Source organism: Nannobrachium achirus (assembly GCF_963921795.1).
Source record: "Nannobrachium achirus genome assembly, chromosome: 3".
NCBI lineage: Eukaryota > Metazoa > Chordata > Actinopteri > Myctophiformes > Myctophidae > Nannobrachium > Nannobrachium achirus.
In genome coordinates, this window is record NC_137812.1 from 33,682,864 (window position 1) to 33,795,284 (window position 112,421).

Here is a 112,421-nt window from a genome sequence, read left to right on the forward strand (position 1 = left end):
GAAGACTTGATTTTCAAGTTAACATGGCATTGCATTGCAACCAGTTTTTAGCTTGTGGATCAATTATTGATTACAAGTGATTCAGTCTTAAGTAGACTATTAGGCGTTTTTCATTGAGGAGTATGTGAGGCGTGCGCGTGTGTGTGTGTGTGTGTGTGTGTGTGTGTGTGTGTGTGTGTGTGTGTGTGTGTGTGCGCGTGCGTGCGTGTGTGCGTGTGTGTGCGTGCGTGCGTGTGTGTGTGTGTGTGCGTGTGTGCCTGCCTGCCTGCCTGCGTGAGTGTGTGTGATAATATGTATATATATAATATATGCGTGCGCGTTCGTGTGTGTGTTTGTGTGTGTGTTTATACTGACCCATTGGAAAATGTTGACTTGCAGGTTGAGTGCAGTGGGGAGCAAGTTGTCAACACATTCATCGTCATTCAATGATGCTCAATCAATTGACACGCCTCTTCATTTCAAATCACAGCCTTCGTCAGATGAGAGGTGAGACACTTTCAAACATAGAGTTTAACCAGTAAGACTCCCTAATCGGGAGATAAGCGACCGTTGGTCGCTTATCTCCACAAATAGGCCAAAAGTTTGTTTTACCAATTATCAAGACATACGGGCAGTTGACAGTTTGCCATGGTTACTCATTGAAGTTGAATCTCCATATATGGAGATAACCTACGTATCACACTAAGTCTGACCTCACCAGCCCATATTTGGGCATGAGCAACTTATGTCTCCATATATGGAGATATGATGACATCACACAGTCCTCAGCCGATGATGTGGCGTGATGTCATACAATACACAAACGAGCCCTACAGTATAAAGGGGCAATTCTTGCCAGGAAAGAAGCATTTCTTCGACTCAGACCTTATCGCCAGGGTTGGCTTATAGCAGCTGTCGGTAGGACCATATATGGATTCTGTTAGTGTGGATCTCCTAACAGGGCATCATCTGGGATACAATCCCTTTTATGCCCATATATGGAGATCCCTAACAGAATCCCTTTCATGCCCATATATGGAGATCCCTAACATAATCCCTTTTATGCCCATATATGGAGATCCCTAACAGCATCCCTTTTATGCCCATATATGGAGATCACTAACAGCTAACATAATCCCTTTTATGCCCATATATGGAGATCCCTAACAGAATCCCTTTTATGCCCATATATGGAGATCCCTAACAGAATCCCTTTTATGCCCATATATGGAGATCCATAACAGAATCCCTTTTATGCCCATATATGGAGATCCCTAACAGAATCCCTTTTATGCCCATATATGGAGATCCCTAACAGAATCCCTTGTATGCCCATATATGGAGATCCCTAACAGAATCCCTTTTATGCCCATATATGGAGATCCCTAACAGAATCCCTTTTATGCCCATATATTATGGAGAAATCCCTGCTCTGAGTATCTGACATCAGTGTGATGTCACCTGTTTATGCCCATATATGGAGATCCCTGCTCTGCGTATCTGGTTGCTATGGTAAACAGTTGGTTGCTAGAAAAAAAAACATGGTTGCTATGGTAAACAGTTGGTTGCTAGGGTAAACAGTTGGTTGCTAGGGTAAAACCATGGTTGCTAAGGTGGTTGCTAACGTACACTAACAGACCAGCAACAACAGACTGTTGCCACAGCAACGTACACAAAGGTTTGTGTACACATGTGGTGTGATGTCATACTGATGCGGAGATATGAGCAGGGCAAAGGTGTGACGTGTGACGTGTGACCGACGGACGGACGGACGGACGGACGGACGGTGGAGGTTTTCATAGTAAACTGCTCCCTGACGGTCGCAATCAAGCATTGTGCATACTGTAAGGCAGTACTTACATCTACTGTAATTACTGAGTAGTGACATGTATTGCACAGTTACATAAAGGCCTAGATTACACTTACACGACTGCATGCTTCAAATTGAAAGAGTGCACATCCAAATCCAGCAATTACAAGTTAGCTTCAAGACGAAGGCTTTGGATTACACTCAAATTATTGCGACCGTCAGGGAGCAGTTTACTATGAAAACCTCCACCGGCCGTCCGTAAGTCCGTCCGTCCGTCACACGTCACACGTCACACCTTTGCCCTGCTCATATCTCCGCATCAGTATGACATCACACCACATGTGTACACAAACCTTTGTGTACGTTGCTGTGGCAACAGTCTGTTGTTGCTGGTCTGTTAGTGTACGTTAGCAACCACCTTAGCAACCATGGTTTTACCCTAGCAACCAACTGTTTACCCTAGCAACCAACTGTTTACCATAGCAACCATGTTTTTTTACCCTAGCAACCAACTGTTTACCATAGCAACCAGATACGCAGAGCAGGGATCTCCATATATGGGCATAAACAGGTGACATCACACTGATGTCAGATACTCAGAGCAGGGATTTCTCCATAATATATGGGCATAAAAGGGATTCTGTTAGGGATCTCCATATATGGGCATAAAAGGGATTCTGTTAGGGATCTCCATATATGGGCATACAAGGGATTCTGTTAGGGATCTCCATATATGGGCATAAAAGGGATTCTGTTAGGGATCTCCATATATGGGCATAAAAGGGATTCTGTTAGGGATCTCTATGGGCATAAAAGGGATTCTGTTAGGGATCTCCATATATGGGCATAAAAGGGATTCTGTTAGGGATCTCCATATATGGGCATAAAAGGGATTCTGTTAGGGATCTCCATATATGGGCATAAAAGGGATTCTGTTAGCTGTTAGTGATCTCCATATATGGGCATAAAAGGGATGCTGTTATGGATCTCCATATATGGGCATAAAAGGGATTCTGTTAGGGATCTCCATATATGGGCATGAAAGGGATTCTGTTAGGGATCTCCATATATGGGCATAAAAGGGATTGTATCCCAGATGATGCCCTGTTAGGAGATCCACACTAACAGAATCCATATATGGTCCTACCGACAGCTGCTATAAGCCAACCCTGGCGATAAGGTCTGAGTCGAAGAAATGCTTCTTTCCTGGCAAGAATTGCCCCTTTATACTGTAGGGCTCGTTTGTGTATTGTATGACATCACGCCACATCATCGGCTGAGGACTGTGTGATGTCATCATATCTCCATATATGGAGACATAAGTTGCTCATGCCCAAATATGGGCTGGTGAGGTCAGACTTAGTGTGATGCGTAGGTTATCTCCATATATGGAGATTCAACTTAAATGAGTAACCATGGCAAACTGTCAACTGCCCGTATGTCTTGATAATTGGTAAAACAAACTTTTGGCCTATTTGTGGAGATAAGCGACCAACGGTCGCTTATCTCCCGATTAGGGAGTCTTACTGGTGTTATGTGTATTTATTTATTTTTATGTAGAAAACTTTATACAGGTTTTATAAAAGTGCAAGTTTATTATGATTTTGTCAGGAAATGATTCTGAAAATGAATTAATATTTTGAAAATGAATTTGCAGGTCAAATGAGGAAAGACAACCAATCCCTGATTATGAATCAATGAAGACTAGTCAATCGATTAATCATCCCCCACTTTTCAAGGAAGACCCACTACAACATGGGTGAGACACTGAGAAAAAAGATTATCTCTCTCTCTGCACGTGTATATACTATATATATACAGTACACAATAATATACATTATGTGTGTGTTGTGTCTTAAATAGAAGAAGAGGGACTGCATCTGTGTCTTCTGTCCATTCAATACAATCTGATCGATCGGAATTTTCCACAGTGAGCCCATTCACACAAAATGAAGGGTGAGCATTTATAGTTTTTTTGTTGAACATCGCATTTCTAACATAACACATTGCCAGCACGGCACCGAGTGCCGCGCTGCGAGCTTGTATATCTGCTATTTTTGAAAAATCTTGAAAATGTGTGCAAGTCTTTGAATATTTCAAAACCTTCTAAGGTTTTTTGAAAAACCTAAGTTTCTATGTCAGTGGTGCTCAATGTTTTTGACCCTAAAATGATATGCATTTGGCCACAGACCCCCATCTCAAAACATTTAGTTCCAGGGACCCCCCAGAAGCTTGAGTTACAGAATTGCTTAAAAAATACATATATTCAAAGATTTGTGCACATTTTCACTCGGTGCCGTGCTGTGAGCTTGTATATCTGCTATTTTTCAATAGTTAAAGCATAAAATAATTAAGGCCCCCCCACCTTGGGCCCTAGTAACTCAGTCCCACTCTCCCCTCCCCCCCTGTGACGCCCCTGATTCACAGGACTAAAGAAGTGACCTGTGATGTATGCTCAGATCACGAAGCCGTGAAGATCTGTCTGACCTGCAATCTCTCCTACTGTGAGATTGATGTAAAACCACACTACAGCAATCGAGCTCTGAAGAGACACAAACTGCAGGATGTAAGAGATGTGGATGACAAACGCTGTCGACATTTCCACAAGAATCTACAGTACTACTGCAAGACTGACCGGATAGAGATCTGCAGTCATTGCTCAGAAACAACTCACAGGGGACATGACTTGGTTTCCATCCAGGTAAAAAATAAAGGAAATGAAATGTGACACTATAAAATGCGCACGCACGCACGCACGCACGCACGCACACACACACACACATATACACATATACACACACATATACACACACACACACACACACACACACACACACACACACACACACACACACACACACACACACACACACACACACACACACACACACATACATACACACACTGTCTTTATGATCAATATTAATAATTGCTCCTGTTCTCTTTACTCTACCAAAGCCTTTATGTGGAGAGCAACACGATGGTACAGTAGGTAGGCCTATATATTTTCTTACTCACATTTTAGGCCTAGATAAAAAAAATGACACAATGATAATTACCTTTGTTTTTCCTTGTACCTTAATTCCTTCTATAGTGCTGCCCCCTCCTGCTGAGATCAAGATCCTACCACTGAAAATGGGCAGTGTGAATCTTAGCTGGGTACCTCCTGAGGGACTGGATGGACCTAAGCAGTACAGAGTAGTCTGGAGGTGTGATGATGAAAAAGAGAAGTTCCTGAAAGTCAAAGTGTGCAAAGTTGAAATCAGTGCACTTAAACTGGGAAGAAAATATGACTTTGCTGTGGCCACAGAACGGGACAACTGCAAGAGCCCCTGGACGATTGGGTCATACTTTACTGGTAAGCCAAGGAACTTCAAACCACTTGAATATGTTGATCAGCTCTTTTACAGGATTTACAGGTTACCAGGTGGGGCTGATCTAACTTCCCGCATCCATTTTAACGTCTAATTTTTTGTTCTGTTTTTCTATTCAGTAATCCCACGCCCAAACGACTTGATTGTTGACCATCTGAATTCAAACTCTGTAACCCTGAGATGGACCAAGGCTCCCAGAATGGACCAAATCCAACAGCATTTTGTAATTTCCTATGGAATCCCTGATGCAGAGCCCAAGATTATATACACCGAAAGCTGTAGCAGAACACTCTCTGAGCTAGAACCTGACACTGAATACAATATCAGTGTCTCAACTGTGCTGCCAGATGGGGAACAGAGTGAACCTGTGACCAAAACCATAAGCACAAGTAAGAGCTCTGCATTATATTATTGTATATTATAAATTCTGGGACCGTGTTCGGAATGTGTTACAGGTTAGTATTGAAGTGTTGATTGAGAGTTCACAGACTTGCAGAATCCAACATGACAGGCTATGTCTTATTCAGAAGGTACTAGGCTGACTAATTTTACATTTTGAAAGGTACTAACCCACAGACAGTATTGCATAAAGCTGAATTTTGGAAAATTGGCAATATAACATATTGCTACTTTAAAAAGCGGGTTAAATGAATAGCCGTAAAACTGCAGTTTTTGAATAATTGTGTAATCAAAACAGTATATTAAATGCAATGCAATTTCTTATTTCACAGGATCCTGTCTTATGGGGGTGTTATCCAGCGCAGGACTGAATGAACACTATGAAGATAAGTTGACATTATGTGGTGCTCTTGAGATTTGCCACAATACTACATCAGATGAGCCTCTTGATTCAATGCAATCACTTCCAGGAGCATTTTTAAAGAAACTTATGATAGCAAATGTAGATGCTAGGAGTGTTAGGTGTGTAACATCAGATGAAGACAAATACATTTTTGACTTAGACAGTGGTGACATAATGGAATCGGAGAGCAACAAAGCCAATGCTATCAACCCACTGGATCTCACAACTGCACTGTTTCTGTGCTCAGATAGTGCTCTGCAACAGGAGATGGTCCAGAAAATGACAATGTGTCAATTTGCTGTTCCTCTCCTACTGCCAAACTGTGATACAAAAGAAACTACGCTAATGCTTTGGCCAATGCGAGAACTTGTTAAGAAGTTCAAACCCTGCACATCTTCTGAGTCATTTGTTGAAGAAAGTATTGTGGCCTCTAAAATCCCATTAGTTTCCTTCGTCAGTCTAGGAAAGGACAGCTTAGGCAAGTATCAGATTTTGAACAAGATGCTTAACAATGCATTTGTCCATCGTGACATGGATTGTGATGATGCCTCCAGAAAGATATCAGACGGTCTAGTTGAAATCAGCTGGTTTCTCCCGTGTGGGAACAAAACCATAGACGTCTTTGATAAACCTGTGGCTGTGGCAAACCTAAGGGGAGACATTAGGTCCTTTGACCAACAGTTTTCCTTTCTCTGTAAGACATCAGCTGCGGTTTACATTTTCAGTGATGATTATGAGGCCTCTGTCAGTGTCCTCAAAGGCAAAAACACTAAAGCACAGTTATTTCTGGTGGTAGATGGGCAGAAACCTGCTTTTCAAAACAGAAGTGCATCCCACAGATTTAATAACATAAAAATGATTGTCAAGAAACAGCAACATGATAATGACTTTGTGAAAACTGTGCTTAAATCTGTTAATAGCATCTCATATAGCAGTCAAAATGTTGTGACAATCGAAGGCATGGCTGATGTTGCTCGTCACCATGGGATACTGGTAGATGAGGACAGTGAAGTGTGTAGGAAAGCCAAAAGCCTGGCAGGTGAAATCACCAGGAAAATTACAAAAGACACACTGAATTTCAAAGAGGAACATCTACCGTTACAAAGAATCATGAGGGAGCTCTCCCTTATAGATAAAGAACAACGCCAAGCTGGATACCAAGATATAAGCTCTCTTAAAACAAGGGAAGAGGAACTGAGGAAGAAACTGAAACGTTTCAAAATGACAGCCACCATGGAATGCTTCCTCAGTGCAATATTAGGCTCCAACATAGAACGATCCTATTTCCTGAAATGGATGAGAATCAGCCTAGACAACTTATCTCGACAGTACCTGTTGGATTTGAGAACACAATACAAAGACCTTTGCCAGAAATCTCCAGAAGAAAAGACGGCGATTGCACATTTGGATAAAAAAATATCAGATTGCTCGCTAGGGCTTGAGCATTTTCTCCGTGAACTGGGCCAGCTATATGAGTTCTACAAGTCTGAACAGTTCGAAAACTGTCCTCAAGAGACGCAAATCAAGAGACTTCCTCTAATATATGCGGACATGGTGTTGGAAGGTCACCCAATTGAACTTATGAATGGAGATGCTTCAGGCATCCCGCTCAAGTGGATAACAGATGTACTTACATGTCTACATTCTCAAACGAAGTCAAACAGCAAGATCAAGGTAGTTACAGTGTTAGGGGCCCAAGGCACAGGGAAATCCACTCTCCTTAATACCATGTTTGGTGCTCAGTTTGCTGTAAGCAGTGGAAGATGCACACAAGGTGCCTTCATGCAGCTGATCAAAGTCAACAAAGAACTCAGAGAGGAGCTGAAATGTGACTTTGTCCTGATCATTGACACAGAGGGACTAAAGGCCCCAGAGCTGGCTGAACAAAATGAGAGTCATGAACATGACAATGAACTGGTAACATTGGTGGTGGGACTCAGTGACATCACAGTTATCAACATGACGATGGAGGCCTTTGCAGAGATGAAGGACATGTTGCAGATTGTGGTTCGCAATTTTCTTGGGATGAAAAAAGTGGTGAAGAAACCAAAATGCCATTTTGTGCATCAGAATGCACTTATAGCTCCAGATACCAACATAAGAGAAAGGAAAAGGTTACTGGAACAGTTGGATGAAATGACTGTGGCAGCTGCCAAAATGGAACACAATGACACCATCACCAAGTTCACAGATGTGATGGATTTTGACTTAGACACCAGCTGCAGTTATATACCAGGGCTCTGGTGTGGACTTCCACCCATGGCTCCAGTTAGTATTGGATATAGTGAAGCTGTCTATGAATTTAAGAAGAAATTGATTCTAGACATCCAGAAATGCCAGAGTAGTGATGATTTAACAGATTTTCAGGATCAGATCAGACAGGACAATGAAAGCAAAGTGACTAACAAATTACAAGTATTGGAAAGCCAGCTAATTGAGAGTAGGGTAGACATCAAAAGTTTAAAGGCACATTTGCTTGAAAAGAATATCCTGTGTTTGCTAAATCTTTGCAGCAAAAAAAGGTCTAGTTTGTCTCATCAAACTCTAAAACAAGAGTTTGAGGGTGTATGGAATAAAGCTGTAATTGATGGTGAGATCAACTTCCAAGGTCCCTCAAGACGAGATATTCCAGAGGAGATTTCTTCCACATTGAAGGAAAATGTATCCAGACAGCATAACATCAACTATAGGGTAGATGAAATGACTTTGGAAACATGTGCCAGAAAGAGATTTGCTGTAGAATCTGGTGGCTGGTGGAAGAAGATTGGTGGTCTGGTGAAGCATGGAGATTCGGACTATCACAGGAAAAAACAGCAAGACCTTTGTGATGGGATCATCAATGAGTGTAATGCCTTCATAACAGAGACTGTGGAAGAGGAAGGTGATTACTCTGAAACCCATTTCCAAGACTTGTTGAAAATAATAGATCAATCAATTAGGCAACACAAGAAACCGGAACTCAATGAAGAAACAGCGATAGGTCTCAAACTGTACATCTGTGGCATTGCAGCCACTGAGTTTCAGAAGATGCACGATGATTTTGTTGCTAAAAACAACCCACAGTTGTTGCTTCAGAAATGGAAGAAGAATTACTTTGAAGATTTCTTGGACAGGTTCCATGGCCGAGACCAGTGCCAGAAGAAAGCAAGAGACTTTGCCAAGCTGTGTTTACAGCCAGCTGTAATAGATTATGTGACCAAGAGAACTGCTCCAGATATTGTAGAGGATATGTTGATTGATGCAGGGTCAGAGGATTTGAGCCAACAAGGAGCACTCCAGTACTCTATTTTAAAACAGCTTCTCGTGAAACAGGACTACAAGAAATACAAGCAATACATACACAACTATGAGAGGTTCTTAAAGACCTGGCTTGTGGATCAACTTGGTGGAAAGCTGCCCTGCCTCAACATGTTTGAAAAGAAACATCTCACTGAGATAGTCAAAATGATCACAACTGCATCCTTCTTTCAGTCTCTTTGCAAAGAACTTGGGGAGAAGCTTCACTTCCCTGAGAATGCTCTCGATTCCATCATGATTCTTGACATAGAATACAAAGATCAGTTGGCTGACTCTATCACAGAAAATGTGATTGAAATGGAGAAATTGCTGTCCACTGAGTTTGACAAGAGGGTAGATAATGGAAAGAGACTTAGACATCTACTATTCAGAACTCAGCTATTAAACCGACTGCTTGGATGCAGAGAACAATGTCCCTTCTGCAAAGCACTGTGTGAAGCTGGAGAGAAAGATCACACTGAACACTTTTCCTCAGCTCACCGTCCTCAAGGTCTCAATGGCACCAGAGACTCAAAGATGTTATTAGTCATAGAAATATGCTCCTTCCCTGGACTAAAAGCATCAACTGGCAGCCTTACAAGCAGAAGTAGTAGGTCAAGCAAGGACTCCCATACGCACTACCACAAATGGAATTTAACTACAGGTTCCAACATGGAGGCCTCAGACTACTGGAAGTATGTGATGCTCACATTCAATGACAAAATAGCCAAGGACTGTGGTGCACTTCCAGTTAAAATCCCTGACAGCTGGAAAGGCTTAACCTACAGTGACGCACTGACTAGCTTAAAGAAAACATCCATGACAAAGTAGCTGTGCTAATAGTCACAATTATCCAGTTTAATCGCGTGAACCCTTACCCTAGCGTCCCTATACTGGGCATGTCACAACGCAGGCTAACATTCAGCAAAAATAGCAGATCTATTGTACATGCTCATGCGATTTAGTGTAGATATTTGGTGTAGAGGGTAAAAGGAGGGGGCCAAGTACAAACCTGCAGGGGTGCCCGGTCAATGAAGTATAGGGTTTTAAGTAGTTAAAGCCAGCCAGTCCTATTAATTTGTGAACTGTGAAAGGTCTATAATATTATATCAGCTATCCTGTCTGTTTTGCAATTGAACATTGATTCTGAATTAATTAAAAGCAAGAATCCAATGACGTGATATCCCTTCGCATTCTTATGGAGTACAGGCTAGCTGTGGAAATAACATTTAAATAAAAAGATTAACTGCAAAAATTGTTCATGAGAAGAACACTGTAGATAATTTGTTTCTTTACTTTTTCTCATGAGCAATAGTTTTATTGTTATTATTATTTTTAAATGCAAGATGTACAGTATAATGAACACTGACCTGAAGATGGCATAAAGCATTTGCAGAGAGAGCCATGCTACAACATGAATATTGCAGATATGGTAGACATGGTGTCAGGCAAATTCGCCGTAAACATATTTTTCCAAAATGCATTTGGTCCTTTCGCATGGCACCTATGTTTTAGGTGAGAGTGCTGGTGAGCGTAGACATAACTTGAACCAAGGCTTCTGTAGACAATTACAAGACACAACCCAGTGAACAAGTAGAGAAAACGCCATTATGTAATTTGTCATACAATATACTGTATGTGACAATAAATGACAAGTAAAGTAAGATCATTGTATGGATATGCATGGATCTTGTGTTAAACACTGTGCAGCGGTATGTTAGGTAGTGTAACTTACTGTGTAGACATATATTGAAGCAGCTTGCACTAATAACCAAAGTGCTATGTACACTATAGCCTACATTTGTGTTTATATTACTGATGATTACGCTATACACAATATATGTATGTGTATGTATACAGTATGCTGATTACTGTATTTATACAGAGTGAAGATCTACAATACAGTATTTGTAGTATTCTCTTTTGTCCCATGATATGATATGTGAGCATCATAATGTTGACATGCTGTATGTATTGAAATGCTTTGCTCATGCAATTCTACATTAAAGATCCTTATTTCCAGTATGTTCAGGGCCTGAGTGTGCGGTTACTGTCACAAATATTTGTGGCTTATTTGATCTATTCTGTTGTACAGTACTGCCCACCTGTGGTGTCGCTACAAACAAGCAGTATCAGAGACTCACAGTGGCCTATAATGACTGTATGAGGCAACGTGCTGAGAGCTACAAGAAGCTCCAGTGCAAGCCAGATGTTTTTGAATGTTGGGGTGCCTACCGTACATGCCCTGCTGTGCTACACGCAAATCGGTACTCAGTATGTCTACACTCATCTCATCAACATGGATCTGTCACATTTAGCGCCACCTTCAGGCCAATTCTTTTAAACACATTTTTGGACACTACTCCTACAGATTTTGCCCTAAAATCACGCAAATCGCTACACAGTATCTCTACACTCATGTCATCAACATGGATCTGTCCCATAGAGCGCCACCATCAGGCCGATTTTTTTCAAACACATTTTTGGACACGGCTCCTACACATTTTGGCCAAAAATCGCGCTGCGACCTGGCGGTCGCTTATCTCCCGATTAGGGAGTCTTACTGGTATATATATATATATATATATATATATATATTATATTATATTGTGTTTTTATTGTGATATGGATCTCCCTTGCTTCTGAAATAAAGATTTAATTGAATTGAATATATATTTTTCCATCTCAACAGGCTGAAGGCAAGGGAGGAAATTACGTTTTCGCCTCTGTTTTCTTTCTGATGATTTATCATGCATCAACATAGGATAAAACATTTACACAATAATACATGTCATCAACAAATACAAAACACTATGGGCGCTATTTTCATTCATGCCTTACCTCTTATCCCTAAACGTTTTTGCCATTTTTTACTGTTTTGATTTTATTTAAATAGTTCAAATAGCTGATCTACAAGCTCACACAACCAGGGGTGAAAGTGGCTTGAAGTTCTTGCCGGCAACATGACAACATGTTGCTTATGTGTGCCAGATTGCAGTGCTGAACATTATTCATTACAATAAGTGTCAAGATTGTCCAATTTGTTATCAATTTATTTTATGTCTTTTGGCAACATCCTAGGCTGTACTTTAGTCTTGATTTACAAGCTGTATTAAAGCAAACAACAAGGTCTGTCTAAGGGTCACTGCTAAGCCATAAAGTGAATTAAGTTAAAAGGGTTCAAAGTTTTCTGATTCCCTTATGTGTATAGGGAAGATTACATACAGTATATCTCACTCACTAGTCAACCAATCTGAAGTGGAAGAGGTATTTCCTCCACAAAATACCACAATGTAGAAATACTTAATTAAAAGTACCAGTATTCAAAATGTACTTGAGTAAAAATACCAAAGTATTGCCATCAAAATATACTTTTATGTACTAAAATAAAAGTAGGTTACTCATTATGCACAATGTCCCATTTCACAAGTTTCCAAATGTATAAAATCCTTTGAAAATAGGCTAGCAGATCTACAACAATATTATATATCTACAAGCTCACAACATGTCGACGTGTTGTGAGCTTGTAGATATATTGATCTGAAGTAGTTTTTAAAAAGTAACTAAAGTTTTCAAATAATTGTAGTGGAGTAAAAAGTACATCTTTGGCTTGGATCAAGACTGTCAATTTATTTTCTCAATTTCTACTTTTGTGTCTACAGTACTGTATGACATAGGCTTTGATACTTCCCTAAATAGTATGCTATGTATATCATATCTATATTTTAGAAATAGAATAGAGGCTATAGTCTGGAAGCATACATGTTTTTCCATACTCTCTTTTATTTTTTCCATACTTATCCAGACCTGGACTATAGTGTTTTTGTACAGATTGGAGTGTCCGGGAGCCCCTGGTGTAGCCCCTGTGTGACTATTGTCATGGTGTCGGTGCCAAGTGTGGTATGGATTGCAACAAACTGAGACCAAAAGTGGGGCAAAGTGGGGTCTTGAGACTCACAGGGGTCCTTGAGGGGTTCAAGGGCGTCCCCAGAAAAATGAAGAACAGCTTGATTATACTATTTTATTTGTACTCTGTTCCAAAATAGCCGATCTACAAGCTCATAACATGTCGCACCACACCCCGTTGTGAGCTTGTAGATCGGCTATTTTGGAATAGCCGAAATTTTTTAGACAAATCTTCTCTTAGGGTGCCCTCACACCAATGTACCTATGAGAGTGGAATCCGCGTTCCGCCAATGCATTTCAATGAGAGTGAAGCGGTTTCATGCCAGCAGAGGATTTCTGCAAAAAACGCTCCCTTATCATTGAAATGCATTGGCGGAACACGGATTCCACTCTCATAGGTATTTTGGTCTGAGGGCACCCTTATGGGGGTTCCTGGAACAAAATCCTTTCAAAATCAAAATCTCTTCAAATGGGTGACAGGCAGCGGCCAAATTCATGGGTGCCCTTGATATATTGTAGTTGAAATGTTTTGTTAAAATACTTGTTAAAGGACAACTTTAGTTTTTTACAACAAGGGTTCATATTTTAGATTGTAATTAAAGAATATAAAATATGAGTGATAAATTGATTTCATTTACTTCTTTCTATTGTTTTTGAGATTCTTATTTCAGTGGTTGGGGGCATGCGTACAAGTGGCTAAATATGTAATTTTACACAGAATAAGCCCATTCCCAAGATACAACGCAACCTTTCATGGTTGGATGTGACTTATGGGGGCTAGAAGTGTTACTGTAAATAGCAATAAAGAAACTGCTGGCTTATTGTGTCTAAAAAGACATATTTAGCCACTTGTACGCATGCCCCCATGTGTACGCATGCCCCACATTTTAGCACGGTAAACACGATAAAACAATAGAACGAAGAAAATGAAAACATTTTAACACTCACTTTTCTTTTCATTAATTACAATCTAAAATATGAACCCTTGTTGTAAAAAAAACAAAGTTGCCCTTTAAATGGCTTTATATATAGTAATCATTGCTCTACTGTTTGTTCATAAACAGGTCTCTCATAGTCTCTCCAGCTCTTTGGTAAACAGACAATACATTTTCAGGTCAGGATACCAATTTCTGTCAATCAGGAGAGAGATCTCAGGATAAGTGAAATTGGAAGTTGTAAAATAAAGAAATAAGACAAAATTGGAACTGAAACACCATACATTTTAAACTGATATTTGCGTTCTCTCTCCTGGTTTCTCAACTGAAAGAAATGTATAGTTTCTGTTTATTAAAGAGGTGGAACATGGGGAGACTCCTGTTACTGAACAAAAACTCTATTGTAGTGATTATTATTCAGATCTTACACACCTTTAATTGTACAGCAACATTACAGATGGTGTCTCAAAGGTCAGTCATTGTGCTCACTGCTCAGATCAGATAGGAGGGCAGTGCCAATATACGTATATTGGGTACAACACGTATCTGTTATCAATTAATGTTTAACCTGCCACTCTGTGACACACCACCAGCAATGTTATGTACCAGCTAGGTCTTCATTGTATGAACACAAGACGGAGCGTGAAGCTCATTGAAGAAGCACATTTCGGCGGGTGAGAAAAAGGTATTTTTTGAGTATTTTGTATAAATGAATTGAAGCCTGATTTGAGTCTGATGTAGGTTTTAGTGAAATAACTTATAAACAATATATACATTATAACTATACATTGTTTTTGTGACCAAGTTGCACAACTGATCAGACTGTGAATTCCATTTATAGTTGTGGAATTTTCAATCTTGCAAATAAATAAACCTTATGGATCCTTATCAAATTCTTTAGCTGAGAATATTGTGGTTCATAATGGTCTTGAATAAAACAACTTGTGTTGCAGGTATAACTGCTTTCTGTAGCAGCTTTGGAATAAATACAAATTATAAATTCAAAAGTATATGTAAATGTTGGAGCTGTTATGTTTAGATTTAATGACTACATATTGCTTGTGTGTGCTACTGTAGATTGAAGTGCAGAACACTATTCAAAATGAGTGGCATTGTTGTCCAATTTGTTATATTTTATGTCTGTTCCTTATTAGGTTGTACTTTAGTCTTGAATTGATTTACAAGCTGTATGAGTAAAGCAAACAAAGGTCTGTCTAAGGGTCACTGATATTAAGTTAAAAGTGAATGTTTTCTGATTCACTTATGCGTATAGATGGAAGATTAGATTACAGATCTGAAGTCACAATAGTCAACCAATCTGAAGAATACTCACATTTTGTACTTTGTACTAACTAAAGCTAAATAATTGTAGTGATGTGTGTGTGTGTGTGTGTGTGTGTGTGTGTGTGTGTGTGTGTGTGTGTGTGTGTGTGTGTGTGTGTGTGTGTGTGTGTGTGTGTGTGTGTGTGTGTGTGTACTCGCGTGTGTGTGTGTGTGTGTGTGTGTGTGTGTGTGTGTGTGTGTGTGTGTGTGTGTGTGTGTTAACCTGCCACTCTGTGACACACTGCAATGTTTTGTACCAGCTATATGTCTTCATTGTAGGAACACAAGACAGAGTGTGAAGCTCATTGAAGAAGCTCATCTCAGCGGGTGAGCAACAATGGTGGTGAGTATTTTGTTTAATTAATTGAGAGAGTGTGGGCCTGAAACCTGATCAAAGTCTGGTTTAAGTTTCAGTGAAATAACGTGCTGAACACTACTATAAGTGGCAAGATTGGCCGTTATCAATTTATCTCATGTCTGCAGCCAACACCCTAGGCTAGGTTGTACTTTAGTCTTGATTTACAAGCTGTATGAGTAAAGCAAACAACAAGGTCTGTCAAAGGGTCACTGATTTAAGCCATAAAGTAGGCTAATCAAGTTGAAAGTGAAAGTTCTCTGATTCACTTATGCGTAGATGGAAGATTACTGATCTTAACGCTTAAGTCACTAATCCAGTGGTTCCCAACATGTGTATCAGGACCCCTGCAGGGGGATCCCCATGTGATTTTGGGGGTCCCAAGATGTCAGTGCAAGTGACAATTTAATTACTTTTAAGACTGTTTTAATACCTGGAGAAAAAAAGAAAAGAAAAGGACCATTACTGCATCCAAAGTATTCAACAAACTATTACTATGGAAAACAAAAATTGACCAAAGTGTCAAATAATATAAGAAAGAAGCTTGTGAGCTTGTTGGTCGTCTATTTTATTTTACATTATTTATCTGTGGAACCAAGTAAAACTAAATGTGTGTGTGTGTGTGTGTGTGTGTGTGTGTGTGTGTGTGTGTGTGTGTGTGTGTGTGTGTGTGTGTGTGTGTGTGTGTGTGTGTGTGTGTGTGTGTGTGTGTGTGTGTGTGTTTGTGAGATAGGGCCACTATTGTTCTTACTTCGGGAGCCTGTAAAGTCAGCAGTATCGTCCTGGAGTAGACAAGATGGAGGAAAGTCTCTTGCAACAAACACAGGACATGCCCAGTCCTACTACTAAAGGGTATGTGTGTAGCTAAACTGTATATTCAGGGCAGTATCAAAATACCACACTTCAGCTTTCAGGTTATTGACTGTTGGGGATCTTGAAAGTAGAAATGATGGAAATATCTATACGCTTGATCAAACTATTTTAAAATAACAATTGTGACCGTAGGTCGCAGTTAAGTATGAAAACCGACACATCTTGTCCATATCTTGTATCTTGTCCGTGAGTAACACTAGCAACATTAATTACGTCCTTGTCCCTTTTATGCCCATATATGGAGATCCCTGGCCTGAGTGCCCTCTACATCAGTTTCCCAGATGATGCCCTGTTAGGGCAACCACACTAATAGAATCCCTTTTATGCCCATCAATATCCGGTTCTTAAGCCGTGACGTAATTTTGTTGTCAGACTCACAGCTGCAAAATGACGTCAGCAAATAAAGCGCATATCTGGGAATGCCCATATATGGACATATTGTGTTAGTTTAACGAGTCCAACTTAAACAAACAACCGCAACTCGAATCACACTTGCAAATGAATTCTGTCCTGTGCGAATTCCGTCCTGCGCAACCTGGTCCTTTAGGGCGAGGTTGCTTTTCGCCCTTAGGCGTCTTACTGGTAATGATAGAAATACTGTTCCTACGAAACAGTGTGAGCTCGCATAGAACACCATGTATGGGCACAAAGATCTACCCTTTGGCTGCTCCTCATTGGCTAAGGGCCCTGCCTTAGTTTGTACTGTTGATAATTTTTTTAGGAGAAAGAACTTGACCTACCGGTATAAAGTTTTGGTATAACATACTAGTCTCGCCTTTCAGCGAGCCCACAATAATAAAGATATATTCAAACACCAGTAATTTGATATTTGTTGCATGTCATGCAGGCCAGTAGAGGAGAGATCAAGGTCAGGGTCCTCTGTCCTTTCTGAACACAGTCATGGGAATCAACAAGAACAGGCTACAGCGGAACCTCATACACAGCAGAAATGGTGAGATGAAAGAAATATTATTTGAATTACATCGGAACCATAAAAAAATAATTAGCATGACATGCAGTTTAATGATTCTGGACGTAGAAGACACATTTTTCCACAAATATATGAAGTTGTGCAATGCAGAGTTGTGATCCGTCTCAAGAAATGATCTCAAATTTAGTCATTAGGAAGGTTTGTGAATGCCAGAAAGAAAATGTGTTGGTTAAATATCCAATTTACAGTATGTGCTCCCAGCATGAGATGAGAGAATTTCAAATATCTGTATTTACCAGTTAATTTGAGACCTTGATGAGTAGATGAAGTTATGGTTTAAGCATTAAACAGGGTGGTACATAATGCAAAAGTTTGAAAAAGTGTGTGTGTGTGTGTGTGTGTGTGTGTGTGTGTGTGTGTGTGTGTGTGTGTGTGTGTGTGTGTGTGTGTGTGTGTGTGTGTGTGTGTGTGTGCGTGCGTGCGTGCGTGCGCGCGCGCGCCCGTGCGTGCGTGCGCGCACATGTGCGTGCTTACATTCATGCATATTTGTATATTGGTGGCTTAGGCAAAAGACAAGCTGATGAAATAAAGGAAGAATGTTAAAAATACATTTACTTTTAAGGTAAACATGTGTTTATGTGTTCCCAGGTTAGAGATGAGAGGAGAGTCTGGGGACTCTGCTTACCCTTCTAGGAGTGACAGATCAATGGACTTCCCTCTTCACTTCGCTGGACCTGTTGAAAGGTTAGATATTGAATTTCTTGCCTTAGTAATATAAACTGGACCTGAGTTGTCGCTGTACTTGGATCGCTTTTTTCTAAATCTCTTTGCCCAGAAAGATTTGTGTTGTGATGTGCTTGTAGATCTGCTTTTTTGGCTATGTTGGGTTTCAAGTGGTTAATAAAAGCTGTACTTTTTCTGGGCATACCTTATTTTTTGTATTTTTTCTTATTTGAATTTCAGGTAGTTGGCAACCATAGTTTGTGTATGATCCTAATATTGGCGAGATATCTTCAATAGTAGTAGTATTTTATTGTTTAAACAACAAGGGCTATCACATTTTATGTCTCACTGCCTGGTAGGTTGACTTCACTTTATGTACAGTGAAACATAAAAGTGGGACAGCTATTACTGTACTTTGTAATAATGATCTGTCAATATCCTAAAGGTTGGCTGAAGAAGGGAAAAGAATTCCTGATTATGAATCAATGACCACTGACCATCCATCACAATTCAAGTACCATGTATCGCAATATGGGTGAGATTCTGAAACAATACACACAATCACAATTGTTTCTGTTAATCTGAGATGATTTGATGGTCTTTTTCTCATGTTGTGATGTCTGTAATTGAATAAAGCATAGAACTGCAGTCAGTGTGTTAACTGTTGTACAGGTGGAATACAGAGTCTGGTCCTACATCAAGATTCAATTACCCTGTGGATTTGTGTCAAAGAGATCCCTTTCCCAATCTTGAACAGTAAGAAACTTGGCATCATTTGCTCTCAGTGTTTTGTGTTATTTATACTCTTAAAATGTCATTCTGGTCTACCTTAAAAACCAAAGATGTCAGGGCCTTTCAAGCTGTAGCCCCTAAACTTTGGAATGCTCTTTCGCAAGCCTTGAGAGATGCAGCCTCTGTTGAAAATTTTAAAAACAACCTCAAAATGCTACTATTTTAAACGGTCTTTTTTAATTACCTTTGTTTTGCCTTTCTTTTTTCTTTTTTCACTGTATGTGAGAGCCTGAGAGGTGCTATATAAATACATTTACTTACCCTCTAGGTTATCTGTATGTTCAGATCAATCAGATGCGAGTCCATTTCCACAAGACAAAGGGTAAGCAGTACATCCTATCCCGACCTTTACAGCTGTTTATGTTGTACACACACAAGACATGACACTCAGTAAGAAAAGAAAAGCTATTTAGCTCAAACCACACAAATACAATTTAATAAAAACAAAGTTAAATATTTTTTCTACAAACTACAGGACAAAAGAGGTCACGTGTGCCATATGTTCAGACAACAAAGCTGTGAAGATCTGTCTGACCTGCAATCTCTCCTTGTGTGAGATTGATGTAAAACCACACTACAGCAATCCTGCTCTACAGAGACATAAACTGGCGGATGTAACCAGAGAGGTGGATGATAAACGCTGCCTGCATTATCACATACCTCTAGAATACTACTGCAAGACTGACCGCATAGAGATCTGTGGTGTTTGCTCACAAACAACTCACAAAGGACATGACTTGGTCTATAATCAGGTACAGGTACAAATGTAAATCATTAAAAAATATTGTGTACAGTAGTATACATCAACAGGTTGAATTGGCAATAAGTATTTAAACATGTTTTGTCATTACAAATGTGTCTACCTATCACAATAATGATTATGACCGCCTGTTCTCATTATGCTGCCATAGGCTTCAGGTGGAGGGCAATACCAAAGCTCAGCCAGACTGGATGATGGTACCGGTAAGTATTGATCCTAATCTTTCTGAGCAGATATTCTGAATATCTCCATAATATTGCCAAGCAATGCTGCATACATTTGACTCTCAATTGGAATTCAACTTTACATATTGTTCTGTTCTGTTTGTTGTGTGATACACTTGAATAGGTTATGGTTATGATGACTGCTATGATGTTAATGTGTCATGTTGTCTGAAATCCCCTTCACCAGTGCTGCCCCCTCCTGGTTGGTTCAAGATCCTGCCGCTGAAAACAGGCAGTGTGAACCTTACCTGGGAACCTCCTAAGGGACTGGATGGGCCTAAGCAGTACAGAATAGTCTGGAAATGTGACGAAGAGCAAAAAAGTTTAAAGATCAAAAATAAGTGCCAAATTGAAATCAATGAGCTTAAATTAGGAAGAAAATATGACTTTGCTGTGGCCACAGAAGCAAACAAAGTTAAAAGTGTCTGGTTGACGGATTCTTACTTCACAGGTAAGTAAAGGTTTAATCTGATATGTTGTACATCAACCTTTAAAGGACCATGCCGGTGTGGTGTCAATACATGCCATTGTCTAGTTTTGGCCACATATTACTTTATTTCTACAGCATATGGCACTTTTTAAGAACAGAATAATACAAAGTCAAAACTAAGAAAAAACACTAATGGAAAATAGAGGCAGTCGCCTAATATCAATTAGACAATACTGTGAGCTGCAGACAATGGGTTAGAGATACCAAACCACCGTTATGGTCCCTTAATGCATAATCTAGTCATCTGTGTTATTATAAATAGAAAGTGCTTGCTGCTTTTACTATATTTGTTCTATTTTTTATCTAGAGATCCCAGCCCCAAAAGACTTGATTGTTGACCATCTGAATTCAAACTCTGTAACCCTGAGATGGACCAAGGCTCCCAGAATGGACCAAATCCAACAGCATTTTGTCATTTCCTATGGCATCCCTAACGCAGAGCCCAAGACTATATACACTGAAAGCTGTAGCAGAACACTCTCTGAGCTAGAACCTGACACTGAATACAATATCAGTGTCTCAACTGTGCTGCCAGATGGGGACGAGAGTGCACCTGTGTCTAAAACCATAAGCACAAGTAAGAATTCTGCATTACAATACTATGCATTATTATAGTTGTACAGTATATGCTATATATATATATATATATATATATATATATATATATATATATATATATATATATATATATATATATATATACATATATATATATATATTTTGGAACTTTCCAGCCTAAATAAATAAATTAACAACTGTATATGGTATCCCTAAAGCTGATACGGGTAGTTTTCTGCTGACATAAGCAGATATTTTTTGTGATTGCTTATTTTTATTTTTGTCCCCGCCAGGCCGAAAGGCATGGCCGAGACTATGTTTTGCCCGCTGTCCGTCTGTCCGTTGGTGTGTGTCCATCCGTCCATCCACTAATCTTTGGTGCCGTTGGCCCGGTCACTGCCAAACTGTCAGAACCTCTGCCCCACATTTTTCACATCGGCCTGTTCTAGCACCACTATGAGTGTGAGTTTTTCAAAACTTTTTGACAGTAGTCCTTCAGTAGTCCTTCAGGTTTTGTCCAAAACTCACGCAATCGGAAGACAGATCTCTACAGTCATGTGATCCACATTTTCTCATATTCCATCCTGATTGGCTAAGATTCCAAAGTTTGCAGAATTGGTCAGTTTTGAACTAAACACAGCGTGCAACTTTGGTGAAATTGTGTTGTCATACTTCACATGACATCACAATATATAATATAAATAGTAAGACGGAATTCAGTTCCCAGTGGATTCCTCGCGACTCACGTGTGCAACCACACTTGCAATTTCCCAGAATTGCTTCTTTCTAGTTTTATTTTATTATATTCATCTAGCAATGTTCCCTAAAGAAATAATAGTCTCTGTGACACTTCTAGAGGCCGCAGTGTGCCTCCAAAACTATTCTGTTATCTGTCAATTGATTGACATACAGGTCTAACCAATCCAAAAGAGAGGCACCCTGATTGGTACCGATGATAGAGCTTTTCACAGATAAAAGAAACATTTTGGAGGCAGACTCCGACCCCTAGAAGTGTCACAGAAGCTATTTATTTAGGGAGCATTGTTTAAAATAAGCAATCACCAACTATCTGCTCACATCAGCAGAAAGCTAAATGTATATCAGCTTTAAAGGCTGTCTTTTTATACATTCTCTCTTTGTCTTTTCACAGAATCCTGTCTTATGGGGTTGTTATCCAGTGCAGGACTGAAAGAACATTATGAGCTCAAACTCAAATTAAGTAGTGTTCTTGAGATAAACCACAATACTACATCAGATGAGCCACTTCATTCAATGCAATCACTTCCAGGGGCATTTTTAAAGAAACTCATGATAGCAAATGTAGATGCTAGGAGTGTTAGATGTGTAACATCAGAAGAAGACAACTACATTTTTGAGCTAGGCAGTGGTGACAAAATAGAATCTGAGAGCAACAAAGCCAATGCTATCAACCCACTGGATCTCACAACTGCACTGTTTCTGTGCTCAGATAGTGCTCTGCAACAGGAGATGGTCCAGAAAATGGCAATGTGTCAATTTGCTGTTCCTCTCCTACTGCCAAACTGCGATACAAAAGAAACTACGCTAATGCTTTGGCCAATGCGAGAACTTGTTAAGAAGTTCAAACCATGCACATCGTCTGAGTCATTTGTTGAGGAAAGTCTTGTGGCCTCTAAAATCCCATTAGTTTCCTTTGTAAGTCTAGGAAAGGACAGCTTAGGCAAGTATCAGATTTTGAACAAGATGCTTAACAATGCATTTGTCCATCGTGACATGGATTGTGATGATGCCTCCAGAAAGATATCAGATGGTCTAGTTGAAATCAGCTGGTTCCTCCCGTGTGGGAACAAAACCATAGACGTCTTTCATAAACCTGTGGCTGTGGCAAACCTAAGGGGAGACATTAGGTCCTTTGACAAACAGTTCTCCTTTCTCTGTAAGACATCAGCTGCAGTTTACATTTTCAGTGATGATTATGTGGCCGCCCTAAGTGCCCTGAAAGGAAAAAACGAAAGAACACAGTATTTTGTTGTTATGAGTGGAGAGAGAAATGCTTTCGGAAACTCCATAAGAGGACGGCCCTCATTTGATGATAGCAGCAAGTCAATCAAAATGATCGTCAAGAAAAAGCAACACGACGCAAACTTTGTGAATATCCTGATCTCATCTGTTAATAACATCACAGATAACAATCCAAATATTGTGACAATCGAAGACATGGCTAATGTTGCTCAACACCATGGGATACTGGTAGATGAGGCCAGTGAAGAGTGTAGGAAAGCCAAATGGCTAGCAGATGAAATCACCAGAAGAATAACGAAAGACACAGTGAATTTCAAAGAGGAACATCTACCGTTACAAGGAATCTTGAGGGAGCTCTCCCTTATAGATAAAGAAAAACGCAAAGCTGGATACCAAGATATAAGCTCTCTAAAGACAAGGGAAGAGGAACTGAGGAAGACACGGAAATGTTTCAAAATTACAGACACAATGGAATGCTTCATCAGTGCAATATTAGGATCAAACACAGAAAGATCATATTTTCTGAAATGGATGAAAATCAACCTAGACAACTTATCTCGACAGAACCTGTTGGATTTGAAGGCACAGTACAAAGATCTTTGCCAGGAAAAAGACATTTCCGGCTTGGACCAAAAAATATCGGAATGCTCTTTGGGGCTCGAGCATTTTCTCCGTGAACTGGGCCAACTGTATGAGTTCTACAATTCAGAACACTCTGTCTTAGAAAACTGTCCTCAAAAGACACAAATCAAAAGACTTCCTCTACTATATGCAGAGATGCTGCTGGAAGGTCACCCAATTGAACTTGTAGATGGAGATGCTTCGGACATCCCGCTCAAGTGGATAACAGATGTACTTACATGTCTTCATTCGCATGTGAAATCAAACAGCAAGATCAAGGTAGTTACAGTGTTAGGGGTCCAAGGCACAGGGAAATCCACGCTCCTTAATACCATGTTTGGTGCTCAGTTTGCTGTTAGCAGTGGAAGATGCACACGAGGTGCCTTCATGCAGCTGATCAAAGTCAACAAAGAAGTCAGAGAGGAGCTGAAATGTGACTTTGTCCTGATCATTGACACAGAGGGACTAAAGGCCCCAGAGCTGGCTGAACAAAACGAGAGTCATGAACATGACAATGAACTGGCAACCTTGGTGGTGGGACTCAGTGACATCACAGTTATCAACATGACGATGGAGGCCTTTGCAGAGATGAAGGACATGTTGCAGATTGTGGTTCGCACTTTCCTTGGGATGAGAGAGGTTGTGAAGAAACCAAAGTGCCATTTTGTGCATCAGAATGTCCCACTTATATCTACAGATGGCAACATAAGAGAGAGGAAGAAGTTGCTGGAACAGTTGGATGAAATGACTGTGGCAGCTGCCAAAATGGAAAACAATGACACCATCACCAAGTTCACAGATGTGATGGATTTTGACTTAGATACCAGCTGCAGTTATATACCAGGGCTCTGGTATGGACTCCCACCAATGGCTCCAGTTAGTATTGGATATAGTGAAGCTGTCTACGAATTTAAGAAGAAATTGATTCAAGACATCCAGAGATGCCAGAAAACAGAAGATGTAACAGATTTTCTGAAGTTGACAAAAACACTATGGGATTCAGTTAAAAATAACAATTCCTTCAGTTTCAGGACTTGTCTGAGCACTGCATTCAAAAGTTGGGAATGGGCATTCAACTCAAAGATTGACACATGGGTGGAGAATTGTGAAAAACAGTTCAGCGCTTCCAACAAAACAGATACAATTTCAGTGCAACAGGATATGCTGAGGCGTGCAAAAGAGTTGCTTGAATTGTCAGAAAAGGAAATCTTAGAAAACCTTGACAAATACCTTAAAAAGCAAGATAGTCGTGCCAGTTTCATTCAGATGTTTAGGGAGGAGTTTTCCTTGATGGCCAGAGAACTGAGACAAGACACTGAAGGAAAAGTGAGAAGCAAATTGCAGAAATCATTTAAAAGCAAAGAAGTGGAGCATGAAGCCGACAACATTAAAGGTTCACAGGCCTATTTACTTGAAAAGAAGATCCTGGAGTTTCTGAGTCATTACATGAACAATCAATCAGCTTTTTCAGATGTAACGCTCAAACAAGAGTTTGAAAATGTTTGGAATAAAGCTGTTTCTGATTGTGAGATCAACTCCGAAGAACTCCAAATGCGAGATGTTCTCCAGGAGGTATCTGCCACATTGAGGGACAATCTATCCAGCCACTATAACATCAACAGTCGGGTAGATGAAGTGACTTTGGAGAAATGTGCGAGAAAGGCATTTGTTGTGGAGTCTGGTGGCTGGCGGGAGAAGGCTGGTGGTTTTATGAAGCATCGAGATTCGGACTATCACAGGAAAAAACAGCAAGACTTTTGTGATGGGATCATCGATGAATGTAATGCCTTCATAACAGAGACTGTGGAAAAGGAAGGTGACTATTCTGAATCCCATATCCAAGACTTGTTAAAGATGATTGATAAATCATTCCAACAACAAAAGAAACTTGAACTCAATGAAGAAACAGAAATAGGTCTCAAACAGCACATCTGTGGCATTGCAGCTGTTGAATTTCAGAAGATGCATAATGATTTTGTTGCAAAAAACAACCCACAGTTGTTGCTTCAGACATGGAAGAAGAATTACTTTGAGGACTTCATGGGCAGGTTCAATGGCAGAGACCAGTGCCAGAAGAAAGCAAGAGACTTTGTCAAGCTGTGTTTGCAGCCAGCTGTAAAAGATTATGTGACCAAGAGAACTGCACCTGATGTTGTAAAGGAATTGTTGATTAATGCAGGGTCAGAGGATTTCAGCCAACAACAAGGAGTACTCAAGTACTCTATTTTAAAACAGCTTCTTGACAAACAAGACTACAAGAAATACAAGCAATACATACATAACTATGAGAGGTTCTTAAAGACTTGGCTTGTGGAGCAACTCGAGGGGAAGCTTTTGGAGAATCCCTGCCTGAAGAAGTTTGAAAAGAAACATCTCACTGAGATAGTCAAAATGATCACAACTGCCATTTCAAAGGTCAGACAGTCACCAAACACGGCCAGGGATGTGCAATCCTTCTTTCAGTCTCTTTGCAAAGAACTTGGGGAGAAGCTTCACTTCCCGAAGAATGCTCTCGATTCCATCATGATTCTGGACATGGCATGCAAAGATCAGTTATCTCTCTCTATGACAGAACATGTGACTGAAATGGAGCGATTACTCTCAGATGAATTCGACAAGAGGGTAGACATCAGAAAGAGATTAAGACATCTACTATTCAAACCTCAGTTGTTAAACCAACTTTTTGGCTGCAGAGAACAATGTCCCTTCTGCAGTGCTCCGTGTGAAGCTGGAAGGAGAATTCATAGTGAACACTTTTCCTCTGCTCACCGCCCTCAAGGCCTCAATGGCATCAGAGACTCAAAGATGTTGGAGACAGAAACATGCTCCTTCTCTGGGGTGAAAACATCAACTGTCAGTCTAACAAGTAGTCAGTCAAGGGACTCCCATACACTCTACAACAAATGGAATTTTGCTACAGGTTCCACAGAGGCCACAGACTACTGGAAGTATGTGATGCTCAAATTCAATGACAAAATAGCTAAGGACTGTGGTGCACTTCCAGCTAAAATCCCTGACAGCTGGAGAGGCATAGACTACATTGATGCATTGACTAGCCTAAAGAAAACCCTCAGCATGAAATCATAATTTCTTTTTTTAATAGGCTTTTTTCATGGGCATTTAGGGTCAATGAACAGACATTCAGTGGTATCTACTGTCCACGTTTTTTTTTTTTAAACTAAGGATGAATACATTCTACATATCTAAGTGATGAAAAGAAGGAGGAGTACTTTTCAGATCGTTCATCCAATGAAATATACTAGGTTTAGCTACTGCATCGCTATACCGAAGAAGGTAGATATGGTAAAACTCAAACCACTGATGTCTGCAGCTGCGCTACCGATCGAGATAGAAATCCATTCAAAGAATCTCCTTAAGAATATTCTCCATTTCCAACCACGAAGCCCAGGTGGTAATTCTTACAGTTGAGTCGAAAATTAAGACATTTGGTGGTTGTATCTAGAGTAGACCATGTTGAGGTGAAATGGAAAGGGTGGAGGTGGGGCAGATGACAATATCATTGAAAGTAAATATTTTGTAGCTAAACCCATTGAGCTGTAACCCCATTTATACCACCTGTGTATGTGTTCATTATGTTTTCTCTGATGAAGGCCAGTGTTACCAAAACATGTTGGTGTTTAATACACTGAACTAGCCAAGCAATGAAGCCTTTTTAAATATGTCCTACCACTATGGCCTCTACGAATTAGTCCCTCTACTTAAATGATGATATCTGGACTTCCCTACTAAGACTACCTTACTACTCATACCTGTACCACCTTGAACATTCAGTTTGTTTTGTTTTTCAAATTGTATTGAGTAATAAATGGATATTTTGTAAATATTTAACTTTTGTTCTGCTGTATCTACAGTATATGTATACCATTTATTTCTTAAATGTTTTATACCGTACACCTGCCACAATTCTGTGAGTAATAAATGGTCATAATAAAATATTTGAATATTCATCTAATTCTCCACACCTCTCTTTTCAGACTATCAGTTTAGTGAAGCGATTATAATATGGACACATGCAATTTTTTCCAGTGATGATTGAATGCAAATGGGTGATACAATGATATAGTGGTCTATATGGTTTTGATATCATCAGGTATGATGATCATCATACCGTAAGTATGGCAAGATAATTCTGTAAAACCACTAATACAAGATTGTGTTCATTAAATTAAGGGCACGGTCACACCGGAATGATATTGATTGATTGATTGATTGATTGAAGACTTTATTTATTAGAAGTTTGCATAGGAATTCTACCTATGAGAGTGGATTCCGCCAATGCGTTTCAATAGGAATGGAGTGGAATTTGGAGAAATCTGCGGATTTCTCCAAAGATCCACTGCATTCCCATTGAAATGCATTGGCAGAATCCACTCTGTTGTAGTGAAACATCTTCTGATGCTTAGCTGGTAGTTGGAGGCCGTAGGGCCCACAAAACTGTGAAAAGTGATGACTCATCGCTAAACCATCGTTTTGTGGGTGTTTTGCGGGGCTATTTATAGCCCAAGGAATGTATTTTGTGCAAAACAAATGCTTGCAATGGATTCAGAATCATGACAAACCCCTAGTTAGACCCCTCACATCCTACTTAAAGCAGATTTATTTCAGGGTATTTTCCTCCTGTATTTTGGCCTCTGTGACGACGCCGAAGGTCGCTGACTCGGGCGCCCTAGCTAAATCATTAGAGAATGCCCTGGGATACATCTGTGCAAAATGTGGCGCTTTTAGACTGATTAGCACGAAAAAACTCTAAGGCCCCAGACCATGGGGCACATCATCATTGAGTGTTATACTGTAGGTAGAATATTATAGGTGAGATCATTGAATGTTATAGGTAGAATATTATTCCGGTGTGACCGTGCCCTAAAGGGGTATTTCACTTTGTGGTCATTTTAATGTATACTCTGGCTTTTGTAATCTCCCCAGACAATGTTATGTTTCTTTTTTCAATATTTGATATTGGTATGGGCAAGCCTCGCTATCAACATAACTGAATATTCAACATTTGTTAATCCGATTTTAAAGGTTTGTTTGGTTTGTGACACATGACAGACAAGCATTTATGTTATGATAACTGGTTAAAATAGAAAAGTTGGGCACCTAAAACTAATCTCAACGTTAAATTGACAGTTTTTCTTCCTTTTAATGTATAAGCATTACAAATGAATGTATGCTTTGGGAAATTGTCTGATATAATGTATAAAGTATATGAGATTTTAACATGCATAGGGCAGGAGCCCATCTCCTGTTTCCTTATAGCATGAGGCAGCTTGATGTACAAGCACACTCCCTGGACATGACACTAGTATGTCACATGCTGAGTATACCAAGCAGGGAGGCACTGGGTCCCATTTTCTTTGTCTTTGGTATGACCCGGCCGGGGATCCCCGACCTCCCAGTCTCAGGGCAGACATTCAAACCATAAGGTCATTGAGCTGCATCTACATGCATTGCACGGTACTGTAAATATTTTGTACATCGCCAAATGACTGGCTATCACAGGCATTAAATGTTATTAAAAGCATAAATGTATGCCACCCCATTTGTAAAATATACCGTATTTAGATATCCAATATCATATAATATATATATATATATATATAATATATATATATATATATATATATAATATATATAATATATATATATATGGGTCAGTGACGTGACGCCCCAAAAAATGTGTTTTTAAAAAAACTTTAAATTGCAGGCATAAAAGTTATTTACTTTTGTTCTACTCACTCTCAACCTTATGGAAATACATTTTGTTTTTAGATATTTTATTGGAATCAGACTTTATTCAGCAGTTTGTTGTACTTGTGCCTAAAATCGTCATATGGTGTGACATGAAAATAATTGTTCATAAAATGAAAATGGAGTACATCTTTCTTAAGTTACTCACTTTATCAAAGTCCTTTATCATAACTAACCAGTGATCCACTATAGTTTTTTGAAAATTAATTATATCTGTATATTTTTTTCATAATCGACACTCTGTGTGAGGCCCATGTTCATGATCTTACAACATATTTTAAATGTATTCTGTCAAAACTTTCTCTAAAATTACACAAATATTTGTGACTCTTCCTGATAATATTCTCTATGTAATCCATAAACATTTTTTGGGTTTAATCATTAATAAAGGTATGATTTCTCACTATTTGGAATGTCACACCAAATGATTTAGTGTCACACCGTATGATCATATCTTCATGTGTCAAAGCAAACTGTGTTTTAACCTACCTATTAGTGAGTACTGAACTTTACTGATTGATTAAACAATTACCCAGGATAACATGGCCTTAATATTTCTGAACAGGATATTATTGTAGGGCTTTAACATGGGATAAGAAAGAATTGTAGTAGTAGATGGATGATGAGGATGTGCACAGGAATGCTACGCACACCTAAGTCTTCTGCCGGCCCACGGCAGAAGGATCCTAAAGGGACAATAAGGCGCATAGCCACACTTGGAGCCAAGGCATTGAAGGCAACATTTTATTAACACCAATTAGTGGAAACAGAACTCAGCATTCAGGTAAATTGCTTTTTTCCGAAGTCTCCTGAACTTGAACACAGCATTTTTTTGTGTTGAACAAATGTAATTAGGAATCATGACATTACACCACATCTCCACTAGCTAAAGAGTGCTGGGTTGCGCAACTCCGAAAATAGCTGATCTACAAGCTCTCGCAGCACAACGTGTTGAGAGCTTGTAGATCAGCTATTTTCGCTAGTTTTGTCTCGGGTCCTACCTTAACACTGTCCACTGTCCAGTCCAGTGAGTGAAAGTACAAAAGTATTAGATCAGATTAGATTATACATTTAGACTGTATTGTACATCAGCCAGTCGTATTTGGTGAGGGTAGCAAACCGGCTGCCTTGTTGCGGTTCTGCTATACAACCTCCTGCTCTTCGTAGAAAATGCAGTCTCGCCCCTTTGGCTCCTCTCTCCTTGCTGGGTCATTGTTTAGTTTCTCCCTGTACTTTCTCGTTCTCTCAGCACTTGTCATTTTCCAGCTGACAAAAGAAAATGGAATGTATAGTTTAAGACAAAGAGAAAATATTGTTTAGATTGAAACAATATGTTAAGGTTTCTGTGAAGGGGTTTCTGCTCTGTCTGATGAATTTGAAGTATCACTGAATGAAGCTAAATTACATTTTATGTAAAAATGTTTAAAACAAATGTTTAAATGTACAAAAGAAACATGGAACTTTGTTATTTGTTGTTATATCTGTAGTTAAATACAGTATAAATCATATGGTGTGACAGTCAAGTCATATGCTGTGACAAGCAGACATGTCACACCATATGATTAAGTGTCACACCATATTACTGTTTTCTCCATTTAGGTTTACCTTGAGGCTACTATGTACACATTAGCATGCTAACAGCATGCTAGCTATAACAAAGCAGCCTAGATCTACATGGAAATATGACCAAAACTTCAAATAACTTAAGCTTTTTTTAAAGAAAAGGTGTCACACCAAAATACATCCAGAATGGTGAGTTTGTCAACGTTTCAACAAGATGGCATTTCATGAAAATGTTAAAATCATAACTCACCTCAGACACCTGTCTTGCAGTTGTGCTGGGAGTGCTGAATAGCCTTACAGAAGAAGGACCTCTCTAGCCAATAGGTGTCCAAATAATTGCCTGTTTAATTTTTCCAAACTAGTGTCACACCAAATGATTTTGGGTTGGGGGACAAAATGTTTTTGATCAGAAATGACTGAAAACATTATGCTTTGACTTTGAAAAGATATAGGCTCAAAATAGACATTTTTTTTAGCCTAAATTCATTTTCAAATGATTTTTAGCAATTCTTTTTCTTAGTTTTATTCAAGTTCCCACTTTGAGAAACAAGGTCAGGACAGTCACACCATATGAGTTTTGCCATGTTTGGTTGAAGATTCTGAAGAAATGAGGAATGAAATGTTTTAATCTTGAGTAAGTTCACATAAAGCTTAAGGTCCTGCACAATATTCAGAAGGTTTTTGACAAATATATTTTTTATTTATACATGTTTGACACCGAGGACAGCAAAAACGTTACGTCACGTCACCCACCCATATATATATATATATATATATATATATATATATATATATATATATATATATATATATATATATATATATTTTTTTTTTTTTTTTCCAGTGGAGCCAGACCCCTAGTGTTTTCAGGGGCCCGGATTAGGAAATGCATCACTACTCATATTTCTTACAGTGGACTGATGCCAAGTTACCCTCCCCATTATGGCAGAGACATTGGCCATTGGCCAATGAGGTGTATGTCTATAAGTGCAGTTGAAAATAAATGACGCATAGTCATCATGGCTCATAGTAATGCTCTGGTAACAACAGTGGACTGGATATAGGGCAGTGGGGAAATTTGGGCACCTCGTTGTCCAATTCGCCATTTTGTAAAAAAAAGAAAGACAAAAAAATATTATATATATATATATATATATATATATATATATATATATATATATATATATATATATATATATATATATAGCCTGTATAAAATTAGAATTAATTATTATTACATTTTTTGATGGGAAATTTGACAATTTAATACCGAGGTCACGCTTCCTTGGGTGCCCAGTGCCCCACGCAGTGCCCACGAGTGCCCACCTAATCCTGCTACCAGCTGAGGCTATCCAACCGTGCTTCCGGAAACAAAGAACGACGGGATCATCCAATGGGAGAACAGCTGCATTTAAATGAGTATCGACAACTCTCTCTGGCACTGTGTGTGAGTTCCCTGTTTGTGAACAACACTAGTTCCTCCTTCAAGCAAAACTAACTTCAAGGACGTATGCCCAGAAAATGTGCTATATTTTATTCGAGGGCACTTTTTTAAGTTAGTAAATACGTTAATTTGGAGCCTCAACTGCCTCATTTCGACAGCTGTTTGATGGGAACCCAAGAGGGAGAAAGAGGTAAGACGAACCAGTACAGTAGCTAGCTAACATTAGCCGCTAACAACATTACCCATTGTATTGCTGCCTGTTAGGGGAAATTGTTATTTGTTAACGTTTCATAGCTTTTTAGTTGACCCAACAAACAGTCAAATGTGTAGGTATGCTTTCGTGGCGTTTACTTTCCTTTGCCGTTTTTTAAGTATTACAATTTTAAAAGGGCAGCAAGAGAACGAATTTATTACATGTGTGTGGGCTATTAGTTGAGTACAGTACCCATACTACCCAACAACTTCACTACAGACACTCAGACAGTAACATAAACTATGCGCGGCTAGGTAACTAATGTTATGTCTAATGGTTGCCACTTGCCAATAAGCATATCCTCCTGATGTAATCTCCCTCTGACTGTGTGTGTGTGTGTGTGTGTGTGTGTGTGTGTGTGTGTGTGTTTAGTGTTAGTCTCTCTCTCTCTCTCTCTCTCTCTCTCTCTCTCTCTCTCTCCTCTCTGTACTTACCCGCTCTCGTCCCGCGGACTAACGTTGGCAAGTTTGTCACCTAGGAGATTGTACTTTGATGTCTCAGATCTTTCAAGCATAGAAGTCTCGTCAATCTGTCATACAGTGTATTGCTGTGCAATCAACATAAATACACAGCAAAATCCTCACTGTTAATTGAACACTGACAGTGTACAAATTACATAATACATTATTTTCATTGTACAATCTCAGAGTAACAAATGGATGAATTTAGTTATATAGAATGTATGCATACATACATAGTCGTCTATACACAGATACTTTTACTGAGTAGAGCGACCTACTTGCTTTAAGTTAGATTGTGTTTGCCTGTTTTAAAATCAATATAAAGTAAATGTATTTTGGATAACCTTATTTCTTTCTTGTATAGATTGGGTGGATGTGGCTAACGATTTACTCATTAAGTGCCACATAAATCTGAGGCTGAGGAAGCTGACAGACTGTGATGCCAATGTTTTTGTTGCTTTGTATGAGAACATCTTGGGAGAGAAAGTTCCAGGTGAGTACTAATTCCAATCCATAACTAAGGTTGGATTTCAGTAATTGAGTTTAAATGTAAGCTGGGTCATTTGTAAAGTTTGAGATGCATTCTGTCAAGACCACATTCCCCTATATTTAGGAGTCTCATCTTGCCTCTGTGAAGTGGCCATATGTTTTCACAGGGACACATACACAAGTCAAGTGCATGTGTGTGCACTGCACACATTTGTCATGTTATATTTGTTTTAAGGCTTGTTCTTGTGTTTAGATTATATTGCTGCCCCGGGCAGTCAGGAGGATGATGTACATAACATTCAGTCTGTGATCGACTCCCTGGCTCTGGACTACCTTCAGATCAGCCTGTCACACATCACAGGTAACAAACTATGTCCCTTTTGACTGTAACAACTAATTCATTAAAGGAGCATTTCACAGATTTTCAACCTCATCTTTGTAGTATTGGATCTTCCTCACTAGAGACCTGCCAGGTGCTTACTAATGATATCATCGATAGGGATTCTAAGCTAATAGAAACTACAGCCTATCTCTTCCTTTCCCATTTATGATGTTTGAAACCTGCCTATTGATAATGTTACTTGTACCGGTAGATGGGTTTCTGAACTGTCTGCAGCCCTCCTCTGAGACACAGTAGACATAAATGGTGCCATCTTTAATGAGGCGTAGTGACTAGTGAGGACCAGTTATATGATGATAAGGTTGAAAATGGGTGAAGCAGTCATTTAACTCAGTTAGTCAGTAGTATGTCAAGTATGGCTAAGACTACAGCTTAATCATTAAGCTGTGGTCTTAGCCTACACAAACCCCCTTTGTGCTGTAACGTTGGAGATTTAAAGGAAACCCCTAAAACAGTTTTCCCTTTATGGCAATAGGGGAAAATGTTGTCATAGGGGACAGAGAGTCCATCAAGAACCTCTTGGAAATTTTCGATGGCCTTCTGGAATATCTAAACGAGGAGATAAGTGAGGACTCACAGAATGGAGGTAGGAGTTTGATTCCTTTTTTATTGTGACGCTTATTCTTTCAGTGTGGTTGAAAACCTGTCTCTCAATGCTATTCTGACTGAGACACAAGGCTGTTGGGATAAGATCATCCATCTGTGCACAAATCTGATTATTTTACAAAATACTTCTATCGATCTTGAGATCATAATATCATATTGTGAAAATGATATCCCTTTTAAGGCTTAGATTATGGACATGTTGTGAGTAAGATGGCCTTTCGAAAGTCTTTGACGGAGTATAAAATAATGCTTAAGTTATTAAGACCAGAAAAAGACAACACTTTATATTATGATTATTATGATACAGGAAAAGACAACACTTGATATTATGATTATGATATACAAAATCTCTGCTCATATCACAATATTGATATCATATATTGAATGATATCCCTAGTAGTGTACTCTAAATCTAGTTTAAAACTAACTTGTGCAAGGCTTTGTTGAGAATGGTATTTTTTCATTGTTTAACTGGTGGAGTTGAGTGTCCTTGTCTGTCCTTGCCACGTTTGTCCCCCTCCACTGCCAAACAGCAATTAGAACATGATCAGTAATTATTGCATTTCCCTCTCAAAATGCTGTGCATTTAATTACACAATGACCTAGATTTGCACTTCTTCATTTGTGGGATAAAATAAGCTGTCGGTGTTGTTTTTGTTGTGAATACAGAGCATTTGTGCATATGTTTGTTTCTATGTTGTCTTGTATTTGTTTAAAATCTTAATTTATTTATCTTCTCTGTGTCTCTTCCTGGATTTCTGTCTTACTTTCTCTTTCGTTCTGCATTGCTCCACTTTCTTTAATAAGAACCGAATGATGATGTCATTGATGATGTCCTGCATGGTAGCTTCAAGCCAGAGGTTACAGAGCAGAAGGATGCAATGTTGGAGAGAGCATCCCAGTCTTCCAGTGGACAGTGAGTGTTTGATAAAGTTCATCGTGCTTTTCTACTTTAACCACTTAAGCCCTATTCCAAATAAACAAATAAATGAATTTCACCCATAAGATGCTCACTATACAGACGCTGAGTTGAAAGTGGTTAATGCACACAACATAAAGTATGAGATAGGAGAAACAACGAGATAGGAGAAACAACAAGTATGTATGAATTGGATCCATTGTGTTGGTTCTATATATTTTAAAGCAACACAAGTGCAGTGTTAGCCTCGCAAACCACTAACTTCCGGAAATATGTTTTCTGGAAGTTGGTGGTTTACGAGGCTAGTGCAGTGTGTTTAAATAAATAAAATAAAAACACGATTTAAATTAAGTTTTAAATAGCTTTGCATTCTGATAATACTCATTGCTATAAAGTGTTTCTTTTGCAACAAGGTCTCCCTGGCTCTTCAGCTCTTTTAGTAAACAGAAAATGTATTTTCTGGTTGGGGTACCAATTTTATCCTATCAGGAGAGAGAACTCAAACAGGATACAGATTAAATAAGTGAAATAGGAAGTGATGACACAAAGAAATAACAGGAACATTTTGAACTGAGACAAGTTGAAGCTGATAATTGGTAACCCACCTGAAAATGTATTTTTGGTTTATTAAAGAGACGGGAGACCCCTGTTACTGAACAAACACTCTATACAGCAATGATTACTATCACAATATAGAACATTAAACCCAAAATAATTATAAATAAAAAATAATACATATTACATACTATTACCAAGTATTTAATTTATAAGGGTTAGGGTTAGGGTTTGATTTAAATGATGGTGTTAACTTGAGATGCCTTGAGTGGGTCGGCTTTTCTAACAAACCAAACTAAACTGCTAATAACCACCCAAAAAATTACTTACTTTCATTCTCATTTTCCCCCACATAATGCCCATATTCATTGTAGACTTATTGTCTCATATATAGGGTTAGGGTTATATATTTTGGATACATTTGAACATTTTACCACAGAGTAGACCACCTCTAATGTTATGCTAAGGACCACTAGTTGTCCACAGACCACTGGTTGAGAAACAGCGCCTTAGTACTTGACTGTCCCACTGTGTGTTTTATCAGTGTCAGTAGTTCTGTTTACACAACAGCAAGTTGGGTAGCTCTGCTCAGTGCTCATTGATTCATTTCTAAACACAAAGGCGGATCTGTTAGCTGTCCAGTGTTCTTTTCCTTTTTTCCTTCGTTACATTGTTGCAGTCTGAGTACTGTGCTGTGTCTTTTAAATGTATTCCTATTTTGTATTCCTTACAATGATTGAAATGATAGGTATTTGTTGCTGGTGCTCCAACGATGCAGAATAACATAATAAGAGTAACACAAAGGTGTTTCAGCCCTTGGAATCACCAGTGATAAAAGAAAAGGTTAGAAGTGCAATGGCATCATTGGAGTTGCACATCTGCAATTTCTGAGATGAGTGTGTGATGTGTTATGTTTTCCTCTTTCGTCATTGTGGTGTTGGCAAATCGAGTGGCAAAGTGAGTTGCTTAATGCAATGAGATAGGACTTTTTTGTTTGGATGTATGGGCTGTCAAGGCCAGAAAGTAGTTTTTTGCCACTCGGTAGGTGTTCCTGAACTTCCTGCTTAACTTCCGTGTATGATGATGTTGTCACATGCATACCCTTTATTGGATAATGTAAGCATCTGTAAAGTAAACGCAACCCAATGAATCTTTGTCATGCTGGTGATGTCAGCATTGCTCAATGGTTACCAGGAAACATAACCAGTAAGACACCAAATGGCGAAAAGCGACCTCCCCCTTTCGCAGGACTGAATTTGCACAGGAATGAATTAATTCGCAAGTGTGATTCAAGTTGCTGTTGGTTGTTTAAGTTGGACAACATTTTGATAAAATATTTTCGCAAATATGGATATGACTGACATCTGACGTCATAGATGTCTTATGTTATAGAGCACATGAGACTCAAACAATATGTCCATATATGGGCATTCCATGCTATGGGCTTAATATTGATGACATCAGGGATCTCCATGGGCAATTGGGCATATAAGGGACAAGGACGGAATGTGATGTCACAACGATGTGATGTCACAACAGGTCAGCAGCTATAGACATTGAGGCGTTACTCACTCACAGACAGGCGGACAAGATGTGACTGTTTCCAACTTTCCATAGTTAACTGCGACCTACGGTCAAAATGAAATGACACCCACACACCCCCAATTGGGGAGTAATATGTTCCAAATGAATTTTATAGAATTATAAGAAGAATAAGATGGATTCTCTGTTCTTTTATGAGATGTTATTGGTTTACCCAGTAGCTGTACGTCCAAATTAGAACTGGCAGTAAATTATTATATTTAAGTGCATAAAGGTTATCTGACTGGATATATCAATGATAGGTCATCCTTACTCTTCTCTCTCAGGTCCACTGTCCAGTCCAGTAAACATTCCCTGCATTCTTGGAATGCAGAAGAGACGGGATCAACCAATGAACTCATTGGGCTGGGAGATACTGCACGCACGTTCACAGCCAAACAAGAAGGTTAGACCCACACACACGGACACATGATGCAACATTTTCACTTTTATATACACATTTAGATTGTCACCAAAAGAAAGTGGCATGGAACTAAAACACATAATTTCATACTTTTCTTGAATATGTATTTCTCCAGCATCAATCCAGCTTCAATCAGTTTTGCATAAAATGCATTCCTCCTAAATGCAGTAAAGCGCCAGTGTACATAAGTAATATCTTATATATCAAATAATGAACATTTGTGTACTAGCAGTTCAGCTATTCATCAATAGATTGTGTTGAACATATATTTATTTCATGATTTAGTTTGGCATCAGCAGACATCAACTCACAGTGTCGTACGTACCTACTTAGCTATATTGAGCGAAGGGCATTCATTCCTTTGTTCCCCCTGCAGCAGTGGTTGCGGTCCCTCCCTCATTGTTGGAGCCTGTCACCACTTCTGACCCTCTGGACACCCAGGCATCTCTACTGAGGGAACCCCTGCACCCAGCTGCCATCCCTTTACAGCCCCCTTACCAGACCACAATGCCCCACAGGCCTGACACAGCCCCATACTCCCCCAGCCAGTATCCCCCTGCCAACGGGCTCAGTCACAGACACTCAGAGGAGGAAGTCCTCCCTGCCGCTACAGAGGTGAGCTTGTACTATGATGTTTACTAACTGTGTGCCAACCGTTTACATATTAGTTTGTCATTTTACATGTTTTGTGTATTAAGTGAGCAAAATTTGCAAGCATAAGATAGATAGATAGATCTTAAAAATGACTGTACACGCTTACAATGCTGCAGACGGTTTACTACATTACTCCTAATGTTTTACACATTCTAACTAAAATTGGAGCTCTGTTATTTTAGCACATGCAAACCATACACTGTCCTCTAGTTTGAGGGCGGTAAACGTTGATTGATTATCCAAAGGTCATTTATGAACCCCTGAAGGCTGAATGCCCTGGAGACTTTTACTTTTATCCTTAATCACAATCATAAGTAGGCCTGGGTGCCGGGTGGCATACATTAAAATAAATTGACAAATTGATACATTTAGAATTCTGTTTTATCATCACTGAATGAAAACCTCCATTCAGTGTGATTACTTTCATCAACTTGCCGCTCTCACTTTTCCACATTTTCTTTCAGAACTCAAGGCAAATGGCAAATACAGTTTATACAAATGGACAGCAATCTCCTATCCTGTGCCACTCTCCTGGTGAGTGAAACACTGCTCTGGCTCAAGTCTTAAGTCTGTTTAAACTGTCTCAAATTTGTGCTTGACATAAAATATTTCCTTTTCCAAGCACAAGTAGCTCATAATGACACATTAAATAATACTAAAGGGCTTCACCCATAGACCCTTTAAGCTAATGTGTACTTTGTCGTGTGACAAAAATAACACATTTGACTGACAAGCGTGACATTTTATCAGTTATTTTCATCTAGCGACACAGACATACAGTGAAGCAAAAAGCTCTTTGTCATTAGGCCTTTATTATTTTCTGATGTTTCTTTTTTATTACCTTGTTAGTCCTGTGGGGGAAATGATGTTTTCAGCTTAGGATGGCTGCTCAGATGGTTATGAAGTGTGCTCATGGCACAGCATTTAGGGGTTATGGGGATAAATGTTTTGCTAATGGAAACTTTGACTATAGACCCGCGCTAGGAGACGAACCAGTAATCTTCTGATTACCAGACAACCTCTACCCTCTAAGGTGGGTAGAGGTGTCTGTGTATGTGGTTTTGTGTTTGCATTTTGTGCGTTCTAAAAGGGGAAAAATCCCATTGCAGAAAAGTGGAGTGCAGTATTTTCAATGCAATATCCTGCTTCATTTCCAGTTGTGAGTGAGAAGTCTGCCTCCAGTCGACAGAGAACCAGGGTAGTGGAGGAGAGTGAACAACTAGAGGTACAGTAGGACAGAAAAACTCTCATCACAGCTCTTGCCACTTATCTAGGCAGCTACTTACTTGCTAACTTTAACAATCAGTCTTTAATTAAAGAAACACTTCACCATTGGCATCTCCCTATATTGGTCCCCACTGATTGTCCTTATAGGTTTGTCTACTTCTTGTGTATCTTACAATTTACAATGTAGGCAATCAGACACCTGTGATCAATTGGGGGGGGTGAACTACTCCTTTAAACTGTATTCTGCAGTTGAATTAATTTTGTATTACTGTGGAAGACTGCTTCAAAGGTTTATATCATATTAAAAAATCACTTGGAGCTTTGGAGGCTGTTTTGTAGTAATGGCGTTACTATTCCTATTCCTTTCATTTTTCCCCTTTTCCCTGTTTTCTTTTCCGTTTCCAGTGGAATCTTGTACCCTTTATTAATGTCAACTATTTATGTCTACAGCCAACTAACGGTGGTCCCAGGAGGGTCCTGTTCCGCACCCAGCCAGACGTGCTCTTCCTCACCCTGCCGGGCGACGTGGGGACCACAGCACAAAGCCCAGACGAGGAAGATGAGGAGGATGTAAGCCCTGTCTTACACCAACAGGACAGTCGAACACCTTATGGGGAAAGGAACGGTCTCAGGTGAGATGTCAGTCAGCATGACAGATATTGGGGAGAGGGGGTTACCATTGCATATATGTTCTTGCTGGTCCTACCTCATACACATACAGTAGATGATTTTCTATGTTCTATGCGTCTTCATGTCCCCCCGTGAGTAGCAGTAGCCGGGTGGGGGAGGACGATTACAGGGAGCCTCTGTCCTACCAGGGACAGAAGAACAGGCGGGCGGAACAGGAGCTACAGGACATGTCACAGAAGCTGTCCAGACGGCTGGAGGACCTCGACCAGGTGGGTCTGTTTCTCTGTGTGGTGGTTGTACGCTGCGATATAATCGATGGTTGAATGTATTTGAAAGATATATATTGTGTGCGTGTGTGTGTTTGTGTGTGTAGTAACATACACACACACATACACCGTATATAATTTTGAATAGCCTGCATTTGGTTTTAACTTCATGTGAATGTATGTGTGTGCTTGTTTTGGTATTCATGTAGATGCTAAAGCGAGCGCTGGGTGAGAGTGGAGAGTCCAGTGATGTCAGAGAGGAGGACAAGGAGTCCCACCACAGTGACAGTGTCATGGAGTGTCACAGGACCCCTGGACCTCACACAGGTTCCATGCACAAATTCTCTGTCCTATACTGCACAGTGCACATGCACGATTTCTCATGCTGTCTCAAGAAAGACCAAATAAAGTTGCTGCTTTCTACAATTTTGGTTGTTGCTGGATGATCATCACTGTATCTGAGATTTTACATAGACTTTGCAAGTCAATTGAACACTATGCAAATGTTATCTTTGACCTGCGGCTGAGGAAGTATGAATGTGAACACAGTAGAGCGAGGACACATCTAGCAGTGTATTGATTCTACTGGTGGGTTACTCCCATTTTTGGAAAACAACACTAGGATGTTACTGAAATTACGTTTTTATTATACAATTCAAAAACAGGGGAAGAGGTGATTCTGTTATCAAAAGCATAGTAAGTTATAGGTGTAACCCTCTGCCAGATGCATCTCAACTTCAAGCAGCCCACCGGACACGTTCCCTGTCGCCATCGCCACCACGGGAATCTCATTCCCGGCAAGGACAGCCAGAGGGCACCTCAAGGGACGCGCTGAGCCAGGATGACCGGAGACAAGCCAACCTCACTGCTCCTATTCGCACCCGCCGACAAGAGCTACGACACAAACACAGTCACAGGCGACACAGTGAGGTATGGGTATAGTGGATATATGACAGAGGGTGGTAAAGGTATTTCTGGAATGAACTGAAGAGAATGTCACGGTGCTGAACTGGCAAAGTACCAACTCCCTTGATTCTAATGATGCATATCTTCCATGTTTGCTGGAAGATTAATGTTCCCAATGCATCAATAGTTAAATGAAGCCATGTCTCAGAATGTGCAGTTTTGATATGCTGGTCACAATGTGCAAGGTGCCCATCTCTATTTTCTTATCAATATGTGATCAAAGCCTGTAAAATGTGAATTGTAAAAGCATTGCATGTAGCTTGACTATCAGTGAAGTTCTCTCTCTCTCTCTCTCTCTCTCTCTCTCTCTCTCTCTCTCTCTCTCTCTCTCTCTCTCTCTCCTCTCTGCAGCTGGTGAGTAAGGCCTATGAGGAGGAGCTGAAAAGGCTTGAGAATAGAGAACGGGCAAACTTGGCGAAGGAGCGACTCAAAGCACAGGAAGCTGTAAGTAACAGCAGGATTGTGAACAATAATAATAATATTAAACTTTATTTGTATAGCACCTTTCATGACATAAAATGTAGCTCAAGGCTTTACGGAGCAAAAATGAAGCTGAGAAATGAGAGATTAAGGTTACTTTGGTTTGGTTCTATGATGCTGACATAAAAACTGTGTGTTAAGGAGCGGGAGTACAGAGAGGCTATACTGGAGGACATCCCCAAGACCCCCAAACTGTCCCCAGCTAAAAGACGAGGTCTTCAGTCACCCCGTACCAAGCAGACCACACAGGGACGCAGGCGATGCGACTATCCCAGGAAGACTCAGCCAAGTAAAACTCTTGAGACTTTGTGAACTGAAAAACCTTTTAAAAAGAATAACCCTCTGAAGTGCAAACCTAAACAACTCAGTGAAGTGAAGCTACACTCATAAAGTAAAGACAATCATTTGATTATGGAAGCATCCACATTAATTTATTTTTATTTTCATTTTTCTCTGGATGACAATCTCATTCTTATTCACATTCATCCCTGTTCTTCCCCCTTGCAGTGAAGGTGAAGGACAACAACCTCCTCCCAACCCTCCTGGAGGAAATCCCCCATCTCCACATCTCGCCCCACACCATGGGCCGCATGTGGGAGCAGCAGTTGGAGCAGGTGGACAGACTCCACGCGGTCTCCTCCTCTCACAGCCGCCACCGCAGCAAACTCTCCAGTCAGGTGGGAAGAATTAGACCGAAAGTGGTTAATACCTCATATACTGTGCACATAGCAGGAGGTTGTGTCCTGGTGGCTTGCGTGTTGCCATAAACATTCACAATCATATCACGGGGGATTTGACCAGAAAGAGGAAAGAACCATAACAATATAAATATATAATAAATATGATAATAATAAAATAAAATGAAAATGTGGATAACACGTGCACACAATAATCCTCATATACAGACAGGTAAAATACCATGCAGTGAAGGAAATGCCTCACTTTCATCAGTATCATTAGTGCATTAATGTGACATTTTGTCATCAGTAGCATATTTTTGATTCAGTGTGATGTGACCTTTTGATTAAATGTGGCCAGGTTGTATATCTTGTGTGTCTGCATACTGTACGCCAGTGTGTGAATTTAAATGTGTGATTTTCCTTCCAGATGGAGGAGGCTCAGAATAAACATGACCTACTGGTGGAAATCGTCCACAAAGAGCAGGAGCACAACAAGCGCCTGGTGAGAGAATTGTAGAATTTGTCAAGTTAACAGCAGCTGCCATTGCCCAAGCTGTCAGGGCACACACATGCAACATGAATTCCCCAACTTGTTCATGTGTATTTCTAGCAAAGTCAACTTCAGTTAATCACTGTCAAGAGGTACTGTCAAGAGGTATACATACTGCCGTCAAAAAACATAGTTTATTGGGTTGCCTGCCACGATTTTCTTATCTTTTAACGTGGGCGCGTGCGTGTCCATCGTGCACGACGATGCACGGATCGTGCACGATTCGCACGCAGGCTGTGGTCAACAAAAGATCCCTGCTTAATCCATGATAGCGTTCCTGCACTAGCAGCAGTGCTGCGTAAACAAGGAATTGAATGCAGGGGATTGACAGCATGGTTGAGCGTGTTGTCCCGCCCCCTAAAAAAAAAGCTTATCCGTTCACAGTTCTGGCCCCAACCGGAAGCACTTTCATTGGAGTACTTAGAAAAGGCTTTTTGATTTTTTTATATAAATGAAATCAAATTAAATTCTCTGGTTTCTCGGGCGTGGTGGCCTGGACCAACAGCTTTTTCTCTGGATTCTCGGGTTGGGGCAGTAAATGAGTTAATGTGGAATACATGACCAACTGGACAGTGTCAAGCTAATGTTTCTATCTTCCAGAGGGATTTTAAAGACCGTATCCAGCAGCAGAAGTCAGCCCAGAACAGACTTAAGGAACAGAGGCAGCAGATTGCCCGAGCCAAGAAGTACCACAGTGACTACCATGTGCAGTTCCGCGCCCGCCTCATGCGGGCACGCTCCAAGGAGGAGAGGGTGGGTAGCGGGTGCCTTCTTTTCATTTGCTTGTTTTTCATCACACTTATTTTGCATTCATTTGTATATACTGTATCTAGTAGTGTAATTTTGCTTGCACCACAAACCATTGTTTATTGTTATAATCTTAGTGACTTGGTTGGTTGGCATATTAGTTTTTTCAATGTCAACAAAAAACCCTCTAGTTCTTACCAATGTATTGTATCTTACCTGTTCTCCTGTATCGAACCAGTAAGACTCCCTAATCGGAGATAAGCGACCGTCAGGTCCATTAATGTGAGAAATCAGGGGCGGAGGTTGTTGTTTGCCAGCCAATGAGTGTGTGTGTGTGTGTGCAAAGTTTGGCATGGATAGGGGCAACAGTGCCGGAGATAAGAGTAGGGCCAAAAGTGTGACGTGACGTGACGTGACGTGACGGACATGGGGAGGGACTGACTGACAGACAGCCAGTGGAGGTTTTCATAGTAACTGCGACCTGACGGTCGCAATACCTGTGACACCAGCGTGCAGCTAATGCACTTATTCCTTAGTCATTTTAAGATGTACTGATCAGTTAACGCTGGCAGCAAATGGGCATTTCTCTATGTACCTGCACTATGTACCTGCTGTTTCATTTCTCTATGAAACAGCAGGACCATATTCAAAGGGATTATGAATTATGAATAAATGGTATGCAAGTCTGGTTTTAGTCAACTCTGGCATGTCAGGTGATATTTCTGTTTGTTTTTGTGTATAGAAGAAATAAAGAGGCACATACTTCCCACCACCCCAGCTATAAAATAATATAAAGAACTACTTTGAACATTTGTGTGTAGATGTTTCGTCAGGTGTTTGAGGAGGGCCTGGAGCTGCAGAAGGCTCGGCTGCGGGAGCAGAGGGCCTACGCCAGGGAGCAACGCCTGGAGCACCAGCAACGCCACCTGGACCAGATCAAGTCCATGGAGAACTACTACAAGGACCAGGTTAGAGAGGAACTAACATACTGTAAACACATTGCCACTTCAGACGGTCCATTTTCGCTAAATGGCAGCCTACAGTAAGAGTGATTAATTACGAATAATTACTTTAAGTTGCATGTTTTCACATTGATGAAGAAGGGATCTTTGATCCTGCACGTTCCACGCAGCTTTGATACGATTGAGGTATAGTTTGATGAAACTCAGCTGTCAGCCTGGCACGCTTGAGTATCTTAAGTTAATGCCCCCTTACTTTGTGCTGCAGTACTGATCCTATGTCGGCCTAATCATCAAGCAGCACTTCATGCTTTTAGTTGTAGCGGGTGGACAGACTCCACGCCGTCTCCTCCTCTCACAGCCTGATCTTTCCTGATCAGCACTGAGTATGGGTCTTTTCGGATCCACTCGGGATTACACATAATGATAAACAGACAAGGGACCTGAGATCCCAATAGGCTCTGAACCAACCCAAGCCCAATAGAGCATCGCAGTTGAAGGCCCACCCCGTTCTCACTCTGGTGTCGGAAGCGTTTTCCGCATTCATTTCTTCCATAGACATTTCATAAAGTATTTATTTAAACGTTTTTAAGCCTTGGACAAAGCCACCTCGGCTGGAGAGGAATCATGACAATATTCACATTTTTTTTAATGCAAAGATTAATTAGAATGCTGAAAAAAGGGCAGGGTACAAGACTGTGTACATCATTATTTTTAAAATTGCGGAAACTACACTCCCAGAATGCATTGCGAATGACACTTGTTTGCTGAAATATAGCCCTTAAATCACGCTCAGTTTAGTTATCCAGGCCAGCATATGGCCTGAAATGTTGTGTTTGTAATCTCTGTGGACGCTCTTAAGAGTCTTATCGTCATCCTTAACATAGTGCATCATATTTGTAAAAGAAAGACGATCGCTCACGGAGTTCTGCTGAAGTGCAATAATCCGCTGGGAAGACAGGGGGCAGTAGCTACTTCCGCGGTAACCGCAAGATATGTGAAAGAAGAAGAAGCTAGACCAATCACAGACGTCGAATTCACGGGACGTACATGTTTAGCAGTATGGGTAATAATGCAGTTCTTCTCCGTGCGATCTTGATTAAAACGTGTTTTTACTAAAACTAGAGTGATTGCATACATACTCGGGGGTTCTACAGGAGCATATAGAACCATTTTACAACCACCAGCCTAGTGGTAAGTGTACATTGAATTGCTACGACTTTGTGGCTGATAATGAAAAACCCTATGGTAATAATGAATGGCGAGTTTGCTTCCGACACCTCACTGCGATGCTCTATAGACCATAATAGAACACAGACCCGTATCCGTACAGGTTTCGGGCATTGTCAGGTATTTTCTGTTCAGACAGGTAGACCGGTGACCCCATCATATAGACAATATACATACAGGTCTACAGAAAACTGATAGCTACTTTGACCATATTCACCTGGTTGCCATTTGCTCTCGCATCATATCCTCCTGAGTAGAATAACATTCAAGTTGTGATATGGTCATTCTTTTGCAGTTCTCGTTATTGGCTGAAATGCTTGCAGAAGAAAGGCACGAGATCCAGGTTCGGAAAAAGGCCCAAGAAAAGGTAAATGTCCAGGATGTATATGGAAGTCAAAACTAAGCCTAGTTGTAGCATAGGTGGTGACTAAGTTATGACTTACATTGTACACACTACTAAATATTGCTGTGTTGCATTGCATAACATAAATAAAACACTTTATGGAGAGTACATCTTACTTACTTTAGCACATCCAAAAATAATCTAGAGGCATGTTTTCACTACAGTTCCGGAATTTTTCCTGCAAAATAATTAGCATAATAATTTTCAACCTGCCGGGAGTTTTGTTTTTTGGGTGTTTTCACATGAGCAAAAATGCAGGCATTGCCATAAAATACATCGTTTTCACTAAAACCATTGTCACGGTATAAGTCCGTGTTGCCAGACTTTGCGAGAGAAATAAGCAACCAGGTGTACGAAAATAAGCCCAAAAAGTGATATTATCTAGGCCACAAGAGCACTTTAAAACTAAACGCATCGCCGCATCAGCTACTTGAAAAGTGATCTAGAAGCTTACAACAAATAAAACGCAACCAGAAACGATCAAATTATATATAAGCAACTTTACGGAAATCAAGCCCATAGTCGCTTATAAGTAGCAGGCATGGCAACACGCCATACAGTCTCACTGCTTGTTGAGCAGCCGTAACGGGTGCTTCGAGTCTTCGCTTCTGTCTTTCTTTTTCTCTCTCACCCGGCCTGAACGGTTCCTGAACCCTTCAAATGGATTTAACAAGTTACAAGACATATTCTTCATGCAAAAACACATAATGTTCAGAAAGGATCGCTGCATGATGCAACGTGTTGCACTTGTGGGCTTGTAGATTATTAGCTGTGTTTTTTTTTTCTTCACGCGGCACCATAAACGATGGATGACCAGAGAAAGAAAGAGACTTCTGCTGTGTTTGTCAATGCGATTCTAGCCTAAATAATTAATCCCCTATACAAGGTGAAGCTGTAGACCTACTTTATTTCTATATATTCCTTTACCTTCAGGTCGTTTTCAATCCCAGATACAATGTTTTAAACTGTTAACTGGCTCCTTTCATGCACCTGGTTGTAAAAAAAACGGCAAATTCGCGGCATGCGTTTTCACTGGAGGGAAATGTGTATTGTCACGGTACTTTCAGCGAAAATTACTAGGTATTTTCACGTCACGTTTGGGGCACCAAAACTTCCGGCACACAAAATAGGTGGCCGTTTTCACATGGCGTGAATTTCAAAATTGCCGTAATTTTGGAAAAAACTTCCAGAAGTTTTGCTCTATGAAAACGGGGCTACATAAACTTAGTACTAACATATCTAAATAAGATTCAAGTAAAATACACCTAAATAACAAAAAACATGAACAAGTAACCAACATAATCTGCATAGTATAACTAGCATCTATCAAAGTGACAAGCAGGGTTACAAAGAGAGAGGAGTGCACTGAGGTGTTTGTTCCACAGCTTGGGAGCCAATTGGGAGAACATACTTTGTCTCGATGACATGTTTAGTGTTGGTCAGCGTGTTTTGGGGAAGGTTCAAACAGACTTCCTGTGTTAGCAGATCTAAGTGAGAGGTGTTGGATGGAATATGTCCTTAAAGATATTTTAGTATTTCAGCATGACTAGTGATGCATTTTGCATCATATGATGCAGCATGATGCATCATATGATGCAAAATGCATCACTAGTCATGCTGAAATACTAAAATATCTCAAAACACAGATTGAACACAAAAAATAACTCGGGATTGTGTTGATCGTGTCCCAAACAACAATAAAATAAGATCTGGTTGTCCCAGAGGTGAAGTGGGCCTTTAAGCTACCATGCCCTTAGTATGAACCTTATATTTCAATGTGATAATATCTGCTACTCACACTGTACATTTTGTGTCATGTTTGTAAAATCCTGTCTTCCTTTTGTTTGGTCCCTGGAGAATGCTGGAAAGAACACTCTTTTACTCCTGCCTTCTGTCTGTCTTTGCAGGCTCTGTTGAAGATGAAGCGAGAGCTGCGTTCCAGAATGGAGCGCGAGATCGGTGAGCTGCAGAAGACCGTCATTCAGAACGACGAGGACGACTACTTCAGAGACCTGGAGGTCCAGAGGCTCCGTGGCCGTGTTCAAATGGCCTCCTTTCAGTACAACAAGAGCTGCCTGCACTGACCCAGTAGTTGGGGAACGAGAGTGCATTCATGCTCCATTTAAACACTTGGTTAGATCTTTAGTTTGCGTTTTTTACACTAAAGAGAGGATGCAGTGAGAGACGGCATCATCACTAGCAATCCAACTCAGAAGGTACGACATGTCCTGGTGAAATGTCTCTGGCCTCTTTTTAGTTTTTACCCAGAAGAGAAATGTGATATTTAAAAATCATATGAGATGGAATTTAATCATGTTTATTCAACAATTTAAAACAAAAACATGGGTTAAAAGTCAAGGTGTATTTATCTGGGTAAACCCAGCCAGTTGCCTTTTTCCCCCACTTTTATTTTTCAAAGAATTGTGGTGCCTACGGTTTAGAGCAAGTGTTTCATGGTAAATGCACACCAATATGTTGCTATTGGCACACTCTTCCTCTCACCTGAGCTGCTAAATGTGAACATCTTGGACCAAGTCCTTCTCTTCCACTTTTTTTTAATACTTGATGATTTAAGAATGACCTAAAACGACTCACTCACTGTGCATTTGTGTGTGTGATGCCGTTATTAGATTGTGTCTTGAGTAGACGTTTTCGTCTTCCCAACTGGGACCATTGTGGGTAAATGGATGCAATGCTAATAATGACAATGAATGTCACACATCACACTGTCAGGATTTACATTCCTTATGACTTCCTTTTGTTTTATTCCTACCTACCTTATGCTGGATGTCTTCCGTACCATTTTAACTGTGCCAGGGACCTATTTATTAGCTTTTTTTTTTTACTGACTTGGTTGTGTTTTTGATCACCAGGGGGTGATCATAATCAGATTTCTGTAATATTTCTATGCATCTTGGTTATATTTAATTTAAGTATAATCAGGTTTTCTTGACTTGAGTTGTATCAGTTGTAAAAAGAAAAGAAAAAGGAGCTATAAAAGCTTTATTATAACAGAGGTACAATGGACTAAGCTAATTTGGGGTGAAAATATTAATCAATCACTGTTTTAATAAAGCTTTTAGAAATTAACATTGTTTTAAGAAAAAGACCAATTATATGATCACACTATGGAATGCAATGCAAATACATTTGCAATATTGTGGATTCTGTCTAATCAACCCATAAATGTCCCATCATCCCTATTACTGTATTTAGTGTGTGACTCTTTGTGTGACTTTTCACTCTTTAACATTGTCGTATATCAAACAGAACATGGGGTACAGGTTTTATACATTTTACCAATGCAAAATGATTACCGACAATGTTGTTGCTGTAAGAGAGATCGGTTTGGTTAAAATCTGTTGTTGAAATGTTAAAAAACATGATCATCAGCTATTATGATTATAATAGTAGGAAGATTTCTTTTCTCCAAAAAGTGTTAAAATGGTTTTTATTTGGCCACTTGTCACCTTAGCACCACCATTCAGTCCCTCCGCTGCCTCCTACAAGGCCACACATTGGACATTTTGACTCGGAGGCTTTCAGCTTTCATTAAGAAACCAAAAAATACACAGGGAAGACATATTTGCATATTATAAACACAGTTTAACACACCCAGAAACACATCAGATTGATTGATTGACTGAAGACTATTAGAAGTTTGCATAGGAAAAGGTACCGTTTCATTACAGTACAGTTCACTGGTAAAAGGTCAACTAAAAGGAAATCCAAGAAAGCCTTTAGGCTTATTTACATAGGAAACGTTTTTGTATCTCAACATTGTATGTCAGACAGATACAGTATAACACTGTACTATGCAGAGCATATCATCTGTACACTACAGTATATAGGCTACTGTCTACTAGTATCATACTGGTACTGACGGGCGTCACACCAAATTCTGGGCCCTGGGTACAAGGATTCACTGCGGGCCCCCCATGAATGTTAACTATTGAAAAATAGCAGATATACAAGCTCACAGCGCGGCACCGAGTGCGCGCTGCGAGCTTGTATATCTGCTATTTTTGAAAAATCGTGAAAATGTGTGCAAGAAACCTATGTCAAGGACCCCCAAGATGATATGTATTTGGCCACGGACCCCGATCTCAAAAAATGTAGTTCCAGGGACCCCCAGAAGAAAAATTGAGTTAGACATGTTCGCTTAAAAAATACATAATATATTCAAAGATTTTCACAACTTTTCAAAAATAGCAGATCTTGCGCTGTGAGCTTGTATATCTGCTATTTTTCAATAGATAAAGTTATTAGGGCCCCTCCACCTTGGGCCCCAGTAAACTCAGTCCCACTTTCCTACTCCTTGTGACGCCCCTGGGTACTGATACTGGGGAGGAATGAGTGAGTGAATGCACAGACATTATTCAGGCTGGCTTGCCAGGCTAGAGGCTATTATGCATGTACTCTGTACTGCGTTACTGCCTTACGTGCATTACCCGAGATCAACAGTAGGAGGCAGCAACATTCCAACGCGCGCATCTGGTCCCGTACCGGAAGTTCAAGAAGGAAGAGAAGAGAAGAAGAAGGATTTCCATTAGTCGTGCTGTGAACAGAATTGGAACACAGCGTACATTTAAAGCTATGGACGGACGAAACTACGGTTCTGGTAAACAGACACATGTTAATTATTCGCTAACATTAAGGCTATATTGCAGCCGTATATTTAAAACGACTGCTTATGTAAAAATGCTGTTGCCACCTAATATTCGCCCACTAGCCCAATGTTGGTTGCTTTGTGTGGCTCGTAAACCACAGTGCAACATCTGGTTATTTACGCTGTATTGTAACGTTAATAGTTTATCATTGTCGACATGACTAGCGTGCTAACCAAACCTTAAGTTTCCATTTCACTGCGCTTGTCTTGAGTTGGCTTGCCTCAAATTCAGAGCTAAAGCTAACGGCTAGCCAGATCAACAACACTCGGATAACGTGAACAATGGGTGTGTTGCTAGCTGTTTAGCTAACGTTAGACAACCACTCTGCTAACTCGCTAGCAAGCTAACAAAAAGGCTCTTGTTTGTTTGTTAGCTGCTCGCTGAAGTGAAATTAGAAAGCTTATTGTATCTTTACCTCGTTAAAATGGAGTCACTCTGACATTAATAGTCTCTCTCATAAGGCTAATAAAATGGCCGCCACGTCAATAAACAAACATCAAAGCCAAAATATTCGATTCTAATCATGGTGTGCATTAGCTCTAGATGTGCATAAATATTGCACATCTTCTAGAGCTATTTATTGTCGATGCCGTTCCTGCAGGGTTACCCAGCATCAGCTTGGCCACCAACCAGCTAATGTTAATCTTGCAGCTTCATGAAAATGTGCCAGCAAGGTTGTCAAAGTGACCTACGTGGCAATGCATTCACGCGATTATAACATTATTCCATTGTGTTTTTTCCTCTTAAGGGTTCTCAAGTTGGGGAGGATCAGCTAACAACAGAGGTGAGATTAATAATGTCACGAATAATTATCAGTCAGGCCAAATCAAGTCTGTCACTGTCACTAATGATTGTCTGCATAGAATCGATGTCTCTAAACTTGAAACTCAGACAACAACATTTTGTGAATGAGCTTAATGCTGGTCCTGTAGGGAAAGTGAGACCTCAAGTACACCATCACCTCCAAATAATGTTGGTGTACCTTTGACGCAGCAGCACTTAGATTTTGCTCAACACAACAACAAAAAACATGTCACTGTAGTGCTTTCACCTTCTCACGTTTATGCTTCTGTAATGCCATGTTAAATTTGTTCAGCCAAGCTGCCCTGGCTAACATACAACTTCAACAACAAAATTCAGTCACCAGTCTCACTAACTCAAGTCATAGGTCCTTACTCTGAGAGATTTCTGAACAATAAGTGAAATTGTTTTTTCTCATCTCCCAACCAGGCTCTAACAACTTTGATCTGTATGGAGGAGGTTTTAAGGACTCGATGTCAGGGCTGGGAGGTTACGGAGGTGGTGGGCAGATGAAGAGGGGTCTCTCTGGGGGCTCAATGACCGGTGCGGATAATGTCATTGCAAAAATTAACCAGCGCCTCGACATGCTAACACAACTGGAAGGAGGGATGAAGTCATCTGGTGGCCGCACTGATAGGTAATGCACACATTTGATTTAAACCGTCAGTGGTCTAACTTGGTTAAGCATGTCCAACACGCTGATTCACTGAGTGGTTTTCTACTGATGGGGGCAATTTACAATGTTATTTTAAATGGCAAATTGTTGTACACTCTAAATTTTTTGTACTAATGTTTCCCCTTCAGCCGTGCATGCTTAAATTTGAACACCGTAATGACATACAGAAGTGTTAATATACGTTTTTTGGGGACATGGTGCATTCCAGCTTAAGCCTCAATCGTTTAAGAACATACATGGCCCTTTTTTAACGTACATTACAATTAAGGCCATATACTGCTTGTCCTTTTTTTACCCACTTGTTTTTTCTCGTCCTCCAGTACATGTGACCTAACCCAGTGTCCTGGCTTTAGGTTGCAGAGGTGATAAAGGTGTTGGTGTGGCATATCTGTGTCAAACTGAACATTAAAGACATTTGTGTTAAAGCTAGTAATTAGTGTATGGGCTGTTTCCTGCCTAAAAACTAAGGGATACGTCTTATGAAAGACACGATACAATGATGTGATTGGACAGGACTCTTGTCTGTCTCAATTTGACCAATTTATCCAACAGCTCTCCTCAGTTTCCTCTCTGCCATTCCTCCTTGCCTTCAAGGTTTGACCAACCCCAACATATCACACAGACTGGGGAGAAAATGTAATTACAGTCCCCCTAAACTCGCTAATTGCTAGTAACATTTTAATCTCCAGCTAATTATTTTAACCTCCTGCAGAGATGTGGTGAGATGAGTTGTGGGAAGAACTTTAGTTCTTTTGTAAATCAAATGGATGATAACTGTATGGTGTTGTCAATCTGGGACCTAAAGGGAGAGAGAAAGTGAGACTGGAGGTGAAGGAAGAGCAGGTGGAGAAATCCAAACCTGACTCCCTCCCTCACCCTCTGCTCTTCTCTGCCACCCTTCCTCCCTCCTTCCCCCGCAGGTTTGAGCAGTACAAGTCCTATGACTCGCAACCTTCCTCTCTCACCTCTTCCGGAGATCTCTACAGATCTGGCGGCGGCAGTAGCTATGGTTTTGGCGATGGCCGGGGGGACAGCATGCTGATGGGTCAGCGTGGCAGCTCAGGCTTCGGAGGGGGATTTGGGCTTGGGGGAGGAGGAGGCTTTGGTAGCTCCTCCTCATCCTACGGAGTCGCTAAAATGCGACCGGATATGAGGGACTCCTTCAGCGGTGGCCTAGGAGGAGGTTCAGGAGGTGGAGGTCAAGGATGGGCTGGAGCAGGCAGACGCTCCCCCAGAGGGGGTGGAAATGCCGGGGGCCAGGGCAATGGTGGAGGTTTTGGAGGCCGCAGGTCTGACCCCACTCCAATGGGAGGAGGAGGAGGGGGGCGGGGAGGTGGCTTTGGCCTCTCCCATCATTCTCCTGGAGGTGGTAGGGGCAAGCTCCCATCCCTCCTGTCCAACCGCATGTACCCTGAGAGTGGGGGATTCCATCAGGGTTCTCCCCAAGGGCCTCGCAACTTCCCTGGGAGGAATTTTGGAGGGGGCCCACAGGCCGGCCACCAGCGAGGCCGCAAGAGAGTCAACCGAGTAAGTACCTCCAGTCAGACTTCCCCTCCAGTACCAGGCACAAGTTAAGACCTGTTTAATTATATCCTTCAACCCCTCCAAAGACCGGGCAAACCAGTCTGACATATTCAAATCTATTTTCCATCTAGACCCAACTACCGGTATGCGGTATCTGCATCTCACATTTACGTCCCATAATGTCCTCCAGTCCTTGTTAATGCGGTTGGAAATGACCCATGGAGCTAAATGCCCCCTTTCTACCTAAGTGCCCAGGAACTCATCTTCATGTGTTTTCCACAGATTTCCCCCTTTGTTTTTTTTATTTGGGTTCTTTTTCTTTCACCCTTGGGTGTCCTTAGAATCAGGCTAGTGCTCGTGATCAGGAACTGCTCATAGAAGGACGATCGATGTATTTAAGTGTGTAATGTTTTGGATTGAATGTGATGATTGAAAGGGGAAATTAAATGCTAATGGTAGCTGGTAGACCAAACTGATGGTGAGCCAAATGGCGATCAAATACAGTTATCAGTAATGTATGCCTGTTAACTTTTCGCTGGGAATGGGAAAGTCAGGTAATGAGTTTCAGGTTATAATAACATTGACAGAAATTCACTATTTAGCATATCTGTTCAACTTGCCAAATTAGGTTACACATAGCTAAAAGTTAAACATCAGTCTCAACATGATCCTATCTGATGCTGGCGGCTCTTAGTGCTGAGACAGGCAGGGGTAAAGTACATTCATAACTTATGGCCCATTTCCACTGGGCGCGATAAAAAAGAAATATATATATATATATATATATATATATATATATATATATATATATATATATATATATATATATATATATATATATATATTAGTTCAATTGAAGTGGATAGCAGCATCCACACCACAATGATAAAGACAACAATGGCTGTAAACGATATCGTTTGTATCACTTTCCACACTATGATGCCAGATAATTATAGTTATCTTAATCGTGCCCAGTGGGAATGGACCATTAAAGTTGTTCACTCAAGTTGACCAGGCAAACATTAGTGTGACATTAGCAGCCAGGTTTGTCATAGCTGAAAAAATTGTAAACTTGCCTTCAAACTCAATTAATGCTTTATTATTAATTAATTATGCTTTTGCATTTCATTTCCTCTTTAAAATGTTACAGTACTAAAAAGCTAAAAGGTGACGAGTGTTGGATTTTAGTTTTTAGTTACATTTACAATAATTTCCAATGACCACTGGTACAATAGTTTTTGTATTTATTCACAACTAAGCACTGCAGTAGCCTTTAGCCACTGCACTACTCTCTATTGGCATATTTCATAAATTCCATTCTTTATTGGCTCTTTTGGTGTCTTGCCTGTTTTTATTTATTTATAATAATACAAAAAATGTTTCAAAGCAATTTGCAATGCCACGATTATCACATTTTTGTATCAATGGCTGTCACTTATTTTTTATTTACTGAAAAAGTCCTACACGCAAAGAAGGTGCATGAAACCAAGCTGTTACCATTCTGCCTTGTCCTGTTTTGCATTCTTCGCATGCATGTTTCAAGTCCTCATAACAGTGACCTAGAAGCCATTTTGGTTTCACTTACTTGCATAAATATTATTTTGGCCTAAAAGTTAACCAGTGGAGCTTTCCATTGATTTGAGTTTACTCCGGAACTTCATTCTTGTCCTGGCATGCAACTGGCATGAATTATGTTTCCATTGGTTGTGTACATGTTTGTGGATTAGACTGAATTTACTATGTGTTGCCCTGCATCAGGGGAAACCTCAGCGGGAGATTATGAAGAATGCTCCTAATGCTATGAAGAAGAGGAAGCCGACAACGCCTGCAGCCGATGAGCCAGAATCCAAGCTGAACAAGACGGAAACAGCGGGGACAGAGGCTACCCAAGGTACACATTCATACACCGATCGGATGAGCACTGCAGCCAAACATTCGCATTAAGCCCAATTCATTAAGCCCAATTCATCCTTGGTGGACATCTGTCTAGGTCTAGGACCTGGGTGGGCAAACCTATTAGCTTTCATAAGTTCAAACATTGAACTTAAGAAACCAAATCCATAGTATATTGTCGTTGTCGGGTGGAAACCTTGTATGTCCAAAACCTTTCTTTTTGTATGTATAATTTAAAAAATGATTTAAACTAGTGAAAACAGCCGATGAGGCGTTGTGTGCTTGTAGATCGGCTGTTCACCACTTTTGTGCGACGGCACAAAATTTGTTTTTTATTTGTGAAAAAAACTTACAAATTTGAAACTTGGTGATACAACGTTTCTGCCCGACAGTGACAATATGTGCGTTGAGATAAATGCATACCTGTATTGTGTGGTTTAAATATGCCTGTGTCAGAGAAATGTATGGTTTACATTACAACATTGTAATATACAATCTGTGAAATAGTTGGTATGTCAATGGAGAAAGAGTTGGTATGAAAAGCAATGTTTTAAATTTTAAGTCAGGGGAGGCTGTGGCTCAGGAGGTAGAGCAGGTCATCCAATTATCTGTGGGTCAGCGGTTTGAATCCCGGCTCCTGTTCACATGTTGAAGTGTCCTTGGGCAATACACTGAACCCCACATTGCCTCCAATGAGTCAGTCGGGATCAGCTTGCCACCATTGGTGTGTGAACGTGGGAAATGAGGACGCTGGGGTCACTTCACCTCCCAATGAATGATTGAATGAACCACTGTAAAGTGCTTTGAGCACTTTGAAAAGCGCTATAAACGTGCAATTTGTTAAAGTAACTTTTTCAATTCTTTCTCTGGTATAGTTTTCACTAACTATTCCACAAATATCTAAACACTATCAAACCCTTAGGTGCTAGGACCCATTTTGTCCCTCTCTTTTTGATCGGTACTTCTGTATAAGCAAATACTAATGACAACAGAGCTATGAGAGGTGTCACCAAAATAATGAATAAAATGACCACTGGACTCTGTCCATGTACCCTTCTTCTACCGGTTCTCAGTCAAGAGAAACACCAAATTTCAAATGCACATATTTCTCCAGCTGTGATGTATTAACTGTATGCTGGTTGAATGCTGATTTCATCCTGTTTGGTCTCAACAGAGTCAATAGAGAAAAATGGTGAAGCCAAGGAAGCTAACACTGCAGATGAAGTTAGTACAGCCACATTCATCATTGTTAATTTGTGTGTTCTTAATTGCACACTGTGCTCGGACTTTTGAGGCATGTTAAAGAATAATCTTATTCGTTCATTCATTTTCTAATCATCTTTTTGACAATATTGGCTATGCTTTTTAGTGTGATTTTTTGTTTTGTTTTTACAGTAATTCCTTTGTCTTTTCCACAGAGTAATGCGCCTAATCCTGAGGGGGAGACAGGTAAGCGCTCCTACACCCTATTATTCACTACATGACTATTCCTGCTTAGTCTGCATTAGATGTATACTGGCACACTTAAAGGAGTATTGTAGAACAGCTTGTAGAATTTTGACCCGATTCTATAAGTGTCTTTTGAATCCTTCTAAGGTTTTTTGAAAAACCTTTGTTTCTATGTCAGCAATCTTGCCAGCCATCGTCAAAGAAAAGGTCCTTTTCACTTAACTGGAGCTCAGTTAGTCTGTTCTTGAGAGACTACTCTGTCAGTGGTTCTCAAACCTTTTCATGTGAAAGACCCCCAAAATGATATGTATTTGGCCATGGACCTCCATCTCAAAATATCTAGTTCCAGGGACCACCCAGGAGCAAAATTTGAGTTACAAACATTTGCTTTAAAAATAACATATATTCAAAGATTTGCTCAAATTTTTTGCTTTAACTTTTTCAAAAATAGATCTACAAGCTTGTGCTTGCCGCGCTGTGAGCTTGTATATCTGCTATTTTTCAATAGTTAAAGCATTCAATAATTCTAGGCCTAAATGGTTAAGGTAATAAAGCACTCATTTTTTAAGTGTCCTACGGTATATGTAACCATGCCTTCCAACAGCTCCACCTGTCCAGGAAGAGAACTCTAAGTCAAAGAAGAAGCCACAGGGTAAATGGACCCCAACCCATGGTCAGGAAAGAAACCCCAAACTAAGGAGGAAGAGGGGCTACGTGGAAAGGTGAGATCATATTTTAAAATGAAATTATGTTTTAACAAGTACAACTGGGCTTTTTTATGCTATATAATTATGCTAGTACCATCAAGAGTACCCTGATAACAACCTAAAGGCCCATTCCCACTGGGCCAGATAACAGATATCTGGAGATATTTCTCCAGATATTTCTCCATGCAAAGTGGATGGTAGATACAGATAAAAAAATGTTTTGCCACAGATAAAAGTATCTGTGGCAAATATCTGTGGTATATATATTTTTTATCTGTATCTACCATCCACTTTGAATGGAAAAATATCTGGAGAAATATCTCCAGATATCTGTTATCTGGCCCAGTGGGAATGGGCCTTTAGCCTCAATAAACCAGAGGGATCCCTTTTTAAAAAGGATATTCAGCAATATTTAAAAAGCATATTCAGCAATAATTTAACATGATGTACTGTAGGTCTTCCTACCTTGAATGTGTCCTTTTCACAGATGTTTCATTGCAGGAAAAAGGCAGCTGCAGCTAATTAAATGAATCGATAAAGATGCACTGCCATGAAAAAGAGCGTTTTTCACGTACCTTTGCAAAGTCGCTGAATATTCTGTGTTGCGCGCACGGGAGCATTCAAAAGATGCATGCGGTTCTTGTCGAATCGGGAAATATTCATTGTCCGACCGCAATGGTCCATTTGTAAGGTACAGGCTTCCTTACATGCGCCCAGCCCCTCTCCAGATTCATTTTTATTTTTATTTTTCCTAACAAGAAAGGCTGTTTGGGGCCTAGAATCAAAACATATTTGAACCATAGGCTAGCCATCAGTGCCATCCAGCATAAACAACAGTCTTCAAACTGGTCATGTGGCAGCGAATAAAATGAGTAACTTCTGAAATGACATGCTCCTTTTCTTGTCATGCAGAGCCATGTTTGCATGCTTGTTGTGTAAGTTCCGGTCATTCTACAAAGAAGACCTGATGACTCATCTTGAGAGCAGCTTCCACCAGGCCCACTTAAAGTTTGTAATCAGCCGAATGTCCAAACCCACCACAGACTTTCTACAGGTGAGACTTGACATAAATCCCCATTTAAAGTCGAGTAAGACCATACAATATCCCCGGGTCTAGAGCATACATTGAAGTGTCTGTACAGGTAGTTTTTTGCTTTTCCCCCCGAAAAATATTGTGATTATTTGTTCTAGGAGTATATTCTGGACAAGTGTAAGAAGACTGAGCAGAGGACACAGCTGTTGTCGAACCACAGTGCTTCCATTTGCCAGTTCTACAAGGACCAGGACCTCACTAGAGGTAAAGGCACCAGCAGTGATGGGCAAGCTGTCCATCACTGCTACTTGGAAACTGTCGTAAGCTAAGCTGCAAGTTACTCTCGATGAAATATAGCTTAAGCTACAGCGAAGCTATAGCACTACGACTCTATTTTGTATTTATTCTTTAAATCAACTTCATGAAAATACAACTTTCCACCAAAACAACAGGCAGCCAAAAATGCTCAGTTCGATTGATTATTATAAAACGGACTGGAACTGGAAACAAGCCCTCATGTCTGGCTTTTTGTGTCATCTTTTCATATACTTTTTTAATTAAATGTGTACCTTTTCAGGCTGTGACCCCCAAAAAGAACATTTAGTTTGACTTTGTTCCACTGATAAATATTGTGAAAATGGCAGATCTACAAGCGCACAACGTCTCGGAACACAAGGCGCTTTGAGCTTGTAGATCTGCTATTTTCACAATCTCTTTCCTATATTTGTCAATTTGGCCAATGTTTGTCTGTTGATATCTTTTGATGCAGTATTTCTATTTCTTTAGGTATTAAAATGTCTAAAAGGTCCTTAAATTGTAACTTAACTGTCATCAGTTAGCTGTTGACAAAAAAGGGCACTGACTTGTGTGCTGTTTGGGAAAGGTTAAGCTGCAGCCAGCAGTGGACAGTAACGCTGAGTAAATGTACTTGAGAACTTAAGCTATGTAGCGTCGCTACTGCCCATCACTGGGCACCAGTACCATGCATGTGGGAGACGATGGTTGTAGTACATGTTGAAAGTATTCTGAATGTTCTCACTGTGTTCTCTTCTGTAGAGATAGGCATGGAACACTTCATGAAAAAGGTGGAGGCGGCCCACTGTGCAGCATGTGATGTCTTCATTCCCCAGCAACATCATCTGATACAGGAACACTTGAGGTCCCCTGACCACAACTACAACCGAAAGGTAACAGGACTCGGGTTGAATGATATCTATAAGAATTCTCATGTTGTCATTGGAATAAATAACAATAGATAATTGCATCAGGAGTCAAATCCCAATTCTGATTTGACACCTTCAATTCTTAGTCTTTTAACATAACATTATGTGCAGACAAAATAACATTTTTTGCATTGTTTGCCTACGTTTGACAAGTTATTATGGTGTACCATAATGTGTTCACCCACATGATCCCCTGATTCACTGAATATTGTCATATAGTTAACTGATTTAGCTTTTCTTTTTGTTGTTGTTGTGCTTTGCCTGAACTTATGAGCTGTTCACAATGGAAGATTATCCTTTGTCAGACAAGGACTGTCAATGATGGACATATTGTTGGTTACAAGTCTATACAGGACACTATACTATTATTATTTAGCCAGGTAGATAAGGGAAGTCATGCCCTTGGCTGCTTGTAGGTTTATTTTGAACCAAACCTCATTCTAGTATATAAAGAACTTCTCTTGAGTCTTATATTCGCTACAGTGTAAAGAATGATATATGTAGACTGGGGACGGGCAGTAGTCTGTCAAGCTGAATAATGTTGAAACTACCGCTCCAACATTTGACCTGTGTCTGTCCATATATACAGCTGGGTGACCAGTCACTCCCACTGGGTGGGATCTTTGTTAATGACTTGTTTCTCCTTTGTATTACCAAAGGGCATGATGGAACAATCCAAGAGGGACAGTCTGTCAGTGGCTCGTAGCATCCTTAACCATAAAGTCATTGGACAGAAGTTGGAGAGTTTCCTCAAGGTATACGCACATTTTTTGTATTGTGTAAGCTTGCTTGTGTTGCAAGCTAAATTAACTTCCAACAACCAATATTGTATTATTTTATCACATTTTATACAAAACTTACAATTTGACACGTTATATTTTATATAGTATGTCTAATACATTTTTGATACACACATAGTTTTCATGACTAATCATGTTTTACTGGATTAAAATATCACAGTATATTTCAAGCTATAAACAATCTTCAACTTTGATTCTATTTGGCAGGGAGAGAATCCCTTTGCCGATAACCAAGAAGACCAGGATCCCGAGGATTCCTTGAACATGGAAGTGTCAGAGTTGGAGCTGACCAATGACAACCAGGCGGAGGCAGAAGCAGAGGTGGAGCCCACTGAAGTAAAGGCGGAGCCTACTGAGGCAGAAGCAGAGGTGGAGCCTACCGAGGATGAGGTGTCTGAGGAAAAGATTGAGGCAGAACCTGAGGGGGAGATTTTGTCAGAGGCAGTAGAGGGTGACAGGACGGAGGGAGAGGTTGGGCAAGAGGCAGTTGATGGTGACGGGATGGAGGGAGAGGTTGGGCAAGAGGCAGTTGATGGTGACGGGATGGAGGGAGAGGTTGGGCAAGAGGCAGTTGATGGTGACGGGACAGAGGGAGAGGTTGGGCAAGAGGCAGTTGATGGTGACGGGATGGAGGGAGAGGTCGAGCAAGAGACTCTTGATGCTGACGAGACAGAGGGAGAGGTCGAGGCTGTTAAGGGTGAGGCTGTTGAGGGTGACAGGACAGAGGAGGAGAATTTGGAGGAGGATTTAGGAGTAGAGGGAGTGGTGGAGCAGGGAGAACGTGATGATGAGGCAGATGAGGAAGGTTTTGAGATCGGAGACGAGGAGGGCTGTGAGGATGAAGAGGGAGTAGAACATATCTTGGATGAGGATGAGGAGGATGAAGGAATAGTGGCAACAGAGGTGGAAGATGAGTTAAAGAATGATTATGATGACGACGATGGAGTGGTGGTCCTAGACTAAAGTGACAATTTTTAAACATCAGTGTGAATTTTCTACGTTTTTCTTTTTTTTTTAATGCTGTTGGAATACCCTGTCTCCCCCCAGGTTTCTTACACACTAGTAAGCCTGAAAAGCCTTGTATACTTTTATTTTTGTTAAGCCTGAAAATCCATGTATACTTTTATTTTTGTTTATAGATTTCTTTCGTGCCTTTGTTCCAACTCTTTATTTTTGTTGAAATTCATTAGTTTAGACTTGTCAAGTGGTGAGAAATGTATTTAAATATTTTTCATTCACAGAGTTGACACAGTGGCCTAAACTTGTTTATGATGGTGATGTTGAACTTCCCTGGCTGTCAGTCAACTCTATACATAACTGTTGTTCCACCAGGTTTTCAGAAAGTAACATACCGTACGTACACTTTTCCCAAACATGTGAAGGTGTTTCGTGTTCAAACCTGATGGAGCCAATTAGACGAAAATGATCAGGAAAGGGGCATGCCACCTTCTGAACACCTGGGACTAACCGTTATGCACAGAGACGAGAGCGGTCACTGATTGTTGAAAATGTTACATTGAATTCACCTCATCTTGTGTTAGAATCTGAAACGGTTGTCTTTTACTTGTGGGTGGGGTGGAAACAGCAGTGAGAACTGAAGACCAGTGTCGATAAGTACAAATAAAGAACTTGTTGAATACATCAATGTTTTATTGAGTACTTTCTTTCCATGTCTCATCAAAGATGTAAAAGATGGAAACAAATCCTGTTTTTGTCTCCACCAGCCGAAGGCTGAGGGAGAGTATGTTTTCCCCTCCGTCCGTGTGTCCGTCCGTGCGTGCGTCCGTGCGTCCTCGCAGTTTGTGAGCACCTAATCTCAGTCGCCGTTGGCCCAGTTGCTGCCAAAGTGAGCACACACATTCCCTGGATGCCAATCTAGAACCTCTGCCCTAAATTTTTCAAATGGGCCATTTCTAGCGCCACCTAGTGGCCGTTGTTCGCAAAACACATTTCTGTGCACTACTCTTACAGATTTTGTCCAAAAATCCTACAAATCGGTAGGCAGTATCTCGACAGTCATGTGATCGACACAGATCTGTCCGATTTTGCATATTGCATCCTGATTGGCTAAGATTGGCTTCCAAAGTTTGTAGGATTGAGCCGTTTTGAACAAAATGCCTCAAATCACAAACGCAAAGTGCAATTATCATGAAATCGCGCACACAAGTTCCCACTAGGCCGAGGAAGAAATGCCACTTAATTTTTTTTAAATCAGCCTCATGGTGGCGCTATAACAGGCCGATTTGTGGTTTTACCTATAACTCCACCGATCAGTTTCAAACTTTGTAAGCGCACTCCCTAGAGGCTAAGGATAAACCTTTGCCCTGCATTTTTCACATCAGCCTTTTATAGCGCCACCTTTGGGCCGACATTTGTAAAACACATTTTTGGATATTACTCCTTGAGATTTTATGCAAAAATCACGCAAATCGGTACACAGTATCTCTATAGTCATGTGATCAAGTCCGATCAGTCTGATATTTCATATTCCATCCTGATTGGCTAATATTAGCTTCCAAATTTTGCAGGATTGCTCCGCTTTTGAACAAAATGCCTCAAATCATCAACGCAGCTTGCGATTACCGTGAAATTTGCCACACATATTCCCACTAGGTCAAGGAACAAATGCTACCTTTTTCACATTGGCCTGTTATAGCGCCACCATTAGGTAGACTTTAGCAAAACACATTTTTGGAACACAATGCTTCAAATCATGCATGCAGCGTCCGATTGCCATGAAAGATCTAAGGTGAGGAACATATGCCACCCTTTTTACATTGGCCTATTATACAGTAACACCACCAGTACGCACAGCCTGGTGGAGACCTGTGCTCTGAAGAGCACTGCTTCTAGTTTATTTATGTATTTATTTATTTTTTCGTGACAGTCTTTAAAAACAAAATCGACAATTGGCCACCAGGTGGCATACCTACTCCATCCATCCCAAACTACCAATCAATGATTCTGGCTAAACGATATAATACAATTCTGTGCATCTCGAGCTACCGTGTGAACAATAGACTAGTAAATCAATCAACATGTGTATATAAGTTTCATCCTTGGCAAGTCCTTGGCAAGAATGAGGATGGCCATAGTTTTTAACGGGTAGGCCAACAAGTGCAGTTCTCTTTTCTCTCCAACGCTCTGACTGTATGACCATTGACCAGATGTACAATCGTTCCACTCCAGTAAAAACTACTCGCTAAAACAAATGCAGTTTTATCATTTTTAAAGCATATGCTTCGCTGTGAGACTGTGAGAACCTCTCAAAACGAGTGTAAAATCCACTTTTTGCCCAGAAAATAAAATGCCCATCCATCATACGGAGAATAGTTATTATTCATTTAAGTGCGCCATCTACAGATCTGGACAATATTTCAGTGACCAGATCAATACAATAGCACTTTATTGACCAGATCTGTAGGTGCCGCACTTGAGTCATTCAAAGTAGCCTACCTCCGTCTGGTGTACTGTATGTAGGCTAATCAATAGGGGAAAAAGGTGAATTACTACTTAAGGTGAATTACTCCTTTGGCACTAACCCAGAGGTCTTCAACAGGGGGTCCGCGGAGGTACTGCAGGGGGTCCGCGAAATTGTTCCTTTATTAAACAATAAAAACATATTTTATGTCATTTCTTTTGCCATTTTCCACATTTATGTTAAAAAATAAATCATGATTCTATCCATTTTGAATAGCTTTAATACATGATTACTATGCAATTGACAGATTGTTGATATTATTGACATTGGTTCTTCTCAGTAATAAGTAGTAGGCCTAGGCCTATGTTTAGAAATGGTAGTGGTATGGCCACCCTGCTCGCTATAACTTGTACATGTTTAAAATAAAAAATATGTCGTAGCCCCGACCCCCCCTCCCTACGAGGTGGTAGGGGGTCCCTGCTCCATCTCCCCGTCAGTTTGGAGGTCCCTGGCCTGAAAACATTGAAGACCCCTACCCAGTGGTGCTTTGGGATTTTCTTTTCCGGGCAGACGGTCATTTATTGACGTCACGTGCACGCGCGTGCACACGCCTCTAGTCTAGAGGCTATTTAGATAGAAAGGATGTCAGCAGATCTAATGGTGGGAAAACAATAGTTTTCTAGTCTTAATTACATTTGCATTGTTACTTAAGATTTTATGTTCTACTTTCTTTTAATTCATTTAGAAAATACAGCGCTGCAGTAGGCTAGAGAAACACATATTTCGGGGGAAACCCCCTGTTTTGCAATGTAACTACTGTAGGCCTACCTTTGTCTTCCCTTTTTATTAATATCACCTAGATGTTTTTCCTTTGGTACTTTAAATAGCAATAATGAGGCAATGAAAATACCCCCTCCCCCCATTCACTGCCACTATAAAAACAATCTGCCCTGGGTATTTTGTACCACTTAGTAACAGAGCAGAATGGGGCGGGATTTGACAAAAAGTGAATTGTCCCCAGCTGGCCTATAGAGGCAGAGTATGTTCTATTGCTTCAGCATGTTCATCTGCCCCATTGAAATGCATCATATTATTGATATGTGATTGTATTAATGCCACAACCTGATTACTATTTGAGATTAACCTGTTTAAATAAAAAATATATATATACTTTTGTGAACCCCGGCGTTTCTGCCCGGCGTACAACGAACCTTGTGGGGAATTCATGTATTTAAGTGGTTCACTATCTCTAAAAACTATTTTCTAGAGCGCAATACCCTATAGGTGGTGTTGTTGGCAACTTTTAATTGATACCATTCATTTATACCACCATGTTACACCACCATGTTACATCTACAAAGAAGACATGCCACCCTTTTTACTTTGGCTTAGCACCACCACCAGCACCACCAGGAGGCCACAATAACCTACCTGACCTGGTGGAGACCTGTGCTCGGAGGAGCACTGCTTCTAGTTATATCCTCCGTCTGTCTACTTTTTCACCTCAGTATTTTTGGTCTTCACAGTTGATGCCTAGGTAATTTGTCTTGTAGAATCAATTCCTGCTTAGAACATTTTTGTATTATGCATATTTAATTTGCACATTTGAGCCAACAAGTAAATAAGCGTAATACATGAATGCAATGATAATTTGAGCATAGGTACTAGGTAGATCATACCTACGTGGTGGTATTTAGGACACAAAATAGGCCTATTCAGATTTTCAGATATGACAGCCTATTATAATAGGTCTAGGCTAGTAGTGCAGCGGGCTATTGTGGTTGTTACCCATCAGTCACTGTAACAGTGTGTTGCTATGGAGATGCCTGCTTGATGGCACGCCTCAAAATAGTTTCAATGATTTAAATGATTGCATCGTATTGCACGAGAGCCAGGGAAGGGGAGGGGAGGGGAGGGATTCAGGGCTAGGGGGGTGACGCTCGTCGGACCGACGGACGCCGTGCGTGTGACGTCACCCACGTCGTCGAACGGAACGGGACTGTTTGTTCTGGATTCTGACTGGGGCGAGGAGAGGAGGAAGATCTGCGCGCGCTGACAACCGACCCAAGAAGGTAAAAAGTGGCCTATTCGGACGTGTTTTTCAGACAACGGCGACACACAAAACGAACGCGCGTGAGCCCGGGAGCCGGACGAGACGCTCGCAGCGCGTGTCGGCGGCGTATTTCACACGCTGTCAGTGTGGACGCCAGTGACAAGCGGAGCATGAGCTGTGTGTGTCTCCAGTCCGCAGGCCTCGCAGCGACCGGTGCGGGCAGCAGCACCACGGCAACACCAAATGTGTCTTTATCAACCCTAGGCTGTAGAGCTTTTGCATTTGTCGCAACGCGGTGGCTGTCGTATTTGTAGCGCACTAACGGTCGCGTTGAGGTCGCTCTCGGCCGCACGGGGCATTCCGTGTTGTCAGTGTGCGCACGTTGGGGCTGCAGGGACGGGACGGGGCATCACGCTTAGCCTCGGTTAGCTGCTAGGTTGTTTGTTTGTAGCCTCCGTAGGCCGTATTCGTGACATAAGTTACGTCTTCCCAGGAGCGTAGTGTACGCACGGCGGCTCAGGAGCACACACGAGATGCGACGTATGTTGTTTTCGAGAATAGCAGCCCCGTTTCAAGTTGTATTCTGAAAGGCCGTTTACGTGCGGAGCTGTCAACTCGTCTCGTCTGCTGACACTAGGCAGCGGACATGGCGACACACACACACCGCTGCTGGAAGGTTAGCAAAGCAAAGGTGCACTTCGGAAATTATACGCTCACCGTTGCATAATGAGTCGAGCGATATTGTGTGTTCCTTGTGTTTTCGGGTTGTACATGGCTGACAGATAAAGGCTGCAACATGTACGTCTCAAGGCGAAATACATAGGCTACTAATCGTATGAATTGTTTTAAAGGGGCCTAGGGCTGCATACATGTTAACTCATGTGGAGCAGTTTATACGTGCCATATAATACAGCTAAACCTAAATCAAGAATTTGGAGAACAAGTAGGCCTAATAATTAGCATCATAACGTATTTCGTCAAAAATGTAACTGACATTAAATGGTGCGAGTGAAAAGTCCCCTTGATAGCATAGCAGTGAGTGCATTGCTTTGCATTCTTCTTCCTTCCCTGTTTTGTTATAATGGTGTTATTACGCATAATATCAGACAGTTTATCATCATTATTTGGATTGTTTATTAAAGAGCTGGAGATATGGAGAGTTGGAGACCCTAGTTACTGAAGAAGAAACAAAAGCAATGGTTATTAATAATAACCATATACTAGAGCATTAACATTTTAACAAAAAAAGCATCTTTAACATGTCTTAACATAGTTTACAACTATATATATATATAAATTACAGCATAATTGACCTGTAATAAGCAGTTTGTATGAGCAGTTTTTTAAATAACAGCATAATTGACCAGTAATAAGCCGTTTAGTTTTCACTGTTGCTACACTTAAAATATAAAATAAGTCTAAACCCATAGTCAGTGTATATTGTATCGCTATTGCAATATTTAGCATAACAATTGATATTTACATTTTGTCCATATTGTGCAGTGCCAGTGTGCACAGGCACCCTGTCAACTAGACTTTTTTTTCCCCCTGCAGGAAACATTCAGTTGGGTTAAACCAGGGGTGCCCAAAAGGTAGATCGTGATCTACCAGTAGATCACAAAGGCTGTGCAAGTAGGCCTAGATCACATGACATGCCCCTAAAAATATAATTAAAATATATAAGAAAAAAATTAACAGAACTTACAAAGCCCTCTTTTTGGCATTTATCACTTTTAAGGTGACTTGATTGATTGACATCAAGAAGGGCCTGTCAGCTCCCTTCATGGCTTCTAAAGTAGGCAAACCCTCACAATGCAATGCTTAGTTTTCAAGAGTGGGTAGCATTACAAAGAACCAGAAAACCTACCACTTCCACACATATGGGATGAAGACTTTTCCCCCCAGTATTTACCATTCCAAGTGCACTTGTCTTATATGTAACACCAGTGCAACTACTATTCCAAAGCCCCCTCAGATAAAACATTTTTTTTGGTCGGTAGATCATGTTGAGCATGTCATTTTAAAAGTAGCTCTCAAGTCAAAAAAGTGTGGGCACCCCTGGGTTAAACTATTCTTGTTTCCTCTAGCCAGGCATTTGTTAGGCCGGGCAGCTGGATGATAAGAGATAATTTACTGGACATATGTAATAAGCATTAATGTGCGTGTGTGTTACTGATTGCTACACCTACTCCTGTAGCGCTTGGACAATTTAATCAGTGATGCATTGGGTTGTTCCTGCATCTACGTATATATTAGTTACAAAGGAAACAGGTTTCATCATGTCATTAAAACTTTATGTATTTTTGTATTTTATTTTAAATTACATTTATGTTTACTGTTTCATCAATCATGATGCAAAAAAGGCACTATATCCATAAAGACCCACGTTGGATTTTAGCAACTCTGTCACTGCAACAAATTGATGAGTAATGTCATTTTGCAACGTGGTACAACTTTTTGCTTGCACCGATACGATGTGATTCAACTGTCATCCTTTATTGCTCCCATTTCATGTTGGACATGAAATGGTAAATCCATTGGTCTGTTTTTGGTTCTCATCAAAATGGGCAGAACATTTCTTCCACAGTGTGGACTGTGTGATGGCGTAGATTAGAATCTACACCGCCTGACCGCCCACAGTTTTCTGTCCAGACCGTTTCTTTTTCACTGTTTCGGCATGGTCCTTTTTTGCGACCGAATGTGAAACGGCACATGCTGACTCCGTTTGGACATCTGGATGTGTACACCTTTTTACAGACTATGGGTTTGCCGCTCTGACATCATTCTCTTACATCACTGTGATGTCAGGGGAACCACAGACTTGACATTACAGATAGCAGAGGATGGTTTTGATCCACCCACCTCTGGGTTATGGGACCAGCACACTTCTGCTGCGCCACTCTGCTTTACTCAGGGGAACCACTCTAACAGAATGGGTTTGCCACTCTGACATCACGCTCTGGCTTTATTGTGATGTAACAGAATCCCTTTTATACCCATATATGGAGTTCCCTCATGTCATCAATATTAAGCCCATATCTAACAGGACTTCATATGGGAATGCCCATACATGGAGGATACAGGATACATCGGCCACATAACACGCTAACAGAATCCATATATGGCCAAGACAGCCCATATCTGTGTGGCTGGTTCTACAGACAGGGATCTCCATGTATGGGCATAAAAGGGCATGATGTCAGATCAGATGTCATAGACATCATAGGACTTTCACATAACGAATAACTCTCACAGCAAATCTCCATAGACAGTACATGGATCTCCATATATGGGTACCAGGGGTCTCCATATATGGGTAACTGGTCCCGATATACATCACTGGCCAGATGGTCAAGACATGTCGCGGGCGAGGTCGATTGTCGCCCTGAGGCGTCTTACTAGTTTCTCTTCATAGCAGTAGCCTATAAAAAGAAAAGTAGTAGTCTTAAGTAAGCCACACACACACACATCGCCAATCGCTCATAAAAAACATGTAAACTTATGATTTTGATAGTTGTTGTGTTTGTATGTTTTCATATATTTACTGGACAATTTAGATTCTAGTCAAACAAATAACGGGCCATGACTAATTGAAACCTATTGTGTAAGTGTTGTGCGCTACTTGTGTGTACAGTACATTCACTATATTGTAAGTCTGTGCCTAAATGGCACAACACTTAACTCACTTAGCGCCGAGCGAGCCAGATTTCAATATGAATCTGCGCTTATAACGCCAGGAAATAGCTATATTGAATCCCCAAAATCACATTACATAAACAGGTACACGTGCCTGCGAATGCCACAGGATGACCACTAGAGTGAGCCATAGCCAATAGACTTTCCATGGTCCCATGTTAAGTCAGAATAAAAAACAAGGTTCAGGAGATAACAGGATGGTACAATGACATGCTCTCCATTGACATTCAATGGACAGGCCGCGGGCCGCCATTTGAGCTCAATACTGCTCAATTCGTGCTTGATCGTCTCAAACCACCATTGGTATGGGCATCGGAACGTATATAGATGCCACACAGAAAGTTTCCGAATCAAAATCCGACCTAGTGAAGCTACGTGAGGGTCGGATGGTTTGCATTGAGCCTAGCGGCTAACAGAGGCCTACGTAAACAGGAAGCTATGGCTTAAAGGTGACGTCATAATCGTATCCTTTTTTTTCACGGTTTTCATCTGTATCCTAGTCGAAGGTAAGCTAACCGTTCCGCTCCGTCTATCAACCCAAATTAAAAGCTTAAACAATGCTTTTATATAAAAGTCGCTCCGAGTCGCTCGGCACTAAACGCCATCATTAGTTAGTCGCCCCGAAAGTCGCTCGGCGCTAAGTGAGTTAAGTTCCTTGCACATTGCTGCGTTTTATTTCGTTGCGTTTTCTAAATCCGCAATCCACGGAAAAAAAGTGTCCAAAATAAATTATACAGACAAATCAATGGGCGGTGTGCAAACGTGATTGACATAACGTGAGGTAATTTCTTTCTTTTACATGCTCCGAAATTCGCTCCGATATTCAGCCGAAAAAACGCAGCAATGTGCAAGGACCTTTACACAAGATAACCTCCTGTAACCTTGAACATCCTCCACATAATGGTGATCTCTTACTTCTTTGGCCAGTGTATTTGTAAATCTGACATGTTTGGCGTCAACTATTTAGACAAACAAGTTTGTTGTCCTTAAGGTCTCTGCACCTTATCTAATAATGTATAAGGGCATGTCTTCTCTGCCTTGGTCATAGAACTACATTACCACTGTCCAGTGTGTCTGATGTATTTACTTCTCCTGTGAGCTCATAGAATAAACTTCTTGACACAAATTGTCAAATATTAGAGGGAGAAATTGTGAAAATAGCCGATCTACATGCTCATAAGTCACAACGCCTCGCAACACAAGGCGGCGTGAGCATGTAGATCTGCTATTTTCACAACAGAACCATGTTATACAAAATGTAATTCCTCAACTCTTAGTGCTCGTCAGGGTGGGGGGGGGGTCCCCAGTTAAAATATGATTATTTTGGGGGTCGCGGCCTGAAAAGGTTGAGAACCACTGCCCTATAACGACAGCACTGGTCATGATAACATGAAGCTGTAACCCCTGTAACAGCAGCACTGGAGCTGAATGATAACCCTATCGCTGGTCTTTTCTTCAGAGAGTCGAGCCAGGTGTGTGATGGCCTGAGGGGCCCCCCCTTTGGTCCCGCCTGCCCTTGCCAGGTCCAATTGGTCTAACCTGTCTGCGCAGTCACCGCAACCCACCGTCGCCATGGGAGACGGCCTGGAGGCAGGCAGCAGCCAGGCCCCTCCCCCTGTCCCACCCCCTCTTCCCTTCAACCCTGGAGCCCTCGAAACATGGAACCCCTCCAGGCCCAAACGACAGACCAACCAGCTACAGGTAGGGTCCTCTGTGGCTGCACCTTTCTGTCTTGTGCTTTGCTCAATTAAACCTTGTCTTAAAATTGTAATGTAGGTTGATTGATATAAGACGTGATGTTGCTGTTGTAGTACCTGCTGAAAGTGGTATTGAAGACCCTATGGAAACACCACTTCGCATGGCCGTTCCAGGCTCCAGTCGACGCCATCAAACTCGGCTTGCCTGTGGGTATTTTGTGTGTGTGTGTGTGTGTTAGTGCAGTGTTCCTCGAACTTTCAAATTTTCGAGATCTCCCCTTAACTCTGGCAGTGTACAAATGGAACCAAATGAACGCGTCAGGGTTCATTTGGTTCCATTTGTGGAACCAAATGAACGCGTCAGGGTTCATTTGGTTCCATTTGTACACTGCCAGAGTTCTGTATGGGTCAATTTAGACCCCCCTAAATGAGTCTCTGGAATCCACTTTGAGAAACACTGTGTTAGTGTGTATGTATTTATGATTCATGCACACAAAACCGCATGGAATACGATATCGATTATTCCTGCAGTAACCCCCCCCCCCCCCCCCCCCCCCCCCTTCTTACTCTTACTCTAGGACTATTACAAGATCATCAAGTGCCCTATGGACATGGGTACGATAAAGAAACGTTTGGAAAACAGTTACTACTGGAATGCCCAAGAGTGTATCCATGACTTCAACACAATGTTCACAAATTGCTACATCTACAATAAGGTAAGCCAAGAATCTCACATCTCAACATATAATCTCCATCCACTTGAATTAATTGTTTATGATGTTCTACAATTTTTAAGCGGTGTGTGTGCATGAATGCGTGCGTATTTCTCTGTGTTTCTGCATAGCCTGGTGATGACATTGTGTTGATGGCTGAATCTCTGGAGAAGATGTTTCTCAGTAAGATCTCTGAGATGCCACAGGAGGAGATTGAAATAGCTGTGGTTACCAAGGGTCGCCGTGGGGGCAGACGGGATTCAGGTACAGCTTCCCTATGACATTTCACTCATTTGTATTGAATTTTTCCTGTCCCTCATTTATAAAGGATCAAGCAAATCGACACACAAAAAAAGGAATATATATATTTTTTTATAATTTACTAAATAGATTGGTTTGATTAACCACTTAAATATACCGATCGATTCCCCACTTGGGCGAATTGCACCCTCGGGTCCTCCACGATGTGCAAATACGCTGGTCACATTTTTCTCTTGACTCCCCATCAAAAACGAATTTGGGAAGACTAGGGAGACCTCCACCGACCACTGCAAATGTGCCAGTTATATTGTGTACATGTAGGAGGAATATATATTTTAATTTCAAAGTAGCACTATTTGATGTTGTTAACTTAACGTCTTCTTTGTTGCTTCTTCCTTTTCATGTCTTCCTTAACCACATGAACGTTAGCATATCTATTCTGGGCATGTCATTATAGGCCAGGGGTCTTCAACAGGGGGTCCGGGACCCCTAGGGGGTCCTCAGAGTTACTACAGGGGGTCCTCCAAAGCTTTGAGTGATATATATATTTTTTATATTAACCACTTGAACCCTAGCGTCCATATTCTGAGAACCTTAGACAAAAATAGCAGATCTACAAGGCAAGCTCACAATGCCTCACGTTGTGAGGCGTTGTGAGCTTGTAGAGAAGATCGGCAAAGAGGTTTGGTGTAGAGGGGAAAAAGAGCAGACTAAGTGAAAAGTCAAGTTTATTAAGTATTGACAGTTCAAGTGGTTAAATATCTGAAAACACAAGTTGACATGAATCCAAAATACACTGATGATTGTGCCGTCAAAAAATGAAACTATATGTGGGGGTCCCTTCAAAACATTGAAGACCCATGTTAAAGGCGGACATTCTGTGAAAATAGCACATCTGCTATTGTAGATAGGGCTTGCGTGGTTAATATATTCTTCCTGTGTTCACTCCCACTGCATCCAGGTTCGACCATCAAGCAGGATTCGGGCCAGGACTCCTCTTCCCCCTCCTCTACCCCACACACTCGAGCCTTCTCTTCCCCGGCAACCACTCCCCAGACCCGTGCACCACTCCTGACGCCCACACCTCAGGGCCCTCCTACGCTACCCCTAGCCCAACCCCAGCCTCCTCGCGTGCCTCCCACACCACCCTCCCATGCCCCCCAGCTGGGGCCGCCGTTCCCCCTTTCTACACTGGACGTTCTAGCCCAGGGCCTGACCTCTATTCCCCCTCCAGCGCTGGCCCATCCAGGCCTCCATCCCAGCCCTCTGCCACAAAGCTCTGCGGCCCCTATCAAGGTACGGAAATAAGAGGCGGGGAGGAATGTGATTGTCAAAAGTCATGAGGAAGAGTGGGGAGAAGAAATAGTTTCTAGTAATTGTTCTTAAAGTTGGTTGCTTGTAGGAGATAAACAATCTGAAGCTTTTTCTACAGTTGTGATTATTGATCTGCTTAAGCCTAAAATGTGCCACACATAACAGTAGAGAGTCCTAGCGTTCACAAAAAGGCTTAGAAGCATGTAGACTACTCAAGTAGTAAGCTTAATATGTAACACATCAACTGTCACTTTCTTATTCACGTTTTGTTGTTTATCCTTTGACCCCTGTCTTTCAAGCAGCAGCGGAAGAGCCAGAAGAGGAAAGCAGACACCACCACACCCACCGCCAATGACCAGCTCAGCGAATCGTCGCCCATCTCCTCTGCCGAGACGCGCCCCCCCCGCAGAGAGAGCGTTCGCCCATCGAAGCAGCCCAAAAAAGACACCTTGCAGCCCGACTCACAGCACCAGCTGAGTGTCGGTGTCGGTTTGTTATTGGGAGGGACGGCAACGCACAAGTGCCAGGAGCAGCTGCGGTACTGCGCTGGCCTGGTCAGAGAGATGCTGTCCAAGAAACATGTGGCATACGCCTGGCCCTTCTACAAACCAGTCGATGTGCGTGCCCTGGGTCTCCACGACTACCACGATATTATCAAGCACCCCATGGACCTCAGTACCGTCAAGGTAAGCTTTCCAGGATGGGGGAAGAGCAAGGGAGAGGGGTTGAAGAAGGTTCATGAAGATATTTTGATGGCTAGTGGTGAAGTCATCAGCAAAAGACAGATAGTTCACCCTGCTGGCTCATCCAGTTAATGTGCTGGACTGCCTCAGTGGTTCTCAACCTGTGGGTCGGGTCCCCAAATAATTTGGCGGGGTCCCCAGATAATTGACATCGTTTTCTCTCTCAACAGTAAACAAACCAAAATAAAGTTTAAGTGAATAGAGGCTATCTGCAGATTTCTAAAGTGACAGTTTAAGGACTTTTTATTACCTCTAAAATGACAAATTAAACATTGGTCAAATTGTCAAATATTAGAGGCAGACATTGTGAAAGTAGCCGATCTACATGCTCGAGGTGTTGTGAGCATGTAGATCTGCTATTTTCACAATAAAACCATGTTATACAAAATGTAATACCTCAGCTCTTAGTGCTCGTCAGGGTGTGGGGGCCCCAGTTAAAATATGATTATTTTGGGGGTCACGGCCTGAAAAGGTTGAGAACCAATGGACTACATAACCACAACATTGCAGGTTGGATGATTATACTGTAATCAACATTTGTAGTCCTGGATATACCGGTACTGTAGTTCTTAAACATGATGGAGAGTGTGTGTGCACCTCTGTGTCCTTCCTCAGAATAAGCTGGACAACAGACAATACCGAGAAGCCCAGGAGTTTGCAGCTGATGTAAGGTTGATGTTCTCCAACTGTTACAAGTATAATCCTCCAGACCACGATGTGGTTGCCATGGCACGCAAATTACAGGTAAACAACACAAGAGACATGCAAATTATTAAGCAAATTACAATAAAGCATTGTACCAGGAATACTGCAACACATTTAATCTGTCTTAACAACACATGAACTGCCGATTAAGGAAGCAGGAAATCTTTTAAATTCCAGCTATGAAAAAAAGTTGTTAGAAAGCCCTGATGGCGTGTGCTTCCTTACAGGATGTATTTGAGATGCGCTTTGCCAAAATGCCAGACGAACCAGAGGAGCCTGCTCCTGTCCACACCCCGTCACCAGCCCTCCACGCCGCCCCCTCCATTCGACAAGTCCCGCCCCCCGCTGCCGTCTCCGAGGAGGACAGCTCCACCTCCTCGGAATCAGAATCCTCTGCAGGAGACTCTGAACACGAGAGGCAGCAGAGACTGGCTGAGCTACAAGAACAGGTTAGGACAGTCTGTGGTTCCCTAACTGTTTGGCTCAAGACCCAAAAGAGAAATTAGAGTGACAATAGCAGATCTACAAGCTCACAACAAGTCGCTTAGCGCAAGCGTTGCGAGCTTGTAGATCTGCTATTATCACTACTTCTTAAACATTTGTTTTCTAATTTATTTGACTTTTTATTGAAATTAATTAAATTACTTACAATTCATGAAAATCTAAGCTTTTGGGGAATGCTTTTTGAAAATGTTTTGAAATAATAAAAACAAATTGAAAACAAATTAAGGGACCCACAAAAATGTATCCGTGACCCACAAATGGGTCCCGACCCAGTGTTTGGGAAGCAGTGTGTTAGGAGATGGAATGTGGTTGTGGATGGAGGGAGACGAGAAAGGACATTTGGGTGGGCAAACTAATCAAGGCTGCACCATAATGGCTAAAAGGATAAATACACAATAAAATCCTGCTAGATGGTAGACAATATTTCAGTATAAACTGAATACCCTGATTAGTGGTACATGAATAATTCTGTTCCACCTTTGACATAGCTGTTCAGTTCATCAGGCTGCACAAGAAGAAATGTGAATAACCTGTGTGCGTGTGTCTGTCTGTCTGTCTTCAGGCCCTAATGGTATGTGTATGTATTCCTGCAGCTCAAGGCTGTCCACGAGCAGCTGGCAGCACTGTCAACACCCCAGCCAAGCAAGCCTAAGAAGAAAGAGAGAGAGAAGAAAGAGAGAAAGAAAGAGAAGCATAAGAAAAAGACAGGAGGGGAGGAGCCAGTGGAGGCCCCGCCACCTGCCTTGCTCCAGACCTCCTCCAAGAAGATAAAGAACAGCAAGGAGCCAATCACCTCTAAGAAGGAAAGGAAGAAGACCAGGTAGATTTGAGGCTGATTTATACTTTTGGGGGGGTCTTCAACGTTTTCAGGCCAAGGACCCCTTAGCTGAAAGAGAGATGAAGCAGGGACTATATAGTGTATAACATTGTGTTGCAGATTACAAATGTTCATAGATTTTTCATAGACAATTTAGACTTGTTTGACAGCACTGTCGTAATGTTTGCAGTCAGACATTTAACCACTTGAACTGTCAAATACTTTAGTCTGCTCTTCTTTTCCCTTGACAAACCTCTTTGCCAAAAATAGCCGAACTACAAGCTTACTGCTAGGCGTTGTATGCTTGTAGAATGGCTATTTTTGGCTAATGTTCCACTCAGAATAGGGATGCTAGGGTTCAATTGGTTAAGGTAAAAACAAAGTTCCTTTCACAAAAAGATTTGGCGGCCCCCTGTAGTAACTCTGAGGACCCCCTGTTGAAGACAGCTTTAAGACATATTTTCAACTTAAAGCTATACTGTGTAAGATGCTCAACTAGTGGTCAGTAGCCCTATAGCAAACCGCGGTCGCGTTCGCGTCTTTCTCCCGTTTTTCGTACCTTCACACCCCCGCGTCTGCCTCCACAACGCCGAGAGCTATCTTTAGAGGGGTCCCTGGTTCCTGTGCGTTCAGGCATTCCGGAGAAACGGACTACTTCACCCTGCCTGGTAGGCGAGATTACCTTTTGAGTAAAGAGACACACGGGCGACTACAAATATGGCGACCCCACTTCAAGATGCGCTGTGATTGGCCGGTAGTGTACCATGTGTGCATGATCGGCGATGTGATTGGGCAACGTATACACAACGTATACAGATGATGCAGATTACGTCATTTTGGCGCGAAATCCGGTCCACGGCCAGGATCATAGAAAACATATAAAGAGAAGGCTTCAGAAGCTGAAAATAACGGAGTGGGTGTTCTAAAACTTTAGCGATTTAACAGTTAGGACAATTTTAAGATTTGTTTTATAAAAAAAGTTACATTGTACAACTTTAAATAAATCTCGCATGTTTTTCATTTGAAGATACGTCACTCTTCTGGGGCTTGTCAAAAGGATTGCGTTGGAAGACACGTACGGTTGTTTATATTGTACACAATTCAAGGGGTCTAATAAAATTCTTTCATCATCCACAGTAAGAAAGAAGGGGTGAAGAACAGTCGCCTGGGTGCTCCTGCTCAAGCTGGGCCGACCCCTCTCGTCCCCTCCGCCTCTCTGGAAGCAGAGGAAGACATGGGTGTGTATGAGAAGCATACATTTGTTTGTACAACCGCTATATGGCCTTCACATCTAGATTGTGATGAGTGGATGCATGTATTCTAGTTTTAAGTGGTCTCCATATACGGGCATGTTCCGTTTGTGATGCCCGCCATCCAAAGACCACCCACAAGGCAGTTTTAACATAGGATAGCCGTTTGTTTTTGTTGTGTCATCACAAGCGCTCGGGTGATGCAGGGATTAAGTACCTGCCCACCATCACTAGGGGTTTGAATCCACAGTAGTTCACCCGACTACCCAGGCTTGCCGAGCATCTCCATGAACACAAGTGGCCCTGTTCAGGGGAGGGAAGCTGGGCGTGGAGGTAAACATTTGTCACTGCGCTAGCGACTCCTACAACTGGGGTGGCACCTGTCAGTGTTGAACGGAGGAGCAGGACACAGGCACTATGTTAGAGATGCATCACGGTTTTAGTCATGGTTGTGGTGGATAACCGCAGTTTGGGTGGATTTGGGTCGATCAAATATAACTAGTCCTGTGCCCGGGGGTGTGCGATGAGGGATTGAATGTAGGAGTCTCAAAAGTAATGTTGGAGAACCCAGACCGGTGCCCGCTGGGCAGAATAGTCAACATCGATGTCCAGTTGTGCAATACCCGTTGTATCCGTCTGTCTAGCTGGCACTCTTTTATGCCGGTGTTCCGTGTCCAGGCCAGTCTGTGAGTCATCTCCAAATTTGGGCACTGTAGTGATGTCAGTCAGTGATGTCAGTTGGGCTTTGTTACCATGGTGGCGACACTGTTTAGTATCAGTGATGTCAGAATGCAGACAGACGGTGGACAGCGGACAGACATTTGGTAAATTAATAGTTAGACAGATGATGAATTAACGGGTGAAATAATGCAGGAAATATATATAATATAATATATAATAATATAATAATATATAATCTATCTATAGGCCTATTGTATCTTTTAAAAAGCATGAAATAATGGCTCGCATGCGTTTGTAGTATTTTAATATTACATGATTTTCCATCAAATTAGCTGTCTACTACACATGTTTTGCCGGCAAGAGACTCTTCCACTTCAAAACAACAACAGTGGACACGAACGCTGATATAATAAGAGAGAGAACGGAGGATTTAAAAGGAGAAAAAAAAGAAGTGATGAATAAAAGTTTGGTGTGGGAGTGATTTAGAGAAGATCTTAACCCTACCGGTGACTGGATATGTCTTATGAAAAGTTGAGAGGTGAGAAAGTGATGGAAGACTCAGAGGGCTTGCTGTTACTATTGGATATGTATGCAGTCACTACATCGGTGAGCGCAAAAGTGGTGAGTGACATTGTTAAACCTTGCATTTCTGTGATCTCACAACTAAGAAAACTAACACCAGGGAAATAATTATTTGACATGCGGTCAGTGCGGAGCTATAGATAGGATGTTATAATTAATGCGGTTGGATGACAGATGGATAATGAACGTGTACACACGGATTAAGATGACGAAAAAGACCATCGGCGCATCTCTAGGCTACGTTCTCCCGGTGGGGACTACTCATGACAACAACACTAGTGGCAAGACACAGAAATGTGTGGGGAGGATTTATTGTCATCATGACTAAATTGGTAGAAAACATGGGTAAAAAACAACTGCCTATTCTAAGTCTAAAACAATTTCTGTCAACACAAACATCTAGTTTCACTGCATGTTGTTGCTCAATCTCTCGCAGGTGTTTTTGGAGGCGTGTCTGGTGAAAAGTGTAAGCCAATGTCGTACGAGGAGAAGCGTCAGCTGAGCCTGGACATCAACAAACTGCCTGGTGACAAGCTGGGCCGCGTTGTGCACATTATACAATCGCGCGAGCCGTCACTGAAGAACTCCAATCCTGACGAGATCGAGATAGACTTTGAGACGCTGAAGCCCTCCACGCTGAGAGAGCTGGAAAAATATGTCTCCACCAGCCTGAGGAAAAAGAAAAAGCCAGCAGGTAGAGTCCTAATAAATATGGGACCTTTAACGAAGGATAACACATTTTCTGAATCATGTTTGATATTATTTGGCCCGGGGGCCACATGCGGCCCCCACCTTCACTTAATGCGGCCCGCTGGTTAATACTGGAATACTGATATAATATTGATTTCAGCTGTTACAATTCCAAACATGACCTGCTTTAATTCTGTCTATTTTAGTAGCTTAATGACTAGTATAGTAGTATTAATGTATTTCTTTTATGTCCAATGTAGGTATTTGTATTTAGGTTCATAAAGTTAACATGAGTATATAATTAAATGTGTTTGAAATTAAATCAAAGTGTTACATTTCAGGATTCCTATTCAAAAATAACAAAAAATTATTCAGGATTCCAATTCAAAAGAAGCAAAAAATAGCCGATCTACAAGCTCTGATCTGCTAGATCTGCTATTTTTTGCTTATTTTGTATGAGATACTAGAATGACAAAGTAGGACATAGCAATATGCTATTTGGCCCTCTGGAGTGAAGGTGGAAATATAATGGCCCTCGCCATCATCAAAGTTGCCCACCCCTGCTGTAAACCCTTAATGTGCATGCTATAGGTAAGAAACCAATTATAAATGTTTAATTTAAATGTATTTTGCATACAGCCAACAAATAGACCAAGATATTCCAAAAGTTTTTGCACATGTAGTTATTACAACAACAAAAAAATCAAACTGTCACGATTTCAACATTCTGTGTTCCATTAGTAGCCATAATAGTGGACAGCAACTTGCAAGTTTGTACTGAAACGTTTGCCCCAGTGATGTCACAGGGGTAAATTCTGTAATATTTTAGTCGCTACCCTCTGTGGCCATGAAGTGTATTTATTTGCTCATCTGTGTGTGTGTGTGTGTGTGTGTTGAATTATGTCTTAGCAGATAAAGGTTTGGAGGTGACTAATATGACGAAGATGAAGACCGGCTCTTCATCAGGTAGCAGTGACTCCTCTGACAGCGAAGACTCTGAGAAAGGTAACATAAATATCAACTTTATCGTAACATCACTGGTTTACAGGTGCAAAGTGTAAAACGTTCATTTTTCAGAAAGGGAGAAGAAGAAAATGCAGGGTAGACGGGGTAGACGGAGCAGCGAGAAAAACTTAAATATTAAATGCCTTTATTGATAGTACACAGTTTTGCTTTTCTTTTTTTTTTTTTTTTTTTTTTTATCCCACGATTTTTGTAACCCATTTTTTCACCCGGTGCCAATTGCCTAAGCTGTGATCCTGGGCTCTTCTCTCCCTCTGCCAAACCTGGGGAGGGCCCCGAACTGAGCTCATGCTTCCTTCAATGCATGAGGAGTGAGCAGGCCGCTTCTTATCACCTGACAGGGGGAGCTTCCCCGGTTGGACGTAGCGCGTGGAAGGAACACGTTATTCCAACCAGTTCCATTCCCCTCCATCAGGCGCCCCGGCTGGCCAGGGGGAGGCTTTATAGAGACCAGGATTACTGCATGTTTTTGTGAGGGTATCTACCCTAGGAGACACGGGGAGAACATGCAAACTCCACACAGAAAGGCCCTTTTGCCAACCCCACCTAGGGTGTGGGCACTGATGACGCGGAGGAGGGAACACGCCCCCAGCACCCACAGTGTCCCCCGGCGGGAATCGAACCCAGGACCTTCTAGCTGTGAGGCGACAGCACTAGTTTTGCTTTTCTTTTAATCATTGCATACTTAACACACTTGTTGCCTGGATTAAAAAGCGACTTTAATATTACATGCCACCATTTTCTTACCGTTTAATGTGCACGATGGGACACGCTGCATGTTCATGCAACACACGTGTGTACGGCATTCACAGTTTTCAAACAAAAGTATCCGCTTGGAAATCCGTTCCGTCAAACATGCTTTTCACGATCGCGATCATGCCGAAACCGGAAGTAGGGAGAGCAATAAAAAAAAACTCAGGGAAACTTGTGTGTTTTGCACAGGGACACCTACGGCCAAAACTTAGGAAACTCGTGTTTGCCACCAAGGTTGTTAAATCATGACTTAGCTCAGTTTGGATCCCCCTTTTCCCTCATCTTTTCCTGCTTACTCACCTCTTGCTCTTACTTGCATTCTTGTCTTTTAGGGCTGGTTCCCAAGCAACAGCAGCAGCAGCAGCAGCAACCGCAGCAGCAACAGCAGCAGCAAAAAAAGAAGACGACAACGTCAAACAAGGACACCAAGAGGCCGCACCCATCCCTCAGCACTGTGACTGGGCCAGTGCTTCCCCAGCCTCCGCCTCAGCCTCAAACCCAGCCTCAGGTGGTTCAGTCCAAACCACCCTTTGTACCCCCTCCCCCTGTCCATGTTCCTGTCCCCTCCCTGGACTCCTCCCTGTTGGTGCCTGGGGGGTTTGATCCCCTTGCCCACTTCATGAACATGTCTCAGACGAACACGGAGCCCAAATCTGCCATTTCTGCTGCTGGGGGCCCCGCCGTCACGGGCCTCCTCAACACGAACACTCACACCAACCAGACACCTGCTGAGACACACCCCTTCCTGAACCAACATCCCATCATACCTTCACCAGGTACGTTCATCTCAAAGAAACACCTTTTTGCAACTAGTGTCTCCATGGTGTTGAGCTTCAAGAACATTTAAAACCTAAAACATTTAGAACGGGTACACATTATTGTGTATCATTATTTTATGCTTTAACCATTGAAAAATAGCAGATATACAAGCGAGCTTGTAGATCTGCTATTTTTTAATTTTGACCCGATTCTATAAGTGTCTTTTGAATCCTAAGTTTTCTTTTGAAAGACCTATGTTTCTATGTCAGCAATCTGGCTAGCCATCGTCAAAGAAAAGGTCCTTTTCACTTAACTGGAGCTCAGTTAGTCAGTTCTTGAGAGACTACTGTATCAGTGGTTTTCAAACCTTTTCATGTGAAGGACACCCAAACTGATATGTATTTGTCCACGGACCCCCATCTCAAAATATTTAGTTCCAGAGACCAAACGTTACAAACGTTCGCTTTGAAAATACATATATTCAAAGATTTGCACACATTTTCACGACTTTTTCAAAAATAGCAGAGCTACATGCTCGCAGCGCGGCATTCGGTGCCACGCTGTGAGCTTGTATATGTGCTATTTTTCACTGGTTAAAGCATTCAATAATTCTAGGCCTAAATGGGTTAAGAATGTGTTTTGAATACAGATACAGCTGTCTATATCTTTGTGTAAATATTCTTATTGAAATAGCCTCTGTTACTTACTAAGGAATTTTTTTTTTCCTTTCCTTTCACTGTCTTCATCCTTCATTGTCCACTTCCCTTACTCACCTCAGCCGTGCACAACGCTCTTCCCCAACAACCGTCTCGCCCTAGCAACCGAGCAGCACCGCTCCCTCCAAAACCCGCCTCCCAGCCTCCCCCGTCCGCCCTGCCCTCTCTCCCCCCTGCCCCCGCAGCCCCCCTTCAGCCTTCGCTTCCCCTCAATCTCCCACAGCCTGTGCCTCGGCCCCGTGTTCCCTCCCCTGCCTCCGTTGGCATCTTGGATGCTCTCTCGGCGCAGCCTCCTCAAGCCCTGCTGGAGGACGACGAAGAGCCAACGCCCACCAATTCGGAAACCCCACCCCATTCCCTGCCTCTCAGCCAGGTCCAGATGTACCTTCAGTCGCTCCAGCAGCAGCAGCGACCTCCCTCACACAGTCAGCCACTGCCGGCCCACACGCACACCAATTCGCCCGCACAGCCCACCCCACAGCTGATGCAGTCAATGCATGCACAGGCTGTACCCACACCTCCCCCTGCCCCAGCACAGAGGCACACGGCGGGGCACACACACATGCAGCAGCCATTCACGCACACGCACACTTCGACGACGCAACAGCACCAGCCGAAAGTGCCGGCACTGCAACAGAAACTACAGCAGCAGATACAGCATCAACAACAACCCTCACCACGCAGCAAAACGGAGACTTTCACAACAGGTTAGATGCTTACAACTTCAAGTACTTGTGCATGCACATTTTCACATATTATACAAGTCAAACATTCCAGTAAATTGATTGACTGGGATTGGTGTGCTGGTAACTTAATTGAGGTACTTGTTTGTTTGGTTTCTTTTTTTTTTATTGTTGAAAGGTCCTCTGAGAGAGAGCCCCTCCTCACTGTTGATGCATTCTCCTCAAATGCCTCACTTCCATCCTATCGGACAGCAGTCACCAGCACAGCCCAAGAAACCTGTGAGTTATCTGCATTGTGTTATGTGCCAAGTAGGGGTAACGGTTCAGTCCGAACCTCGGCTTTTGGGTCACGGTTTCGGTTCGGTTTCAGTACAGTAAAAACAATATTAGCAATATAAATATTTTCTATTATTTTAAAGGGGAAAAATTACCTTACATCGCTAACTTAACTTTCATTAGTATGCTCAAAGCAAAAAAAGGCACCTTATGTCACTTATGCCTCACGGGGAGATAATAGGGACTTTAAAGGACAACTCCGCCCTAAATCACTTCTAGGCTCATTTTCCTACTTATATTGATCCAAAAGTACTGTCCATGGGGTCTATGAGGCACAAATACCCCTGTTGTCCAGTTTCCCCAGCAGAACCCTGCAGCTCTCATAGCATAGAGTGGAGCCTATAAGCCTATCGCTTTTACACTATTTGTTGCGGTTAAAAGTGATTTATTTTTTCATGAATGTGTTACTATTTGTCATTTCTAACACATCCATACCTTGGTTGTCCCGCACAAGCCACCAAAATCTCATAAATCATGTTTTGGGGTGAGCATTAGGCACAACTGCCAATCAAAGTGACTGTACTGACCAATCACAGGGCATCTTTTCCGGGACTTGGTAAAACACATAAAAGCATAACATCTGTTTAGCAGAGTGTGATGGCTTTTGTGGGACAACGATGGCATGGGTGTGTTTGTAATGACAACTAGTAACACATTAATGAAAAATCGCACCCGTGCGAAGTGAGCGGTGCAAAGGCGATTTTCATTATGCATGTGATCCTTAATAGCGTTACGAAAAAAGAAATATAGATTTTCATAATATGTATGACCATTGTACGTTCTTTAGCTCGTTCTTTTGTACCTTGTTTTGATGTCTGTAAACTGATGAGGGGTCGCGTGGGTGTGTACCGTTAACACATCTCCCGTAAAAGTGCTCTCAAAAACTCACTGGATGTTAGCATCAATGGAGTAACAAAACGCTTCCTTGTTATTTTCTCTGAGTCTATTGCTCTACCAGCTCTACTTGTTGCAATGAAGATTTGCGCATGCTGTTTTACCTCCATATTTATTACTATGACATATATCACTATAACGTCAGAGATCACTCAATGGATTATAGTCAAGGGTTGCTAAAGGCAGTCCATTCCTTTGCCTTAGTTTCCTCTTGTTCACATCTAAAATCATGTTTGAGACAGACTCACAAACAGATGTATCGAATTTGTTGTATTTAATGCCCAAAGCAGTGATGCCAGGGTTAAAATGGTTAAAATAAGGTACGGATTGCAGCTTCAATATAAACACAATCTTGAACCATTGCCCAAGTCTTACAGAATTGAGTGCTCTGCTCACTTTACCATATTACTGTAACACAGACCTCCATGTATGGATCCTAAAATGTATTCTATATCATAATATAAACCAATTATACTCAGTCATGAAAGTGTTATCATTATGACATCACATTATGTATTATATAATATAGGTTCTTCTACACAAAATCAGTAAGTATAATAGTATTGTTATTGTGTGAGTAATTGTAAATTTGAATTTATAATTGTAAATTGTAAAGGTGACTTTGAGAAAATCTGAGTATCTCTAGATAGAGATAGAGATAATCTAGAGTATCTCTAGGGAAACAGAGGGAAAACAGACAGGAGGGCAACCCAGCACTTCTTGTTATGACCAACCTTAAACTGGCAGATTGAACAGCACACAGGATTCGAAACAGTAATCATAGACTACAGGGTTTAATGTAGCGTGGTTGCTGTTTCGAATCCTGTGTGATGTTCAATCTGTTAGTTTAAGGTTTAGGAGACAGAGGGAAAACAGACAGGAGGGCAACCCAGCACTTCTTGGCATGATCAACCTTAAACTGGCAGATAGAACAGCACACAGGATTCGAAACAGTAATCATAGCCTACAAGGGTAATGTAGCGTGGTTGCTGTTTCGAATCCTGTGTGATGTTCAATCTCTTAGTTTAAGGTTTAGGAGACAGAGGGAAAACAGAGGGAAAACAGACAGGAGGGCAACCCAGCACTTCTTGGCATGATCAACCTTAAACTGGCAGATTGAACAGCACACAGGATTCGAAACAGTAATCATAGCCTACAAGGGTAATGTAGCGTGGTTGCTGTTTCGAATCCTGTGTAATGTTCAATCTGTTAGTTTAAGGTTTAGGAGACCGAGGGAAAACAGGAAAAACAGACAGGAGGGCAACCCAGCACTTCTTGGCATGACCAACCTTAAACTGGCAGATTGAACAGCACACAGGATTCGAAACAGTAATCATAGCCTACAAGGGTAATGTAGCGTGGTTGCTGTTTCGAATCCTGTGTGATGTTCAATCTGTTAGTTTAAGGTTTAGGAGAGGTCCAGGATATGAAACAACCTGGCCATTACGCCTGGACCTTTCATGAATTTTAAACCGGTCTCAAGTGTAATAGCCAAGACAGATCTAAATTAACATGAACAACACAGCATTTGATTGGTCTGTTCTGTTTGGCTAACACATGTCGTCATGAGTAGAACAGTTTCTGATTGGTTGATTCTTATGTTTAATTACTCAACTAGCCAATCGATGAAGAATGAAAGAATCGCCCGTGCTAATATGTTTTAACTAGATAAACCGAAAGTGAAATATAGGAGCGGTTTGCACCGCTCAAAAATAAAAACACTTTTGACCATAACAAATAGTGTAAAAGTGATAGGCTTATAGGCTCCACTCTTTGCTATGAGAGCTGCTGGTTTCTGCAGGGAAAACTGGACAACAGGGGCATTTCTGCCTAATAGACCCCATGGACAGTCATTTTGGATCAATATAAGTAGGAAAATGAGCCTAGAAGTGATTTAGGGCGGAGTTGTCCTTTAAGCTCCCGACGGCTACGGCAGACGGCCACGGCAACCAGACATGGATCAGTGCTCGATAGATAAACCTGCTTGCTGTTGCAGCTGTTCTTACTTACGGCAGAAGCTACCTTTCCACGTAATGTGTACAACGTCAATGCCCACTGCATAGACACGTCACCATGGGAACCATAGAGTTCAGTAAAAGTGCTGGGAACCCGTCGCCGATGGCTGTTTGCTTAACTATTTTGACTGCTATGGTGATCGCGTCATAGCAGCTGTGCATCCGCCTGGCGGAGCCGTCCCGAAAACTGTCTGAGCTTAAAGTCCCTACTGTCGCAAAGAAAGTTCTCTTCAAAGTTTAGCTTACGTCAATTAAACATCATCGTTTATCTCTGTGGTGTGTCTTTACCATAGAAATATAGGACAGAAAGTTGAAAACACTTTCTGTGGACACGGACCCTTACATGTGTGTGTCTGCAGGAGCAGAGATCCAGTCTGGTGGGAGTCAAGGAGGAGAAGCCCTCCCATTCACCTGTGCTGCCACCCTCTACCTTCCACCCAGCCTTGCGCCAGGACACACACAAATCCCTTGACCACAAGCATAGTCACAGTGAGTATAGAGAGACACAGGGTTCCCACGGTCATGTATCAATGAATGTATCAAGGGTCCTGGAAAAAATACCTATGCATTGTCTTTGGTTATTGATTTTGTTAATACCTCTGTAATGACAAATTAAACATAGGCCAAATTGTCAAATATTAGAGACAGAAATTGTGAAAATAGCCGACCTACATTGTGAGCATGTAGATCAGCTATTTTCACAATAGAACAGTGTTATACAAAAGTCCTCAACTCTTAGTGCTCGTCAGGGTGCCGGGTCCTTAGTTAAAACTTATTATTGATTATTTTGGGGGTCACGGCCTGAAAACACTACACTACCTGTCTTTGGGCATTGCACATAGGAGTAAGCTACCTGTTATTGAGCTGAATTATTGTTATATAGTCCTGGAAATTGGGTTAAATATTCTGGAAAAGATTTGGAAATGAATTGGTAAAAATGTGTGGGAACCCTGGAGACATGTATTTTTGTTGAGCAGTTTTAGTGAGCGTGTAGAATCCATGACAAATAACTTACTTGACCAACACAGGATCAGATCTGAAGCCATTGGATGGTTTTCGCCCTGGCTCCCGCCTCCCAGACTCGCCAGCCCCGCCTTCCTCCCAGCAGGACAACAAAGTCAAGCAAGAGCCCAAAACGCCCATTGCCCCCAAGAAGTCCCAGGTATGTATGAATGTTTGATATACTCCGGGTATGTATATAAGCCGTATCCTTCCCTAGGGGCGATATGCAGTGGTGTAATGGTGATTACACCACTGCATTGTACTGCACTGCGCTGTGATGAAGGGGTTAAGGTTTTTCGTCCTGGGGACGGATTTCTGTCCTGAGGATTCCCTTAGGGCTATTTATGAGATCAATGCAGATTTGCAAAAATAATAATAAGGAAGTGGGGGGGTGTAGCCATGGCCGCAATGTTAATGACATGACCACATTTTTCACAATGCAGCATATACAGTACTTGCTAGTCAAGTGATCTCCAAACTAAGATGCATCCCTCCCCAGCCAAATAATTTAAATCATCTATGTGACTATGGGTGCGTTCGGAAATGCGCACCGGGTGTGTGTTCAGTGCAGTGGGCGGTGAGTGCATTCAGAGTGGCTTAATTACGAACGACCAGTTGAGGGGCAGCGGTGAGCTTTATCAGAAGGAAAACGTTCTGAAAAGGCTGGGCTGCACGAGCCCTGCTGTAACCTGACACCATTCACACCAAGCATTAGCCTCTGCTTGCTTAGCTTAGCCCTACAAAGGAGGAGTGCAGTAACTACGTTTTCGGACACACTGACTTATTTGTGTGGCCCAAAGGTCAAATTAGCCTTCATGATATTGGGGTATGAACAATTAGCTCAAGAACAAATATACAATCAGTGTAATATCACTGTAATGCCTTTATCTAATTTGGCTGATCAGCTGTAACACTTTTAACTCATACCCTGCCAAAAAAGAAGTTTCTATGATAAAAACGTCTTTAAAACGTCTTTTTCACTATGGACCTCCCTGCCAGACGTCTTCTGAACGTCTTTTTTTTTTAAATAATAAAAAAAATTAAAAAAAATTTTTGAAAAAAATGTTTTTGAAAAAAAAAACATTTTGGACCTCCAACAGTGTACTAGGCATGATCGCGATCGCGAAATTGCATGTTTAACCCCCATACCAACCCCATCTTTCAAACATGGCAGCCATGTTTGTTTACATTTGAAGAAAACATAAGGGCTCCTTTCTCCTGAATGCCTGAACGGATTTCCAAGCGGATTTTTTTGTTTGAAAGCTGTGAAAAGCATGCACATGCATAGTGTATGATCTGTGCACGAATGTGTGCACCAGCGTGCACACTATTTTTTTAACCCTTTGTTGGCGAACCGGCAATATAAGAGGTCATCCCACTTTAAATATGGCACCGACTGAGTTAAACCCATTTTTTGTGAAATTCTTGTACATAGTTACTGCACTCTGCCTTTGTAGGGCAGAAATTTGTGTGAAATTAGTGTGTCGTTGTGCAGATCTGTAAGCTCATAATGTGTCACTTCGTGACTCAAAGTACTACGGATTTTAACGGTGAACTTATGGAATTCGCTCTGTATGGATGGCAGTGCCCAAAAGATGAAATCACAGGAATAATGGAAGTCACTGGATTGGTTTTGGTTTTAGTTGGTTTAGTTGCAAAGGTGGGCTTGGCTGGTTGAAAAGGTTGACACGGGAAAGCCATTCAGCTCCTGTGTCAAAAGCGGCCTCTGCTCATTCTTGTTTCTCTCCTTCACTATCCAGGATGGAAAGTTAAAGAACATGGGGTCATGGGCCCGCCTGGCTCAGACATCCCAGTCCACCCCAGCCTCTCAGCTCCGCTCCTCCAGTGACAGCTTTGAACAGTTCAGACGGGCCGCCAGGGAGAAGGAGGAGAGAGAGAAGCAATTGAAGGCACAGGCTGAACAGGCCCGGAGAGAGCAGGAGAAACTACGGTAAGTACGGGCTAAGAGCTGGGGGAATGGCGAGGGAATGTTATTCAGACAGAAGGACAGTGGCGAGGCCATTTTAAAATATGCCACTGCTGAGATGGTGGCTGGATGGTACATTACAGATCAAACGGTATTCTAAAATATGTATCTGTAAACATTTAATGTTACTGTATTGCCTGAAAACTGCCTTTTTGCAATGTGAGAGTGCCGACGATGTAGTTGCATTTAGATGCCTGAGACGAGGGGACAGGGCAGTCAGGAGACACACCCTGCCCCTGTTTCACTTGAAAACGTGTCACAAATTATTGTCATACGAAAGTTTAGTTTAAGTAAATCAGCCCTGGCTGTATTGTCAAAAGACTATTCCACCCTCTAGACGTGTCAAACTAACTTTAGCTGTGAAAAAACTACTGCTGTAACAACAAAATGTTTCACTTTAAGATCCTGTAATGCATTAATACCATGTATTTGTCTACTAAAGCCTTCCAAAGGACTATTGTATTAGTATTTTTGACTATTCCCGAGTCTGCTCCTTCAATATTTACTGCAGATTTTTTTTTTACTGCCCATTCCAGCCTTGCAGCAATTGAAAAAAAAAAGAAAGACCAAAAAAAAAAAAGAAATTACATTGCCATCCATTCTCCATGGAGCATGACTACACTTGGCAAGTTGCATTGCAATCTAATTTTATTTGAGAATGTTGGCCTAATGGTGGCGCTAGACTAGGAAAGACCATGGGGTCACCAACATCAGTAGAGGCCATCAAGAAGGTACACAGTGAATTTCATTGTTGTTTCAAGTTGTACTAAGGCTTCACCCATGTTCTGGACTAGTAAAGTCATGTTTATTCCAAATCTATGGTTGACCACACAGCTCATCGTGGTCACATTATCGCTGTGATCATGGCATGGAGCGGTATGCGACAGAGAACACCAACACTGACTTTCCAAAGAGTCGCTCCTCTCTCCAGCCAAAATCAAGCGGCTCCACTTCAACTCCACAGTGCTTATGTACAATACATAGTTTTTGTTTTGTTTTGTTTCATTCAAGCAATACAAGTAGGTAATCAATGTATTAAGTGGAAAAGTTGGTTTCTGGAAAAGGGTTTTATTTACTGCTGGGCTGTGATTATGCAAAGTAATCAGTTCAACAGGGTTTGCTTTCAAAATGTACAAGTTGTTAGCCAAGGCCTTGTACCACAGTTTTATTGGAAAACTCAAGAGACGGAAACATCTTACTACAGTTCTAATTCTACATGCTAATTCCTCCATGCAGTAGTCGTGATGGCGAGGATTCCGTGGAGCAAACTCGACGAGGGCAGGACGACTCCCGTCGACGACAAGATACACAGTCACCGCTTGCGACTCCTACACCCCCGGCTTCCACCACGCCCGCTCACTCTCCGCAGGCACCTGCCAGTCAGCCACAAGCCCCGCCCGCGCCCTCCTCAGCCGCACAGAATGCCCTTGACCACCAGAGGGAGATGGCGCGCCGTCGTGAGCAGGAAAGACGTAGGAGAGAAGCGGTAATTATCCAACTAAAATATCAGTCAGTAAAATTGCAAAAATCAAAATTCCAGGCCACAGAAGTTTGTGGTGCAATGTTACATTGGACATTGGAAATATATTTTGTGGCACAGCCAAAAGTACATTTTGGTCGTGGACATTATGTTAAAACGTTTGGCGAAAACTCACAAAACCAGTGATGGAAAAAGTGTCAACACTGTGTAAAGATTTGATATGAGACAATGAAGGTTGAAGACCCCGATGTACAGTATTTTCACATCTGTTTTTCTCTCTCTGCTCCACAGATGGCCGACACCATTGACATCAACTTCCAGAGCGATCTCATGGCCATTTTTGAGGAGAACCTCTTCTGAGGAAAGAAACAACGGAGACGACGCAAGTGAGAAAGGAGAAGGACAAGAGAAAGAAGACAAACTGTCTGCTATCCCACAAAGGCTGGGCTCACATCCAAGACACACTTCACCCACATGTACAGTACATGTAGATTGCAATGCTCTCATACATACGCTTGCTGCTCATGCATACACAGACATACACAATGACTGTCCCCCCCCCCCCCCCCCCCTCTCTCTCAGCAGAAGCGACTTGCTTGTAACGTGAATTGAGAGTGAAATAAGAGGGTACACCCCCACAGAAACCTCTGCCCTCCGTCCTCGGCTGTGTCTCCGGGGTCTAACTTGTTTATTGTTTTTCATTTCTGATTTTCTGGGAGACAGCAGAGTGACAATGGACACTTGACTATCAGAAGGAAGGCAAAGGAGTTGGACAGAACTTTTATATGAAAACGGAAAACAAAAAATAGTGTTGGAGAAGAGGATTTAATTTAAGAAGTATGTGAAAAAGAAGAAAACATTGTCCTTCTAATCTCTTGACGGGAGAGAATGGAGGCAGTTAAAAGAATAAGTGAACAAGTTGTCTGTCCCCCCCCTCCCCTCTCTTCCAATCCTGTCTTATTTCTCCTAATGTTTTTTTTTATTGTTATTATTTAATTTAAACAAATTTTAAACTTGGGTGGGGTGGGTGACATGACAGTCCAGTTTGTCAGGTTCAGAGGTCATCTGAGAGTTAGATGGTTTCTCAGGACACAGTGGGAACAAACCCATTTAGACCGGGTACGCATGCGTATTATTATTGTATGCTTTAACTATTAAAAAATAGCAGATATACAAGCTCACAGGCAGCGCGGCGCTGCGAGCTTATAGATCTGCTATTTTTGAAAAATCGTGAAAAACATTTGAATTTTGACCCGATTTTGAACCGATTATATAAGTGTCTTCTAAATCCTTCTAAGGTTTTTTTTTTAAAAACACATGTTTCTAAATCAGTGGTTCTCAAACTCTTTCATGTCAAGGACCCATAGAATGATATGTATTTGGCCGCCCCCCACCCCCCCAGAAGCAAATATTTGAGTTACAAATGTTACAAGAGTTACAAAAATTAGAAATTCAAAGATTTGCACAAATTTTCAAGATCTTTCAAAAACAGCACATCTACAAGCTCGCAGCGGTGCCGCGCTGTGAGCTTGTATATTTGTTATTTTTCAATAGTTAAAGCATTCAATAATTATAGGCCTAAATGGATACAGTCCTTTTCAACAACATCCTTCCAGTCTCTTTCCTCCTCCTCTCCTCCCTTTCTCTTCCTTCTGTTCCTTCCCTCATCACAAGTCATGCACGCTAACCAGCGTGGCGCGATGTGGATCACCAAGGCCCGTGTTGGATTTCTGCGGTCCAGTTGACAACCTGGTCTGTGTGTAAGCTGTCACAGAAGAGAGGGGAACCAGGAAGGAATGATGATTTTTTTTATTAAAACAAAGTGTTGGAATGTGTCCTTTGCCTTAGAGCTCTGGCCTGTAAACTAAGGATCACACCTTGCAAATTATACATATTATATATAAATAGATACATGAATATATATTATATACGATGAAAAGTAAAAAGAAAAAAAAAATAACATGAACATGAGAAGAATTTGTGGGGAGCGTCTCCGTGTTCATATCTGTGCTCTGGTTTGATTTCTTTTTTTTCTTTTTTTTTTTTTTAGAATTTACTGTAAAGAAGGAAAAAAAACTTTTTTTATGATTCTATTGAAAGGATTGTTTTGTCTGTTTTATTCTCTCTCGTACTTTTTCTGTCTTTCCTCGACTCTATGCCAAAACCAATCTATTGAGTGCTGAAGGTTCATTCACCATACTTTCACAATTTTCTTTTTTACACTTGCATCATCTTTTCACTTTATATTAAAGGCTACTTTTTTTTGTTTTTCTATTTTTATTTCAATTAGATTTTCCTTTTATCCCTTCTAAAAAAAGACGTGATGCACCAGTTTGCTCTGTAATAGTGTGAATAAGCGGTTACGAATCATTGGATGTCACTTCTTTACCAGGCACTAATGTCAGCTCTGTAGCCACAATGACTGGCTACTGCACTTAAATGTTTCATTACTGACACTTTCTTTTTATATATATATTTTTCCTTATGGCGGTCATTTTTCTTTTCTTTCTTTTTTTTTTTTTTTTTAATCTTTCCTAGTCGTCCATCATCATAGTCATGGTATTCATCACCACAGCTTCTACAATCTGTATGATATACTTTAATTTAGGGTCATTTTCCCAATCCCGTTTTTAGTTATTTTATTTGTGTTTTTCCCTTTCCATGATATTTTCAGTGTCCATGATAACAGTTGGAGTTATTGTGTGCCATTGTGTTTTTGTTTTTAGAGGGAAGGATGCTGTCCCACCTTCTCATTGGTTGGCTCAGACATCCATGAGTGTATTTGGTTCTACAAAGTTTTTTTCTTTTCCCTTTTCACATTTTATTTCAGTTTTCCTTCTGACGTTTTTTCTTTTGACTTTTTTTCCCCCCTCTTGAACAACCTGTTGGTATGTTGGTGAGTGAGGTATTGAGGGCGATAGTTTCATCCTGTTCTGATTATGGAGTAAAACATCTCTTTTTTAAGAAAAAAGTATTAAAATTATATTAAAAAAATAAAATAACCCACTTATATGTGTGGTGGTGGTTGTATTATTATTATTTTTTACCATTGAGCATGTTCCCTCCATGGTTGCAGCAGTATTATGGTGATGTAGCATACAGTCAAATCAGACACATAACCGCTACAGTGCGGTAGTGTAGGCACTGTAATGGTCACATAAACGGCATGATCCGTACCAAGAGAACTAGCATATCCATTAAGGGAACACCTGAAAAAGGTTGTTATGGAACTTGTACCAAATGCCTTGAAGTGCTATTTGAAATTCAGCCAGAAGAGGGTGCTAATTAGATGGGTAGGTTACCACCGATCTATGAAGTTGCTACTGTAGAGATAGTGAGGAGGTACTGTAGGCTACTACAAGTTGGCAGCACCTCTGAAATGCTGTACCACAGACCGGGGCAGTGATGCTGTGCACGTGCAGCCATGGCTACTATTGGTGGGTGATGCTGTAGCCCAGTGATGCTCAAACTTTAGCCTAATTACATTTAGGTCTGCTATTACATAGCCTCGCGTAGCCAGGCTTACTCATCTCCGAAGAGAAAAAGAGAAAAGGCCAACGGCGCCGGAGTCGGGGTTTTTTGGACTGTTCCGCCACCCCACTTTTCAGGCTCGACCTTTTTTTTCTTCTTTTTTTCTGTCTTTTTTTCCCCCAATCGGCGCTGTAGTCCCAACGTTCCCATTGTGTTGCTTGAGGTTGCCGCGACCGGCGACCCTCTAGACATGCTAATTGCTTCCAATACACAAAGTATCTGTGCCAAACATGTTGAACCGGTTCTTGTCCGCCCGTGTTGAATTGACGGCACATGCAGGCTTCATTGGTGTAAAGTAACTGAGTACATTTACTCGAGTAGGCTATTTTTATTCCACTACAATCTTTTGAAAACAGAGATACTTTGCAAATTTCGATTATTAGGCTATAAAGGCATACATAACCACTTCAGCCCTACATTTAGGCCATTTGAAAATACAAGCTCACAATATTGCTTAATCTGCTCAAATATTTGTATCTATGGTGGCTAAATTTGTGAAATGACTTGACTATAGGCTCCGTTTTCTTTATACAGTCTACATTTTGATACCAAAACGTCATTACTCAAGCCAAGGCTTACATTTTGAACATGGGATTTCTACTATTTCTACTTTTACTTAAGGAAAACTGAGTACTTTTTTTCATCACTGACGGGCCGGCCTTGCTGATCGTGCCTCGATCGGTTTGCTCACTCTCAGTGCGATGCAGCAGCAGAGCAGTTGAGTTCTAACTTCATCTAACTTTCACTATAGGCTACAGTAAGATGGAATTTTCCTTACTTTATTAATTTAAACCTTTATAATTTATTTTCTTGAAAATACATTGAGTGCAGGGCCCTCATTTTCAATGATGCAGAGATTATACTTAATATTGAAATAAGAACAGCAGGATAACAAGTAGACTATTGTGACATTTACATTTGAAAGTTGAATTAAATTCTTTATACAGATCTTACATTTTCATCTAACAACACATTAAAGTGCTTATAGGCTTACTTAACTAAAGTCCAAGCTGATGTGTAGACCTACGTTTGATTACGGTCATGACGTCACCGGCTGGCCACGCCCACAATATCGTCCCCTCACTATTTTACCCCTGCCGGCGCTCCTGGAAAAGGCTATTACATGATTATTCATCCAGGAAGGGAAAACTGTGTGCACTCATTCAGAGAAGCAGCAAAGATGAGCCTCAGCAAGCACCGAAAAGTTGATGCAGAGAACCGGCACTTTAAACCAAACCTTTATTTCGGTTCATTTAAAAGAACAAAAATACATACATTTAGCTTAGTCGTAGTCGTCTTTTTGAAGAATAAAATAAAATATTTTAAAATAAAAACATAGCATCAACATTGATTTAACTATACAGAAAAAAATCAAACCTCGGTTCGAACTGAAGCGGTGAATTTGAGCAGTTCCAGATCTATGTTTTTGATTCAGATGGGTCCCAGGGACATTTTGTGTGAAGTCTCAGCTCCTCTCCCCCCTCCCCCCCCTCCCTCTGTAACTTGATACTCTCTCTCTCTCTCTCTCTCTCTCTCTCCCTCTCCCTCTCTCTCACTGCACATGCGCAGATCCTGTTCGTACTGGTGAGTGAGTGAGTGAGTGAGTGAGTGAGGACAAGGCATGGGACAGACATGATCAAACATTGGAAGCGGCTCACCGCTTCAAAAACACTTCAAACTAAATGAAAATAAAAAAGTAAATCAACGCTCACAATGGTTTAGCAAAACTGGGGAAATTAATAAATATTCATAATATTGATAATAACAAATAATTAATCAGAGCACTCTGATTTGCTTTTTGTATACTATTTGAAAGGTGACAAGTTTCAAAACAAAGAACGAGATAACAATTGATATGAAATGGTCAAAGCAAGAGACTGTCTCAGTGCAGAGAGCTAAAAGGAACAAGTCAAGTTTCACTAGGTACAATAATAGTATGCTGTTTCCTCATACTACAGTATGTGGCTAACCAACCACAGAGCATGGTTCCACTTTTACACCCCAATCCATTTAGTGCTTCACCAAGCTCTGTGGCTGATTGGCCGCAGAACATGGTTGCTTTACACCCAGATACAAAGCTTTCATTTTACCATGTCATGCAAATTCAATAACACTATGTTTAATTTGCCAGAAAACGGTGTCAGTTGTTAACATTGACAATATAAGGCGCCAATGAAAGACAGACGTTATCAAGTATCATTAATGATGTCATTTTGCCATCTTTGTACTGTAATGTGTCCGACTGGTTCAGCTATTCGAGTATCCCTGCTGTAGCCTACAACCAATAAGGCTCCCATGCCCAGGGGCCAATTGTCTCTTAATCTGCCTATATGGAGGTTGTTCACACACTGACTATTTTCCTCACACCATTTTGTCAGGAGGTGGTAGGCCTGAAGAAATTGTGTGAGGAAAATAGTCTCTTCCTGAACATCGGCAAGACGAGGAGATGGTCGTGGAGTTCTGTGCACAGAGACAGAGGTCCTATATGCTCCTCTGGTGATCAACGGAGAGCTTGTGGAGAGGGTGGATAGCTTCAAGTGTGTGTGCATATCACCAAGGTCCTGACATGGAGCATGCACAGTTTTGCACACTGATGCCTCATTCACATACAGAAAAGCCAAGCTAATGGTTTGCTTGGTAATTCAATGTATTCTCTATGCAAACCAGCTTTTAAAATGTCCAAGCTGGAAAAAAAGCTTGGACATTTTTAAAGCTGGTTTGCATAGAGAATACATTGAACTAGAAATACTGTTCCTTCGAAACAGTGTGGGCTCGCTTCCAACCCAACAAATAGGATACTTTAAGGTACTGTAAGGTACAGTACCTTACAGTATTGTACTGTACCTTACTATACTGTACTGCACCTTACTGTACTGTACTGTACTGTACTGTAACTTACTGTACTTTACTGTACTCTACTGTACTGTACCTTACTGTACTTTACTGTACTCTACTGTACTGTACCTTACTGTACTTTACTGTACTCTACTGTAACTTACTGTACTTTACTGTACTCTACTGTACCTTACTGTACTGTACCTTACTGTACTGTACTTTACTGTACTCTACTGTACCTTACTGTACTGTACTGTACCTTACTGTACTGTACTATACTATACTGTACTCTACTGTACCGTACTGTACCTTACTGTACTGTACTCTACTGTACCTTACTATACTGTACTCTACTGTACTTTACTGTACTCTACTGTACTTAACTGTACTCTACTGTACTTTACTGTACTCCACTGTACCTTACTGTACTTTACTGTACTTTATTGTACTTTACTGTACTCTACTGTACTTTACTGTACTCTACTGTACCTTACTGTATTGTTTTGTACTTTACTGTACCTTACTGTACTTTACTGTACTCTACTGTAACTTACTGTACTTTACTGTACTCTACTGTACTGTACCTTACTGTACTTTACTGTACTCTACTGTACCTTACTGTACTGTACTTTACTGTACTCTACTGTACCTTACTGTACTGTACTGTACCTTACTGTACTATACTATACTGTACTCTACTGTACCGTACTGTACCTTACAATACTGTACTCTACTGTACCTTACTATACTGTACTCTACTGTACCTTACTATACTGTACTTTACTGTACTCTACTGTACTTTACTGTACTCTACTGTACTTTACTGTACTCCACTGTACCTTACTGTACTTTACTGTACCTTACTGTACTTTACTGTACTCTACTGAACCTTACTGTACTTTTACTGTACTTTTACTGTACTCTACTGTACATATTCTATGTGTTCTAGAGGTGTATATTGAGTGCATATACTGTAGGTTAACAATCCCAGATCACATCTGTCCTCCACTATGTCTATAACCAAGGCATTCTTCTATGTGGCCACTCCAGACTGAGGAGTGGAGCATGACTTTTATTGTGTTTGTGGATCTGATTTGAAAATGCATTGGTTGTGATATCTCCCTGAAAACCAACAACAACCACTAATACGGCTGATTGTCCCTGCGGGTTCTAGGATATATACTGTAAATCCCATTGCCCGGGATCCTAAAACCTTATTCTTTTTAAGTAAAATTTCTAAAACACTACAAAACATGTCTCAAAGACAAATACAAGCAAACGTCTCCACAGTAACACAGTAACAGTTGTTTGTGTGTGTGTGTGTGTGTGTGTGTGTGTGCGTGCGTGCGTGCGTGCGTGCGTGCGTGCGTGCGTGCGTGCGTGTGTGTGCACATTGTAGATCAACTTCATAGCAGTATTAAGTGGTCCATCTTTTTTTATTAATAATAAAATCTGCAAAGTAACAAGTAACTGAGGCTGTCAAATGCTGTATTTATAGTAGAGTATATGTAACAAAAATGGAAAGTAGAGTAAAAGTACCTCAAAATTGTACTGTAGGTACAAGTACTTGTATATACTTGAGTAAATGTACTTGGTTACTTTGCAGCACCACAGAACAGCCAATGACAGACAGGCCTTTAATCACAGCTGTCTCAATCAGTAGAGTGGAGAGGGACATTTATAGATATTTGTAGTTTTAACTCAGAATATATACATCACACAGCTTAGATATTTGGATCAAATCAGAGAGCAGACCTGTGTGAACGCAATGATATAGATAGCATATCTGAAGTGTGAACACTGCAGCCACAGCGCCTTAACATAAACATGGGTCTATTATCCTTCTCTCCACTCTGTCCCCACTCACTAAACCCATTGGAAATGCATTGGGTGCTTAAAGTTAAACATTTTTATTTTTTTATATTTATACTACAAAACATTTCAAAACCAAAAATACAAGCACACGTGTCCTCAGTAAGCTGAACACATACAAATTTGAATGGTGTTGAAAGGTGTAAGCGTTTAAGAGATGAATCGCGCCAAAGTTTTGAGGAGATACTGACTGACTGACTATAAATAATGAAGATAACATACGTGTGCTCGCCTTCCAGGCGAGCCCACAATTACCAAGCAAACCATTAGCTTGGCTTTTCTGTATGTGAATGCAGCTTAAGGCTGCGGCTAAGAAAGCACGGCAACGCCTGTTCCACACTATAACTCTATGGTTCCACATGAGAAGGCTGTATCATTTTTAAGGTGTCTCAAAAGATCCAAAAAGCTTTCTACCACGTGACAGCCCAGAGCCTCCTGTCAGGGGCCATGACCATTTGATATGGACAGAGTTCTTCACAAGAAAGACCACTGCGGAAGGTGGTGAAGGCGGCTGAGCGCACCACAGGGAGCTGTCTCCCAAAATGGGAAACGCCTGAGATGCATAACAGCCAAGGGCTGGAGGGTGAACAAAAGCTTTTTCACGGCAGCTGCCAGAGTACTACACGAGAACATGGACAAGAAAAAACAACAACAAATGCCTCTCTTCCTACATACATGTATGCTGACTCCTTTGCAAATGTCATTGTGTTAAATTACTCATATCATATACTGTATGTATATATGTATGCTGAATTCCTTGCACATTTGACTATGATATTGCTGCTATTGATTTAGCACAGTTAGATATTTATATGTAGGCCTATATCACCTTGTACACTTCTGGAACTGCTGCATATTGATCATCTAATTGACCTGTCTATACAGCCCATTCTCACCCTTCATAGCTGTATCGAATCTCGCTTCGGGAATTACTTTTTTTTTCTTTCTTCTTAAGACCACTGGCCATACCCAATTTGTCCAACCCTTGACACAGTAGGCATACCCAATGCGTCCCATCGTCCGACGCAGTACAGTAATTGACAAGGCGTCGGTTGTATGACGCTTTAAAGGTGAGAATATGTTGGTCTATAAGACAAGATTTGTTTCTCACTGTATATTTATGTGTTATTATATTATTATTTCTTGCTTAATCTTATGTCTAGGAAGTACCAACAACAATTTGCTGTACTTGTCAGTGACAAATACAATCTCCTTGATTGAAAAACAAAGGCAGCATTTAAACAACCTCTTTGCCATCTGCTGGAATGTGTGCTGTTTGTGAAAGTGTATCATTAACAAAGTTATGCTTTCTATCAGGCCTGGAATTTCGTCATTTTAGGGGCAAGGCCACTTGGCATTTGATGTTGTCCATTTTTTGAGGGCGCAAAGGCCATATGCCAGGGCAGGAAGGCCATCAAATAAAACAAGATTTTAGCCCATTGAAAAAAATGTTGAATTTAAGGGTTAGGGGTAATAACCTGTTCTGCAATGAAATGGACACATGATGATATTTACAATCTGATCCATGCCAATCAAATTCCCTGGATTGGTTTAAAGATGGGGACCGGGGGGTAGATTTCAGATTTACTCAACAAAAGACACTAGTGTCTACATGACAAGAAAGAGTCAGCGGTGTCTACTGTCTACATATTGACAAGAAAGAGACAGAGGAGAAAGTGATACAGTCAGCTGCCCACTGTGGCCTCAGGTCATGCCATTGGTTTGAGGGGCACAAGGCCAAACTGAGGGGCCTCCATGAAATTCTTGCCCTGCTTTCTATTGCCTGTGACCCTTCGAAGTCAGACACAGTGTCTGGTGTGCTAGGTAGACTGATACATACTGTAGTCAGCATCTTAGCCTTTAGCTAACTTTGCTTTTCAAATGACATCAAATGCTGTCACTGTTGTTTTGCCTACACATTTGCCTGCTCAAGTTCAGTATTGTGTGGGGCACGCTGTGAGTGGAGAGTGCACATGATTCAATTATGGCTAGAGACCTGTATTGCCCTCAGTTTAATATACAGTCTGCTGTCCAGTGCCTAAAGAAAAATAATAGTCAATAAATGCATACATAGGCTACATACATAGAAATGTACAAAAAGAAAATAATGTACATAGTGGCCGACTGGCTGTGACAGAAATCTACATTTAAACCTCCACGTAGCAACCAATTGTGGAGAACATTAACGAGGTATAGCCCCGTAGGACCCCCATGTTCACCATCTGTGAGCATGTACACATGAGAGAGAGGATGACTGAGTTAATGATAGAGGGGGGAGAAATCAACAGATGAGAACACAATGGAAACAGAATCAAAGATCAGAGACACACGTTGAAGGAAAGTTTCAAATGAGTCATTACTTAATGCAGGCATGGTAGCGAGCGAGAGATGTAGCTGTGTGAGTAAGCGTTGTGTGTGGTGTGTTGACAGAACAACACGATTATCTTGTAGAAGCAGAGGACCATATAGCTCTCTAGCCTCTTCTCCACAGGATACCAGATAGAGATAACGGGAAAAAACATGCAGAGGAAATGTTTTTGTCTACACCTAAAATATAAAATGTCCTAATACCTATCTTATATTTACAATTGATTAAGAGCCGCATCCCACTTCCAAGCCCGTTCACGCCCACTTTGCATTGACTTCAACTCAATTTCAACTCAACGGTAGGGAGAAGAACGTACTTTGTAGGGAGAAGAGCGTAAGGAATACCGCCCACAACCCTATGCCGTCCGCTCATTCGCAAGAGAGAGAGAGAGAGAGAGAGAGAGAGAGAGAGAGTCTCAGGTTACAAGAGGGAAGGGGGGGGGTCAGCTGCACAGGGGGAGAGAGAGAGAGAGAGAGAGAGAGAGAGAGAGAGAGAGTCTCAGGTTACAAGAGGGAAGGGGGGGCGCGAGAGAGAAGGCAACAGGGGAGGGGGCAAGCGAGAGGGAGAGAGAGAGAGAAGGGGAGTGTATCGAATTACAACAGCAGACGTTTTTCCTACCTGTTTGCTGACAGATTATATTCCATTGGTCATTATAATATGGAACAAAATAATCCTTTAGGGGTCCATTTGGTTCCAGCCCAGCTGAATAAATCCCAGGTAAAAAACTAAAAAGATCTATATAAATCCTTCTCTGCCATTATAACTAGTCCATGGGCCAGACGGGTTGTCGGTATCAAAAAGGTGGCAACGGTTACCATGCATTTTTGAAAAGCTCTATATCTGTAGATTATATTTTGGTATGATAACCCTTTCTTAGACACAGCTAAATTGGTGTTATCAGCCTCTAGAGTTGGTGTCCCATTAACATTACATTACAGGAAAAAAGGTAAAAAAAATTATCTGCTTTTAGTAGCATAAGAGGGGTCAAACTAGGGGGTTTTCATGATGCCGAATCCATTGCAAGCATCTGTTTTGCACAAAAAACATTCCTTGGGCTATAAATGGCCTCAGAAGACGATGCATGTATGGGTGTGCATTCATGTTAGTCGGAGGCCTTAGGGTTTTATTTCTCATGCTAATCAGTCTAAAAGCGCCAAATTTTGCACAGATGTAGCCCAGGGCATGCTCTAATGATTTAGCTAGGGCGCCTGAGTCGGTGACCTTCGGGCTCCAGAAAACATCCACAAAACTCTGAAAAGTGATGACTCATCACTTTTCATCACTAAACCATTGTTTTTTCTGGAGCTGAGGCGACCCCGAAGGTCACCGACTCGGGCGCCCTAGCTAAATCATTAGAGCATGCCCTGGGCTACAAACCTGTTCAAAAGTTGGCGCTTTTAGACTGATTAGCACGAGAAATAAAACCCTAAGGCCTCTGACTAACATGAATGCACACCCATACATGCATCGTTTTCTGAGGCCATTTATAGCCCAAGGAATGTTTTTTGTGCAAAACAAATGCTTGGAATGGATTCGGCAACATGACAAACCCCTAGTTTGACCCCTCTTATGCTACTAAAAGCAGATTATTTTTTTGCTCTTTTTCCCTGTAATGTAAAGTTAATGGGACACCAACTCCAGCGGCTGATAACACCAATTTAGCTGTGTCTAAGAAAGGGTTATCATACCAAAATATAATCTACAGATATAGAGCTTTTCAAAAATGCATGGTAACCTTTGCCACCTTTTTGATACCGACAATCCGTCTGGCCCATGGACTAGTAATAGGCTGACAGTTTGAGAGAGCATCTATATATGATCACGTGGCACACGGAGTTCCTAACCGGAAGTGCGTCCGGCGGTCAAATATGTCCGACCGGAAACGTGCGCTGCGGCACAATAGTTCCGCCACAATAGTTCCCCCCCCAATTTTTTTTTTTTTTTCCTTTTTTTCCTTTTTTTTAAACTTTTTTTTTTTTTTTTAAACTTTTTTTTTTTTTTTTAACTAGATGTCAGCGGCCCGAAGGGCCGCGACCCTCTAGTACTACATATTATTCCTGTCACTGTTCACACACGTGCGCATGTGGTAGTGCTCTATTTGATATCCTTCTCCTGTCACAGCAGCTCACGTATCTTGCTGCTGTGTTTGCACATTGTTGTACTTCACCCAGCTGATATGGGAGTTTTTAAATCTGTGGAACAGATTTTAGTAAAGACGTGCGTTTGTGGTGAGACATTCAGGCAACCTATTTGCCTATTGGCTGTCCCCATGTCACATGGTAACCGAGCTAGTTTCATGATTGGGAGCGGCCTTGCGCTGTTCTGGCGCTGTTCTTCTTCTCGAGTTTGGAAAAAAAGGATCCGTTCCGTTTGTCACATTGTCATGATCGTAAAACTATCTAGTTTTAACGTTCAGAACGTTTTCTTTTTGGACAATAAAAACATTGACAGCCAGGGGGGAAAAAATCCATGAAGGACATGGAATGCAATCGTTCACTCGCCGTTGGAAAATTGACGTATTAGACTATTCTGGATGTGTGGCTAACGGCTAACGCTAACGTTAGCTAGCGCTAGCTGCAGGCTAACACTAGCTAGCGCTAGCTGCAGGCTAACGCAGGCATGTTATACACAATTACTCATGGAATAAAACGGCGACCCAACTCGGAATGCAATCGTTCACTCGCCGTTGGAAAATTTACTTATTAGACTATTCTGGATGTGTGGCTAACGGCTAACGCTAACGTTAGCTAGCGCTAGCTGCAGGCTAATGCTAGCTAGCGCTAGCTGCAGGAGTCACGGTGTGTAATAAATTCACTTCAACCTCGTGTTGAGCAGTTAAACCTATTTGCTACGTACGTCTACAAAAACGTTCATATTTCAAAGATAAAGTGCTTACTGAAGTCTCACAGATGTCACAGTATGGTACGCTCAAGCAGAATTACCTGTATCTTTCGTATTGTTTAATAAACAGCATTTTAATCCGATCAGACGTCATTTTCTGTTGTTTTTCAGCCATGCGACCCCATCGGTTGCGAGGTGTACTGCACTTAGATACATAAGGAAACGACGACCGATCGGATTAAAATGCTCCTCTTTAAATAATACGATCATTACGGGACATTCTGCTGGAGCGTACCCTATGGTGACATCCGTGAGCCTTCACTAAGCAATTTATCTTTGTAATCTGACCGTTTGTGTAGACGTACGTAGCAAATTGGTTAAACTGCTCAACAGCAGATTGTGTTGAATTCACGGTTGGCGCAGCGTAGCGTCTTTACATTTAGCCCAATAATGCTAATCTACATCAATAACTAAAGTTTAAAACATACATAAACCACTTTAGCCCTATGTTATACCAAGGCTATTTGAAAATAGCCGATCTACAAGCTCACAACGCATTGCGGTGCGACGCGTTGTGAGCTTGTAGATCTGCTATTTTCAAACATTTTGTACTTTTACTTTTGGTACTTTAAGTACATTTGGATACCAATACTTTTGTACTTTTACTCAAGTACATTTTTAATTCTGGACTTTTACTTGTAACAGAGTGATTCTACATTGCAGAATTGATACTTTTACTTAATTATAAAAATGTAGGTACTTTTTCCACCACTGTGTAAACGTTTGTGTTCTCATGCCAATAAAGCTTCTTTGAATTGAAGATTGAATTGAAGATTGCTCCCCATGTGGCGGAGTACACAATAATGGTAAATAAAGTAGCTTACTCTAAAATAATCCATCCATCCATCCATCCATCTTCAACCGCTTATCCAGCATCGGGTCACTGGGGTAACAGTTCCAACTGAGATTTCTAGAGTTCCTTAATAATAATAATTAAAATAAACAATACTAATGATTATAATTGCGACCGTCAGGTCGCAGTTACTATGAAAACCTCCACCGCCTGTCTGTCTGTCCGTCAGTCTGTCTGTCACGTCACATCACACTTTTTTGCCCCTATCCATGTGAAATTTTCCACACACAATCCTTGTCTGCCAATCCACAACCTCCACCCTTCCAGGGACCCCCGCAGCTCCAGGGACCCCCGCCAATTTTTTTAAAACACATTTTTGAATACTGCTCCTACAGTTTTTGCCCTAAAATCACACAAATCGCTACACAGTATGTCTACACTTATCTCATCGACATGGATCTGTCCCATATAGCGCCACCATCAGTTCGATTTTTTAACACATTTTTGGACCTAAACTTTTTTTTTTTTCTAAAAAAAAATTTTCAAACTTTTTTTTTTTTCAAAACATTTTTTTTTTCAAACTTTTTTTACACTAACGTCAACACACCAATCCACAGATTTTATATTGACTGTGTGTCAATTCTTGTTTTTATCATTGGTCATGTTTTCAAACTCCCCTTGGGTGGTGTTGATCTAGCCTAGCACAACTAAACTATCCACCCATGTTAACACAAGGGAGATTTATCGAGACCTTTCTCGATCGTGAGTCTGTGCTCACTGAGTCTGTACTTGGTGTTAGTAATTTTCTTTTAGTATTTCTGCTTGTGTTTGACATGATGTAGAGATACTTGTTGCACTAACTAGCATTGATTGTATGGTCACTTTGATTTGGGCACTGTATTATTTGTTGATAGTCGTGCTTTAAGACACTTTATGTATATATTCGTTCCCTTTCCTGTTGTACCTTGCTCTTACTGTACTTACTGTACTCTGTACAAGATTCTTCTTTGTTTTGGGTCTGTCATCTTGCTCAGGTATTCTGCCACTGTGTATTCTCTGTTTAGGGCCAAATAGCATTCTAGTTTGCTCTGCTTTTGGGTTTCTTCTCTCCAATGTGTCAGGTAGCTTTCCTTTTGCAAGCGGGTGTTCTATCTGGTGGCTCTGCTTGTGTTTGTGTGCAGAGTTCCTGGACCAGCTGGCTGAGGGGGCATCTCTTTAGAGTTTCTCTGTGTGTGAGAGCCAGAGCCTTGTTATGGGGTGTATCTGAGTAACTTTCTTTTAGGTGGTTTTAGGTGGTTTGAATGCTCTCTTTTTTATTTTGATTATGAGTGGATATCGTCCTAATTCTGCCCTACATGCATTATTTGGTGTTTTTCACTCTTTCTCTCTTTCTCTCCGTCTCTGTGTCTTCTAAACAGTCATGTCACCACACAGAGACTATAATGTCCACAGTGAGTTACAACTCTTGGCAACGACCATGCAGAGGAGATGATGTCATTGTTGTAAGTGTGGAAACTGTGTGTGTATTTGTGTGCACACAGCCACACACACACCCGCACGCACGTACATGCGCTCGTGCGCACGCACACACACACGAACACGCACGCACGCACGCACGCACGCACGCACGCACGCACACACACACACACACACACACACACACACACACACACAGAGTAAATACCAGCAATTAACATTATGCACACATACACACATGCGTTCATAGAATTTTACGGAACATGCTCTTTGTTTCTTTCACCACATTTGCTGGGAGTGAGGCTAGGGCTGCTGCAACTCTCCCATTAATGGCTTTTGTGGGATGAGAGCTTGGAATCAGGAATCAGGGTAATCATTGGGACATCAAGGCCCTCACAAAATCGATGCCAGATGACAATAAGCAACTCCACATGTGATTTAGTCACACACGCACACACACACACACACACACACACACACACACACACACACACACACACACACACACACACACACACACACACACACACACACAAACACACAAACACCCATACAGCATGGCTTGTGCACATCTGAAATAGTCCAAATTTTATTCTCACACACATACACTCACACAAATCCGCAGTTTAATTCATCCATTTGTAACTCAGAGAATATACAATTGTAATCAAATGGACCCACGATTGGTTACATTCAACACTGAGGATTTTACAGTGTACACTCACACAAATACTGAGTCATAAACACATACACATAAAAAAAGAAGAAAACATTCCAGCACAAACATCACACGGAATGGGAATGTGAGGCAGTGTGCTTGTCATGTTTCTCTATATTGCTTGCCTTGGTCTTTTGGTTTGGCCTTTTGGTCTTTCGGTTTTTGAAACAGATTTAAACCATTCCCTACCTCCTCTGAGAATCACCAAGCTCCTGAACCTTCCTTTTGTCTTTAGACTTAAATCACTTCTTCTGCTCCTCGTCCTCTTCCTCTTCCTCTTCCTGTCCTGTAGATGAACTTGGGTTTACTGCTGTAAGGCCATAATATACTATTAGGCAACATCTTGCCCTTAATGAAACCACAGCAAACCCACACCTAAACCTAACCACTAATGAGGTGAGCATGCTCAACTGGTGCATTTCACATTTTCCTTTACAGTATCTATTCATAAACCAGGAAATGTATAGATTAACCACCCACTGGGAAACATTTACTGGTAAATCTGTGTGTGTGTGTGTGTGTGTGTGTGTGTGTGTGTGTGTGTGTGTGTGTGTGTGTGTGTGTGTGTGTGTGTGTGTGTGTGTGTGTGTGTGTGTGTAATAATAATAACTTGGATTTATATAGCGCCTTTCAAAAAACCCAAGGCGCTTGTGTGTGTGTGTGTGTGTGTGTGTGTGTGTGCGTGTGTGCGTGCGTGCGTGCGTGCGTGCGTGCGTGCGTGCGTGCGTGCGTGCGTGCGCGCGTGCGTGCGTGCGTGCGAGTGATATATAATATAACATAATATAATATACATGCAGTTGATCAGTGGTTCTCAACCTATGGGACCTCTGCCTTATATACAGTAAGAATCACTCGTCACTACTTCAAATACATTATTCCATTTAAAGGATAGTTCTAGTTCAAAAGACTTTACCCCATCGAACTTGAATTGTATATCTTACAAGAGGAAACTCTTTATGTTTCCATAGGGAACCACTGCTGGTCATCAAATCATTGGCTTGGGGAATGTGACAAAAACTACAAAATATACATGAATTCTATCCCTATCCCTTCTATATTCTATCCCTATCCCTTCTATATTTGATCTGCATGGCTTTTGTCATTGATGACATTATGTCCCACATCTGCAAAGCAGATACAAAATCCTAACCTAATGCTGTATGTGATTATTTTGAGAGTATCTACAGTATTAGTATGCTAGATGGATCCATTGACAAAGAATGTGGACATGTACAACACTGGGCATGTTTGGTTTTGGGGAGTGGTACAAGCTCCTCTCTCACCAACTCAATGCTGCGGACACTGGGACATGCACTTGTAAAAGTAAAAATAACATCAGTCATTAAAATCAGGTGGTCCAAGTCTAGTTGTATCTGGGTTGAGCTGAGAACCACTACTATGCATATTCAATATTGTAATATCATAAATCAAAGCTTACATTTTGTAGTATGTCCTTCTATACCTTAGTGACAGACTCTGTATTAGGGCTGATTTGAACACCAAGAATAACTGACTTTCAACTGACAAATGTGACACGTTGACACGGTCATATGACCTGATATAGGGACCTTCATAGGATTCCTTTGCCCTCTCAGGCAGGTGCTGGAGGATGGGCTGACAGTGGCATGGTTGATATGGCAACAGTACAGCCTTAGAACAGAGCTTTGTGCCACTGAACGGAAATCAGTGGACGATGGGGTCCTGACACAACAAATGGAAAATTTGACCATTGGATCATGCACACACGTGCACGCAAACACAAAGAGATGCACAATGATAGACACAACACAAAAGGAGGCATATACTGTATCATGCACACAAGGGCACCCCTGAGGAGAGTAAACTGTGCATGTTGAACAAACACAATTTGTCTCTGACGTGACATCTGCTATGCACGCTACCACCCACCCATACAACCACATCCACACACGCACACACACACACACACACACACGCACGCACGCATGCATGCACGCACGCACACACGCACGCACGCACGCACACACACACACACACACACACACACACACACACACACACGCTCACACAAACTCAGTCTAACATGTAAACAGGATATCCATTTTCCTCACCCTGCCTCTTCGCTCTTGCACCACCTCTGTCCCGCTCTCCCTGTCATTCCCTCCTTATCTTTTTCCCCTCATTCTATGAGTCATTTTTATTAGATGTTTGTATTCCTGGTAGCTGTCTGAAATTCCATAAACATTACATTGTTACATGGGAAAATAGTAAACTTAGGTCTTTTCATTATGCAGTGCTTATGTTATATTGGCGTCTTTGGCATGAGGAGGATTTAAGGAGAGCGTCCTTGACACTTGGTTCTTACTAGACAAATACTGTAGTCTAAAGTCAATCTGGCTATGTTGATAGGCTAAATCTAATCTGTAGGCCGCAGTATGTTGCAGCTGTTATTGTTTAGCTCATCCGTGACCAAAAGTAATGGCAAATTTATATGCAATTGCAATATGTTGACAATCTCAGCAGCCTTTGAGTAATATATGATCCTGCTCATACCACAACTTCACTGTGTAATGTGTATGTGTAAACACTCAAACCTGGATCTCCTGCATGGGAAACCAAAGATCAACTGCTCTGCCAAAGTTCTGATTGGACAATATTCCCCTGTGACATCATGTGGGTCTATTATGTCATCATCATCATAGCCTAAAACCCACACTGTTTCTTCAGGAACAGTATTTTCTATTGTGAGGTGTGAATGAGCACTGATCACTTTTTTTGCAAGGTCTGTGAATGGTATACAAGCCAAGGCATCATACTATTTTCATATGTCAGGATTTTACAATCCTCAGTGTTTATCCTTTTGTAACTCCGACAGAGTTGGACAGACAGAGTAAGAAATGTAACCAGTAACACCCAGCCAGGATTTTAACCTCCCTCTAACCTTGCGTTACGTGTAAATAATTCACGCCTGATAAAAAAACAAATCCATGACAGCCTGGGAGCGAATATGACACCTAATAGCCCGTCCGTCACACCTTTTGCTCCCTCGCCCATTGGTTGTTTCAGCTCGTGTTCGTACTTCTTCGCACGACGGTGTCGCGCGCCGAAAATAACCGACCTACAAGCTCACAATGCTTCGCGGGTGTGACGGACAGTGGGCTTGTAAAGTCGGCACGAGCGCAACACCGTTGTGCGACGGAGCACAAATGCATGCTATGGTGGAAAAAGTAGGCCTACCGGTACTCACATTCTGTAGGACTACTACTTAGGTAAAAGTATCAATAGGCTACTGAAATATAGAAATACTGTACAAGTCCAGAATTCTAAATTGACTTGAGTAGGCTAAAACCTACACAATTATTGTTGGTATCAAAATAAAGTAGGCTACCAAAAGTAAAGTACTCATTG

The 112,421-nt window shown here is 41.3% G+C and overlaps 5 protein-coding genes across 10 annotated transcripts; all 5 read left to right on the top strand.

The window, feature by feature from the left end:
* Positions 1-5,541: 5,541 nt before the first annotated feature.
* On the top strand, positions 5,542-18,257 carry LOC308282190 (up-regulator of cell proliferation-like; the record flags this gene model as incomplete). The annotated part of the gene is made up of 3 exons (XM_080722535.1): positions 5,542-5,552; positions 5,895-9,595; positions 18,213-18,257. The coding sequence occupies exons 2-3, from the start codon at positions 5,906-5,908 to the stop codon at positions 18,255-18,257; spliced, it is 3,735 nt and encodes a 1,244-aa protein (XP_080578661.1). The 5' UTR covers positions 5,542-5,552; positions 5,895-5,905.
* Positions 18,258-21,016: 2,759 nt separating this feature from the next.
* LOC308282191 (up-regulator of cell proliferation-like) lies at positions 21,017-26,820 on the top strand (the record flags this gene model as incomplete). Its single annotated transcript, XM_080722536.1, has 2 exons — positions 21,017-21,130; positions 22,262-26,820. The coding sequence occupies exon 2, from the start codon at positions 22,273-22,275 to the stop codon at positions 26,818-26,820; it is 4,548 nt and encodes a 1,515-aa protein (XP_080578662.1). The 5' UTR covers positions 21,017-21,130; positions 22,262-22,272.
* A 5,710-nt stretch (positions 26,821-32,530) lies between these two features.
* LOC308281828 (centrosomal protein of 95 kDa-like) lies at positions 32,531-50,135 on the top strand. The gene is made up of 21 exons (XM_080722150.1): positions 32,531-32,699; positions 33,588-33,716; positions 33,966-34,073; positions 34,588-34,698; positions 35,526-35,634; positions 38,061-38,179; positions 38,574-38,812; positions 39,316-39,385; positions 40,009-40,076; positions 40,529-40,710; positions 40,848-40,977; positions 41,184-41,301; positions 41,699-41,904; positions 42,292-42,384; positions 42,562-42,709; positions 42,928-43,097; positions 43,528-43,602; positions 44,251-44,403; positions 45,219-45,365; positions 46,882-46,953; positions 48,897-50,135. Exons 1-21 carry the CDS (start codon positions 32,675-32,677, stop codon positions 49,071-49,073), a joined length of 2,649 nt encoding a protein of 882 aa, XP_080578276.1. The 5' UTR covers positions 32,531-32,674; the 3' UTR covers positions 49,074-50,135.
* Positions 50,136-51,534: 1,399 nt separating this feature from the next.
* LOC308282192 (uncharacterized protein) lies at positions 51,535-62,728 on the top strand (the record flags this gene model as incomplete). Its single annotated transcript, XM_080722537.1, has 13 exons — positions 51,535-51,610; positions 52,408-52,443; positions 52,890-53,097; positions 54,057-54,663; positions 56,419-56,551; positions 57,728-57,777; positions 57,972-58,002; positions 58,607-58,724; positions 59,622-59,763; positions 59,901-60,006; positions 60,799-60,929; positions 61,625-61,720; positions 61,973-62,728. Exons 1-13 carry the CDS (start codon positions 51,586-51,588, stop codon positions 62,726-62,728), a joined length of 2,439 nt encoding a protein of 812 aa, XP_080578663.1. The 5' UTR covers positions 51,535-51,585.
* A 4,477-nt stretch (positions 62,729-67,205) lies between these two features.
* Positions 67,206-95,538, top strand: LOC308281826 (bromodomain-containing protein 4-like). Of its 6 annotated transcripts, XR_013961873.1 has the most exons (22): positions 67,206-67,258; positions 72,395-72,636; positions 72,747-72,839; positions 73,211-73,348; positions 73,477-73,609; positions 74,568-74,902; positions 75,223-75,606; positions 76,279-76,407; positions 76,596-76,817; positions 77,466-77,692; positions 78,827-78,927; positions 80,639-80,896; positions 81,802-81,897; positions 83,001-83,444; positions 84,206-84,850; positions 85,005-85,105; positions 88,431-88,560; positions 89,100-89,233; positions 90,834-91,024; positions 92,297-92,546; positions 92,832-93,680; positions 93,750-95,538. XR_013961873.1 is itself a non-coding variant. In XM_080722144.1 (21 exons), exons 2-21 carry the CDS (start codon positions 72,508-72,510, stop codon positions 92,898-92,900), a joined length of 4,209 nt encoding a protein of 1,402 aa, XP_080578270.1. In that variant the 5' UTR covers positions 67,206-67,258; positions 72,395-72,507; the 3' UTR covers positions 92,901-95,538. The 6 variants fall into 6 exon arrangements, 5 of the variants coding, with proteins under 5 accessions (XP_080578270.1, XP_080578272.1, XP_080578271.1 ...); XM_080722144.1 differs by having other exon boundaries at positions 92,832-95,538; XM_080722146.1 differs by having other exon boundaries at positions 88,437-88,560; positions 92,832-95,538.
* Positions 95,539-112,421: the final 16,883 nt, after the last annotated feature.

What these genes read in the sequence shown, in the direction of transcription:
- LOC308281828 (XM_080722150.1), top strand. Translation starts at nt 32,675, where the DNA reads ATGGGAACCCAAGAGGGAGAAAGAG. An exon ending in GGCTGGAGGACCTCGACCAG is followed by an intron (nt 40,978 to 41,183) that starts GTGGGTCTGTTT and finishes GTATTCATGTAG; the next exon opens with ATGCTAAAGCGAGCGCTGGG. An exon ending in GACTCAAAGCACAGGAAGCT is followed by an intron (nt 42,385 to 42,561) that starts GTAAGTAACAGC and finishes CTGTGTGTTAAG; the next exon opens with GAGCGGGAGTACAGAGAGGC.
- LOC308281826 (XM_080722144.1), top strand. Translation starts at nt 72,508, where the DNA reads ATGGGAGACGGCCTGGAGGCAGGCAGCAGCCAGGCCCCTCCCCCTGTC. An exon ending in ATTGCTACATCTACAATAAG is followed by an intron (nt 73,349 to 73,476) that starts GTAAGCCAAGAA and finishes GTTTCTGCATAG; the next exon opens with CCTGGTGATGACATTGTGTT. An exon ending in TGGCTGAGCTACAAGAACAG is followed by an intron (nt 76,818 to 77,465) that starts GTTAGGACAGTC and finishes GTATTCCTGCAG; the next exon opens with CTCAAGGCTGTCCACGAGCA.